At 36.8% G+C, this 132,948-nt stretch overlaps 4 protein-coding genes across 5 annotated transcripts; 2 read left to right on the top strand and 2 right to left on the bottom strand.

Moving 5' to 3' along the window:
• Nucleotides 1-25,990: 25,990 nt before the first annotated feature.
• On the bottom strand, nucleotides 25,991-60,895 carry CDC25_1 (cell division cycle- protein). Its single transcript, XM_051216676.1, has 12 exons — nucleotides 60,821-60,895; nucleotides 55,968-56,081; nucleotides 53,316-53,444; nucleotides 53,033-53,172; nucleotides 49,852-50,137; nucleotides 46,689-47,684; nucleotides 42,786-43,379; nucleotides 41,558-41,733; nucleotides 39,775-39,912; nucleotides 37,726-38,302; nucleotides 34,540-35,276; nucleotides 25,991-31,536 (listed from the first exon to the last, which is right to left on the bottom strand). Exons 2-12 carry the CDS (start codon nucleotides 56,044-56,046, stop codon nucleotides 31,240-31,242), a joined length of 4,149 nt encoding a protein of 1,382 aa, XP_051065271.1. The 5' UTR covers nucleotides 56,047-56,081; nucleotides 60,821-60,895; the 3' UTR covers nucleotides 25,991-31,239.
• A 19,497-nt stretch (nucleotides 60,896-80,392) lies between these two features.
• MS3_00000561 (uncharacterized protein) lies at nucleotides 80,393-86,046 on the top strand. Its single transcript, XM_051208278.1, has 3 exons — nucleotides 80,393-80,723; nucleotides 81,933-82,036; nucleotides 85,808-86,046. The coding sequence occupies exons 1-3, from the start codon at nucleotides 80,649-80,651 to the stop codon at nucleotides 85,968-85,970; spliced, it is 342 nt and encodes a 113-aa protein (XP_051065270.1). The 5' UTR covers nucleotides 80,393-80,648; the 3' UTR covers nucleotides 85,971-86,046.
• Nucleotides 86,047-92,742: 6,696 nt separating this feature from the next.
• On the top strand, nucleotides 92,743-124,494 carry DBP4 (ATP-dependent RNA helicase dbp4). Of its 2 annotated transcripts, XM_051216674.1 has the most exons (11): nucleotides 92,743-92,832; nucleotides 97,541-97,664; nucleotides 97,706-98,062; nucleotides 100,468-100,706; nucleotides 102,463-102,697; nucleotides 108,939-109,104; nucleotides 110,909-111,092; nucleotides 113,157-113,395; nucleotides 115,642-116,036; nucleotides 117,725-117,814; nucleotides 119,500-124,494. In XM_051216674.1, the coding sequence occupies exons 2-11, from the start codon at nucleotides 97,614-97,616 to the stop codon at nucleotides 119,797-119,799; spliced, it is 2,256 nt and encodes a 751-aa protein (XP_051065269.1). In that variant the 5' UTR covers nucleotides 92,743-92,832; nucleotides 97,541-97,613; the 3' UTR covers nucleotides 119,800-124,494. The 2 variants fall into 2 exon arrangements, with proteins under 2 accessions (XP_051065269.1, XP_051065268.1); XM_051216675.1 differs by lacking the exons at nucleotides 92,743-92,832; nucleotides 97,541-97,664; nucleotides 97,706-98,062; ... (2 more) ...; nucleotides 108,939-109,104; nucleotides 110,909-111,092 and having other exon boundaries at nucleotides 112,227-113,395; nucleotides 119,500-119,819; nucleotides 119,859-124,494.
• A 142-nt stretch (nucleotides 124,495-124,636) lies between these two features.
• On the bottom strand, nucleotides 124,637-132,616 carry KRR1 (ribosomal RNA assembly protein krr1). Its single transcript, XM_051216673.1, has 5 exons — nucleotides 132,215-132,616; nucleotides 131,984-132,174; nucleotides 130,924-131,262; nucleotides 127,789-127,965; nucleotides 124,637-126,675 (listed from the first exon to the last, which is right to left on the bottom strand). Exons 1-5 carry the CDS (start codon nucleotides 132,294-132,296, stop codon nucleotides 126,397-126,399), a joined length of 1,068 nt encoding a protein of 355 aa, XP_051065267.1. The 5' UTR covers nucleotides 132,297-132,616; the 3' UTR covers nucleotides 124,637-126,396.
• Between the last annotated feature and the right edge of the window lie 332 nt (nucleotides 132,617-132,948).

Raw genomic sequence — 132,948 nt, 5'->3', positions numbered from 1 at the left:
TTCTAGTTCTTTTAGAAAATGAATATACATAACACATGGCTTCAGGCACCATTGCATATTCACACACAAACAACTATTTGAGTCCGCAGAACATAAAGCCCATCTTCCAATCATCATTGGATTTAAAGTTCGTAACGGTGAATTCGTTATCTTCACCTTGCTAATGGTATCAGACGATAACATTTCAATCTCTTTCCGAAATACTATGCGTTGGACATATAGAATTAAATCTAAACAAGCGAAATTTAACTCATCAAATCTAAGCATACCCACCTGTTGAGACAGATCAGTTCTACCAGAACGCATTACCAGTAAATATCGCTTAAATCGGATTAACCACGCAGCAGCCTTAAGTAATCTAGTCCAATCTGAATAATAATTAATAAGTTGATCAACAGTGGATTTTTCAGCCATTACATGCGCCGACATTGCCTTCTTTATTTCCAATAGATGAGGGTCAGGACCTTGTACATCAGCGGCAGGCCAACACTCCTTCGGCTTCTTGAGAAAACGTGGACCCTCCTCCCATACCTTGACATCATCAATGCCAAACTTGGCCCCTCTGGATGCAAAGTCTGATATGTTTTCTTTAGAAGGTACGAATCTCGATTGGTCCACCTTAGTAAGACTGTGAATAGTCGAAATTCGATTTGCTATGAATGTTTTAAACTGGCTTTTCTCATTTCTAATATAGTGTAAGACAATCATAGAATCCGTCCAAAAATTAACCTCTGCAAACTTAATATCTAATTCTGACTGCAGCTGGGATCCCATGCGAGCTGTCAAAACTGCTGCCGTAAGTTCCAAGCGCGGTATAGTTTGGACCTTCGAGGGGGCTACTCTTGCCTTAGCCGTTCGTCGTATATCACCGTCTTCCCACCACAATAGACGAAATGCTTCCCTGTCTTGTCTCGGAATCTTTACTTGAAGAAACATCTCTTCGATATCAGCAGCTAATGCTACGTTACCTAATCTGAATCGTAGAAGTACACCAATTAAACTATTTACAGTATTCGGTCCTCTCAAAAGCTGGTCATCAAGAGAACAACCTTGATAGACAGCCGCACAATCAAAAACAATTCTCAATTTTCCAGGTTTTTTAGGGTTGATAACAGGATGATGAGGAATATACCAACAAACAGCATCAAAGTCAAATCCCTCTTCACTAGCTTCAATGATGTAGCCCTTTCTTAAATGTTTATTCATCACAACTTGATATTTCTCCAAAAGACTGTTATCTTTCATAAACCTCCTCCTTAAGCATTCCAGTCTGCGTTCAGCTAGTTCCAAATTATTCGGTAGCCTTGGCTTATCATACTTCCATGGTAGACCAACTTGGAAATGACCACCATCCAATCTAAACGAACGGCTAACTATTTCTAGAGCTTTTTTATCTTCGACAGGATATCCATTACAAAACTTATTTGTATCCTCGAACTCATGATCATATAATCTTTCTAAGTCTCGCAAAATATCATTAATGGAACAATGACACAACTGGACTTGATGTAGAGACCTTGATACTCCCCTAGGACCTATAATCATCCAACCAAGATGAGTACGCACAGCAAACGGATGCTTCCTGTCCTCCAGACGTTGTTCCGGGACCCAATGTGCATCCGGAGCGTCACACCCAGTCAATATTCCTACAAAATTACTTTGCAACCTCGGAAGGGTTATATCCTTTAGATGATCCCACCGTTTCAGTTGGAGTTCGGTTAAAGGTGTTGCATGATCGATCGGAAGTTTCTTGGTCGTGTAAACTTTATTGATCCTTATAGAACCTTGTTCATCTAATGAAAATACCTCTAAATTTACCTCCAAGCATTCACAATTGGTAGTTCTATTGACAGTCGCCACCCTTATCGAAGTCTCTTTACCTTTAATACCCAACTGATTAATTAATTCTTCACATACAAGAGAAGTGTCCGAACCACAATCTAGAAGTGCATATGTTTCCAAACATCCTTTGGGACCGTATAGTCTGACTGGAACGATCCCCAAACAAACCGTTGAGGAGTTCCAATCCTTAGCTAGGTTCACCACATGGTTATCAACACTATCAATATGCAATAATGAATTATGCCTAACCTTGCAATTCTCAACGTCGCACTTGATGCCTGAGTTGCATGTCATAGCTATGTGACCTTTCCTCAAACATAAGTAACATAAACCACGTTTTCTTACCTCCTGCCTCCTTTCTTTTACATTCATTTTTGCTAACCTTGGACAATTCGTCGCTTCATGATCACCTACGCAGATTTCACAGCGTGATACCTTGACTGAGTTATATGGGTCTCGTCTAATTGCGTGAAAGCGTGATCTCCTATCAGCTTGGCCTTCAGAATTCCTTTTACCGAACCTTGAGTTACACTGTACTAATCTACCATAACGGGTCCGGGCAATTCTGGCCCTCTCTTCTACAAAGACCACAAATTCTTCAAAGCTCGGTTCCTTCCCATGCATCCGTCTCAATGTCAAGCTGTTAGCTTTAGCATGAGACATAAACGGAATATAAACACTATTTTGAGATCCCATAGTTCTTGTACCATCGGAGACTCTTTGATAAACTCAGTGTCGAAGGTCAATTATCTTGGTGCCACCTTTTCCTCTGATCTGTCTTGGTCTTCTCATGTCTTATTGCTATCAAAGAAGGTTTTCCGTCTGACCTATTACATAAAGAGATTGCATGCTCTTGGAATTACTCGTCATTTACTCTTACAATTTGTCAATTCTTGCATACTACCTATTATTCTTTACTGTTCTCCATTATTCTTTCCCGGGCTTTTGAGAAAAGACTTTGCTGTATTGCGAAGAGTGCTGAAGGCAGTTAGCAAGGTGTGTGGTGAATCTTTCGAGGTCATAATTAATATGGTTGTGGATAGACATTTAAAATCATGCAAACTCCTGGCAGGTGTCATTTTATCAGATACTAACCATCTCCTTCACTCTTATCTTCCTCCTTGTATATCTTCTGGTAGAACGAGACGTAATTACATTAAAATCCATGCACGCAAGGAAAAGTACAAATGTTCTATAATACCTTATCTAGCAAATACACTCTGTGACGAACAGGTTGTTAGAGTTAATCTAGCCAATAACCTGCATTCTTAACATGACTTTAATTTTAAATGTTGTACTGTTTTTCAGATATTTTTTTTTAAACTTTTTTTGTCTTTGTTACTATTTTTGTTTGCATAAGTAACTTGTTGAAATACCCTGTGCTGAGAATTCTATATTGTACCAAAATATAATATTGAATAAAACCATTAATAATAATAATAATAATAATAATCATGATCTTATCGGCGACTTCCACCCACTTATTCTGCAATTCTAGTGGTAGGCATGAAACTATTACCACCAAATTAGCCGTAGAATTAACGTCAGACATATATCCCATTTGCTTCAACGTTATACATACATTACGGAACTTAATCGCAAAGTCAGTTAATACGTCAGCCGATCCTCCGACAGATTTATGGTTTAATAACTCAATAATTAGTTCTCGTGCAACAAGATGTTCTTTACCAAATAAACCATACAAAATTCGTTTAGCCCTATCATAGCCCAAATCACTGGGCAAAGAAACGCAAGGTTCAATTGCTGTTCTGGCCTTTCCCTTGCAATAATATAACAAATACGACAACAATTGGCCCTTATCTGACAATTTACTTTCTATAAGGCTATTAAACCGACTAATAAAACGGTAATACTGACCCGGTTGCCCATCAAAGTACATCATATCGATCTTAGGTAAAACCATGTTGCTAGCCATTGTATGTAACGTGTCCTTCAGCTCACCGACCCAATCGACTTTTGAGATGTTACATACCTCGCCTGAGTGATTATTACACCCAGTATCACAATCCAAATAATTCTCCACTTTAGCATTTATCCCACATTTATCTACGGGTAATCGTTCATCGTCCTCGATGGCCTTGCATTCTAGTTCAGCGATATCAACCTCTTCTTGTAGATCTAACATCTTAAGTTGCCGTTCTAATTCAAGTCTCTTCTCTAAATTCCTTTTCCTCAGTAATGCTTTATCTAACTTTAGTCTAGAAGTACTTAGCTGGCTAGAGGACATACTATTAAGACTAACATCATCACATTTATCATCATTAACATCAGACATACCACAAACAGCTTTGGAAGTTTTACCATCCAATTCGTCATTTTCCTTCAGCCTTTTGCTCCGTGTTTCCATCGTATTTGTTGTTCCAAATAATCAATCACCAAAACAAATCTGAATTAATCCAAACAAACCGACCAATAAGACCAGGAATTTGGACCCAAAATATCCAGAAAATCCAAGGTATGAACACAGAACCAATAATTGAAGAACCTTATGTTACGTCCAAGTTTTGCTCGTTCCAGTTATTGAAGTACGGACTATCGATCTACTTGCAAATTACGAACCCAAATTAACAACAGAACCAAGTTCCAATTTAGATACCAAATTTATTCGTAATTCACAAATAATCGACCAAATGTCGTTCTTCAATTTGGTAGGTTCCCGGAGCAAAACTCCCAAATACCAAACCAAAGACAAAGAGAGCACCAAAATACCAAACCAAAGACAAACCAAAAAGTCCGAAATAATGATATAATCAAACAAGTTCGAAAGTTAAGTAAAACAATTACATCCAAAAGCACAGTAAATTATTAATGTACAATAAAAGGTTTTAATCCGTCAAAAGTCTTCAGTTCTCTCGTAACACCCATGTCTTGAGAATCGTTTGATTTAAGCTGGTTAGTAGTTGCAAGGGACGCGTAGTACGGCGTACCCACTGGTGGCCTGGTGTGGATTTGTAAATGATTGCCTTCAGCCACAGTGTGTCCAGTCAAACTAATGAGGCTAGTATCAGCGTCGTAGACTTACAGAACTATTTCTTTTGGGAATTTATTTACTGCAACAACTCACTCGTTTCATTATCTCCAAGATAAGGCCAGCCAGACTATTATATCGAACGAACATTCCGTTGGTAACCGCTTCTCTTACAGTTTTCTCTATCCAGCGGCATGTGGTCGACGTTCCATAATATAAGTAGTCATATGCTGATAATAATATCTTTCTGCAATGGCTGGTGCATGCCATTTTTACAGGAATGATATACAAATTACAACATTTTTTGGTTCACAGAATGCTTCCCAATTTGGATCATTAAATAGATCAAATCAATGGAAGTGAATATCAGTATATTCGTGCAGATACCATGGTGCGTTAATGATCAGGTTTATGCTTTAGTATTACACTGAGTACAGTCTTAAAAATATTTTCCAAAATGGTGTCGCGCCCAGGTTACACGCTAGATCCAATCTCGACATAACTGCGTTGGAATTCTGGCCATGTTAATAATTTATGTAATGAACTTTTTAAGCTTATGGCTATTATGAATTAGATTAATAGAACGCGTTGTGTGAACTATGGAATAAACATGATATACGCGTTTTCTCAAGGTCAGACGTCAGAAGTTCCATAGCTGTGCCACCAAAGCAAGATTCTGAAAGAAAGAGAAACGGAAGAGCAGAAACACACTTGAATATGAACGATCAACAATGTTTAACATTTTGCAGCGGAACAGACAGAGGTATGATAAATTATTAGAATAAATTCATACTAGCTAGAGTGAAATGTGATTGGAGACTCCAGATGAGAGAATGCAGTTATAAATAACAATGAATTGCAGTGTTTAACAAGGTGGAGTAGGTTCAAATGATGGGAGGGAAGTCGAAGTTGGAATAAAGAAAACTGTTTATTAGAATGGAAAGTACATCAAGAGAAATAAATGTTAAAAAAACTACTAATTATATCTTTTATTTCTGACCTTTTATTTTTTCAATCGATGTCAGCTACAAAGTCCTAGTGTAAAAGTCCGAGTTAGCATGTTGTAGGTTGTCTTATTAGAATAGCTAATCCCGCATAAAATTGGAAACAGGAGTCTAAATGGTGGACGTAGGACAACAACCTCAATATCACAGATCGATTTACTTGTTCTCAAAAATAAAGAGCCTGATATAAGCGAAATGTTGTGTTCCACAAACACGGGTGGGTCGAAGTCATCACGCTTACCATTAATACTTGCTGATCAGTAACTTCACCCTCCCTCATTTTGTGATGTTAGCCTTATTTAAGCTCTCCTCGGATATATATCACGCCTCATACGATGCTCTGTGTTTCACACACTGTTGCAAAACATTATTTCTATAAGAACCATTTCACATACTTATCAGGCATTCACGAATTATGGACTATGGGTAAGGCATCGATACAATGTTTTAACTGATTATAGTATAAAGTATATGTTTCCAATCAGAATATAGGCTTAAGAATAAGGGTATATTGTAGGATAGTTGCTTACCAAAGTAGGCAGAAAAGTAGATAAGGTAACTAGTGTCGAAATAAAATTAATGGCAAGTCAACGTAGTGTACAGCAGAGTAAACATCTGATAATGAATAGGCAAGAAGGAATTCACGTTAACTTGGTGATATTGCTATTTTATGCTATCCTAACCGGTTGATGGGTTGTAGGCTCCATAGATGCAAGACCACTGGTAGCGGGCGGTCAATCGTGTGGTTCTCTTGACTTTTTATGGCGGTAGAGAGCGTCCCTTAGCAACTAAGTTTAGTTGAGCAGCATCGATAGGCCCAGTGAGTTACCTGTCTACTCCAAGCAAGAAGATAAGGAAGGAAAAGTATCCAACACAACTGAACAGTAGAAAAGTGAGACAAACCGAACTTATAGTCTTGTTTAGTCTATACTTGTAGAGATCGTATGATATCTTAGTGGGACTCAGATGTGTTCGATCGTGCTAGACCAGTGCAAGCGAAGGCTCGATCTCCAAGTCTTACAAATGTATGTAATTTATCTGCCATGCGTATTTTAGAGGGAAGACTGTTCCATATTAATGCACACTCTATGAAAAAGTTTACCAGTTTTTTATTTGTGTTTCTCAACTTTAACCGTGGATACTTTGTCCCAAGTGTCGTTTTCATGTGAGTCTTGGGCAAGAACTATATTACATGTGGAAAAAGTAAGGTTTTTAGAGGGTTTGAAGTAGAGAATCAAATTAGACCTAAGCTCTCTTTTCAAAGAGGGTTCTGGTCCTATGATATGGCTTCGGGAACAGTAGGTAATGAGTGAGTTGTTCTTAAGTATATTGCGGTTGAAATATCGTTGTATTACTTCCATCTTAAGTATATCGGATAGGCGTAGGTTGGAAAATAAGAACGAACAGCATTCAACGATAGGTACTACACAGAGTTTATAAAGAATGGTTTTAGATTCATTTTAAAAGAAGTAGCGAAGAATGAAGTTAAGCAATTTCCTCATTTTAGATGCTTTGATTGTGGCTTGTTCAGAGAAGTTAAGACTGTGTAAGTAATGCATCCTTAGGTCAGTTACCGATGTGAGTTTGGGAAGTGTGTTCTCTTTGTTGGTTTTATCGTAAGAGACGCATCACTATTACATAGCCAGACACACTTCTCTCTGTCGAGCTCCAAATTCCAGTGTTTGCATCAGTAGTCTACCTTGTTGAGTTCATGTTGGATTATTTGTATAGTACTACGCACGTCGCAAATGTCAGTTCTATAGATTACTTTTAAGTCATCAGCGCGAAGATAGGTCTTACCTGTGTTCAAACACTTGCATGAACTGTTGATGTAAATTGTAAAGGAAAATGGACTCAAGACACTACACTGCACAACACCTCTAGTTATTGGTGGGGTTTTTGATGTTGCAGAATTCATTTTGGTCATTTGGTATCTGATTGTGAGAAAAAACTTGATCCATTACAATAAGGAGTTTGTAATTCCAACGAGGCTGCATAACCTCGTTAAGAGGTCATGTCTTACAACATAACAAAAAAATGTACATTCACAATTTCGGCGCATCCCACTCCTTGTCTACTCTACATCTCTACCAGTCGTTCCGATAGAGAAAAAATGAAAGACCAAGTACATGTCAAGCCACACTGTTACTCGTGTAAGGAAGAAAAACGTGCAAACAAAAACCCAGTATATATGAGCATATAGAACATGGGTCTGCGTAAAAAATTTTAACCCAAACGGGACCGTTTGTTTGTTCTTCAGGAAATCCAATATAAATACAGTTCACTCCTAAGTAGGTGGACTTAAGATAGTCGATGATATCGTACTTAGGTTCACACTGAAGATTTTTAAAGGGTCTTTCGTATGTATTTTCAAAAGGCCGTCGAAACGAGTCACGAGGTAGAGAGAAGTGTGTAGTATATCATAGGGCAGGTTGAACAAAACATTAGTTGACTGACGTCGAATGGAAAAACTTCAACTGAACGCATATCTTTTGTGGGCTTGCATGTGTAAGAGTTCAGATCCATATTTGTTGAAGAAGACGAAAGATCCGCGAATTCTCCTGAAAATTATAATATCGTCCAGTAAATGAGTTGTAGTTTAGTGTCTAACATCATGCTTCATTACACTGTGAATGCCGACTAAAACGAGTGAAAGAGAGTCAATCCACTGTGAAACGATTGCAGCTGAGAATGAAGCTTTGAACTGTTGATGAAATCGTTCTGCAAATCCGGTAACTTGTGAGTGGTAGGTTGTCGTTCAGTCTCCTGTGATTCACAGTAGTGTGGTAAGAAAACGTGAAATTTCAGATTCGAGCTGATATCCACAGTCTGCATTGATAGTCAAAGGACAGTCAATGTTTGCCCATCATCGTTCAATGAAGGCGGGGGTCACTGTTTCAGTAGTATTGTCTTGAACGAGTACTGCTCGTGGCCATCATGCGAGACGATTCACACAATCCTTGAGTTTGGTAAGTGTCCCACCAAATCCAGATGAACGTGAGTGAAACGAGCATCCAGAGTACTGAAAGACCCCAAGGGACATTTTTTGTGTCTATTCACCTTGGATTTCTGGCTGACCACACAAGAGCGTGCCCACTCCCTTACGTCTTTGTTCATAGCGGGACAGCAAAATCGTTCTGCTGTGAGCTTTATAGTTGCTCCCATGCCTGGATGAGAAGGTTTGTGCAACTTACTGAAAACGTTGCATCGATGATATCTCAGCACTATTGGACGAAAATCGGTGTTTTTTGAAGCCAGGAGAGTTTATGGCTTTTATCGTGGAAACTGTTGAGAGAAGTTATCGGAGACAAGGAGCCTACAACTACATTGTTTTTGCCAGAAATGTGTCGTATATCAGAGTTAAACTGAGAATGCAGTCTAGAACCCTAGACTTCCGGACGCAGGACTTGTCTGAAGACGAGTTAGAGGGAATGTGAGAAATCCACGGTCAGTCAACAATGTGAATTCTTGTTCTTTCATAGTGTCGGAAATGCCGTACAACACAATACATAGCTAGTAGTTCATTATCTCTGTACGTCGACTTAGTGTCTTTCAACCGTCCTCAGAGAAATGCCAAGGGTCGCCAAGTGCAGTTCAACAAATTTTTGTAAGACTTCTCCGACTGCTGATTTATATGCATCTACGGTGATGTTAATTAGTGCATTGATTTCCTAATGTGCGAGCACGGTTGCTTGTCAGTTAATTTTCTTAACTGTGGATAGTGTCTTCTACGCGTTGTTTTCCGAAATTGTTGAGTTTCGCAATTCCAGAAAGTTGGTTTGTTAAGGGTCTCATGACAGACACACGATTCGGTATGAACCGTCGATAGAAACCTAAAAGGCAGTTGAATATGTGCAATTGCTCTACTGAGGTCGGTTCTGCGTAGTTCAGAATGATGGACACCTTGCTTTTAAAACGGCAGATACCTCGAGCGTCAATACTGTGCCCGAGAAGATTGATAGGGTCGGATCCAATCGGACATTTCTCAATTTTTACAGTAATCCATGTTTTCGTAGTCATTTGAAAACGAGGTGCAGATGCCTAAAATAGGATACTCTGTCTGGACTTACAATCAAGAGGTCTGTGGAATTATGATTTATACCGTTATTAGTACTGCTATAATAATAGACCTAGTCCCAAACTTGTAGATTTGTCATGATGTGAAAACCTAATTTATAAGATCTTACGTGGAAGTTATATCATCATGTATTCTGACTCCTATCGTATCAATTAGCAAATTAATGTATGGCGTTTCTAAAGAACACAATTAGGCTGCAGATAGAACCATATACTTGTAGTGGCATTGGACAATAACCACACAATCTTCAAAGCTGAATACGAGATTGCTCGGAAAATATATATTCAATATTTAATATATTCAATATCTAACGATGGAGAAGGCGCGAACAAGGAATTGAATGAATTGGAGTTGATCAGATGGCATGGCTCGGCCATGCAGGCGTGGCCCCTGCTGAATATTGCATTATATCTTTTATTCATATTAAATATATTGTTCTTTATCTAGCCTAAGCTTGTTCTTCACCATGTATTGGTAGTTGTTACGACACGATAAGTTGGTGTAGACGATGATGTGACTTCCACGTAAGATCTTATAGATTAGGCAGCTATATCATGACAAATCTACAATTTTAGAATTAGGTCTATTATTAGAGCAGTACTAATATTATAGTAGACCATATACTTAATATGAATAAGAGATAAGTTACATAAACAGGACCACACCTTCAAGGCTGAGCCATGCTATCTTATAAATTTAATTATTTGTTCCCGCGTTTACCATTATTGGCCTTTTCTTTGTGTTAAGTGATGAATATATATTTTCCCAGTTATCTTACTTTAAGCTTTGAGGATTTTGTGGTTATGATCAATATCACTCTAAGTCGTCTACGTACGCGAGCACGACGTTTAGACTCCTGAATGCGTCATCGACAAATCCCTGAAAAATGTTTGCAACATTTCTTGAACCGAAAGGCATGCGCAATAGTTCGTAGAGACTGAAAATGTGATGAAAGCGGTCTTAGGAATGTCGTCAGCAGCCATGGGAATTTTGTTGTATGCTTCGATCGAGTCGATTTTAAAAGAAACAGTTGTACCCTTCAAAGTATCTGTCAAACCGTGAATGTGCAGCAGTGGTTGACGGTGGGTAGTGATTTTCGAGTTCAGTCACCAACCGTCATCAGTTGAACTCCAACCATTGTTACCATTTTTACGGGCCATGTGCAAAGGAGATTCTCATGGGGTGTTCGATGGCCGAATGATTCCTAAATCTATCATGTGCTCGAATTCGTTTTTGGACGACCTTAGCTTTTTAAATCAGTCTGCGCACTTTAGAGAATACTGATGGTCCTATGGTTATTGTGTGGTGTGATACATTGCTGGTTATACACGGCAATTTTGATTGGGCTCGGTACGGAGTATCGTTCGTATCGTGTATCCGTTGGTAGTGTGGTTTGATTACGTGCTCCATAGCAACTGAACCTGACCTAAAACCAGCAAATGAAGTTTTACAAGCAGATAATTTGGTATTCCCGTCCACTTATCACCGTTTGAGCGTGTCGATGAGTAGATTATCGTGTTGTAGCAGGTCTTTACCAATGATTGGCATAGAAATATCTGCAACAACGAAAATATGGTGAGTGATTTGGCTTTAACCCATATTAAGATAAACATATCACTTACCATATATGGTAGTCGGTTTTCCACTTGCCTCCTGTAAGTTGAAGACTGGCTCAAGCGAACAGTTGTTAGAATTTACGACTAACCTTGGCGTCTCAAAAGCTAGTCAGCATGCTTTCCAAAATACAGATGTCCCTGTAGTTGTGATGTAGTATGTAACATCGCTGATTATATGGAGTATTTGGGGGGCACCTATCGGGTACCTGATAGAAGTATGGATCTGCTAAATGTTTAGACGTGACTCAGCATAAACTTTAACCAAAAATGAAGTTCAATAATTAAGTAATTTAGTAGGTCTACAGCAATGACTGGTACATAGAAGTCTGCAGTTACAAATATTCAGTGAGTGAACACTCAGTCCGAGACAGGTGAACATCGTAGGGAGCAAATTTGTGAGTCTTTTACTAATACGTCTAGTCCGCAGGGCAGTGGGAGAACTTTAGTAGATGCAGTCACGTGGTAGCCGATGATCAACAATAGGTTCGCACTTCGTTTGCATATTCATGATCCTGGAGAACGTTTACACCAATGGTTTGGAATTGAAGTTTTTAAACCTACTACATTGATTCTTCATTTCCAATAACCTGGTTTAAGTGCCAGGTATTCGACTTTTGTCCTCTCAGCTTTGTAAATTACACCTCCATAGTGCGAGGGCGTTGAGCAGAACTTTTCTGTTAATAACTATGTACGTGCGGTCATCTTCAGAAGAAGAGTAGACTATTACACCCTCAGTCGTACCACGGCGTTTGGTAGATTTCATTGGGAGCCCACCGAACAATCGGTTGATAAGTGGAACCGTGAGTCAATAATAATGTCAGAGACACTAATTAACTATGATCATATCAAAATTTAAAACAGTTTCATCCAAATTTCCTAACTGTGGTCAATTGTAGACAAACAACCAAACGTCTTTTCATTAGGTGTTCAATATCGATACGAGATATGTAGAACTATGGTCCAAGTTCCTTATATGTACTATTCTAATAATATATCTAGTCCTAAAATTGTAGATGTGTCATGATGTGATTACCTAATCTATAAGATATTATATGATAGTTACATCATTGTCTAAACTGACTCGTCGTATCGTAACAATTACCAATATATGATGGAGAAAAAATTCAGACTGGAGATAGAACACTATATTTAGTATGAATAAAAGGGATATGACCACACCTGCGAGGCTGAACCATAACATCCGACGAACTGAATTAATGTTCTCGCATTCTTTATAGTTAACATTCTCTTCGTGTCAATTGTTGAATATGTCTTTTCAGTAATTATATGCTCGGCTTCCAAATTCGTTTAGTGAGGGTCCGATGGCACCACAGATACATTAGCAAAATTTCTGAAGTATGAATAATTTGGAGAAAGATTACTATGATAATGATTATTATCATATACATATATATCCACAGTAAATAATCTGTCGCAAACCGTTTTTGTTCACGAATACTCTTGTCTCTAGTTTTTAGTAAAGTGAACTTTTTCGAGAAATAATTCATAAACTAAATGCATAAATCTTTTGTTGAGAAAACCACAATACAAAAGAAAAATAATCGGTAATCTCATAACTGATTAAATAGGACGAAATGCGTGTAATTAAAAACCACTGCTAACCATTATTCGAAAACTTCAAAAAGTAAATAATTGTGCTTTAACTTTATTGAAAAATTTGTGTATAAATTTTCTCAATTCGTAAGTTGGTTATTCTAGTATGTTACTTCTTACGACCCCACTTGGCGTCAAAGACAAGAACATCACTTCCTCACCCTAGTCGTAGATCTCTAATGACTGAGCCAGCATTCGATGATATACATATAACAGCTGTTCCCAAAAAGCTCATATTAGGGTGAATCAACCGTCCAGAACTTTTTGGTTTTCTCAGATGTTCTAGCTATAATTAACTCGTGATTCAGACTATGAAAATTCTAACATCTTTACAAACTCTCTCTTGTACCAAGATAATTTCCGTTACTAACTGATATCAGATTGTAGCGCTAAATGAATCCCCAAAATAAATAGCTCTGTAAGTTTTCGACATTGAATGCTGACCATATTAGTTTTAATGGACTCACCTAGCTGAAGGTGCTCGGTCATGCATCCGCTCCAGATCACGAGTGGGAACATCGTGCTCAACATCCCCTTCAATCGCTAGCCAGATTAGATCAGACGACCCCCGATATATTGATAGCCTATCAAATATATCTTCGAACCACCTCGCTTCTGTCTTTTGATTTCACTTGGTGGGTACGATTCATATTAGGTGTTACTGATTAAAGCGTTGTCAAACTCCGAATACCTGTGGCATCATCAAGATATACAAATAAGTACTGTTCAGTAGTATGCACTTATAATTGAAATTAGAAAAGTATCTCCTTCCTTAGCCCAGTCAACATGAATACTTTTGAGTTACAAAAGATTTTTAAAATGTTAAACGTTTTGCTGCATGTTAATATAAGTGAGAGTCAAGTTATCTTTTTTACTGTCTCATAAGTTTGACTATCACATAGCGTAAATATTTCACACTTGATGGCGAATCTCTAGAAGAGGTGGAACCTTTCACATACCTGGAAAACATAATCGATAAACAAGTAGGATCCAATGCAGATGTAACCGAAAGGATTGTCAAAGCGAGAACAGCATTTCTACAATTAAAGAACATATGAAACTCAAGGTAACTATCAACCACCATTAAAGTCGGAATCTTCAATACCTAGATCAAACCAATTCTACTGTACAACCAACATAATAAAACAAAAGTATTTATAAATAATTGTCTACGTAAAATACTCAATGTCCGTCGGTTGGATACCATCATCAACAGCCTATTGTGGGATATAACAAACCAGCTTCCATCTGATGAGGAAATTAGGAAAAGACGTTGGAAGTGGATAGGACACACATTACAGAAATCACCAAACTGCATCACGAGGCAGGTGCTAACTTGGAATCCTGTAGGGAAACGTAAAAGAGGAAGGCCGAGGAATATACTACACTCTGAATTAAAAACAGGCATGAAAAGTGTGAATAACAGCTAGAAACAGCTGGAAAGGATTGTTCAGGACAGAGTTAAATAGAGAATCCTGGTGGATGGCCTGTTCTCCTCAAACGAGGGGTAAAAGGCGTAAGTAAGTAATTCTATAGCAAAACGGAGGAGTGTTAGAAATTATAAATATTGTTGAACAGATTAATAAAACGATATCATGGAAAGGAAAAATTTCTTCACTGAGAGGTCTTCATTCTTCGTAAGATGATAGTTTACTTAAATATAGCGTATATTATTAACAGATTTCATTTCGTACCGTCGTTTCATTTACTTATTAAGGGGTACTTTCTTGAAATATATCCTCGATTAAGATGTTTTACTCTGTCAAATTATCAATTTAATTAATGTATTCAATATAATCATTACTCATATTATTTTGTCCTTGAATTGAGATGGGAATACCCAACCCTCCCCCTTTATCCGGTCTTGGGACCGACAGTAGCCCCAGGGGGCTCCAGGCGGAATTAAGTAGTTAATTGGGACGGAAAACACTATAACGAGAAAAGTGTCGAATGCTTTTATAGAACAATAGTCATATAAAGATGATCCATTTTAACAGACCTGAGCTCTTTGGGTTCGATTGTTTGACAGTGGAATTTTCATTTTTCATTCTGGACAACAATAGTTTGTTGAATTTACTGATACGCGAAAAAGATTGGAGCTTCTTTATAGAGCTAAAACTATTGCGATTAATGGTCGCTCATTTGTATTCATTACTGATCTCATTTCCCGGTATCCCATATTGTCCGGACATTTCATGTATCGATATTAGTTGTTGCTCTTGTTGTTAGAAATAGAATCTTGACTTTCACCATAAATCGTCATTATTCTTCTTCGAAATCCCAGGCCAGAGTTTAAGTAGTTTAACTTGTTTATTCTGGTTGACTTTTTTTTAGCAAGGTTGTTTCCTAAAGAATGGAGTTGCCGACTTCATACCCAACTCCTACTTTACCCACGTTTGGTAGTGGCAATAACTCTAGAAGAGCTATAGGCTGAGTTTTACTACAGACTACTGAGTTTAAAATATGATTACAGAACTTAAGAAAATGACACCGTTGAAAACGAAATCTTCGCTGAAACGTCTTTATTCCTTTTTTTTGTGATTCAACTAGGTTCTTTTGTCATTTTAGTTATTACAGAAATCAAATTGTTATATCCCAAAGATAATTAACTGAAATTCCAACATTTATATTATAGTTGGTTATCATAGTAGATTGGAGTCAAATATCAGTGATAATAACCTACTGAGCTCATATTGTATCACAGACAAAATAAACATGTTGATAAATGAGATCACATATTGATTAGTTTTCTCTGACTCAAAATGAAGCTCAATGATAATTGACTAAGATAAACCCTATTAATAGCTTTGAATCTCAAACTGAACAAGTATTAAAACATGGTATTGCTGACACATTCACTTACATACAATATCAGTACCACAAAATGACATAATGACTAGAAATCGTTTGATGTATATACAATCATAAAACGGATGTATTTGGAGATCATTCATTAGTCAATGAATTTCAGAATCCAATATCAAGTATGTTATATAAGTACTATATCAGTTTCTCTTGGTGCATTACAATGATCAAAGGATTAGATTGCTAGTAAGATTCATTGGAGGTTTACATTTGAATATATACTTCATCGTTTCATAGAGACCATATTTGAGTAAACTATAAACTGCTAAATCATTTAGAAATTCTTCTTAGTTGACCAGTTTCATTCTGATCATCCTTGGAGTTGAACATTAACACCGTTGGATTCCAGTCGGCTCAGTGGTCTAAAGATTAAGCGTTTGCATGCGAGACTGATAGTTCCTGTGTTCGAATCTTGCGGTGTGAGATCGTGGGTGCGCACTGCTGAGGAGTCTCATACTAGGACGAAAAGGCTGTCCAGTGGTTCCAGGTTTTCCATGATGGTCTAACTTCCATTGAATCATAAATTCAACTATAAAAATTATATATATATATATATCAAGTGTCTGAAGTGACTAATCTTGTAAATAGGGTACTCACATTGTGTATAAAAGATTCTCTTGTATTATTAACCTTAAACTCACCTTATATTCCAGTCAGTTTATTAGTGAGACAAAATAAATCTGAGTTATTTACACAGTGTGTTTATAATTAGTCATTCAGTCAAGTATTCATCAGAACCATGTATTCATTTAACTTAGTTAGTTGAAGTTAGACATTAACACCGTTGGATGCCGGCTCAGTGGTCTAGTTGGTTAGGCGCCTGGCGCGAGGCTGATAGATCCTGGGTCCAAATCCCGCGAGGCGAGGTCGTGGATGCGCACTGTTGAGGAGTCTCACAATAGGACGAAACGGCCATCCAGTGCTTCCAGGTTTTCCATGGTGGTCTAGCTTCAACTGGCTCATGATCTCAACTGTTGAAATCATTTAACTTACATTAAAATATTTAGGGATTTGAATATCATTTGTTATAATTCTCTCTTATTACGACTCAGATATTTTTGTTGATCAGTATTCTTGGACACTACTTCACTTGACAAGTCCCCAAATCAGAATACGGTTCAGTCAGTCAGTCAGTCAGCTACAACGTAGGACCAGGCACATATGTGCATCGGTCCAAGTTGCCATACCTCATTAGCACAGCAAGATGAACACCGGATTCATAAGAATGGTTAGGTCAAAGGTGGTAATATATAGGAGAAAGATTTCAATAAGGATATAGTATAGGAAGAAAGAATTAGTTCGTAGAAAGAAAGATATGAAGTGATTTTAATCTCTTAGTTTAAGGGAAGGGAAAACGGTTGAACAGGAACGAAATTATATTCCAAATAACAAATGTAGATGGAAGTAGGAAGCATAATGAGAGAAACGTTAGTATATTTATAGTTTTTTTACATGAGAAGATTCTAGAGTGTTCTCCAAGTATTGACTAGCATTGATTGGATAAGATATAGCCAGCCAGCGTGCATCAACACAATCGTGCACATGATGTGTTTTAATCCAATCTATATCCCACTAACATCCAATACATATTCCATTATTCCATTGGTCATTAAGGCAATTAATCATTATCTTGAAATGGAAGTGGCCAAAGTCAGAATGAACAATAAACCAAATGATAGTTTTAAACTTGTTATATTGACTTTCTGAAATTCATCATTTATAGAAGATAAATCTCTCGAAATGGAAACTTTTACTGGTCAACTATTCGCACTTTAAGGAAGTCAACTTATATTTGTGATCAAAAGAAGTTCTACGGAGATTGTAGTAATTTCAATAGTTGAGATCATGAATCAATTGAAGCTAGATCACTATGGAAAATCTAGAAGAACTGGATGGCCGTTTCGTTCTATTGTTGAACTCCACAGCAGTGCACATCCACGACGTCGCCTCATAGGATTCGAAATCAGGACAAGTATTTCTATATATGAACTTCAATCATCTTGAAATTCATATATCATTAAATAACATCTAAACCAATAAAATCACTCCAATCAATCTAAGACAAATCATGCATTAATGATCTGTTCATATTCATTTCCCTACTATACATTGAATTCAATGACATAATTTCAATAGAATATATAAATTATAATGTCTCACTTATAAACGATTGTCATTTCCTATGAATAACTAACTTATTTTTCAACCCTTACATACAAACTTGACTTATTATAATGGAATAATATGATTTGACCGACTATATATAGGTTGCAGGTCATAATAGTTATACTTTGCTCATGAGTTCAATCTGTGAAAATACTTTGCTTTATTCAGTTCATTTATGATTTAGTTCATGTAAAAAATATGAAGATGAAATCTATGTGGACTGATTTAAGGGTTATTCCAATGACCTGTAATAATAATAACAATGATAATTAATAGAGAAGAATAGATAAATCACGAATTATAAGCAAAGATGGATAATGGCTAGCAGTGGAATCCAGGACGCGCGTTTCGTCCTGTTTGGGACTCGTTAGCTGGATGTGCCTTAATTTACAAGCATTATAAGCATTATAATGCTTGTAAATTAAGGCAATATCGAGGCATACGCACAGTATGCACATATGCCAATAAGAGACTGATCAATTTCAGTCCAAAAACATCAATGGGAAGGTTCAAGTAAAACAATATCAAGTGAAGTAAATCACGAATTGATTGAGATGTTGAACCGATTGGTGTACAGTATTTTCGTCTTATTGTGAGGCTCCTCAGCAGTGTGCATCCATGATCCCGTTAGTGGGGTTCGAATCCAGAACCTTCAGTCTCGCATGCGAACGCTTAACCTGCTAGACCAGTGAGCTGGCATCCAACGATGTTAATGTCTAACCTTAACCAATCCATGAATTGTTAATGCGTTACATTTGAAAAATTTCAATTATTAGTAACCCAGTTGAATATTACTATAATTGTACATCTTCTATAGTGAAACTGTTGACAAGTATATGTATATGTACTTTTATTGATGGATAGTAACTGTTTTTAGATTAAAGGTTAGCTGTACAGATGAAAATAAATAAGAGATGATCAATCAAAGGAAATAGAGAAATGTTAGTAAAAGCAGACTGAAACTTGGAGAACTACTACAAACATCATTAAAAAGATGAAAGTATTTATAAAAAATTGTCTACGGATACCATCAGCAACAGCATACTGTGGGAGAGAAAAAACCAACCTCTATCGGAAGAGGAAATTAGGAAAAGACAGTGGAAGTGAATAAGACACATACTGAAGAAATCATCAAATTGCATCACGAGGTTATCCCTAACTTGCAATCCTGAAGGGAAGTGGAAAAGTGGAAGAACAAAGAACACACTACGTCTAGAATTGGAAGCGGACATGAATAAGATGAATGGCGACTAGAAAGGATTGCCCTGAACAGAATTTGATGAAGAATACTCATGACCAAATCCTCAGACCAAATCGCAGCACTACGGATCATTGTGGAATAGAATTTATCAATCTACATCAACTTCATTGACTACGAGAAAGCATTTGTTAGCGTGGACAATACCCCTTCAACACTACGGCGTACCTGAGAAGATAGTCAATATCATACGGAATTCCTATGATGTATTAAACAGCTCACAGATTCATTCTAGGTAAAGACCAGTGTCAGGCAAGGTTGCTTACTCCCACTCTTTCTCTTTCTCCTGGTGATCGACTGGATCATGAAGACGTCAACATCTTGGGTAAGGATGGGATACAATGCACATCTAGGATGCAGCTGAACGATCTAGACTTCTCAGATGATCCGGCTCTTCCATCGCACACGCAACAACAAATGCAGGAGAAAACGACCAGTGTAGCAGCAGCCTCAGCAGCAGTAGGTCTCAATATACACAAAGGGAAAAGCAAGATCCTCCGATACAACACAGCATGCACCAATCCAATCGAAATTGACCGAGAAGATTTGGGAACTGTGAAAACCTTTACATATCTGGGCAGCATCATTGATGAACGTGGTGGATCTGATGCAGATGTGAAGGCGCGGATCGGCAAATCAAGAGCAGTATATTTACAACTGAGAAACATCTGGAACTCAAAGCAACTGTCAACCAACTTCAAGGTCGGCGGGCTATGCTCCATTAGGAGTGTTATGGATGCTGAGGAATAATGTGCCAATCATTATCATGTTAAGTCTAATGATGCCCTTGGACGTTAAATGAACATTTCCTATTGGCCGTTATTTATTTCATTCGTTAAATATTGTACAGATGTTGTTTTCTATTTTTATGGTACGATGTGGTCTGTTTGGTTAGTATATAAATAGAGTATTTTTGAAATATAATGATTCATAACTCAGAGGCTGTGACTTGCGTTCTAGACTCAACTGGCTGGGGTAGACAGGGAAGCGGGACCAATCGGGACTCTAGGTCGTTCACTACGTGTTTTCCGTGTCACTGTAATCGATCGATATAAACGCTGCGCATCTAACCTGCAGTCCACACGTTACAACAAGGAGTAATAGGCGTAAGTGGTTGTACCTAAATAAATGGTCGCTTTGGTTGTCAGAAGGGGCATCGGCCTCGCGACTTCCGAAGGAACTCGGCTTTCATCATGAGGCGTCATAACTCTTCTAAATGAAGACCTCACTCCCAGGGCAGAGTTTAAAAGGTTTGAATAATTTTTTCTGGTTAGCGTTTTTTTAGCGAGTTAGTTTTCTACGGGATGGGGACGCTAACCCCATGCCCAAACCTCCTCCTTTATCCGGGCTTTGAACCGACAGTAATCCCGGGAGGAACTCCAGGCGGAGTTAAATTGAGTTATAGTATCATTGAAATATTCACAATCTCAAATTTTATCATCCTGGTACTCAGTTGTTTGAAATCTTATAGTAACTATATCAGATAGACGTTTTTCTTTAATTAGGCTAACTTCATTAACTTTTATACGTATTATTGGTTATTCCGAAGGAATCTTAAAGTAGTGGATGATCGTTTTGTTCTGGTATAAGACTCGAGTAGAATCTAAACTAAGGTTTAGACTGAAGAGTATCTGTTTAGATAGTTTATATATGTGCTATTGCCCAGTTTGAGACCAAAAACAAGATGATTAAAGAATTGTTGGTTCTAGATTTCATTATAAATATAAATGTACATCAGTACGTAAACATATATTAGCCACCCAGTTATTCAATCAATAATTGTTTAATCCATAATAGATGATGTACAGATTCGTTCGAAAGATAATATTTGGTTGCATCATAACACACAGTGTTTGGAATCCTAGAAGAGTGCTTCAATGCACAATCAAAAATGCACAATTCCCGTCAATACAAGCAACACAATCAAAGAGGGGAACAAATGAATATGACTGCCGCCAAGACTAAGTATCAACTAAAAGAACATAAATACAGTTCAGGAAGAAACATGAAAATTCAGTGAAAGTGTAAGGAAAGTAAAAACTACAATAAAATACAAATATTACCATCTCAAATGGAATTAAAAAGACTAATAAAATATACACCTGAAGGAATCAATATGAACAAGTTGCAAGTGTATACATGGAGGGATTTTCGCACACAAAACTTTCAAAATGGATCTTACACCGACCCACAAAACACCTTCATACAATACAAAGCCACTTCGATACCTTTGGTCATGGTTTATTCTGTAACACAATCTACACTAGAGGAGTAAGTAGGACATACAACAGTACGCGTACTCGTTCTGCTTACATTGGTATAACAAGGAACTACTGCATTCTAACTAATTAGTTATTTGTACGAACAGTTACCGTTTTGACCTTTCTGTCGTTATCTGTTTCGCAGCCTTCCACCACTCTGAAGGGCCACCTTTCAAGGGTCGAAATTTCCGAAGCCACAATTACTACATCTCCCTTCTGGGAATTGTGATATCCAACTAACCATTTTTGACGTGTTTGTAGAGACGATAAATATTCTGTTAACCACCTTCTCCAAAGCACGCTAACATCTAAGATCCTATTAATAGTTTAGATATATGGATATTTCACTAAACTTTTATTGTGTTGAAAATATCAGACATTCGGTTATTGATGCTACAATACACTCATTGTATAGTTGATACCATTCAGTTTATACATTTGTAGAATATTATTATTATTAGGATGATGGTTGGAGATAGTCAACAGGAAACCCTCAGCCTAGGTTTCGTGCTATCTGACACTCATCAGCAATGTATACCTTGTAACCTTGGGGGGAATGATGCTCTTTGACGGATTCCATCCTGTGTCACCTAACTTTACATTCAAAGACGTTACCACTGAGATATCTAGGCGGCGACTAACCTCCTGTAGGACTGAGATGTATTCACCATTGATTAATCACTGAGTGGTGATTATTGTCATGTGTATCAGGTCCTTTTTAGTATAGATTGAATGCTATCGACAAAGCTGCGATTTGGCCTTTAGTCTATGTAACTCGACATTGCGTGCACTATGTTGAGATAAGATGATGGTTGGAAGTAGTCGTGATACTTGGCACTCGTCAACAGTGTGTACCCTGTAATCTCGAGGGGCCCAAAATGCCTTGGTACGGCCGAAAGTGGGGAGAGTCAGCTTTCTCGCACCATGAGTACTGTTTACGAAATTGAGAAGATGAAAAGTGAATGTCCGGTGCTTTAATCGGGTTGGTGGATACGGAGGATTCACCTAGGTGAGTCGGAAAACCCTGATTCCAAACTAATAGTGCACATTGGCTTCAGTATCCTGAAGTAACAAATAGCGTATGAACCTATTGTTGGTCACCGGCTACCATGTGACTGCATCTCCTTACGTTGCTCCACTATTTTGTGGATCAGAGCTTTAGATCGAATGCTCCCGGTGTCGTCCCCTAAGCAAACCACCTGCTTCAGTTTGAGCACCCTGGCAGTATCCCGGCCTTCACACAAATCGAATGATTCATGTGGCGCATACCTATTTGGTGTCTCCAAGTACCAGTATCTGTGTTAAAATAAATAAATAAACTTGCGGGAACTGATGCTCCCTGACGGATTGGATCCTTGTATCACCTAGCTTCACAGTCAAAGACGTTATCACTGAGTTATCCGAGCTTTGACTAATCTCCTATAGGACTGAGATGCATTTACAATTGATTGACCACCAAGAAGGAATTGGCATACATGACATTGGATATTGCAATTTGGTCGATAGGATTCTATCCGAACTAAGAAAGACCTGGCATAAATGATATTAATCATCACCCAGTGATCAATCAGTCCTATAGGAAGTCAGTCGAGGCTCGGATAGCTCAGTGATAACGTCTCTGAATGTGAAGCTAGGTGACACGAGATCGAATTCGTCAGGGAGCATCAGTTCTCTCAAGATTACAGGTACACCTTGCTGACGACTGCCAAGTAGCACGAAACATAGGTCCAGTGTTTCCTGTTGACTACCTCCAACTATCATCTTATCTCAACATCGTGCATGCAATGTCAAGTCACCTAGACTGGTGGCTATATTGTGACTTGGTCGATAGGATTCGATCCACACTAACAAAGACCTGACATACATGACATTAAACACCATCCAGTGATCAATCAATTATTATTATTATCACTATAGATTAAACTAAAGTTTGCATAATATTTACAATTCACCAATTTACAAGCGTATACACACACACACACACCTTACAAAACAAGCAAACAAACAACCAAACATGAACATCTTAAAAAAAGGTTTATCTAATATAATATCAATTACAAAAGTCTTTAAAAAAAAAACTTGAATAAACTTGTATTATAGTTGGCCAAATTCAATGAAATAAAGAAAAATATTTAAAAAGAAAGAAAAAAAGAGAAAAAAGAAAGAAAAAAGGAGAAAGTGAAAAGAAAAGAAACAAAATTGTTCTTTCTTATCTCTTATCAATACCATTTACATTGTATAAATGATATTCAAGTGTAACATCATTCGTTTTGTTTTATTAACCTTAAACTGAACATTATAGAAATTAATCAATAGAATGAATTGACCTTAATTTACTGATGATTTGATAAATCGTTATATTCATATAGAATTAAGTAATAAGAAGAAAAACAAAGAGAGAAAAGAAAAGAAAAGGGTGAGATGATATAGAGTCTCTCTCTCTATAGGTTTAAGGTAGATAGATGTCGGTGGTGTGATTTCGTGGATTCTTTGAAGTTGGATTTCAGTCCAATTCAGTGGTCTAGAGGTTGAGTGTTCGCTTACGAGACCGATAGGTTTTAAGATTGAATCTCACGTTACGGTATCATCGATGTGCATTGCTGAGAAGGATGAAACGGCTGTTCAATGCTTTCATGTTTTCTATGGTGGTCTAGCTTCAATTAAATTATGTTCTCAACTATAGAAATGACTAAAATATCCACACAAAAAACACCCTTCTGATACTAATCAACATATGCTCACTAGTATCTGACTTCAAGAGGTATTTCTTGGAGTTCAAATGAGAAGCAGTGACCATTGGAGATCAACCACGTCTGTTGTGTGATAGTAATTCACTGAAGATAATAGTGGATGTGTCACTCAATTTCATGGATTAGTTGAAGTTAAACATTAACACTGTTGAATGCCGGGCCATCTCAGCGGTCTAGAGGGTTAAACGTTCGTGTGAGAGACTGATAGGTCTTGGGATTAAATCTCACGATGCAGGATCATGGATGCCGATTGAGGAGGAGGACGAAAAGGCTGTCCAGTGCTTCCACGTTTTTCATGGTGGTTTAGCTTTAGTCAACTCATGAATTCAACTATTAAGTTATTAAAATCTTCACAAAACCCCCTTCTGAAAATAATTTAGTTGAAGAGATTTTGTGAAGATTGATTTAATTATTTAAGTTATATTCATCACAGATTGATTTCATTTAGAGTATCATTAAAACAAGAAAGAATTAAATATTTGCTATTATACTAGTATGGAGCTCTTCTGAAATATACAAATTGATTAGAGTGTAAGATATGCTAATGAATACGAATCCAGCGATTATAATGGTTAGGCTTTCACTGTGAAGTATTGGATTTGTCTCTCAGTAGGGTTGTAAGTATAGACTGCTAGAGTCCAATACAGGGACAAAACAGTTCAATATTATTTTGTTTTCAGTGATACGTCAACTAAAATATGAATACAACTTACAAAACGTGAAATACTTTCTATTATAGTGTTATTTGGATTTAAATAGTTATGGACAATTAAGTTTGCTTTATAAACAAAGATGGATTGTGGCTAGCAGTGGAATCCAGGACGTGCGTTACCTCTTAATCGGGACTCGTAGGCTGTATGTACCTGAACCTCAGAGTTGATATCCCCTCTCGGACTCAACCTCAGTATCGTTCGCTTCAAACGCCATCGCGTTATTCAGTCAGCTACTAAGTCTTGATAGCAACGTGCTTGTGTAACGGGGTGAAGTTTAATTCACTTGGTATTGTTTGCTTTTATCTTCCACTGCTAGACACTATCCACCTTTGGTTATAAAGCTCGAGGCATTCCGCACAGGATGTACGTATGCCATCAAGAGACTGATCAATTGCAGTCCTAAACAACAATCGGAAGATACAAGCAAAGAATACCAAGTAAATTAAGTTTACTTTCACATATTAAACACAATGCTCAATAATTGTCAGTAATGGTAGAGTTCAACCGCTTAGGCAAGAAATGAAATCATTCAACTAAGAAATATAACATCATAGCACAATTATTTTAAAGTGAGATTACCAATGTTACGTAATAGGAAGTCTGTTTTTTCATAGATTACATATCAAACGATACTCACCAACAAAGTATATCTATTACGTTTAGAAGGAATTTATTTGAACCCAACTAATTCAACTCCGGATCGGTTGAAGTTAGACATTAACACTGCTGGATGCCAGTTCACTGGTCTAGAGGTTAAGCGTTTGCATACGAGATCGAATGTCCTGGGTTCGAAACCCTTTGATTCGAGATCATGAATGCACACTGCTGAGGAGTCCCGTACTAGGACGAAACGACGATCCAGTGTTTCCAAGTACTCAATAGTGATCTAACTTTGATCGACTCATCAATTCAACTATTAAAATTAATACAATGTCTAAAAACTCCCATTTTGATCATAAATTATTCACTGCCTACAACTGTATTCTTATTAGTTACATAATCATTGGAAGTTGTCGAAGAATAATACAAGTTAACCATTGAACTACATTATCATCGTTCTGGTTTAAATTCAATGCGATCTGGATTTTATTTTATTTTTAAGAATTAAACTATTGAAAAGTATTCTTCACTTGTACTTTCTAAAGTCGGGCCATCTAAATGACCTTGATTCGAACATTTTCTATGAGTACCATCATATTGTAACACAGATACAAGATCGATAGTTGATACATCTAACTGAAATAGACTTCTTAAATTAGTCAATAATAATTCATCGTGTATAAGAGAGAAAGGAGTGATTACTTTCTATTTTGAACTAATAAAAAAAGGGAGGTAGTCGACTGAAAACTCTGTATGATATCAATATCTTCTTAGTTGGTATTTATCACCATCCTTCATCTATTTGATGTTTAGTGTTGAATTAGAACTCATGTCATTCAGCAGCATTATACGAGATGCCACTACTGATCTATTTAGGTTAAAACTGACCTCGTGTAGGAAGGTCAGTCAGTAACAACGTAGAACTTCGTACGTACGTACATCAGTTCGAGTTGCCATACCACATTAGCACACAGATACAATTGTCAATTCAAATCCCACTGTGGTAGAGGTAGTAAGAGTATAAGCAATTGGAAAGATTAGGGTTTGAAGGTGTTATTCAAGGAGTATAATCTAGTGAATTAAATTTGGAAAGAGAAAAAAGAAAGGGACATGAAGAATTCAGATGAGAATATAGGAGAACACAAAGAGTGGATGCACCTGTGCCATTGCAAATGATTTTGAGCCATGTCATCCGTGTAGGAAGATCTATTACAGTGATTGGACATTTATTAATAACCGATTTGGTTCATCTAATCATTTATACATCTATGTTATACAAAAAATCTAACTTCGTTGCATACTTACTTAATCACTGTCATCCCTTAAACGATGAGATTAAAATTGCTTGGTACCTTTCTTTCTGTAAACTAATTCTTGTATTAAATCCTTATACACAATCTTTCTTTTATAAGTTACTATCATTGAAGTGACTACTTCTATAAACTTGGTGTTGATCTTGTTATGCTAATGGGGTGTGGCAACTTGGACCGATGCACATACGTGCCTGGTCCTACGTTGTAGCTGACTGACTAAGTTTTGTTCAATTTTCAATGTGAAAATAAGCTTGTTAGAAAACGACTTGTGTTGGAGAGATCTAAAAAATTCCTAGAAAAAGAACAGACGAGGCTCTGAAAACACTGACAAGCATGTTATCCAATCAGAGTTTAGCAGAAATTTTGACAAAAACATCTAGAAAGTGAAAAGTCACATATCGAGTTTATGATCGGATGATTACTTACACTGCTACTATGTTTAGTAGCATTGCAGAATTTTCCGGAAACCCAAGGACATCTAAAATACTATAAAAATCCTAAGTTTTCTGTACATTCACGAATCTTTTGAAGTAAAACAGTTTCTTCCATATTTCGCGTCTTTTCTCTCGTGTTCAAGTCGCTGTGTAGATCTAGCCTGGAGATTACCAGAATAACTTAAGAACCGAATCAAATGTTCAATTAAGAGACTTATCAATTTGTTAAATCAACTTAGTAAATATATATTTCATGTTAATCCAACTGTTATATTTTAAAATGCACTACATATATACAATTGTAACTGTAACTTAGGAGAGTTTACTTACGAAACTAACTTTACAACTATAAAGTAATCCTAAGTCGCATTCAATATGAAACAGTATGCCTCCGACCTAAAGGCCTGACCTACAAGGCAGTGGAACGACGTCAGGAGATACATTCTCATGGTAGCCGGTCACCAATGATTGTTTCATATGCCATTTGTTCCTTCAGGATACTGGAGCCCATGCGCACTCCTGTTTTGGAATCAAGTTTTTCCAACTCCCCTAAGTGTATCTTCCATATTCACCAACCCGGTTAAAGCACCGGATATTCACTTTTCGTTGTCTCAATTTCGTAAACATCCCCGCCGCGAGAAGGCAGTGAGCAGTACTTCCGTGGCAGTTTTTGTATACGCACGGCATTTCGTGGAGAGTGGATCCACCCCACCCTCGACCGTACCAGAGCATTGGGGGGGGGAGGGCACTGAATTGACTAAACATTATTTCTCATAAAAAATTCAGCGAGGTACACACACGTCACTTACTAATAACAAGATGACCAACTAATCTGAATTCTAGTATTTTAATGTGAAAAAAAACAAAAGTCAATAAAAAGGGTAACAAATAGAATCTATGCATTTGTATATGAATATTTATGTATAGAGTATTAGTAATATTTTTTTTCAATGAATAATGTTAGTGAATAAAATGAAAATACAAACGCGTACACACACACACACACACATCGTCGTACATTGAGGGAGGGTTTAAGGAACTCAGAAGAGGAGGAGTAGGTGTAGGAGGAGGAAAAACGTGAAAAAGCATGTCATAATTAGAAATGCAAGATGAATAAACATACAGATTTAATTATAGTACACCATAAATATGTATGTAAATAGAAATTACATACATATATCACTACGGTACAGTAAAATAACGAGAGAGGAAGAAAAACACAGCAACAATTTAGATGAGGACTTATTATTATTCAAAAAAAAAAGAAAACTCTCTAAAAAAAAACACAACAACAACAGATAAACTGTTACATCATTTTAATTTATATCCAGCGGTGAATGTAAACACACACACACAGTCAATCTAAGAAGGCAAACGATTTTTAAAAAAAAAGAAAGATATTGGGTAAATTTAACAAATGCCTAAACAGAATCAATCATTATCAATGACCCATCTCTGTAAATTACGTGTAATAGATTGTTGTTTGGTTTTCTTAGAAAAAAAAGTGTTTTACATGTAGTAGTACATACACATCTATCTATCTATAGGTATGGAAACCAAATGTTTATTTCTCAATATTAAACAAAAAACCCCCTACCCATTAGCTGAAAATGATACATTGTATATGATGGATTTAAGATTATTTTAAGTAATGAATATTCATATAAGTAGTAAACTATTATAAGTAGTACAAGTAAAAGACACTAATGTCATGTTGTATTAGATTAAAATATGAAAAAACAAAGGCACAATTACTTTTTTCCCCCTCTAATTACTCATATAAAAATACAGAAATGGGGATAATTCACACATACAAACAAACAATTTATTGAGTACATCTAATGTATATATACACACATATATGTAAATGTAAGAGTATCGATGTAACAATATTGAGTGATATCAATGATTTGTAAATAGATCCTGACCAATATATCATGGATAACATCAACAGTATTGTATGATGAACAATAATACTATCGAAAAAGGTGACCATTAACAAAACATTTTAATAACAAATATAAACTGACTGATAGATTACCACAGATTTATTTAAAAGGAGAAGATAGGAAATCGTATACACGATTTTGTGTGCCAGCTAGTGTGTGTGTATGTATGTATGGATTAATGTATAAACAAAAGTGAGAATATAAGAAATGCTTTTTTTTTCTTTTTTCAAGTGACAAAAAAAAAGTTGGGGGTGGAGGTGGGGAACGAAAATTTGCAACCATATCAAGATATCAATCAGATGAAACATACCTCTATAACACATAGTCATAGAAACACAATCTTACAAAAGATTCAATTAACGAGTTCATAGAAATCATGAAAAAGTACAAAGTTTCTAGACCAAATAGGGCAATTAACTAATGAAGAACCGGACAAGAGAATGAAACAAATAAACATACAAACAAACTGGTTATATAATATAAAATTTTAATGTAAAACATAAACATCATAGAATATTCAACCTTTCATCATTATTGAATATTCAATGAAATAAGTAGTCAAAAAATTATAATATAACCTCATAAATTGTTGCATAATGTTGGTTATTGTGCATATTTTTTCTAATACCATACCCAAACATTATTATTATTATTAGCTACCTTATAATAGATGGGTACGTCTTTTTCATAAACAAAATGATAATATACGAAGGGGGACAAGAGAGAGAGAGAGAGAGAGAGAGAGAGAGAGAGAGAGAGAGGAGATAAGATCGGACTACAATCACATTATTATTATTATTATTACCAACATTATCTGAACAAAGAAGACAAAATACACAACTAACACACACACACACACACAACATCAATTCATGTGATTAAAAATAGAATAACAAATTGATAAGTAAACAAAACAAAACAAACAAAAAAAATAATAAAACTAAATTGAGAAAGGGAAAACAATCACACGAATAAAACAAAAAAAAAATTACCGTAATTTATGTGTAAACGATCATTATAGGATATGCGTTAGAGAGAGAGAAAGGGAGAAAAGTACACAGAGTCGAAAGATCAACTTAAAAGAACAAACAAGATGACAAGGAAAATATTGGTTTGTTGTTGTTGTTCATGAACAGGTATAAGATGGCGGTGGAAGAGTGGAATTTAGGTGGGGGGTAGTGGTGGTGGTGGTAGGGAAGTTGGGCACATTATTACAAATAACTATGTTTATTATCTATATTTCATTGATACAATACATTGTTATGACTTAATGAGTTAAGAGTGTAAGAGATAGATAGATAGATAGACAACATATGTATATAAATAGATCAGGTGGAAATTCATTTCATCAAGTGTTCTTTCTTCTTTTTGCTTTTTGTTCTGTGAGGCACTGATTGAATAATAACTGATATACATAAATGTAAAACATTATTGTGTTATTAATAAATATTGATGATGATCATGATGTAACAAAAAAAATAAAAGAAAAACAACCAAAAAAACAAAGTCACAAGCAATACCAAATGCTTTGTCATTTTTTTTCTATGAATAATACCATAAATAATAATGCTAATTATCATAATAATACGTAACAAATTGAACACCCATTAACACAGAAAGGGTATAGAGACACACACATACATACATAAATACAGAAACATGTAAAGTGAATGATATATGTGAATATTTGTCAGTGGATTAATCGGCAGTGAGAGAATAGGGACCGGTCCTAGGGCTAATATCTTGATCACAAAAAAGCATTAGAATCTGGATTGTTAATATCAATATTAACCATCGGAACTATGATTATTGACAGTTGTAACAACAGTATTAGCAGGGGTAGTAGCAGTAGTAGTAAGAGGAAGAGAAGAACTGGCAGAAGAATTATTAATAGTTGTGGCATTTATTCCAATTAATAAATGATTTGATTCACTACTTGGTATATTATTATTATTATTATGGTTGGTGTTAAAATCACATCTCATCATATTGGATGATGATAATTGTGAAATGGAATGAATAGTAGCCGATGAAGTTGACTGAGATCCATCAGCATTTAAACCTTTCAAACGAGAAGCTAGTGACTAAAGGTATGAAGAAAAATATAAATAGATACAATAAATACAGAGAATATAAGAACATAAAGCTATATATATATATATATATATATATATATATATATATCGCGTTTAAGAAAAATTTGACCATGCCTAACAATTGAGTTTAAGACGCGTGTTTCGTCCTGTTTGAAACTTATCAGCAAGATGTACCTGCATTCCAGTCTTGATAGTCGCACTGAGACAACTCAAGACTATATCGAGTTTCACACTGCTAGCTAAAACTTGTAACTACAGGTAACCATCGAAGCAATCCACTAAGGATATATGCGGTACTTACATATGCCTGCTACCCTTCATGGAGGAGCATTAGCCGCTCACAAGAATTCTCCATTTAACTCTGTTCAGGGCAATCCTTTCCTGTTGTTATTCATCCTTTCCATTACTACCTCCTATTCCCGACGCAATATGTTTTTTGGTCTTCCTCTTTTCCACTTTCAGGATTCCAAGTTAGGGATTGCCTTGTGATGAAATTTGGTGATTTCTTTAATATATATCCTATCCACTTCCACTGTCTTTTCCTAATTTCTTGTTCAGATGGAAGTTCGTTTGTTCTTTCCCACAGTATGCTGTTGCTGATTTTATCCGGCCAACGGACATTGAGTTTCTTACGTAGACAAATTTTTATAAACACTTGTACCGTTTTGATAATGGTTGCAGTAGTTCTCCACGTGTAAACATTATATATTTGAATACGTTTAAACGACTAGTTGACATATATTTTATAAGCTAGAACTAACTTCTTTATTTTTCAAAGAACTGCCATTAACCTGATAATGTTTACTATTTTCCATAAACAAATTCCCATCGACCCCCCATATCTCATAAAGAAAAAATGATCATTCAAAGAAGAATATACTAAGAGTTAACGGTAGATCCATAAAACAATGTTTGATGATTGAATTTTATTGTTCTTTATTGTATACAGAAAAAATGTAGCCCGTCAACAAGAGTTCATGTTAGTTTTAACTGATAAGAATAATTGTGATAACATGTACAGGACTATCTCTTTTCAATCACAAATTGAATATCAAACTTTTCGGCAGTACTCTCTTTTTCATGGGTTTCATCTCGTTAGGAGAATAGTTGTTGAAACGTTGTATATGTTAGTAACTGTACAGTTGAGTTCGTAGTAGAACATTATTCTCTCGCAAACACAATCATAAACATGACACAAATCTAATTCATCATAGAAAGTAAAATACATCACAATGAGAAACAGTGGAACTAAAACATCCTGAAAGCCTTGAAAATAACAAAATAAGATAGAAATTGTTCAGTAGATCCGCGATTTTCAAAACGGAATTATGGATGACCGGGTATCGGTTATCATTTTTCTTGATGAAATTTCACCTTATGGCTAAATTTGGTGGTAATATAGTTGTAGATTGCCTACAGAATAATGGACCATCGAGTAAGAGTATATTATATAGCTGCCATCAATAAATGATATACTGAATAGCCACGGAGTTCGGAGATGTGATTATTTGATAAGTATTAAGGTTAGGAGTATTAATGTAAAGGTAGTGTGACATTTACAATGATACAATCATTTCTAATCTTTATATCATTTGTAACTTAATACTTTTACGCAATGTCTATTTCATTTGCAGAAGTTGTATTCTCATTGGTCGGTCTTAAGGTCGCTATTGAAATAGATCAAGAGCATCAGCACAGTTGAGTTCTAATGTAAGAAACAAATTAGACATGTTAACACAATAACCACAAATCAATTTGTAAAGTACAAGGCTTGTATAACATGAGGACGGTATGGGAAGGAATTTTTAATTATATCCTTACAAACTGAAAACAACATGCCAAAATTAGTATACGAATCTATTAAAACTCGAAATGAATAAAAATAATCGAAATATAGTAATGATAAAGCGATTGCAAGAATAGTCAAATTTTATTATAAAGGCTAAAATCTCTTCAGAAACAGTAACCGCACAACCTTTGATTTTTGATTGTCATGTTCGTAAAATTGCTACATGCTTGAAGGTCATACATTCCGCTACCATAACAACAACGTTTGTACCGATTTCACTTGAGTTGCTTGTCATATCACAAATATCAAGTTACCTGCTATTCCATCTTCTTCCTGTGTTAGCTGTCGAAGTTTGATGTGTTGAATATAATTGGCTGTTGTCAGTTTCGAAGAAAAAAGATCGTATTAGAGTGGCTGAATCATTTTCGTTCCTAGAACTGTACTGGACCCTAATAATAGGACACAGCAATTGGCGACGGGAATGGCTGTTAAAAAGTGTTGCTGATAAGCTTAAACAACAGCTCAAACTGATTGATTTACTTACGTCTGTTACATCTCGTGGAGGACAAAAGGCTGTCAACTAGCACTCTACATCCAACTCTGTCCTATGCAATCCTTTCCAGTTGATATTCATCCTTTCGATTCCCGACACAATGTGTTCTTTGGTCTTCTTCATTTACGTTTCCTTTCAGGATTCCAAGTTATGGCTTGCCACATGATGCAGTGTGTTGATTTCCACAAAGTATGTCCTATCACACTGGATGAAATGTTACCTCATACCCAAATCACTAAGAACACATTACTATCAATATACCTATATGAATTTATGTTTGCTTTCTTATATAAACTATCCATATATAAAAAGCTGTTCTCTAATTGATTAGAAAGTAGGTGGAAATTCACTGAGGTTATTTTCAGCTTACCCCTTAACTATATCTACTACCATCGATCAACTTACTAACTTCAAGAAATTATCTTCGCCCTCCTTATCACCTTACGTATTTAACAAATGAAATATATACTATTGCAATAAACATCAGCATCGATACGTTTCTATTATATACACAAACTCGATGTAAACATGTCAAACAATGAAAGTATTTTGAAATAATGTGAATATACATAGACATATGTGTACATATTGTAAAACTGTTGAAAATACAATGCATAGATCACATAATTTTTATAACAAATCAAATTACCTGAATTTCTTGCAAATGAAGTAGTGCTTCAGTTGGTGTAATTAATTTAATTGATCCATAACAACCAGTAGTCTGTTGTTGTCCATTATTGTTATTACTATTACCACCTTCTAAAGTGTCATGAACAATAGACACGTGTGTAGGACTATTCAATCCTAGTAGAACCCAACGTGCTGACATATTCGGATGAATTTCAAAATCAATATCATTATTATTACCATTACTACTAATAGAAGTGCTATTAGAAGAATTTCTATCACTGGATTCCACAGATCGAAGGATATGATTGTTTAATGCTGAGGACACAGTCATTTTTAACATTCCGACTGATATATGCGGTGGAATGTTATGCGCTAGAAGCCATGATTTACTCGATATAGAAATGGGAATCATAGGATGATAATCTATTCCACTGTTATGCATTTCGTCAATTTCACTAACACCAGCACCAAACGATTGTCGTCTTGTGTCATTCATTGAACTAGTGACATCATTCATCATATCTGACCATCTAGGATCACCAAGTGATGAGAGTTGAGATGATATAAATGGTGGTGGCAGTCTACTGCTACTATTGCCACTGACGCCACCAACAACTCCGCCATTGCCACCACCACTACTACTACCAGAGGGTGTCCAACGCCTGTCAGTTGCTAATGAATTACGATTATTTGAAAAATTTTCGTGTAATTGTGGACTAGAACCTGACCAAGGACTAGATTCCCATAATAAAGAATCTTTAAAAAGCAAAACAAAGAGAGAAAATACACTAGTGCTCATCAAACTTGGGAGGGGGGAAACAAAAAATCCTCACATACCCAAGCAAATAAATAAGCAAATAGAAAGAAGGAACATTAAATACTATAACACTAATGGAAATACATGCACCAATTTAACAACAGCACAATAATTACGGTAAATTTGTTTATTGGCTTATATCATGAAATCACCTTAGACAACCACTGGAAACGAAAGATAAATCTAAATATATTTAGCAGTAATTATGCAACAGTTTAGCAGCTATAAATCTTACGATCCTAACGAGGGTAAGATATAAAATCTGTGGAGTTTAAGTGTGAAGGGTTTGAGGTGCTTAGACGACGATAGTGTGATAGGAAGGTTGCGCAAGAATGTGAATTTCCTCAAACCAGAAATGCAAACCATCAGATATTAATTCAGTGACCTAAAGATTAAGAGCTTTCTGTGAAACTCAATATACTGAGTTTGATTACATACATGGTTAAAAGTAGGCATTCATTAGAAGTCATACAGCAGGATAAAACAGCTATTCAATTGAGATGGTGGAGAAGATTTGTAGCTCAGGTGGATGATTTTGGTGGAGTTTTGTTCTCTGAGCTACAAATCTTCTCCACCATCTCAAAATCATATGAGCGTAATACGCTTCTCGTTGTTCGAAAATGGGAGAATTTCGCCAAAAGGCAGGCTTCCACTCGAGAACAACTATATTTTCTGCATGAGACACGACCAAACCATCCAGCTCAGAGAACAAAACTCCACCAAAAACAGCTATTCAATACTCTTCGTTTTCCAATAGTTTCCAAACTAATGTTTGTTCATCAAATATCGTCACAAATTAATAGGAACCTTATTCAATATTTGTATCAATTAAATGGTTGAAGGTGTTAATGTAGCAATGTGAAAATAACAACAGCTGATAAAAGACGAATTGTGCAAAACAAATGCCAATAAATATATTTGTCAAAATATCATTTATAACAATTTGTGCAAGAATAAAACAACAGTTTATTATTTAGCTAAAACAATAGAATTTCAATCATTAGATGAACACATGTTTAGATCGTGTTTAACCTACTTTACTCCACGAAGCCAAATGGTTGTGGTATACCAGCCATAAGATTGATCAAGCATTACTGGAGAACCCTATTGACTTCACTGGCAGGAAGACTGTTATATTTCAAAGCACATTACCCCGCTACGTGAATATGTTTTCACGAGGGAATAGAAAACCTTCGGGTCTTAGTGTGTGGGCGTCATGACCACATGGGACTAGTATAAGTTATATGCACGTCGGTAACATAAGTTTTGCCTTACAGTCAGTCAGTCATCTACAACGTAGGACCAGGCATATATATATGCATCGGTCCAAGTTGCCACACCTTATTAGCATAACAAGATCAACACCAAATAATTCATAGAAGCAGGGAGAAAGAATTAGTTCATAGAAAGGTATAAGGCAGTTTTAATCTCACAGTTTAAGGGAAGACAAAAAGTGTGTACACCTACGCCGTTTAGATCGATTCTGAGCCACATCACCCAAAGTCTTCAACTACTGGTTATAATAGTGGCGTGGACCCCAACTAAGTAATCTGTATCTACCAACATTGCTCAGAGTAGAAGATAGTGACTTCAAGGATTGATGCCACGTTTTGGTTTGGCCACCACTAACTTCCTTCCAGTGTCCTACACTATCAGCATTACACAACGTGGTATTCAGTGATTGGGTATGCGTAATACATGGCCCAACCATTTCAGTGGATGTAGGTTCACAACATCAACTGATATGCCATCATTATCTAACACCTTGCGTCTCCTGCTTCGGTTTGGGCACCCGGTCAGTATCGCAGCCCTCACACATATCAAACGAGATCTGTGTGGCGCATATGTATTTGGTGCCTCCTTGTACCAATATCTATGTGTTAAATAAATAAATAACACCTTGCGTCTAACCTCACCCGGTGATCTCAGAAGATGAGGGCAATATTTCTAAGACATCCCGACCGTTACTACTATCTTGACGTAGTGGTCGGGTCTGCCTATAGTGATGAACCAATCAAGTTATACTGACTGAAATCGGGAAGTGATAACTATACTCAGACTTCTGACAGCACTCAGGATCAATGAATATACAATAAGTATGCATGTTAACAAATCATTTAATAAGGGTGCTTCAGAACTAAGCCAATGAATGCAAATGAATTTCATAATTTCGTCATTTATTAACCATTCAACAAGAATATCCTTGACGAAAACAAACACTAAAAATATATGTCCGCCGATTCTTCAAAGTACACATTGAATTCAACCTCATAGCTTTCTTTTAACAAATTAATTAAATCGACTATTTCTATTATGATACAACTAAGAAAGAATAGTCATTTATGACAAAATAATTGTTACTATTACATAAATGCCGCTTTCACTTACTCATATTAAAATTTGATTGATCCTGTAGAAAATCAATATTTTCCGAACCATTACTATTATTACCGACTACAGAAATATTTAATGGTTGATTTGTTTTGCTACAACCACTAATCATACTGCCACTTTGTGTTGAAATAGGACACCATGATGATGATAATGCAGAGGTGGACGACACTGATGAACTATTATTGGTAGTCAATAAATTAAATCCACTACAATTAACTGGATTAGTTGTCCCTGTTAAACAATTAGGAATTATGTGTTGTACATTAGTAACCGTTTGACCAATAGTACCACCGCCAACAATCACACCACTACTTGTTAATAACGATGATGGTGTAACAGTGGTAATATTAGTAGTGTTTAAATTTTGAGATGGATTAGATAAATTCGATGAGGACATAGTAATCTGTCGTAGCATACCAGCTTGACTACGTACATGTTTTAATTGAGCCTGTTGAGCATCGATTTGTTGACCAACTTGAAATGCTTGTAACTGTAGTTCATGTATAACAGGATTTGTAGCAAATGGAACATTAGTTGCTGAACGTATATGTGAGAGTTTTTGATTTAAATCCTTTTAAAAAACAAAAATACGAAAGACATTTATGAGTTTGTCTTTGTTTCAGAAGTATCGAAAGATAAGATGTCACCGTGAGTCATTCACTCTTAAGCAACGTAAATTCTGGCATATATCTGCATCGGTCCAAGTTTCCATATTATATCAGTACAGTGAAATGAAATTATCAAGATGGATATCAAAATAATAAACGTGGTAAGTGGAGTGATTTTAACTTATTTTCAATGATGTTAGCCAACATTCCTAACCACTAGATACAATCATAGCGCAAACCCCAGTCAGACAGCCTGTACGTGACAAAATAAACCACGTCAGCAGTCATTCACTTCATAGACTGATACGTCGTATCTTCTAACTTACTCCCACATCGAAAAACAGCTTATCACTGTAGGTGGTGAGCGGGGACAGGTAACACTTGTCCCAACCAACTCAGTCATGAAGATTCACTAATTTATTTGTCAGTTTTCCATTCTGAACCTAGTATTCTGCTTCTAAACTTAGTATTATTTACTGGATGATTCGAAGATGCAAGACCAAGGCTTTGAAGTTCTTAAAGGTCCTGATTAGAGTAATGATAAAAAAACTTAGGAATAAATTGAATTTAACCAAAATGACACTGTACAAACAAGGTAATCATAATTGATAGAAGTTTAAACTAAAAAGAAAATTATCAAACCACAGCAAGTGAAATCAACAAATATGCAGTTGCAAATAATTTAAGCTTAGAGGAAAATGGGGGGGGGTACGTAATCTATGCCAGTGCGCTTGTGATTGTTCTCGAACTCCATACACCACTTAAAGTCACCAAAAATACAGGTCGTGTATACAAGATTATATGCGAATTTAGATTGGTCTACACAAACCGATGTAATTGGAGATGGATTCGAGTCTGTGACCTAGTAGTAGTCAAAAATCGAATGATTTGACCATTAGACCATTGTTGCAAAATCCACAGTTTGTAAATATAATCTAATGTGTGAACAAGTAAATTTAAGTAACCTGAAGTAGTAAGTAATCAAATTTTGTCAATTACAATACTTCTAAATTAAATAGGGAATATAAAAGAAAGATGAAATTTTGTGTTAGTGGGACATAGAATGGATTAAAGCATGCTCAATGCACGTTTGCTTTGGTGCACGCTGATTGGATAATTCTTATTCAATCAGCGTTAGTCAATACTTAGTGAACACTCTAGAAATCTCCTCATGTGAAAAAAAAACTATAAATATACTAACGTTTTCCCTATTGTGCTTCTTACTTCCATCTAACCTTGTTATTTGGAATATAATCTCTTTTCCTGTCCAATCGTGTTCTGATTTGGGGGAACTTGTCGAGTGAATCGATGTCCGAGAATAGTAAGCAATAGGAATAGCTGGGTTTTAAACCGTAAGAGAGAATGATAACATTTTGTAATGAAAATGACTCAATAAACTATGGTTTATGATATGATTATATGATTTATGACTTACTTGATGTTTTGAATGTAATTGTACAATGGTTTGAAGTATTTGTGTTTCACGTTGTTGCAATAATTGTAATGATAATTCTAAATTTTCTGTAGGTTGATTAGTATTATTATTACTAACTGGTATATTGGATTTCATCATCTATGTATATGTAAAAAAGAAAAATGAATACATTAAAATTAATAGGTAACTTGTAAAACTATCAACTATGATATCTTAGTAGATTAAATAAGTTGTTCGATAAGTATCTTATTCACTTATTGGCTACGCTATAAATTCGTGTATTATTTACCATTGAGTTACATCTTGTTAATCGGTTACAGAAATGTAAACAGATGAAGAAAGGTGAGAAGCAGAACTAGAGTGAGTGAGAATTGAATGTCTAAACCACTGAGTTATAGTACAACTGAATAGCCAATAAGTAATGATGCGGTGTACTTATTGAATACAGGTACTTATAATAGACTTCAAGTTACAATTCATTCAATTTAAAATAGATTGGATTAACCCGCTGTTGATATTTTGATTGAATTTTCATCAATCTTAGTTAGACTATGTGCAGTCTATGAGGATTGCCTCGATATAGCCATAAAACAACTTAAACGTGGTTAGCGGTGGAATCTGTGACGAACATTTAGTCTTATTCAGGACTTGGCAGCTAAATGTACTAGAATTCCAGAGTTGACGTCCATTTCAGAGAACATGGAATCAAAACAAATAGCATTTTCCATGAGAATTAATTAAATCATTGTGATTGAAAACCATTCGTCTATAATGTAATTTTTTAGGTGTAAAATATTTGAATAGTTAATTAGATTTTGAGATTTAGTTCAAAGTCAATGACAGGAATAGTTGCAGATGGAAACAATTTGTATCTTAGCAGTAGCATGTTATTAAAAGTGTTGCAGTCTCAGAACAAACGATTTATTTGTAAAGCTTTCCACGTTATCTTCAACAATACCATCAAAGCATTCTTCAAGTAGAAATACGTTTTTTTCTAAAAAAAAACTTTGTAATTGGTTGTAATAATGTCAGTCAGTCAGTAACAATATAGAACTTCGTATGTACGTACATCAGTCCGAGTTGCCATACCACATTAGCACAGAGATTCAGTGGTCGATTTATATCCCATAATAATGTTGTTTGTAACCGCTTGGTTATCTTAGTATCTTTTTTTTACGATTAATCTGTTTAATTGATCTATGATCAGGTGATCCATTAACCTTTGCTATATAGATTGATAAAATTAGATCTAAGCGTAAGTCAAAACAACATTCATTCTGTTCAAAATTAATTTTTAATTAATAGTGTTGAATTTATAGTTATACACAACACTATTGGATTATTCGATCTATATAAAATGGGATGAAATGATTGTATTGTGTCATATTGAATGTTAATGGTTTCATCAAATAGACTCTAAGCTTTTGAGATTGATGGTTTTGAAAATGTTTTCAAATACATGATAGAACAATCTGATTTATAGACATGATTGTATGGTTAGTGTTAGTTTGTCAGTTTTTCTTTTTGTTGAGAAAATTCCGTGGAGTAGGTACTTTTACTTTAAAAAAAAAACGAAGTGAAGATAAATATCTTCGATTTTACGAGCAGGAATAGTGGGAATGATCATAAAGCTAAAAATCTGCTCGGAGACGCTGATTAATTTATCGTCTAAAAGAACAATGATAAATTCGCAATTAAATTATTTTAGTTTAATGAAGGTAATACTACCAGAAAAGGTAAATAAAATGTACTGTAACATAGACAGATAGATAAACCTTATTACCTCATTTCCTCTCATTGCATTCATAGAACGATTGGGATTTGTACTTTGTCCAGGAAAATCTGACTGTTGTCTAACATCATTTGAATTAGGTGTAGGCAACAAATTGGACGTGATTGGTCTCAGTGCATTGATCAATTCATCAATGCCTGGATGGCCTGATCGATCACGTAAGTCAACTAAAAGACGGTATAATTGATAAGCAATCGAAGTTTTCTTTTTCTTTTAGCAAAAATTATGCAATAAACTGATAATTTTTTCTCATTTTAAAATGATACTTTGTATTATACTTGAATAAGAATATCACAATTCTATATGTCAGTTATGTGAAACAATAATAGTGATAATAGTTGGAGATTAGATTATGCAATAGAATGTGAGAAAAGTTCTGTTTTCAGTCTATAACGTGGATATATAAACAAAGGACTGGCTTACATAATGGACTAACTTCACAGTTAAACAATAGAGTTGTTGTAAAGGGAAGTATGTTGGAAAAATTAGTACCGTTTTAATATAAGGGACATATTAGCAACCAACATCTTCAAGCCTCTTGTAGCGAGTAGGTTACCTTTAGATTGCTCTAAGTTGATATAAACTGTATCATAGTTTCACAATATTGATTTTACGTTCTTAAATAAATAGTCTATTTATATATTTGCTTATAATGTCTAAGAAATATGGCATCCAAAGATGCATCACACAAATGAATTTATATTGTGAAGAAATAAAAGAGAGATGCGGTGTATGATTGATAAACGAACAAATAAGGATAGTAATTAATATGTGATACAGTTCAGTCAGATATACAAACAAGAAAAACGCTTCTCAGTTAATAGAGAATGTCTTTCAATTTCATAAGAGTGGAGACAAAAATCACTGAGGGAGTACCAACGGCTTCTATTCTGAGAGATGTCTAATGACGTGCCAATTCACTGGAGTTACACAAACCTTCTATAACTACAATCAAGAAGTAGTAATACACAAACATGTCATTTCTATACAGCTATCTTTAATATCGTGGCGTCAAGTCATACACTAACTATATTTGTATGATACAAGGATTCATGTTAGAAGGTGTTGTTCTATTTTGTCGTAAAGCTTTGTAGTTGTCCCTGATAGTTCCAAACGAATAAGTGAAATTTTCGATAACTTCAATCCTAGTAAAAGGTTATAATAGCTAGGTGCGGATACAAACATGACTATGAACCAATTAATCTGAAATAAAACTTACTCAATGCTCGTTCCACATTTGTATTTGTATCAGCGAATATAGGTTGTATTTCATCTTCAGTAAAACCCAAGTTAAAAAGTTGACGCATCACATGGGCACGAATCATACTCTGTTGTTGTAATTGATGTGAATGCTGTTGTGGACTCATAAACATACGTTGTGACATAGGTGTTGACGAAAAACCGGGAGTTATGGGTGGATAGAAGGCACTTTGAGGCGTTCTAAATGACTGGTTTACACCCCTAGCAGGAGTTAATGACGAAGGAAACTCTGAGGTACCAATCTGTTGCGAAACTCGAGGAGCTATGCTTTGAGTAGGTTGATTGAAAAATCCTCCAGCACTACTACTATCCATCCCAGATGCATTAGTTGACCAAGGTCCTGGAACAGTACCTGGGCGTCGTTGGTCTGTATGTGGCCATATGCCTTGCATATGTGTAGTTGTTGCACCAGGAGGCCATCTCATACCAGTAGAAGTCATATTAGGCAAAACATGGGGTGTTGGATGTTGTTGCTTACCAGGTAAACGGTTCATATTTTGTCCGGGCCACCGAGACTTATTACCAAAATTAATCCCAGGAACAGAAGGGTCAACTATAAATGAACCCAATAAAATTCAAAATTCAATAATGAACTATATCATTGTATTGACAGAAATGAAATGGTAAACAAAGTATCAACTCATACCGTATGGAAAATAAACCATAAGAGATTGTTCTGAAATGTCACATTAAGAACAGAAAAATAGCTCAAAAAAATAAGGTCGTAATTTTATAAATTCCACAAATATCATCTATAGACTTCACCAAAAGTTATCTTAGTTAAAAATGAATAGTTAAATAATATGCAGTTAGTGTTTATTCAGTAATTTGTTCCGCTAAGCTAACTGATGCATACTCAAATCACACCAACTATTACATTAGTTTTGAGAGTCTAAGTATACCGACTACAGCAACTGTTGTATAGGTCAACAATGAAATGAGATTAAACTGTTGGTTAAGTATCCAATGTAAATACAGAGATGTTAAAAGTAAATGGTAGATTTTTAAAAATGAATTTCAACTAAGGGATCTCTTTTCAATGAATTCATTATCATTCTACCAATTCACAGGTTGATTTTAAGGTTGTTTATACAATTCGTTCAAATATACCTAGATTTCTTCGTATCCAACTCCATAAAACAGAGAAAGCTCTTACCATCCATGAGCTCGAGCCAGAACTGAGAGTAAAAAAGAAGTACGTCCTATCGTTATTCTATTATTGATATTATTACATTTCGTATTTGAAAAGAACCCCCTATCTTTACTTATGTCTCATATCCTCATGATTTAGTTCATGATTATTGTTGAGATCATTTAATTTTGTACCTCTATTACCCTTAATTATCGTAACAAAAACATTTTAACAGCCGAATTCATCAGTCGATCTAAGCTAAACCACGATTTTAAACCTGGAAGCACTAGACAGCCGTTTCGTTTTAGAATAGCACTCCCTAGCAGTGCACATCCACGATCCCATATATTGGACGCTAACCCAGGATCTTACGATTCGCGCGTGAACCCAACCTGTATACTACTGAGGCGGCATCCAACGGTGTTAATTCTACTTCTAAATTAAACTATTAAAATTACTACAATCTCAACAATCCCTTATTCTGATAATTATCTTACTTCATTCATGTTGTAATCCGTTGCTAACTTACTAACTTTACAAGGCGCCCTCTATTTGCACGCACAAACACAATAATCTATTGTTACTACTCATCTTGCATAATCTAGTATTATAATCTTATTACATCATTATGTCTACTCCTTGTTCATATGTCATGACGGAACTAATGCTCTAATAATATATATATATACTCTGGTACGGCCGAGAGTGGAGAGAGTCAACTCCCCTCTCTCGAAGTACTCTCACATGAACACGTGCATACAGCCACTACCAGGGAAGTCCTATTCACTGTCTTCTCGCACCACGGGTGTTGTTTATGAAATTGGGAGGACGAAAAGCGAATGTCCGGTGTTTTAACCGGGTTGGTGGACATGGGGAGTCCACCTAGGTGAGTTGGAAAACCCTCATTCCAAACCAATGGTGCACATGGGTTGGCTCCAGGATCCTGAAGGAACAAGTGGCGTATGAACCAATCGTTGGTTACCGGGTACCAAGGAACTGTATCTCCTTACGATGCTCCACTGCTTTGTGGTTCAGATCTTTGGGTCGAAGGCTCCGAGTGTGGCCCCCTAAGGAAACCACCTGTTTCGGTTTGAGCACTCGGACAATATCCCAGCACTCACACAAATCGAATGACTTATGTGGCGCATATCTATTTGGTGCCTCCTTGTATCAATGTTTATGTGTTTAAATATATATATGATTGTACTGCTTGATAATAAATTTGTTGAAAACAGATACCTTCGCTGAACTTCATGTTTTTAATGTTTAAATGGAAATTATATGTTCAATGATAAATTTTCACTGTGAAATTTCAAAAGCATTTCAATACTATTTTTATTTACTTGTATAAGAGAAAACTTGAAAATGGAACCTTTTGAAGATTTATATATATAATGATTAATTACAGTCGAAATAAATAAGAATCAATCAATTAATTAATCAGAAAAGGTTGAAAAAACAAACAACAAACCACTGAACTGATAACTGTATGAATTACATAAAAATTTATCACCAGTAATTTATTGAATGAAAATCTAATTTGATATATGTAGTTTACACCCAGTATCCTAATTATATGATATATTTCTAAACTATGTTCTATCAATGGTCAAAGACTCGTTCGAAGTGAATACTAGTGTCAGGCAAGGTTGCTTACTTTCACCCTTTCTCGTTCTCCTGGTGATCGACTGGATCATGAAGACGTCAACATCTTGGGTAAGGATGGGATACAATGCACATCTAGGATGCAGCTGAACGATCTAGACTTCTCAGATGATCCGGCTCTTCCATCGCACACGCAACAACAAATGCAGGAGAAAACGACCAGTGTAGCAGCAGCCTCAGAAGCAGTAGGTCTCAATATACACAAAGGGAAAAGCAAGATCCTCCGATACAACACAGAATGCACCAATCCAGTCACAATTGACGGAGAAGATTTGGAAGATGTAAAAACCTTTACATAACTGGGCAGCATCATTGATGAACGTGGTGGATCTGATGCGGATGTGAAAGCGCGGATCGGAAAAGCAAGAGCAGCATATCTACAACTAAAGGACATCTGGAACTCAACAACTCTCTGTCAACCAACTTCAAGGTCAGAATTTTCAATACAAATGTCAACACAGTTCTATCGTATGAGGCGGAAACCTGGAGAACTACGAAAGCCATCATCCAGAAGATACATGTGTTTATTAACAATTGTTTACGCAAAATACTTCGGATCTGTTGGTCGGACACTATTAGCAACAACCTACTGTGGGAGAGAACAAACCAGATTCCAGTGGAGGAAGAAATCAGGAAGAAGCACGAGAAGTGGACAAAACACACACTGAGGGAAGCACCCAATCGAGTCACAAGGCTGCCCCCCACAAGTAAGTTAAGTAAGTAAAGTGTTCTAGCAATGTCAATGCAAAAATTTTTATAGTCTGTTCATAGTATATTTCTTGTTAAATAGATATATATAACCTAGAATAGATCTTACCTGTTGTATCGGCTTAGTCAGATTATAACGGTTAAGATGTATTGTAATATATATATAGGTCGATTGGAAAGAAAAAAATCTTGCTGGAGTATAACTACAATAAAATGTTACTTCTGATTAAAAACTACTTGAATTGATAATGTTATCTCATAGATAGAAACTAATAGACTAACTCTACAATTAGTTAAAATGAATTTATTTGTTCTTTATGACTAATAATAAACATGAAAATGAAAAATTTTACAAACCTGGTTGTGTTCCCGAGGTATAGGGCCAAGAAACTCCTGAACCAAGATTCACCGGATTAGCTATTGGGAAGCTTCTAGATGAAGCACCACCACTACCGGTTCCCGCTATATTACTATTAACAGGTCCTATTGGATGATTTCCACCGAAAATCGGTCTTGTTCCCAAATTCATAACACTTGAATTTGAAGGTGGTTGTCCTACAGGAAATATAGTCCCTGGAACTGCACGATTGATTCCACGAAAACTTTCAGTACTTGGTGGCAGTTGACCTTGTTGAGGTCGAGATCTAATAGTGGGATGTGAAATTTGATGAGAGGTGAAGTTAGGAGGGTTGATAAGTTGTGATAAAAATGGAGCCTGAGATGTTTGTGTAGAATTACCACTATTTTGATGCCATCGGGCAGTTCTCTCACCAAGACTCTCGTAATGGGACTCCCAAATCCCAGTACCGTTTGGAGGTTCACTTGGCCAAACATTTGATTCCAGATCTCTGTTAAATGAAGAAGCTGTGGAGCTAAGACGCCTGGAATGTAAAGATGACTGAGAACCTGTCGGCTGGATAGTTGACACTCCACTAGATTGATTATGACCTGAAATTCGTGATGCAGCAGAAGTTTCACTCACAGGTGGAGATCCTGTAATCGGTCCAGAGGAATGTATTGGCAAGCAGTCACCATTTGCTTCAGAACAATTCCATGGTGTGCTTTGATCAACTGGATGAATACCCCATGGTTCAGTAGTATTAACCGCAGTGCGAATAGCTTCCTCGGCATCACATACCGAAGAGTCGATATCGGAACTAGACTTTTTTAAACTAGTTTGTCCAATATCAAATTCTGATAGCTTGTTACTACCTCTTGCATTATTGTTTATGTTAGAAGAAAGTGACTGATTTTCAATAAAATCAGAAGGATTGCCGAATCCACTGACGGAATTATTACTATTATTATTAATGTTTATACTTGATAAAGGAAAAGCCAATCCAGATCGATCGTCTGAATAAAGGGAAAAAAGAAAATAAATAGATTTTATCGAAATATATGAGATCTCTTATAAATGATAAAATAGCAAACATAGAATTCAGAGAGGGGTTTTCCATGGTGGTTTAGCTTCAATTAACTCATGAATTCAACTATTAAACATAGAATTACTTTGAATATAGATTTACAATTCATAAAACATACAAAAGAATAAACGATGAAGTTTTCACCAGAGAGACGAAGGTATATAATGCTCCAAAATAAATAAAAGATGTAGGATATAACTTAACTATGTTACGCAGGTTTATATGATAGGCTGTGTGGTAAACTAATATAATAAAATGAAAAAATAACCCATTTAAATTAAACCCGTTTCTAAATTAGCAGAATAAAGGATCGATGAAATTTACATAAAATGATAGGTAGAAACAAATGGAGACGTTTCATTCACTAAGAGGTGTCTTAATGTTTAAAATATTCAGCTTTTAACTGTCCCAGGTTCGAAATCCGCTTCACCAAATTCGGTTTGGGCAATAGATATTATCATAATTCTTCACACTGAGTGTGGTTTATGTCAAAGTACCTGATGAATGAGCCAGTTATGTAATTTACCCATCCACTGAAAGTAACTAGTATGTTTAAATTAGTCCAATCGGGTACACACCCATTATCATACTACAAATACTCATTTAATACGTATAGGTTTGTGCACTGGACTTCAAGCCATATTGCTTGTGTGAGTACTAACGATACTACTACTGAGCTGTCTGAAACCAAAATAGACAGATAAGATGACGTCAATGGTCAATGATCAGTGCCTATACAATACAAGGTAAGGATGAATATCCTGTTGAACAGATATTGTGTTAGATCAACTAAGTTTCAATAATCGTAAAATAGTATGTCATGGATTGTTACATTAAAAAAAAGTCAGCCATGCATGAATTTAACCCAAAATAGTGTTAAGATTGTCATTATACTTTGCATACTGGGACATACTACTTATTTTCGCCTTAGTCATATGATAAATCCTCTAACTGAACGCTTGATTCGGTTTCCTAAGCTTTTGTAGTAACCCCATGCTAGGTCTACACGACAAATTGAGCTCCAAGGTTAGTTTATTTACAGAAAATCTAGGGTTTTTATAGTATTTCAGATGGCATCCGGCTTCTGGAATGCCCTGAAACCCTTCGAAACATAGTAGCAGGATAAGTAATCATCCAATCAGAATGCTGCCATGCGACTTTTCACTTCCTAGACGTTTTTGAGAAACGTGCTGATTGGATAAGATATTTCCAAGTGTTTTCAGTGCCCCTTTGGGCTTTTTTCGAGCAATTTTCCGGGTCTTCCCAAGATTATAGTTTCCAGCGTCTATTATTACTCATGAAGTATCGAATTAGTATCAAGGTATTAGGAAAATCATATTTGTATAAATGTTAAGCTGCATAAACCAAGGACAAATATGTGGATATATAAACATCATGATTCTTTCAACACTGAGAATAGACAATAAGATTTCACAATAAAATAATATCATACTACAGTGTATAGAAGCAGTAATAATGACGAAACCGATGTATTATACGCGCTGAAGTTTATGACACTGTTCAGAATTCAAAATGACATCGGTAGGTAATAATAATTAAGACGTTCATCTGTTGGTATCCTTGGTCGGATTTTGTAAATGATGTCAAGGGATGAGTCCGTATAGCTTGTATTTACTACATACTGCATAATAGATGAGGTAATTAACATTCCTTGTTTAATATTAACCTACACTGGTAGATGAACCTAATTACAACGAAGTGGGTTTGATGAACAACCTACAAATTGAGCAGGAAATCTTTAGTATAATCTACTATAATCGCACTCTTGTACGCCACTACATGGAAAATAAGTTGCCATGAATGACCATTTCAATGTACATATAACAGTTTACTTGCTCCCATGGAATTAGTTCATACAGATCATTGAGGCCACTTCTTTGTAGCATTTGGAGACATCTACCGACACGGATAAGCAATCGACAATATGTATCAATCACTTCATCTATTCTGAACCATGCAGTAATAACAAGTCGAAATTTAATAATGAATTCAAAGTGTTAGTAAAACGTCATACTAACAAATGCACAACCCAAGATGTTAAGTTTTGAAAAGGTAGAACAAAAAAACACACATACCATTTAACAAATCTTGTTCATTATTCAATGTTGTCCAATGCTGTATATAACGACGAGAACGATCTGAATTCAATGTGTCCGACGGTGTGTTTGCTAAGGTTACATTATTTAATTGTTGACCAGTAATTGCTCGAGGCGCAGTAATAGAACAATTATTATTTGGATTATCGAAAGACCATGGATTAAGAACTTGTATATGATTATTACTGATAGGAAATGTATTAGGCGAACCTAATAGAGAGCTGACATTTGAAGTTGTTTGACCTGAAAAAGGTGTGGTTGCCCACTATGCAAAAAAGTATGTGTTGGAATAAGTGAAATACTTAATAAGTTTAGTAAGAAAAAGTAGTGACTCTAAAAAATATGTTTTCTGGAATACTGAAGAAGATCGCTCAGTCCTAGTTTATGGGTGTAAGAATAGAGGTGTTAGGTCTCCTACTTTAATCTAGCATTGCTCTATTATCTAGTATTCCACAGACGCTACTCCACTCGACTGGTCCCCGAATGGAATCACAGTTTGGGTAGGAACGTAATAACATTCCAAACAAAACAGCAAGTCAACTAGGTTCATACAGTAAGAAAATATCGGTATATTTATAATTTTTATACTGGAAGTCTCTGGTAATCCACTAGCGTTAACTGGTTGGACGTTGACCAATCAGTATGTTATCTGAATTAAGTTTTACTTGTATCTCTGTCCTGTTAACAAGGGATTATTCGTAGGTTGTTAGTACGAGATCATACATATCTTGGAAGCATCAATTTTGTGTTTTGGGACCACCAAGTGAGTAATGCTAAGGTTAGGCATGGGGTATGGCCCAAGCACCACCTACCATGACGAGAGGTTTGGTGAAGAAATATGTTGGAAAAAGAAATTAAAGCTCTAAATGTGACATTAGTTCATGGATTAATTGACAAGTGGATTAAGATACCCCTGTTATTACATACAGGATATCTGGTTGGGGTACAAATGATTATCATGACTAGTGGTAGTAGAATTTTGGTGATATAGCTTAGAATGGTACGCAACGCCGCAGATGCATTTACACCTTGTCTTCCCTTAGAACATGAGCCTTGAAGTCATCACATACTTTTTTCTCCTTTTTCTATTATTATTATTATTATTATTATTATTTGAGCACACAGATATTCGTACAAGGAGGCACCAAATACATATGCGCCACACAAATCTCATTTGATATGTGTGATGGATGTGATATTGACTGGGTTCCCAAACCCAAGCAGGTCGTTTTCTTAGGGGGCCACACTCCGAGCCTTCGACCTAAAGGTCTGATCCACAAAACAGTAGAGCATCGTAAAGAGATGCACTCCCATGGTAGCAGGTGACCAACGATTGGTTCATACGCTATTTGTTTCTTCAGGATACTGGAGCTAGCCCATGTGCATTATTGGTTTGGAATGAGGGTTTTCCAACTCACCTAGGTGGACTCTCTATGTCCACCAACCCGGTTAAAACACCGGATATTCGCTTTTCCTCCTCTCAATTTCGTTAACAACACCCCCGCCACGAGGAGGCAGTGAGTAGGACTTCCCTGGCAGAGGCTATATACGCGTGGCCATGTGAGAGCGTTTCGAGTGGGTGAGCGGACTCTACCCACTCTCGGCCGTATCAGGGCATTTAGGGACAAACAGGAACTATAACTATTACTGAAGCGGTCACTACTAGTACTACTACACTGAGATTAGCTTTGATGACACTATCTCGTTGTGCTGTGGTGTTATAAATTGAACCGAAGCACATATGTGCCAGATTATATGTTGAATGAATATAACTGACTGGAAATCATGACAATCAAACCTTGATATTAGAGAAAAAGGAAAATATAAGCTACAAATACTAACCATCTATGCAAACAAAACCTCCATAAATGTGAAAAATACCATAAAGTATATGATAATCATCGAACCATCAGCTAAATGGTTAAAGTGTTAGACCTTTAGTTACTATATCCCAAGTTCAACACAATCTCTATCAATGCCGCTTTAAACAACCGAATAACACTACTAGCCTGTACAGACTTAGAGTGTAATTTGAAGCCAAATACAAGAATCTGCATCTACACAAATGAGTTAGTAGTGAATATCATCAAATTGATTATTTTTTTTGTTGCCTATATCATTCCTCAATTAAGAACAATGAGCTCTTTTTTTGTGTATAGAATTAATTGAAAAATATCACATCTTCAAGAAAACAACACAATGTCAACATCGAATTAAATTCTATTAAATCCAATGATCAGAAATACACGGATTAATGTACATTATTTTGAATGACATTTTTTAGGTATAAAAAGTGATGAGTTCAAATTACTCTATTTAAAAAGAAAAAAAATTGCAGCTTATCACAAATGATGAGTCTCCAAAGTGAAATTAAATTAATATTAGTACATTCATAATCCAAAACTGGCCTAAATACATAAAGACTGATAATCAATTTAAAACACTAGAACTTCATATGAAACATTTTTACAAAACTATTAGTTTACCAGTGAAAGTAAAACGAATGGCTTAAGTACCAAAGTAACCGACAAGAATATTTATATAAAATAAATGGAATGCATCTAACAATGGAATATAGGACGTGAGTTTCATACCATTTGGGACTAGTCAGATGGATGTATCTGCATCACAGAGTTGATGTTCATCAAATGCAGTTTTTAAACTTGACTTCAAAGTTACAATATACTCAAATTGAAATGGACTGGACTATCCCGTTGTTGATAATTTGATTGAAATTTCGTCGATCTTGATTGGTATATGTCCATTATACGGATTGCCTCGATATACACATTATAACACGTTTACATAGAACAGATGCACCAAGTAGCTATGGTGGGTAATGCGTTGGCGTTTTAAGCGGAAGGTACTGGGCTCGAGCCCAGGAATGGATATCAACTCCGGGATGCAGATACATCCAATTGGCGAGTCCTAAATAGGATGAAACACGCGTCCTGGATTCCATCGTTAATCACGTTCCATCTATTTCATCTCAACTTGTGTCATAATGGCTATATCGAGGCAACCCCCAAAGGATTAACATATGCCAACCGAGATTGAACAAAGTTCTGTCAAAACATCAACCACAACGCGATAATCGAAAAACTACTACAAATTAGACAATAAGATTCATCAAATCGACTTAAATTTACATCATTAATACCTGGTTATCAGTTGTAGTTGATTCCTGAGGTAAAAATTCTCCGCCTACCTCGCCTACTCCACCACCAACAGCATTACGATCAGAATTTCGGTTTGAGTCGAAAATTGCAGGAAGAGGCCACATCTGACCAACGCCACCACCTGTAGTAATAGTAGTATCGGAATTTTTCGGATTATTATCATAGGACATCAAAGAGTGAATTGTTGGAATTTTATTAATTGTATCTAATTTACAGAAATGAAATAAATAAATCATTACCCATTTTACAGATAAATTAGAATACCTTCAATTTGACCACGTCCTTGTATTAAATCTACAGCATCATTTCTAGTTGTAGACCATGGAATATTTGAAGGCGTTGAAAATGTTGGATAAGAATTAACAGTACCACCAGTGCCAATACCAGGTTTACCTAGAATGAGAATTAGATTTTTAATTTTTACATTGGATTAATATTGTCAATGTTATAAAAAATAATTCTATCATAATTAGATTAAAATAAATAATTAATTAATTAACTGATATGTATGCTAACTGGACGCTTAATACTACCTTTATAGCCGCTTTCTCTAATTCCAGACTACACCCACACTTCACCAATTCAAATAAGGAAACGTGAGAAAGAGCTTTACTCCAAGATGAGAAACATTTTCTATGTCAAGCTGTTATGTAGCCGCTAGTCTGATTGACTCAGTATTTTGTGCATTATGTTGAGGTAACCGGTGAGGCGGTTAGAGGCAGTCAGCAGAAAACCCTCGAATCCTCAAAGACTAGGCCTACCATTAAGGTCTTAATTGATTGAAGAATGATTGACCTACAAGCTAATTACCATCAATCGCCTACGTTTTTTCATATCTATTTTGTGTCCATATGCTGTATATAATCACGTTATTTTATTACACTAAAAAATCTATTCATCTGGTTAATGGTCTCATCTTCGACTTTCAATCATTCGGAAACTTAAACCAACTGTACGATATCGTGAACGGCCACCACTCAGTTACATCATATTATTGTGATTCCTTGATCAATCCGAATTCTACTCATCGATTTAGACAGTCGGAAAACTCGTCTTTCCAATCACTGAACCCCCCCTCCTATAACAGTTTCGTTCTGGCCCTACAACAGGCTAGTTGTGGTTCCAATAGCTCAGTGGTAATATATCAGACTGTGAAACGGAGTGACAAGTCAAGATGCCACAGAGTCCATTAGGCCGCCCAGAATCACAATTCCACCTTGATAACGAGTGGAAACCAGTACAAAACCTAGTTCCGAGGTTTCCTTCAATCACCTGACACTGGTTCATTCTATACATATTTTTATTGTTGTAACAAGTAGATTGGAAGAAAATAACGTAGCACTCGATCTAAGCATACTAACAGGAAATAAAGACGATAGAAGACACAAAAAAGAAAATGGATATAAAAGCAAGATACAAATGTCATGGATATCTGAAAATTTCTGCCAGATTCTATTCTACATTATGTCTATTTCTTGGAATTAATTGTTTATTTAGGAACAATTTCGATTCCACATTTTCCCAGCAAATATATCCAAGATAAACAAACTGTTATCTATTCTTATTTCATAATACGACTGTCCGCTTGTTGGTTTACTAAACTTTAGATAAGCTGATTTATTACTTTCATCGCAAAAAAAAAAAAACAGTACATGCATGTATTATGCAAAAGGCACACGCCTAATTCAATTTACCTTTAGTATAGTTTATAAATTTACATTTCAATGTCGTATTGTCTCCAACATTCAGGGTTAGCTCAATTAGCTAATCAGCAATATAGGAGAGAAAAGTGACGTTAATTTATCAGGTCATATTAGAGGGATAAATGACTAAATAATGTACATTATGAAGAGTAGATGTGTAGTATACAAAGGAGTACTGAAAACATGTATAATATCAACCACAAATGAAGTAGTATTATTTTTAGAAAATAGACACCACAAGAAACCCAGGTTAAGATGATGACAACAAATGAATAGTACAAAAACGAGTAAATTAATGAAGTGGACAGAAAGACATCAAAATAAAAAAGGACATAAGTTCAAGTAAAAGGGGAAGATAGATGAAAAGAAGAAAGGCTTTTTAGGATCTAAGGAGAAAGGATCACGAAAGTCTTATCATTGAAATCGGTTTTTATCTGTACCATTTGAAGTTCCCAAGCATTCAATAGCTAGTGTTAATTTTAACTGGGAAGCTAGTGATCACTAACACTAGACGATTGTGTCAAATCTTGATTTGAACGTCTTTGTCAACTAAATATTAAGTTTGTAAGGGGTAACGTAGTGAATAGGCCAGTGTATGCATATGTATAATGCGTATCCTAAATACTTCAGTCAATGGAGATTTGGTGATCGAATTTTTCTTCATCAAATACTCCATGCTTAACTTTACCTGTATTATACCCTGTATTATACATATAGTTAGTTTAGTCACATTGTACTAACTTGGACCAACGTATATTTGTGCCAGGCTCTACAATGGTGATGACTGACTGATGCCCACTCGCAATAACAATTATTTTCACAGTTTGGTTAAGAACAGAAGTATCAACTGAAATTTTTCAGAGAAGCATGAACAAAGAACCTATTGCGTAACAGAAAATCTTAAATGTGAACGTGATAGGACCTTAATACAAATATTATGCAATTGTTACCGAATCGCATATATATAAATATATATTAAACAAACTGGAAACTAAGCAGTAGCAGAGAGGTACTAGGTGTAACTCACAACTTTTGTTAGTGTGAATTCTAAGAGCTGAATACATACACGCTAAATATGGGTAGCACCGCCACCATTTTAAACTAATAAAACACTGAGACTGAAGGTTACACCAACTTTTGCATTGCAAATTAACGACAGATACGAAAATAATAGAACAGGATGGAACAAAACAACTAAGAGATAGCTACTTACCGGGAGTTCTGTTCCATGGCGTGTTATTACTGTTATTATTATTACTGATACCAGTGGTAGTATTAGTGACTTGAGACATCAGGTGAAAATTGACTGAGCCCGACAGAAAGGCATCTGTAATAAACAAGAATGAATATAATTTAGAAACAGATTTCAGGCACGGACGGCCAACTTGACTTACAATAGTTCAAACCAGTACAGGAAAATTACATTCAGAAGAAAAACGATGGTGATAATTATGTTTTCTAGACCTCATCAAGTACAGGTTTAGGTACTCAAAATAAAGCCATACTGTTTATGAAAATGATAGTAATACTAGACGGCTTCATTTTGTTTATCTGCTGTTTTAATATTGATATTTTATTTATTTATCATAACATATATTGGTACAAGGAAGCATAAAAAATATATATGTGCCACACAATAACAATGGTGCTGTGAAGAGACAGAGAATGTAAATTGTGTGTAAGAACAACAATAATGAACAGAAATTAGTGTATGAGAGTGAAAATAATAATAATGATAATAGTAATAATAATTGGAGAAACAGTTCAGTTAGAAAAAATAACCAGAAGTTATGCTCACTTTTATTTATTACTTATTTAAACACATAAACATTGGTACAAAGAGGCACCAAATAGATATGCGCCACATAAGTCATTCGATTTGTGTGAGTACTGGGATACTGCCCGGGTGCCCAAACCGAAACAGGTGGTTTGCTTAGGGGCCACACCCGGAACCTTCAACCTAAAGGTCTGATCCACAAGGCAGTGGAGCATCGTAAGGAGATACAGTTCCATGGTAACCGGTGACCAACGATTGGTTCATACGCCATTTGTTCCCGCAGGATACTGGAGCCCATGTGCACCATTGGTTTGGAATCCGGTTAAAGCACCGGACATTCGCTTTTCGTCCTCTCAATTTCGTAAACAACACCCGTGGCGCGAGAAGGCAGTGAGTAGGACTTCCCTGGCAGAGGCTGTATACGCGTGGCCGTGTGAGAGCATTTCGAGGAGGAAAGTGGACTCTCCCTACTCTCGGCCGTACCAGGGCATTTGAGGGCCACTTTTTTTGAAGTAAAAGAAAGCTGTAACAGGATTACCACTGGCTCCTATTCTGAGCCATCTGGTAACGTCCTAAACCACTGAGGTGCACCATCTCTAGAACCCCAACCAGGTAGTCGTGAAGTAACAACAGAAGACATCCTGCACACCTTCGTTTCATACCACGACACCATGCCAAACATTGACCACATCTCCAAATCCGACCAGTTTCAGCATCCGCAAATAATGCACGACGTGGAATTCTCTGGGACGACATTCGTAGGACATGTCCAAGTCACCGAAGTCGGTGTTTCAAGCTAGTGACACCAATTGAATTATCATCGCTGTGGCCGAACACACGATACCAAACATCTGCATTACCAACATGGCGCTGCCACTGGATGTCAGCAATCCTTCGGAGACAACGATGATCGAACACAGAGAGTCGTCTAACATCCTCAACTCGGAGAGGCCAGGTTTCAGAAGCATAGGGCGAAACTGCTCTCACTGATGCGTTGTAGATTCGACTTTTTACAGCCAGACTGATATCACGAATGCGCCAAAGATGGCCCAGATTGGCATAAGCCACTCTGGCTTTCACTATACGTGCATTGATCTCATCACTCACACCCCTACCAGCACTTACCGAGCTAACCAGATACACGAACTTCACGATTACTTTTATATGATCACTACCCAGGCTGAGTGTAGGATCAGGGTCCTGCCAGTTTTGTAAAAGTACATTGTACTTCGAAGGTGCAAAGTACACATAAAAAAGAAACCTCATAGGATACATCTTTAGGTGCACCAGCATGAGAAAACAAAAAAAAGAATCTAATGTTGACAGAAATACAGTTACATAAAGTATAAAACATGGGAAAAGTAAATACACAATAAGTTGAAGAATAACAAACAAAAGCAGATACCATGTGAATTGATACCCATAAACGATATTTTCCTTCGACTTTTGTCAACCAAAAATACATTTATGATAAATGGATCACGTACAATATATATACACTATAAATAACCTTGAATTTATCAACAAAATTAAAACGATTTACATAATAAAGGGTTATTTATGTAAGCAAAAAAAATGAATATATGAAGAAGCATAAATAAACTGTGATCCATTGACTGAAAAACAATTTTCATGAACCACGTGTTCAACAATAGTTGTTTGATGAAAATAAAAAGATATTGGAAATCTTAACTAGAAGAATGAATCTAATGATGTAAAACACTTTTTTAATATGAAAAGAGGAAGTGTGCGATTAGTTGGAAGTACAGAATTGTCTAATTACCCGTTTATATAACCAAACATCATTAACCGGCTTAGTCTAAATTAAGGTCTTAGATGTTAAATAGCGAGTGTGGTTCAGTGTTTAAGACGGCTTTTTAGGTTGCAAGTTTAGGTATCAGTAGCAGCAAGAAAGATAAGTTACAGAAAAAAAGTTTAATGGTATTTCGGGGTTCATGATTTCGAGTGCTGTTAGAGGTATGAGGGCGGTAATCACTTCCCGTTTGCCCACACTGAAGAAGGGTTCTTCTAGAGGAACCTGAAGAGGAAATTGGGCTAAAGGTGGTTTTAGTGACCCGAGAGCGTGACCACAGTGTCCAAGGGATAACTAATGAGGCCGGTCACACACGAACTTGTGGTGAGTAATTTTTGTGTTAGCCCTGTACTTGTTGAGATCTTACCTCCAGAGACGGAAATCAGTTGCATAAGGCGAGGTGTGCATTTCTAGGGCCGATCTTTTTTAACCCCACACCTCCTTGTGGGAACGCAACATTGTTATTATGTTGGTTGTCTGAAGGAAAGACCTTACTGCTGCCAGACCTCTGTAGAGTACGACTTTGCCCTCGGAACTTGGATTCGCTGCTTTTAGTCTTACCGCTCTTCAACCGACCTGTCTGATATGCTAGGACCTTGAGGAACAATTGTTTTAGTCAGTATATTCCGACAGTTTCATTATGATGAACAATCCCGACCACCACGTCAAAGTAGAAGCAACGGTGGTGTCATAATGGCTATATCGCATCGATACGTACGGGATGCACATATAACAACCGAGACGGATCAAATCTGTCAAAATATCAACCACATTCAATTCTGTTTGTTCACCAGGGAAATATATTTCGGTTCACGTTCTTATTAGGACTAATTCAAGGCTGGAATGTTATTCATAACACTTCCGACATGCGTCATCATATTTGCTTTCGTAACAGTTTTTTTATGTTAGAATCGTTATTATCAATAACGTTCCGTCCGCTTAGTTGCTCGGCAACTAGAATCGATGCATTATAGTACCGTTTCCACGTAGCTTTGATGAGCTCATTTATTGACGTCAACTTAATTACTTGCCACTCCTAAGACCAATAAGTGTTTCTTTATGGTAGAAATCACTATTAACCAACCTTATACAAACACTTAATTGTTCGTAGAATCAGCATCGAGAAGGGTTTTGAGTATGAGAAAAAAATTACCTGGTGATTAATTAAACTTTTCCCTTAATATTTCTAAACTCTCCGAAATAAACAAGTCTGTCAGTGTCTGAAAGATGAGTTAACACACCTCAAACATGGCAAATGACTTTGACTTGCTACACAAAGTAGATAATTCTGTACCTCCGACAGACTTTCAGTCAAATCATGTACGGCAACTAACCATGAATAATCACACGGAAACGAGTCAAAACCTCAGGACACAACTTTGTGTTTATATGAGCTGATTCTATGCCTTGGTACGGCTGTCACTGTATTTTTTCAATCTACTACACCAGCCAACATTTCATGTTGCGGCAAGAGTTGGATCGTTATGTGTAAGCGTTTAGTGTAAGATTATTAAATGCAACATTTGGCTGGTAAGAATAAAAACTTGGAACATATAATTCGGTCCCTTGAAGTCGTTACATGAAATGGACTAGTGTAGAGTTGTGTTGTACAGATTGTGACCCCCAAGATTACACTAATATCTGCAAATAATTGGTTGCTGAATAGTGACCAGTATCAGGTATGTCCCTCAGTGCTGATCGAATTATATCAACCGACTCGTAATATATTCGCTAGTAACAAGACCGCGTGCATCGCGTTGAAATGTAAAGTAGTGATTGGATGATGTTGTCACGAAGATGAGTGAAACATGCTTAGATCAACCTGGGAATATCGGTTCCCTCAAGATTTCAGCTACACCTTGCTGACAGGTGCCAAGTACAACGAAACCTAGGTCCGAAGTATCATGTCGGCTACCTGCAATCACCTCCCTATACAAAACGTAACCAAAAAAATTAGTTTATGTTCGCTTACAAAACTAACGTAAACTAACAGTGAACAAACTCATAGTATAACATGTCCAGAAATTTATTTGGTGAGTGTTTAGCCTTTTTAATACGAGCATTTTCACGAGGATGGTAAAAACCAGATAACTTGGAAGTTACTTTGATGCTCAGATATGCATTGAAAGCAATAATGAAATACCACATTTTCTATCCACAACAGTACCATGGCCACGAAGCAATGTTTGACGAAACACATACCCTGATCGCATGGTTTACAAGACCTTCGAGTGACAAACCGATCATAAAATGGCAAAAAGACTGCGCATAACCCGTCACTAGGACACCCTTTGTCAATTGGTCGTTGTAATACACAGAAAAAATATGCTTCGAAAATTGTCAGACTCATACATTATATACACCCTTAGCAATCATGACTATGCAAGCATGAAAAGTGTGAGGCTAAGAATACGTAGCTCATTGTGTTAAATAAGTGCCCTTAGTTACTGTGAGTTAATCAGATTTTATAACATACTTGTATAGTGACGTTATATACTCCAAAATGCAATGGCCGAAATCGGAGAGTTACATCTTATAGCACGCGCCATTGATATGTAGACTAACAAAGAACATCAGATAACAATATGATGTTACATTTCAAGCAATACACAACGACAGGAATTTCCACAGCATAAAAAATATTATTAACACATATGATGTTGTTTTTATGTCTTATGGTCTATACATAATAAAAAGTATTTCAGGTTTTGAACGCTACATGCTCTTCCAGTCCACTTATTTTATTCACTCCCTATTGATCTGCTTTGAATTCTTGACAATAAAACAGAGCAAGCAGGTATTAATGTCTAGGAATTATGAGCTTCTAATTCGTCCAATCTTAGTACATTTAAAAAAGAGGAAAATAAAGTATTCCATTGTAAGAAGCTTTTCCAGGTTTTCAAAAAGCCGTATGAACTAATTACCTCAAGATTTCATGATTTTTAATGGTTGCAAACTATGTCTCTTATTTAAAGATATTGGTTTGCGGAGATAAACACATTTTGGTATTAAGATCAAAATTAAATGTTTCAAGCTGACCCTACTACCTATGTATGAGCTCCGTATGTAGTGTCATGTCTCTTCTGGTCTTTGGTCTCGAGACCACAATCTCATCTTGTTGTTTATCATCAGAAAACCTCAAAGCTTTACGTATTTTTGGATAGTGAATCCTAGGACCTGGCTTGGAGTTGGGGTCAATTTTAGGCTGTGAAAGCATTCTAATTCTTTCTGTCCAATCTATTATTCCTGCAATTAGTTGCATGTATTGGAAGTTTTGTTAGCCCCTAAATGTGAGTGAACAATGTCACGCTGAGGCTCTCTATCTTAGAGTAGCTCATATCTCACTTTATACTAATGTATAGAATATAAAATAATTATTAAATGATTTTCAATTGAATACTTTGCCACTTTTTATTTAAAAGAGGAACAACACATATGAACCTTTTAGTCAGTAACTTCTACAGGTTATGACGGTACGGCATTATAAATTTATAAATTCTGACTTTGACCAACTTGTGGTTTATCAAAGACATTAGTGATAATCCGTGTCAGTTGTTGCTATGCTTCAGCTCAATCTGCCGTTCCCCATCAAATGTATCATTTCAACCAAGTTAGGTAATTGTAACGTATGGCATCTGAGGACTGTTATAATATCCATGAGCGCGCTCTCGCATTCGGAATAAAAGCATCTGTTATCTTCATTCTAACTGGCTACTTACAATATTTACACTATTCAGACTACATAAATACTAATTAACCTTTCACTAGCAGATTTTAACTAAGAGTATGATTTCTATGTTCACTGTCCCTAACTGTCTATTTTCAGTGTATGTGCATTTATGAATCATATATATCTAAAATACTCTTAGTAAACTTTCTCGTTACTAATGATAATAGCCTACGGAGCATTTGTGGTCTAAAGACGGATCAATATTCCATCTACGTCGTATAATAAATACCGTCATGATTGTAACCAATGAGAAGCTTCAGATCAATATGGAAGATATTTTCAAAAATAAGTGAGGTAACACTTTGGAAATGACTGGATCTGGCAACACTGGATCCTAAGTGTTCGACGATGACTTCCGGAAAAAATAGAAATGAGAGTTAATGGTGGCTGATGGAAAAATTCTGGTTAGTCTTATCAAGTGTTGGGGGAACATGAGATTTCTCAACTGAAAGTCTTGAAAATGGTCATTTCACACCGGTTCTTATTGTAGCGTTGCTTGATAGATAGCTTTTAGCTAACCACGTCAGCAGTAGTGAGGACTATCTACAAAACGTTTAGAGCGGTACATTCTACTAACCTTTTCTCCTCTGCCTGGACGTCACAAGACGAAAGTCTAAATGCACTTAATTTTTCAGATGTTCTGGAAACCAGGCGGTTTTGTAACGTACTGACATACTTTTTTTGTTCTATCATGATTTTCACTATTTTAATGCTGAACGTGAATGTGGAGTGGGCAAACTTCTGGATATTCTGCTTTTGACACGTTGGTGACATCTCATCTTTTCTATGTAGGAGCCGATTTACTTTCATTCGCATTTCGCTATGAGCTGTTGACAAAGTATATAACTCTGCTAAGATTTCTACAGAACTTAACTGTAGTTGGTTTCGAGTAACCTGGATCAACCACCAACTAGTTTCCTGAAGTCTGAACAACGTGCGTATCTGTTGTCCGTCCGACAAAAGAACCAATAAGTTGACTGAAGTTAGGCATTCTCCTGTGCTCATATTAATGTCATATCCCTGATATTTATCAAGTCCCTGGTACGTAAGTTGGAAATTAGCTACTTTACTACAGTTTCCCACAAATGTGTTTACAATTTTGTGACTCTATCGTGGTAGTGATTCCTAACCACATGGTTTTTGAAGCTGAGTGTATAATTTCTGAGGAGACTTACAATCAACACATAAAACTAAGAGCAGGTCAACTGTGGTGAACGCGGAATGTAGTAATCGACATGCCATGGCTTGGCCATGCAGGCGTGGTCTCTATATTCCATTGCTTTTTGTACTAACATATTACTCTCTACCCAGCACAAATGTGTTATTCAGAGATTTTAAGTGTCATACTGCTAACTGTCACGACAGGACGAGTCAGTATCAACTATGATGTGGCTTCCGCATAGAATTTCACAGATTGAGTGTTCACATCATGACATATTTCAAACTTTGGAACTAGATCTATTATTATAGTAGTACTAATACCAAACTATGCCGTTCTTCTGCAACCCATTATAATGTCGTTGACAAGGTATTGAAAAGTTTACTCAGAAAATATCAGCTCAAATTATATGAAAAAAGTTCTGCAAGATAGACTGGACTTATAAAGTTTGCTTCAATAATATTTTAGTCCTTCGTTGTTTCCTATTATATCCAAATTTTCAACCCCAGTTTTATTAAAATACGAATATCCAGTAATATTCTCAACTTCAAAACAAATAACTAGAAGACCGAAATTTAGAGATTCAAATAGTTAAATTTTATCTTCATATCGTAAAGGTATCGAATGTTGATCTTTATAGTGATTGTTACGATGAATTTTGTAATAAACCAAAAGCAAGTTCTATACTGAAATTTCAAGGTTAAAAACCATAAACAAAGCAAGTTTAAAGCCTGACTAAAGTAAATATACCAAAAATCATCTAAAAATGAGCAAAGTGTATAAAAATATTTCATGGTAAGCTGAATACTTTAAGTTTCCTACAAGCATTTAAGCAGTCGATTTTCAAAAGACGGCTATATATTTCGAGCTAGCTGTCAGGTTGTGAATGTGAACATTATATTCATATTGTTTAACTCATTGACCTTGAACTGAAACTCGAATGGTAGTGTTTCTAATTGCATACTTATATAGTTGAATCAACTGACATTTGTAGTAGTATTGAACAGAATTAAAATATAAGATGATCGGATGGACAGACCGAACTGAACTTATAGTAGCGTTGGATTAATACCAGAATTATACCTTTGTTTTAGTCGCATTGAATTCATGTGTACACTGACGTTAAAAAGACACCAGCAAATACATTTGAATAAAAACAAATCCAGGATTGCTCTTGACAGATCTAACCTACATTTTAATAATTCCAGAGTGTCAACGTGTCACATATATTTGCATATCAACATAATGATGGAATTTTATTGAGAGATTGATAGATATATAAACAGAAACAAACGAAAGCAACTTTAACGGGATACACATACAGAGTATTACAATTATTCACACAATTGAGCATAAGTTAACCAATAAAATCACGTTGGTGAATATGACGATCATATGTTGAATCAAATTTTGTTTTCCAAAGTCAGTATAAGTTAGTGTTTGGATTTAACATGTTTATACTATTTATCACAGTAAAACAGGGGAAACGAACTAAAGTGATTCTGAAGTTAAAATGTCAATTATTATTAGAAAGGATGTCAACCATCTCTATCCCATTTAGTAACTATGACCAAAAGTAACGTCTATGAAGTATTTAAGAGACAGATCATTTCGAGATCTATCATATGGCTGAAATCCTTGTTTGAAATTTTTAGCTTTTAAGAAGCTCTTCAGTTTAACCCTGTAGGGCCAGTGAAATGTCACTGAGCCCTAGCCAAATCATCCGGCAGTTGGATCACTGAATGTCGAACAGATCGTCGCTCCCTGCCAAGGTCATGTACAACAAAACGCGCATTAGTTAATCATACGCCATGGACTGGCTCAAGAGGCAGTGGTCTTACTTTCGCTTGTATCTACCTTAACTAATATATTTCTGTGATAACGTCCTCTGTGTTGTACAGTCTTCAAAGCATCTATGGTACCGTGATACGTCAATGGGGTAGTCCACGTAAGATGCTGACCACAAGGTGTGACTTCGACATTAGCTAGTTTGTCACACCATTCATGTCTAACTCGAGTAGGCCTCCAATCATTTCGACATAGATCATCTACGTTGGTGATCAACACTGGTGAGCCCGACGTGATTCGAACACGCAGCCTTTTTTTTTACCACTGTCTGCCTAATTTCCAATTGCTGAGTTCCATGGCCAAACAGAGGATACGAATGCTATAAATTTACGACTGTTCGTCAGGTAATGCTATGTATTCGGCTTAAATTAATTCTGGACTTATACCGGTTCAGTCTACAATGCTGTGTTAATCGAACAATTTAATCAACAGTACCTCGTACATAATCCATATTCAAACTACTGCCTACTTCATATCTTCATTACTTAGAGGCAAGAGTAACCCAGGCGAGTTTCATAATTTCATTAGATTATTTTGTACTATATTTATGATGCGTGATAACATTTCGTAGTTGCTTTCACGTAAACTAGTCATATATTCTGTCACTGCCGTCAAGTTTTAGTCGAAATCATGTACATTTATGACTCGTTAGTCGACATACTATGGTAAAACATATTGCATGTACACGAGCACGCTTAGTCCATGTCCCAAGTGCACACGTTGTCGTACTTAATATGTCACTTAACGCTAGGTAATAAGCTCTTTGTATCAGCCTTTTACGAAATGGCCACGTTACCTGGACCCTCTAAACCTTAGTTACATTGGTGGTTACCATTTTAATTAATGTTTATTATACCCTTTGTATTTGCTATTAATTCACACGGGTAATCATGGCTCCATTTCCTTATTACACGACAGTCATTTTAATTCTATTTTCGGTTTATTTACATGCGATACGGGTTCGGAAAATATCTAAACGTCCTCGAAAATTCTCCACGAACCCAACCATAGTTTTCGTATATGTTTTTATTCACACATCCAACTGTTACGCTAATCATACCTAAACGAACGTTCAGTGCAACTGTCAGTATACGTAAGAACGATGTTATTTAGACTTGACATTGTAACACATCTGAACTATTGTAGTTGTTCTATGTCGATGTCGTACTTCATTTTATGAAGTATTGTTTCCTCGTGGCTGTTATTTAACAGATGATTCCGGTACATCAATCGGCTGTTCAACTACTCGACGATTTACAACCTGTCCAGTTCAATTGGTGGTCTGACGACAATATCATTCGCGCGAATCATCAGTTTATGCAGTCGAGCGAATCTCCTGCAAACTGAAAACGATATTGTCGCCTCTATCCCAACACTGACAGCGTTTTTCACGGGTATCATTGACATGAGTCCAGAGTGACACTCTTGGTTTCTTATGTTCTTTTCGATATTTTTCTGTTCACTAACCGAACAAACACGCAGCATTCACCGTTTATCATCTTTTAGAGACTTCATCGTGCCACCTTTGCTGTGGATTTGTAGCCTTCAACCCTTACTGACTGTAACAGCAGTCATGGACTTTTCAAACTGTGACTACAAGTTGGTCAATAGCTTCGCACAACGAAATCACGACCACTCTTCACTGTTATACTTCTGTACTTACGGTTAGTCTGTTAGATATAGATATAACTAGAATTCGACACTAATTAATAGCTGTCAACGATACTGTCCGACTTACAACTTTAAACTAATGACAGTACAAATATGGATATCGATTGATAATACACTTATCCTACTATCGCTATAGCATCATTACTCTTGCGGCAGACTTAACGTTTGTCATCGGAGGAACTGAATTACTTGTCAAGGCTATGTATTTCAGCGCGACTTGATAGAACAATAAAACGTTTTGTTCTTTTCATTATTTCTATGGTTAATCAATTTACGTTTAAGCAACGACCTATTAACATATTATGACTCGCTGTTTCCCGACCAGTTTCTGCCGCCTCCTTTCCATTTGTTTTACAGATAAGCAATACCTGGAGAATTTATAATATTCGTTTGGCACTCTCCGGCGCGCGACTGCTCCCAACATGTTTGGTACCGATTCAAACGGCCGCTGAATCTGGTGGGGGAGTATTGTAGGGCCAGTGAAATGTCACTGAGCCCTAGCCAAATCATCCGGCAGTTGGATCACTGAATGTCGAACAGATCGTCGCTCCCTGCCAAGGTCATGTACAACAAAACGCGCATTAGTTAATCATACGCCATGGACTGGCTCAAGAGGCAGTGGTCTTACTTTCGCTTGTATCTACCTTAACTAATATATTTCTGTGATAACGTCCTCTGTGTTGTACAGTCTTCAAAGCATCTATGGTACCTTGATACGTCAATGGGGGTAGTCCACGTAAGGTGCTGACCACGAGGTGTGACTTCGACATTAGCTAGTTTGTCACACCATTCATGTCTAACTCGAGTAGGCCTCCAATCATTTCGACATAGATCATCTACGTTGGTGATCAACACTGGTGAGCCCGACGTGATTCGAACACGCAGCCTTTTTTTTTTACCACTGTCTGCCTAATTTCCAATTGCTGAGTTCCATGGCCAAACAGAGGATACGAATGCTATAAATTTACGACTGTTCGTCAGGTAATGCTATGTATTCGGCTTAAATTAATTCTGGACTTATACCGGTTCAGTCTACAATGCTGTGTTAATCGAACAATTTAATCAACAGTACCTCGTACATAATCCATATTCAAACTACTGCCTACTTCATATCTTCATTACTTAGAGGCAAGAGTAACCCAGGCGAGTTTCATAATTTCATTAGATTATTTTGTACTATATTTATGATGCGTGATAACATTTCGTAGTTGCTTTCACGTAAACTAGTCATATATTCTGTCACTGCCGTCAAGTTTTAGTCGAAATCATGTACATTTATGACTCGTTAGTCGACATACTATGGTAAAACATATTGCATGTACACGAGCACGCTTAGTCCATGTCCCAAGTGCACACGTTGTCGTACTTAATATGTCACTTAACGCTAGGTAATAAGCTCTTTGTATCAGCCTTTTACGAAATGGCCACGTTACCTGGACCCTCTAAACCTTAGTTACATTGGTGGTTACCATTTTAATTAATGTTTATTATACCCTTTGTATTTGCTATTAATTCACACGGGTAATCATGGCTCCATTTCCTTATTACACGACAGTCATTTTAATTCTATTTTCGGTTTATTTACATGCGATACGGGTTCGGAAAATATCTAAACGTCCTCGAAAATTCTCCACGAACCCAACCATAGTTTTCGTATATGTTTTTATTCACACATCCAACTGTTACGCTAATCATACCTAAACGAACGTTCAGTGCAACTGTCAGTATACGTAAGAACGATGTTATTTAGACTTGACATTGTAACACATCTGAACTATTGTAGTTGTTCTATGTCGATGTCGTACTTCATTTTATGAAGTATTGTTTCCTCGTGGCTGTTATTTAACAGATGATTCCGGTACATCAATCGGCTGTTCAACTACTCGACGATTTACAACCTGTCCAGTTCAATTGGTGGTCTGACGACAATATCATTCGCGCGAATCATCAGTTTATGCAGTCGAGCGAATCTCCTGCAAACTGAAAACGATATTGTCGCCTCTATCCCAACACTGACAGCGTTTTTCACGGGTATCATTGACATGAGTCCAGAGTGACACTCTTGGTTTCTTATGTTCTTTTCGATATTTTTCTGTTCACTAACCGAACAAACACGCAGCATTCACCGTTTATCATCTTTTAGAGACTTCATCGTGCCACCTTTGCTGTGGATTTGTAGCCTTCAACCCTTACTGACTGTAACAGCAGTCATGGACTTTTCAAACTGTGACTACAAGTTGGTCAATAGCTTCGCACAACGAAATCACGACCACTCTTCACTGTTATACTTCTGTACTTACGGTTAGTCTGTTAGATATAGATATAACTAGAATTCGACACTAATTAATAGCTGTCAACGATACTGTCCGACTTACAACTTTAAACTAATGACAGTACAAATATGGATATCGATTGATAATACACTTATCCTACTATCGCTATAGCATCATTACTCTTGCGGCAGACTTAACGTTTGTCATCGGAGGAACTGAATTACTTGTCAAGGCTATGTATTTCAGCGCGACTTGATAGAACAATAAAACGTTTTGTTCTTTTCATTATTTCTATGGTTAATCAATTTACGTTTAAGCAACGACCTATTAACATATTATGACTCGCTGTTTCCCGACCAGTTTCTGCCGCCTCCTTTCCATTTGTTTTACAGATAAGCAATACCTGGAGAATTTATAATATTCGTTTGGCACTCTCCGGCGCGCGACTGCTCCCAACATGTTTGGTACCGATTCAAACGGCCGCTGAATCTGGTGGGGAGTATTGTAGGGCCAGTGAAATGTCACTGAGCCCTAGCCAAATCATCCGGCAGTTGGATCACTGAATGTCGAACAGATCGTCGCTCCCTGCCAAGGTCATGTACAACAAAACGCGCATTAGTTAATCATACGCCATGGACTGGCTCAAGAGGCAGTGGTCTTACTTTCGCTTGTATCTACCTTAACTAATATATTTCTGTGATAACGTCCTCTGTGTTGTACAGTCTTCAAAGCATCTATGGTACCGTGATACGTCAATGGGGTAGTCCACGTAAGATGCTGACCACAAGGTGTGACTTCGACATTAGCTAGTTTGTCACACCATTCATGTCTAACTCGAGTAGGCCTCCAATCATTTCGACATAGATCATCTACGTTGGTGATCAACAACCCCATTATGTATATGCGTAATTACAGTGAGTGTATGAATTTATCAGATTCTGAATTAGTCCCTCAATAGTATAATACTCACTATCATATATAAAAGTCTTGCGTATGATTCATTGTGGGGCATTGAATATACTCTGTTTAGAAATCCTAAAGTGATAAGAACTTGGTCATATTAGTATCTAGTTCTCAATATTTCTTTATCTGTTAGCGATTGATAAGAATAACCATCAAATCAATATATTCAATATAGTATGCTCCCTAGCCAGATGAATCAGTTTTAGCCTAAGTCCTATATAATTCTGATCAGTGGTGAAAACTGTATTATATTCTACTTGTATCAAATTGATAATAATAGATGATCTTGATCACAGATTTCACCAATCTAATTCCCTCTTCAATTTGATTTATTTACCCGCTAATATTCTACTTTTACTGATATTGTTTTAAATTGAAAATATTAATGTTAGCACTCAAATAGCTGATGAGATTGATTGTAACAAATAAAATAATACGTATCAAATATATTGACAATCTTGAAGATCCAATTGTTATTGTTTTCCAACTAGTAATTTGTGAGGAAGGCCAATGAATGAACTCGAGGAAGCTGTAAGAAGCTTAGAAAGACTTAAATATATTCCATCCAATCATCTTTTGGAAGAATATTCCAAAATCTCTATATGTAGCTTCCTTATTGGACAAATGCTAAAACAACCCCTGTATGCAGATTGGATGACTATAATGATGATTACATTTTTACTAAGAAAACTATAAATACATAAGAGTTTTGCACCATATTCGACACTGTTTGTAATAGCATTTCCTTCACAAGTCTTCTGTATTCTCATTTGTGACTTGAAGGGTTTTAGCGTCCGAGAGTTCAAGTTGTACACGTTGTATCAAGTGTGTAATCTCTTCAGATATATAACATAGTTCTTACAGTAATTTAGGTGAGTTGATTCAAATGAAATAAATTTTTCCTTTGATTTTCCTTCACAGTTAACCAGTTTGATACTGAAATTATTAATTCAGTCCCAGTTGTATGTTTCCATCAGAACAGATTCTAATTTCACTTGGTGTTGTTTTACTTGTATCTTCCCATTGTTATTAAGAACTACAATTGATCAGTATCTTGTTGGCATATGTGCATCCTGTGCAGATTGCCTCAGTCTTCAATAATAAGGATAGAAGGTAGATGAACCTATGTTAATCCTGACAGATCGCCTTCCAGAGACGTTCCAGCTTCTCCTTGAAAATATTGATGATGGCACTGATGCCACCTCTTCGGGTAAGGCGTTCCAGTCATTGACTACTCGATGAGAAAAACAGGACTCCACCTTAAGTTTATTAGATCGTCGTTTGTGAACCTTCTTACTATGACCTCGGAGATTATTAGTGCTAAAGGAAGCAAGAAGATAAGAAATATTGACAACCAAATCATAATTAAAAATACGAAATGCCAGTATAAGGTCACTTCGCGACAAGGGGGAAAAGGTTCAGGCGTTTTAAGCGCTCATCGTAAGGGAATTCAGCTCTAAGTCACAAGCTTATTTTGGCTATCAGGATTCAGTAGCTAAGTGGATAACGTAATGAAGTTTGAAGCGAACGGTACTGAAATCAAGTCCTAGAGTGAACATCAACTCTGAGATCCAGCTACATTCAGCTGACAAGTCTTAAATAAGACGAAACGTGAATCAAACTGAATTCCACTGCTAACCACTATTCATCTTTGTTTAAAAATTCTAAATACATTCTATACATTTGGTGAAATTTTAGAAATACACCAAACAAAATGAAAATATAGTTACTATGATAACTTAATTGTTTAACTAAATATGAATAAAAAATGATATAATAATAATTATTATCAGATTGTTTGAAGTGAAACATGAACACTGTTGGATACCGGTCGACTCAGTGGTTTAAAGGTTAAGCGTTTGCGTGTGAGATCGTTAGTTGTGAGGGTTCATAATCTCACGAACGGTATCATGGATGTACATTGCTAAGAAGTTCCATATTAGGATGAAATGATCGTCTAGTATTTTCAAGTTCTAGATGATGAACTAGTTTTAATCGATATACGAATTTTACAATGAAACAAATGTGTAATAATGATAAGTATTCTGTGATAATTAGAAGTATTTGATTTGTAATATGAACTAAGAATCCCAGGAATAACGTGATCGGATCACGAAGTACTAGATAAGCACGAATGAATGTACTGTATTTAGAATTCAAAATCAAGCATTCAACAGGTACAACAGGGATCATTAGTTCATTCAAACACCACATATTCTTTCTAAAATAATTCATTATTTTATTGAATACAGTCAATATTAAAACAGTGATTATGTTATAAATCATACAGAATTCATGATTCAATGTGTTCTGTATAAATACTGTAAAGGGTTAAATATCAAATTCGCACTGAGCTTTACTCATTAATGAAAGAAATAAAGCGCTTCTTTTAAGTCACTCTAAATATAATCGTCTAAAAGATTCGTCATCTATGTGACTAAATGAAAAATTTCATTTGTAATGTTCAGTTTATTATTAAGAAACAGACAATGTGATATTGGTTAGTAACCGATTAGGTGAAGAATAATTAAGTCAGATTATGTGATGAATATAATAGATTTGGGCTATTCAGTTAAAGTAGACTGAATCATATTTCAACCTCAGTCAATTTTCAATACGTTTATTTATTTGAACACACAAATATTGGTACAAAGGGGCACTGAATACATATACGCCACACAAGTCACTTGATTTGTGTGTGAGTTGTGATACTGACCGAGTGCCTTATCCGAAGCTGGTGGTTTTCCTAGAGGGCTACACCCAGAGCTTTTGACCTAAAGGTCTGGCCCACAAGGCAGTGGAGCATCGTAAGAAGACGCAGTCCCATGGTAGCCGGTGACCAAAAATTGGTTCATACGCTATTTGTCCCCTCGGGATGCTTGGGTCAGCCCATCTGCACCATTGGTTTGAACTCATGGTTTTCCAACTCCCTAGGTGGACCCTCCATGTCCATTAACCCGGATAAAGCGCTGGCCATTCGCTTTTCGTCCTCTCAATTTCGTGGACAACACCCCAGCCACGAGAAAGCAGTGAGTAGGACTTCCGTGGCAGAGGCCACACCAGGGTATTTGGGGGCAAATTAATCAATATAGTGCTTATATTTCTATCACTTAACCAGTTTTTAGTGAACGAGAATACAAATGGGTACGAACAAATGTATTTCAACATACAAATTACAGAAACTTTTATTAAAATCTGAGAACCATACAATAAATAATTCATTTACAATATGTCAATTAATTGTCTGAGACTTCAGTGTTCTTTCGTTTCCACACCAATCATTCTCTATTCTTGTTTTCTTCTAATTGATCTTCTTAACCTTCTACCTTTAGGCATTTCACTTTCAATTAATGATTTATACTACTTATATATCGATCGACATCAGTAGCACACGCATCAAAGAAATAGATTTATTTAAATAGTTTGTTGTTTCTTTTTTTTTGTTAAAACTAATTTAAACAAACAATCAGAATCTATTCAATTTGTTTTAAATAATAATAATTAACATTTCAATAGGTGAATAGTTTTCTATTGTAACTTTAATACATTGATCCTAATCATTAATTCTATGCACATTATAACATCATCATAAACACACCCAATGTATTTTGGGTGAGACTATAATTTATGTAAACAATCTTTAAGTAACGCTTAACACTGACTTTGAAAGTGTTCATCTAATAACTAAAACCAAATAAATCAATGATGGATAGTGGCTAGCAGTGGAATCCAGGACTATGAGATGTAGATACATCCAGCTGACAAGTCCCAAATAGGACGAAACGCGCGTTCTGGATCCCATTGCTAGACACTATCTGTCATTGCTTACAAAACGCTTGTGACTTAAGGCTATATCAAAGCAATCCACGCAGTATGCACATATGCCAAATAAAAGTTATAAATTAGTATGAAGAAATCGAATTATGATTTATCGTTGATGATCAATTAAGGGTTAGAAATTAGATTTGAGAAGTTTTCATCATCAACTAATATCCGCTATGAATGCAGAAAAATGCACTTTAACCCAAATGGATAAACGAATTTCGCGCAAAAATTCGAGATCTATTACCTCAAATCTGATTGGTTCGTTCATAGATTATAGCCTCGCCCTATTTTTATTTTAATGATTAAAACAAATATAAACCAAGAATTTCTTTTTTCTTTTCTCAAAAGTTTTTTTTAAGTGTTTCTTCTTAGTTTTCCATGATAAAACTTCTAATTCAAAGTAGTTTAATGTATGTATTGTACATTTTATGTAGCGATACCCAGACAACACACGATGAAAGAACTTTATATAATAAACATGTAGATTATAGGAGATTATTATTAAAATGTAAAGTTCCTGGACAACCTAAACCAATTTATCCAGAAGAAGCATTAGTAAGTGAAAATTCATGATGAAATGAATGTTTTCTTTCCTCTTTTCTTTTTAATCAATAAATGAGAAGTTTCAGAAGGGGTTAATGTGGATATTATTAGTCAATTGAATAGTTGAGATCATGAGTCAATTGAAGTTAGATCAATATGGAAAACTTGGAAGCATTGGACGACTGTTCTGTTCTATTGTGGGACTCCTCAGTAGTACGCATCCACGATCCTGCTTCGCAAGATTCAAAACTTTAAGCTTCGAACTTCAATTAACTCATAATCTCAACTGTTGAAATCACTAAATTATTCGCAAAAAACCCTTTGTGATATTAATCAACATATGCTCACTAGTTACTGGCTTCAAGAGTTATTTCCTGGAGTGTTAGTGAGAAGCAGTGACCAATGGAGTTCAACAAGGTCTGTTGTGAAGTAATGACTCTCAGAAGATGATGGTGGATGTGTCGCCCAATTTCGTGGATTAGTTGGAGTTAGACATCAACACCACTGGATGCCGGCTCAGTGGTCTAGAGGTTAGGCGTACACCCGCGAGACCGGTAAATCCTGGGTTCTAATCTCGCTAGACGGGTTCATGGATATGAAATGCTGGGGAGTCCCACAACAGAACTAAACGACAGTCCAGAACTTCCATGTTTTCCATGGTGGTCTAGCATCAATTAACCCATGATCTCAACTATTGAAAATAAGAAGGTCTCAATGAAATCTACTATCTAATTTTTACTGGTCAATATATTTGATGTTAGTCATATAATAAACATTTTTTAACTGATAAATTCTAAAAGACTTAATTACTTATGCCTGTTAGTCCTCAAGAAGAAGCATAGATCACTCACCAGAATTGATCGTCGGACCTATTTAACCTCTTATGATGTATCGAAATTTGAACATGGCTGATAACATCTCATAGAACTTTCACTCACTGTTGATTTAAGTTGAACCTTCATCCTCAATTGTTTTTCAAAACATGACATTCGTATTTCGAGAAACTGTGCTTGAAGACAACTAACCGTCAGATTAATAGCGTAAAGATGTTGAATTGATTACAGCGCTAATTTATACTAAATTTTCAGTTAATTTTCATGTCAATAGAATCTCACATTTTGCTCTTACTACTTACTTACTTACGTCTGTAACCCCTCGTCTAAGAGCATCAGCCGCTCATCGTTATTTTCCATTCAACTCTATCATGGTCAATTCTTTCCAGTTGTTTCCAATTGCTATTGATCCTTTTCTTTTCTGCTTCCAATTCCCGATGTATTGTGTCCTTTGACCTTCCTCTTTTTCGTTTCCCTTCAGGATTCCAAGTTAGCACTTCTAAAGAAGTAGTGTATAAAAATAGTGCAAATTTTCAAACAGTGACTTTTTTCAGATTATCATTTGTTTATACTACAACTTATTCAAAGAGTAACAAGTCTAGACTATTCCACAAAATTATGAAAATGAAACAGTCGTAGTAGTTATAATGTATCTTATTCATATAATCCTCATTACGTAAGTATTTATAAGGAAACTGTTATTATTCTTAATTTATTAAAATACTGATATTAATGAATTAAACAAAGGCGCCTATTCAACAACAAATCAGTCTTATTACGGGACTCCTCAGCAGTCCTGGGTTCGAATCTCGCGGGGGTGCGGGATCGTGGATACGCACTGCCACTGAGAAGTCCCACAATAGGATGAAACGGTCTTCCAGTGCTTCCAGGTTTTCCATGGTGGTCTAGTTTTAATTGATTCATGATCTCAACCATTGAAATGACTATAATATCCACAAAAACCCTTCTGATATGAATAAATCCGTCTACAAATACAAACTAATCGGACTTCATTGAAACAACACTACTGATCAATTCAGTTGATTTATTATTTGACAGTTGAATCTATGTATGAAATAACCGATCAAGACGGAATGATCTGTAGGATAAACAATCACTTAAATAAACACGAAAATCATAAACTAATCAATGATCCTTAGACTCACATTGTCCTATAATATGGCTGAAATATTTAGTTATGACACTTATCTCTCCAAATCTTGTAGATAAAGCTAACTTTAAATCTATCTTATTGACTGGTAGATGAGAATAAAAGTTAATAGATTAAAATGGTTGGACAATGTTTTCAGCTCTCTGACTAACTATCTACCGTTATGTTGGTAGATTCTCAAAAGACTGTGTTGAGTAAACCATGGGAATTAAGCATTATATCAAGTTGCTCACTACTATTTAATACCGTTAGAAAGTATTTATAATGTGACATAAAATTGACTATTGTTATTGTGGTGTGTGCTGCTGATATCGATAGATATAAGTAGTATGTATCGCTACTCGAGAGTGGAATGCCTGAAGGCAGAAGGTTGAGAAGATCGAAGAGAAGAGGATGAGAACGAGAGCAGAGGATGATTGGTGTGAAAGAGAAAGAATACTGAAGTCTGAGACGATGGATTGACATTTTGCAAATGAAGTAACCACTGTATGGCTTTTCAGATTTTAGTAATTTATTCTGTGATTTTATATTCAAATATTGTTAAGGAGACCTAGAAAATCTCTCGAACAAAAGTCAAAAAAGGCTCTGAAAACGCTGAGAGACATCTTATCCAATCCAGCATTCATTAAAAGTTTTGCCAGAAACATTTAGAAAGTGACACGTCACATGTCGCGTTTCTGATAGGATGATCGTCTATACTGCTATTATGTTTAATAGTGTTCCAAAAACTTCCGTAAGTCCAAGGCCATACAGAATACTATAAATACAGTAGATACTCTGTACATGAACGAACATTGGAGTAAAGCGTTTCATCCATATTTCGCGCCTTTTTTCTCATGTTCAAGTCGCTTTGTAGATTCAGCCATGGGGGGGGGAAGTTAATAGAAGAGTTTAAGAAATCGGATCTAATGTTCAATTAGAAGACTTATCAAATACATTTAGTTGTTCCTTCGCTTGTGTTCTTATTCGCTATATTAGTTACTTTAAAAAGAACGTTGGACATACAAAAACATGTTTAGATATTCAACACAAATGGAATCGTAAATACTCTTGTCCATAACAGAGATTTTTTTGAATAGAAACCTTTTGATTTCTTAAATACTCATAGTTCAAGTTACAATCTTTCTGCAGTGAACAAGAACCCAGGTGAGGGAGGACAACCATATGTATTTGAACACAAAATTACAGAATCCCTTACTGAAATCTGAGAGAACTATACAGTAAATAATTCACTTGTAAAGGGTCGATCAATTGCCTCAGACTTCATTGTTCTTTCGTTTCCACACTAATCATTCCCTGTTCTTGTTTTCTTTTCTTTGATCTTCTTAATCTTCTACTTTCAGGTATTGCAGTTTTGATTGATGATATATACTACTTATATCTGTCAATATCAGTAGCACACACCACGTCACTAGCTTATTATAATATCACTATTAGCTTAACCGTTTAATATAGTTACACGTATAACTTGATACAAACATAAAGTGATAAGCATGAACTAATATTATATTTTTCTTGTTAAAAACATTGGCCAACAATATTATTTGTTTATTTGAACACATAAATATTGGTACAAATGGGCACCAAATACATATACGCCACACAAGTCACTTGATTTGTGTGTGGGCTGTGATACTGCTCGGGTGCCCAAACTGAAACAGGTGGTTCTCTTAAGGGGTCACACCCGGAGCATTCGACATAAAGGTATGACCCACAAGGAGGTGGAGCGAAATTGTGAGGCGAAGTCACATGTTAGCCGGTGACCAACAATTTGTTCATGCGCAATTTGTTCCCTCACGACCCTGGAGTCCATGTACACCATTGGTTTATGACCAGGGTTTCCCAACTTTCTTAGGTGGATCGTCCATATCCACCAACCCGGTTAAATCACTGGACATTCGGTTTTGCCCTCTTGATTTTGTAACCAACACCTCCGCCACGAGAATTCAGTGATTAAAACTTTCAACCATATGGATAAGACATCAATGTAGAGTTATTATAGAACGATGAAAATATAATTTATAGACGACCTGTAAGCGATGCTAAAAAGACCTTAAGAATCTTCACCTATATACTACGGCTAAATGAGTGTTATAAACCAATTTGAGTAATTGGAATTAATGTTGACAATTGATAGTTAAGTTTAGGAATTAGATTTAAGGGTTTTTATCAAGAACTAATATCAGCTGTAGTATTAAAACGCTCTTTAATCAAATAGATGAATGAATTTCACGCCAAAACTCAATACCTGTTTTCGTAAATCTGATTAGTTCGTCCATAAATTATAATCTCACCAATAGAACAATTAATCATTCTAACACATAGGATTTAAATCGTTTTTCTGGTTAGCTTTCTTTTTATCGAGTTTGTTTTCTACGAGGTGAGGTCGCTAATCCCATGCCCAACCCTCCTTCTTTACCCGGGCTTGAGACCGGCAGTAACTCCAGAAGAGCTACAGGTGGAGTTATTCTAACACAAAACTATCGCTTAATAGTATACAGAAAAAACCAATTGATTTAATTTCAATAGTTGAAATCATGAAACAGTTGAAGCTAGACCACCATAAAAAACCTGGAAGTACTGGACGGCCGTTTCGTCTTAGTATGGGACTCCTCAACAGCAGGCATCCACGATCCTTCCCCCGCGAGATTCGAACCAAGGACCTATCAGTCCCGCGCGCGAGCGCTTAACCACTAGACTACGGAACCGGTATTAATGTTCAACTTCAACTTCGCTGGGATCGGGATCGTGGATGCGCACTGTCACTGAGAAGTCCCATAATAGAACAAAACGGTCGTCCAGTGCCTCCAGGTTTCCAACGGTGATCCAGCTTCGATTGATTCATGATTTCAACTATTAAAATTATTAAAATATCCACAAAACCCCTTCTGATTATTCATTTAAACCAGCTATATTCCTCTTAAATATTCATATTGTTTACTTACAGAGTTGGGATAATGATTTAGAAGATTTAGCTAATAGACAAGTAGTAGCATGTAATTTAAGTACTGAATATAAAAAAGCTGAAGTGGAAAAAGAATATCGTGATACAATTGGTATAAATACAGCTGATAATCTAAACGTTTTAAAGTAAGTCTACATAGAAATAATCAATTGAATTCATTATGAAGTGCCATGGAAACTTGGTTCAATGAATATCAATTATATGATTACACAAAGAATAAATGCAAAGTACCTAAAGATTGTCTCCATTATAAAAGGGTAAGTAAATTAATAATGAACTTTTAAGCTAATTAATGAATTAAAGCTGATCATCATCAGGCAGAAATATCAATGAATGATAGTTGAAAAGAGTGAACTGAATGTAAAAGTCTTTACATTGTGACATGAAGTTTCTGTATCTGATCGCATAGTGCATCATGGTCCCTTAATATTAAAGAGTTCTAAATAGGGGCGAAACATATGAAAAGCATTAACCCATTGATGTTTAGAACTGTAATTGATCAGTCTCTTATTGGTATATGTACATCCTGTGTGGATTGTCTCAAGATTGCCTTCAGTCATAAGCATTCTAGCAGAAATGGGTGATGTCTAGCACGGGAATCTAGTTTGACGCGCGTTTCGTCCTAGTTAGGACTCGTCAGCTGGATGTACATGAACTCCAGATTTCATGTTCAATCTCGAACTTAGTACCGTTCGCTGATGAGTCCCAAATAGGTCAAAACACGCATCCTGGATTGCACAACTAGCCACCATCTATCTCTTCTTATATGCTAAGTATCTTTTGATTCTCAAACCCTTTTTTAAATTGATATGATGAAAGTCATTCTCATATTAATAAATTTTTAAGTTCCTGGTACTAAAATTGAAAGCTAACCGTACTGTCGACAAAAATCGATTGAAACATCTATTCAGTGTATAAAGCTATGCAAAGTAACAAGTGTTTATAGAAGTATGAAAGTGTAAAATCTATTAGGGAATAACTGAGAAATTTTCAAATAAAGCATACAATAGCCCTTGTATCAGCTCAACAATTGTCTAAAGTGTTTATAATGTTACTTAAATGAACAGATACAACACTAGTATAGAACTCGTTGGCAGAGGATACTGATGATGCCACAGACATTTGGAGTTTGACAACGCTTTAACCAGTAACACCTTCTACTATGAATCGTACTCACCAAGTGAAATCAAAAGACAGAAGCGAGGACGTTCGAAGTTATATTTGATAAGTTATCAATATATCGTGGATCGACTGATCTAATCTGGCTAGCGATTTCAGGGGATATTGAGCACGGCGTTCCCATTCGTGATCTGGTGCAGATGGATGACCGAGCATCTTCAGCTAGGTGATTACAATGAAACTAATATTGTCAGCATCCAATGTCGAAGACTAACAGAGGTATCTATTTTGGGGATTTATTAACCGCTACAATACATAGAATTTATCAATGAATGGAACTAAGGATAATTAGGTCTTTTGAAGAACACATTACCATTTGACCACTGAATTGGAACACTATGGTTAACTTTTCCCGGGTAAAATAATTCGCGACATACTTTAAATGGACCATTGGATTTCAATTATGTTGTTAACACGTATTGCATTTACCAAGAGATCTAAATATCCTTGAATTTTCTCCTTAGGTAGGGTGGTGACTGAACGAAAAAGGAAGCGTTTTTTTTCTGTTTTCATTCGTTGACTTTTATTTACTCTTTTCTTTGGAAATACAATGTGATCTATGGATAACTTGATGTGATTTGATACTGATTTTCATCAAAACATATTTTCACATAAGAAATCATTGAAAATCAATCAATAACAGATAGTTACTCCTAATCATATATGTACCCATAATCTTTTTGATGGAGTTTTTTTCTTCTTTGAGGTTGTGGGGCCCTTTATTTTTGTCGCCATTTAGATCGGACGATGTTGTCGAAAGGTTCTCTCCACTTTAGTGTCCCAAGATCTGACTCCAAGGTGATCGTAATGAATAATTGCTATCGAAATGTATATGTGGCCTATTCTCGTCTATAATCATCGACTTAAATCGCATTAGTCAATAACAGAATCAAATAAGTCAAATAACGAGAATGGACTTTTGAATACATATATTTTGTATATGAAGCGAACAAAAATGAAGAGAAGCGAAACGACGCAGAGTGGAGAAGGCGGGTAAGCCAACTCCATTTGGTCAAACGTTAATCAATAGTCATAGTTACACAAAAGTAAGTTACAGATATGTAATGAATAATGGGATAAGAAGTGTACACCCACATATGCGCTCATGTAAAAACAGTCAAGATTGAGATAAGCGAATAATTAACAAGGTCAAAATATGACTTAAGTAGAATGAATAGATTGAGCTGTCCGAAAGTTAGAATAAAGTATATAGCCTCAACATAATAAACCCACACTACAAACTGGATGGTTTGGTCGTGGAGCTTTCATCGTTCTCTTGAACAACATCATCAGTACAAACTTCAAGTACCCATAATCTATATAACCTAGAAGAAAAATCTTTTTATGAACTAACGTTCTTCAATAAAAAGTGTTTTAATCATCGAATGATTAGTTCTTTAATTAAAATGATTTTATTTAATTCTATAGATTGTATGGGGTAGCGCCGAATTTATAGGTTGCTCAACTGGATATTGTAGTGGTCTAACTGAAGTTAAATCAGGCAAAATAATTGTGTGTTATTATTCACCCATGTAAGTTTCTTTTTTCATGATTAAGATATATGAGTATCATTAGAATTCTATCATGAAAGAATATCGATTTTAAAAGAAAAAACATGAAAGTAATTAGATAGGTTTTATTCACTTGGTGTTGTTTACCATGTATCTTCTCATTGTTATTTAGGACTGCAGTTGATCAGTCTGTTGTTGGCATATGTGCATCCTTTACGGACTGCTTCGATATAGCCTTAAGTCACAAGCTATTTAAGCAAAGATGTATAGTGGCTAGCAGCGAAATTCAGTTTGACGTGCGTTTCGTCCTATTTGAGACTTCTTAGCAGTACGCTCATACGGGTCTGTTGTGAAATAGTAACTCACTGGAGACAACGTTGGATGGTGATGCAAGTTTGTGGATTGGTTGAAGTTAGACATTAACACCTTTGGATACTGGCTGGCTCAGTGGTGTAGAGGTTAATCGCTTGCGCGCGAGACCGAAGGTTCTGGGTTCGAATCCTATATGCGTGATCGTGGATAAAACACTGATGACGGTTCCCATACTAGAACGTAACGGCCTTCCAGTACTTCTAGGTTATTCATGGTGGTCTAGCTTTAATTGACTAGCGAACTCAACCATTAAATTACTACAATCCCCACAAAAACCCTTTCCGATATGAAATATATGTCTGTAGAAGTATAGAAAAGATGGCATCATCCTAGTTCTGCAAGTTTCCGCCCCATACAGTAGAATTGTCTTGACATTTGTATTGAAAATTCCGAGTTTGGTGTTGGTTGACAGTGAGTTGTTTTGAGTTCCAGATTTTCTTCAGTTGTATATATGCTGCTCTTGCTTGACCGATCTACGCCTTCATATCTGAATCAGATCCACCGTGTTCATCAGTGATGCTACCCAGATATGTAAAGGTTTTTTCATAAAGGTCATAATAATGATAAAAGCTGAATAATAATCAAGATAACTCGTTTAATGGGCAACAATAATAACTGATTAAAATTGAAAATTACAAAACACTAATTTGAAAAATCAATAATAATGAAAAAATGGAATAAAGAAAGAAATCCGAAACTTACCACAAAAGGGAATTATTACCAAGGAAGGATGAGAGGTTGGGCATATCATTTTTGCACGGAAAGTTCGGGCTTGAGTTGATGAGTTGCCAATGCCTCAGTAGTGCATAGGATTTTGATTCAACTTTTCTTCTATCCAATTCCTTTGACTGTGTAGATTATTTTAAGAGAAGACTTCTTTGGAGCGACATATCTATAGTTGATTAAATGCTCCTGTATTATTCAATGACACAATGGATTATTTTAATGAAAAATGAATTGATGGGGTATTCAGCGAATATATATATATATATATACTTAATTACGCCTGTTACTCCTCGTGAAGGAGCATAGGTCGCTCACCAGCATTCTCCATCCAACCCTGTCCTGGGCAATCCTTTCCAGCTCCTTCCAGTTGTTGTTCATGGTTTTCATATCTGCTTCTATTTCCCGACGTAATGTGTTCTTAGGCCTTCCTCTTTTCCGCTTCCCTTCAAGATTCCGAGTTAGGGCTTGTCTCGTGATGCAGTTAAATGATATGCGTAATGTATGTCCTATCCATTTCCATCGTCTTTTCTTAATTTTCTCTTCAGCTGGAAACTGGTTTGTTCTCTCCTACAAAAGGCCGTTGCCGATGATATCCGGCCAATAGATGTTGAGTATCTTGCGAAGACAGCTATTTGTAAATACTTGTACTTTCTTGATTGTGGTTATTGTGGTTCTCGAATTTTCAGCTCCATACAGTAGAACTGCCTTGACGTTGGTATTGAAGATTGTGACTTTGATATTGTTTGAAAGTTGTTCTGAGTTCCATATGTTCTTCAATTGTAGGAATGCGGCCCTTGCTTTGCCAATCCTCGCATTTACTTCTGCATCTGAACCTCCTTGTTCATCGATGATGCTTCCCAGGTATGTGAAGGACTCTACATCTTCCAGAGTCTCGCCATCAAGAGTGATTGGATTGCTGTTTTCCGTGTTGTATTTGAGGATCTTGGTTTTCCCCTTGTGTATGTTGAGGCCTACTGATGCAGAGACTGCTGCTACACTGACTGTCTTTATCTGCATTTGTTTATGTGTATGCGATAAGAGACCAGGTCATCTGCGAAGTCCAAATCGTCTAATTGATTCTGAGCTGTCAATTTTATTCCGTGTGTTTTCTCAGATGTCGAGGTCTTCATAATTCAGTCGACCACCAGAAGAAAGAGGAAGGAAGAAAGTAAACAGCCTTGTCTGACTTCGGTCCTTACTTGGAATGCATCTGTCAGCTGTCCTCCATGCACGACTTTGCATTGTAGTCTGTCGTACGAGTTCCGGAGTTCAGGAACTCCGTAGAGTCGAGGAAGTTTCCATAACGTCCTCCTATCCACACTGTCAAATGCCTTTTCATAATCAATGAAGTTGATGTACAGTTACGAGTTCCACTCAATTGATTGTTCGACGATGATCCGCAATGTTGCAATTTGGTCTTTGCACGACCGATTCTTACGGAATCCAGCTTGGTGATCTCGAAGTTGAGCGTTTACTGCATCTTTCATCCGGTTCATCAACACTCTGTTAAAAACTTTCCCTGATATTGACAGCAGTGTAATGCCTCTGTAGTTTTCACATTTGCTCAGATCTACTTTCTTTGGAATCTTGATGAGATGTCATTCTTCTCAGTCCATCGGCACTTGTTCCTCCTCCCAAATCTTTTTGAATAGAAGGTAAAGCATGTTTGTAGTTACTTCGATGTCTGCTTCAGCTGGTATGTTGTCCGGTCCCGCTGCTTTCTCATTCTTGATTTGTCTGACGGCCATTCTGATTTCTTCATTCGTTGGTGGGTATACGTCTATGGGAAGATCTGTGTGTGCTGCTTCGATATCCGGTGGATTCGCTGGAGCCGGCCTATTCAGTAGTTTCTCGAAGCAATCTACCCATCTGTTCCGCTGTTGTTGAATTTCAGTGATTTGCCTGTCTTCTTTGTCTTTGACCGGTCTCTCTGGTTTACTATATTCCCCTGCAAGTTTCTTCATTGTATCGTAAAGCTGTTTCATATTTCCTTCTCCTTCTAGTTCTTCCACGTATTTCTTCTTGTCGGGCGGAGTTATATATATACCAAACAATGGAGAAGAGATCTGCGTCCGTCTGTCTGTGAATAGAATGTGCAACGCACACCTTATAAGCAACTTCTGTTTATAAATTTAATGGATAAATATTTAGAGATTGCATTGAATAAAACCTTACAATAAATTTATCGTTCAGTGATTCCCGTCATATTAAAAGATTGATATTTGAACAAAGAATATTGTTGAATGGTCACCTCATTTTGTATTTATCAGTTTGACTGCTCCTATGAAGCAAGTTGTATTGGTCAAACTTCTAGGAATTGACATTTTCGTGCTTGTGGACACCTTTCAGCGTGGTGAAGCAAAGGTGTAGTGAAGAAAGTAAACAGCTCGATATTGGCCCATTTAGTACAAACTGGTCATAGTACCAGTATAAAATAATCCTTTTCAATTATTTACCAAATCATACAATTAACCATCTATAACCAACAGATCTAACTAACTGCGATTATATGTCGCGATTGACTAATCGATTGGAGTCATTACTTCTCATATCAGTCAGGCACCTCTCCTCAATAAAATTTACATAAGTTATGGTATCTATTAATTACAGAAAATGACGGGCAATTTGTTTATTTAGTGCAATAATTTTGATTTTGTGCTTTTTTAAAAAACCCACCACTTTTGATCATTTCAGGAGTGATGTGCAAGCGTCACGGCCATATGAAGAGAATAAAATTGATCCTTGTCCTCATCCTCCTCCAATAACAACAACAACAAGAAAGCCAATTACAGTAACTAGAAAATTACAAAAGGGTCCATATGGTCGTTATCGCTGCAACTGTAAATGTCAACCTTAATACTGTATCTTACAAAAACACTGAGACCCGCTTTGTATTTTCTATATGCGTAAACTCCTGTAAACGACAACTGTTGGTATACTATTACAGTAATAAAGTATGTCCTTTTTTAAAAGACTTTTCAGCTCGTTTTTTACACATCATTTTATTAAGAAGGGATTTTGTGAAGATTGTAGTAATTTAATACTTGAGTTCATGAGTGAATTAAAGCTAGACCACCATGGATAACTTGGAAGCACTGGACGGCCATCCCACTTAAAATAGCGGAAAATTACCAATTTCAAATTAAAGAAAACTTAAAACGAACAACATTTTGCTAAGCCGCTGGAATAAAATTATTACAATAAGCAGATTATATTTATGCCGGCATGCTACATAAGCTTTATCACATTAAGAATGAGTTTTATATATTCGAAACACATCTCATCAGTATCAACGTACTTCTTTTTTAATTGAATGAATTGAATCTTGGCTATATCATTATATTTATGCGCGTAATTAAATGTTCACTACTGGCAAATTATCAGTGCCCCTAATATTTATTCAGATTTTCAATCTTAGGAAATGAAAAGGTAATTTTAAAATCAGTTAGTTATTTAGTCAAAGTTCTTATAATCAACATAAGAATTTCGTCTTATAAGGAGTAATATAATCAGTCTTTCATACTATGTAACAGCTTAGGTTGGTTGGTTAAGAGTTCACCTGCAACAACTAAGCATGTGTCAAAACAGTAGAGTTCAAGTATTCATTCACTTCCTTATTTTGTAAAACCGTTATATTTCCTATTATCTTATATTGAATGTTGAGAGGCTTTGCTTGTCTGAACAAACAATCCCACGCTCCACTGTGGCTGCGAAGATCTAAATAAAGACCTATTTACTACTTGTCTGGTTTCTTCTATCGATAGCACGAGGGTTACCTAGAGGCATGAAAACTACTTAGAATAGAGTGTAAGTCACCACTGGAGGGAAATAGGATCAAGTCGTTGCCCACATCAATGTTACATCTCGGAGTTAGTGCATAGTGTGGGATATCCTGCCGCAAAAATCAGGTTAACCAGCTCTTTTGGTGACTGCGTATAACAGGTAGAACCTTAACAGAACACAAGTATGTATTAGTAAGAACAGATTAATGTAGCAGAGAGTTATGTTACTGCCATATTTCCCAGCCTATGACGTGCAACTGACTAATCCGCGTTGGTTGCTCTCGATCTTAAAGATGTTTGTACAGTTTTCGATATCCAGCTTAAAATTGCCTAAGTTTAATGGATGATTTGGTTTGGACGCAGTGACCCTACAAGAGTGTAGGAGTATGATTTAACTTCATATCATTAGAATTCAAATATATTGTATATATGTCATATTATTTGACTAAAATTTGATTTAATCGAAAATAGCTGTGTAACCAGCGATAACAAGTAGAAGGGCATCAATATTTAATTTTGGATCTAGAGATAACCAAATTGAATGTTCTGAGAGTTATACATGATGAGCACTAATCACTTAGTGTTTGTTTTATATATTCATATATTTCCTGCAATCACTAGCAAGTGGTCCTCTTTGCCCAAAAAACTCATTCAGATAAATAAACGTTATCACAGTTCAAGGCAGTAATACTTCGTATATGCATATTTACAAATAAACGCCATTTGGTAACGTCATCTGTGCAGTATGCTATAAAGACCTTTCCAGCAGTTCCTGCTCCTTGAATCTAGGTCTGTATTTCAAACGACCTCATTGCGTAAAAGAATTATCAATCGTTCGCCTTTCCCTAAGTTTTAAGTTCTGATCATGATTCGTATAACCGTAACTTTCTATTTCTAAATATTTTTCTCTTGAACCCGTTTTGTACAACTTATCAAGTTTTGCTGAAAGTATTCCTTTAGATTCTTAGACGCTATTTGCGTCAGGGCAACTTTGAACTATTAAAGTACTTTGTATTTTTAATATAAATAGGTTTTTATCTTAGAACTCTAGTAAATAGGCACAAAGTTTGTGTTCTGATGTAATTAGATACCAGTGGCTTCAAATGACTTTGTGCATTATGCCGTAGAGCTTAGTTAAGCCTCATCTAATAACTAGTTTGGTGGATGATCTGCACTCAGACAACGTACTCACATTTTGGTCACTGTGTGCCGCTCCTGTTATCCCTCTTAGCTTCCAGGGAACTACATGGAGCAATTTCAAGGTTCATTCCACGAGGACTTGTACGCATGTTTATATTCGAGGATCAAAAATTGGTACAAAAACCAGTTCTAGCTTATGTGATTTCATTTTTGAAGATGTTAGTCGAACTCATCAGCTCTCAAATCTCTTCCCGGGTATACTGAAAACTAACCCCAAACTTTTCAGGCTCAATGTCGCAATCGCAAAAGAAAAGTAAGAGGAGTAACCTGACATTCTAAAGCATTTCTGTTCAGTATAATTAGCCTTCCTGTGATGGGGATTTCATCAGCTGTAGTCAGGAAGGCCAACATACAGTTAAGTGTCTGACCCTCAATAGTCTATCTTCAGAAGTGTTTCTGATATCAGTGTATGGAATTTAAAACCATATTAGATAGACTTGATACTTCAGAGTACCCATTTATTATCTACAAGCGAACTCTACCATTAGAATGCAACCTGATGAACCATAGTCAGTTGTGTGACCACTCAGGTGTCATTCTTGCTTGAACAAAGGGGGCTGAAAATGTTTAATTATAGTTCAGAAGGACTCTGAATTTTTAACTAAATCTATTGAAGTTAGCCTGATTCCTGAGGTAGACCGATGGTGGTCCATTTCGAATAGATTATCCTGCCCAATATCTGGCTGATTCAACATAACAGTAGACACTCCTCATACAGTGACAGCCACGCATGAATTTTGGTATGATAAATCTTGAACATTCTCGAAAGTCCTTGTGATTCGTGGGGGCAGACTGAGACTTACCAGGCAACTTATCGTAAAGTAAAAAAATAGTTCCCCCATCCATCCCGCAAATTGTTAGTGAACAACTCACTATCAAGGAGCTCGACATCTACTTCTTTCCAGTTACTTCTGATGACCCCGGCTTGATTGTCACAACTCATACTGATCAATGGAACCTCAACACCACGATACACCCATGGAAACCAACCCGCTAAAGGCCGATTTGGCAATTACCGACACCCTTCCCGGTGTGAATAGCCTCATATTTGTCCGACTCTGAATTTCTTCCTTTCCTACTATCTGCTCATGCGATAATGTAAGTACGTTAAAGTTGGAAAATTAGTAAATGAATAGAGCAAGTATAATGCTTTCCGGAGAAGCTTGGCTTACTAGTGACATCACAAAAGGCAAACTATCTCTCGACGCTTTCTGGCCGCTACTTAAAGATAGATCTGACACTTTTAGTTGTCGGCCTTGTTTTACAGACCTACCTCTCTCGAGACTCACAAAATCTTATCTCCTAGGATAAGTCACTCTCATACCTTAATGTATAGTTTAAAGAGTACTTACAGTTCTTGTCCGATAGGTGTAGTTTTTAGATTACCTGGAGACTGTTACTTTCGGATTAGTTCATTCCTTCAGGCACACAGAGGAGCTCTGGAAATAAATTTCTCCGAGAAATTATCAATGGGTGATTTCGATTTGTAAATCCCCACTCTTTAGATCAGGATCTTCAGATGATTAATATCATATTAAGTACCAGAAATAAAAGTTCCGATTTTCAAGAATAATAGTCCAGTATGTCTAGGAGGAACCTAACGAACCGTTACTAGGCTGTATCACATCTTCATCAATCACTCATCGGAATTTAGTGATCGACTAGTAATGAACCTCTTATTTCAAAATGATAATTCCCCACATCATTCTGCCTCACAGGAATTGGTTTACCTGATGAGTGGACTACATAGAAAATCATTCGCTAAACTGGTTACACTGCTGTTAGAGAAAGCCTCGAAAGGGTTGGCGAACGGCGGGCCCCTCTTAAAAACGTCCCACGGTCCGCAGATCGCTAACCTCCTGGACTGGTGATAAACGTAAACACCAAGATAATCCAACTGCCTAAAGTTTTGTTTCTCGCGGACTTATCAGGAACAGGCATGTTTTCTGAAAAGAATGGTTTCCTTCCAGTTGCACAGACGACTGGCCATACAGGGTTTTATGTAATTCTTGAACTCAAAATATATATGGAGGTAGAACAAATCATCACTCTCGTCCTATGTATTCTGTAGAAAATAAATATAGTTCTTTATACAACTTTATGAAGAAGATGCCATATACCACGTCAACTATCCTGGATCTAGATTTCTTAAGATCATATAGTCGTAATATTTGGGTTAATTGGTTGTCAGCTGAGAAATTTCAATCCGATGACCTCCGGTTTGTAATACTTCTGTCCAGAAATACTCTTCGCATTGCACTTTTCAAAGTTCAAACTTCTAAAATTCAAAGATATTCCAAGGCCTTTGAATAAGTATTGAACTAGCAACCCATTGAGAATACGCCGACCTTTTTACCTTCCATTTTTATACTCGTTTCTTAGGTTCTTTAGCCAGGGGTAAACTACATTCTGACTCTAAGTGGATATATGTACCATTACATAAAGGAGGTACCAATGAGGAAGAGTCTAGTTACTGATAAACCTCCTCGAAACGGCCTCCTCGTGAAACCCATTTTCTCGGAGTCTCAACACAGCTTCAAACCTGTATTGGTACAAGAATGCGCAAACTATATGTGCGCCACACAAAACAATGAGAATTTAAGGAGAAGGAAAAAAGAGAATAATTACGAAGAGATTGATGTAAGGTGGTGTATTATTATTATTATTATTATTATTAATGGCTTTATTCAATAATAATAGTGGTAAAAATGGGGAGCAGAAAAGTACAATCAGAAGAAATCTTTCAGTTAAAGAAGACAACCACTTTTTATGAAGAAAGTAAAAGAAGGTTACAGCAGGATCGCCACTGGCTTCTATTCTGAGTCATATCTGATAACGTTTCTAGCCACTGTGTAGCACCATCTCTCGGACCCCAACCAGGGAGTCGTGTGGGACCAACACAAGCCAGTCCTTTGCGGCTTTCTTTCATACCCCGACACCATGTCATATACTGACCACCTCTCCGCTTCTTCCAACCACTCCCACCGTCGGCGAATAATGCACGACGTGGAATTCTCTGGGACGACATTCGGAGAACATGTCCAAGACACCGAAGTCGGTGTTTCAAGCTAGTGACACCAATTGAATTATCATCTCTGTGCCCGAACACACGATGCCGAACCTCTGCATTACTAACATGGTGTTGCCACTGAATGTCAGCAATCCCTCGGAGACAGCGATGATCGAACACAGAGAGTCGTCTAACGTCCTCAACTCGGAGAGACCAGGTTTCACAAGCATAGAGCAGAACTGCTCTCACCGACGCGTTGTAGATCCGACCATTTACAGCCAGACTAACATCACGAAGGCGCCAAAGGTGGCCCAGATAGGCATAAGCCGTTCTGGCTTTCACTATGCGTGCATTGATCTCATTACTCACACCCTCACCAGCACTTATGCAGCTACCCAGACACACGAACTTCTCGACTACGTCTATCTGCTCACCATCCAGAGTGAGTGCAGGGTTAGAATCCTGCCAGTCTTGTAGAAGTAGTCTTCACTTCGAAGGTGCAAAGCGCATAGCATACTCTGCCTGAGGTGTTTGTGTATAGGGGCTTTAGGATATTAATGAACTTCTCAGGCACACCCTTCTTCAATAGACAATCCCAGAGAACAGTCCTGTCCAACGAATCGAAGGCAGCTCTGATGTCAGGAAACACTACGATTGTTGGCCTTTAATAAGTATGGAGGTGTTCTAACATTTGGAGGAGGGTGAAGATATGATCAATACATCCCCGACCAGAACGAAACCCAGCCTGCTCCTCGCGAGTCAATCTTTCTCAGGTTTTGAACAGCCTACGAAGTATGACGGAAGCCAATAACTTGGACGCAATCGGAAGTAAACTTATCCCCCGATAGTTGTTGCAGGAATGACGTGAACCGTTTTTAAAGATAGGGACAACTATCGACTCATTCCATGACGTTGGTACACTCTCTAACTCCCAAACCTTTGTAAACAACGTCGTCAATTCCTTAGTCAGAAAGTCACCACCATCTTTAAAAAGAGCCGGAGGTAAGTCATCTGGGCCAGGTGATTTGTAACGCTTCAAGAGTTGGAGTTCCTTGCGGACTTCCTCCTCATTTGGTGGATCAGTCGTCACCGGCCAGGGAGGACAGGACAGTCTGACCGATGTTGCCGGAGCAGCAGGCCAGTTGAACTGCCCTTCGAAAAATTCTGCCCATCGTCCAAGACGTCGATGGATGTTAGTGATTGGCATCCCATCATCCTCATGGATTGTTTCGCTCACACCACACTTCTTGCTGCCAGTGGCTCGGATGAGTTGGAAGAGCTTCCGGTAATTACCAGATGCAGCCGGATTATCTGCCTGGGACAGTAATACAAGGATTATGTTTGCTTCTGAGACTTCTTGAGGGATCCTAACAGGGTCGATCTTCACCCACTTTACAGTCAACAAAGTGTAGAATGGTTAAGGGAGATTTAGTCATGTCGTGTCATATTATCCATGGTTCCCTCTACATATACAGACCACTGATACATCACACAACAAGTATTTAAAACTTCATGAAAACTTGATATGTAGGTGTCGAAAAATAAACAGACTACGTTACTCCAGCAGGATCTTCTTGTTTAGATTTTGAAGTTTATTTTGTAATAAACATGAACTGCGACTTAATGTAGCAATTTTAGAAGCCCGGTGGTTTTGGATAGTACGTTACCCTCCATAACTCGTGTTTCAGAGGTTGGGACTACTTCAGGCTCGTCTTTAGGACATTAATGTAAGTTACTCGCTGCATGAGACAGTTAATTAACAGATAATCAGTCTGTCATATAATTAACAAATTTCGTTCAGTATGATCCAGATTAATATCATAGTATTATTACGAAAGCAATCAAATCCAATTAGTTATATGGTTTTTAGAATTGTTCGGCTAAAAGAGCGAAAAATTCTAAAACGAAATTCATACAATTTTTCCAACAAAACACACATAGTCAAACATGATAGATGCAAATGACTTACGTATCACATGTCTCAGTTGCTACATACGATTACGATTTGTTATTTATGAGTTTTAGCCTATCTGTGGATCATTATGATTATGGTTATTAGTGTCTTGTATGTTTTTGTCATACCGATCTGTCCATGATCATCGTATGGGATTTTTCCACAACTCGGGAAAAAACTACATATGAATTCTGTTCATTAGCATGCCCCCAAATGCCCTGGTACGGTCGAGAATGAGGAGAGTCCGCTCTCCCTTTTCAAATGCTCTCACATGGCCACGCGTACATAGCCTATGCCAGGAAGTCCTACTCACTACCTTCTCGCACAACGGGTGTTGTTTACAAAATTAAGAGCACGAAAAGCGAATGTCCGGCGCTTTAAACGGATTCCAAACCAATGGTGCACATGGGCTCCAGTATACTGCGGGAACAAATGGCGTATGAACCAATCGTTGGTCACCGGCTACCATGGGATTGCATCTCCTTACGATGCTCCACTGCCTTGTGGATCAGACCTTCAGGTCGAAGGCTCGGAGTGTGGCCCCTAAGAAAACCACCTGTTTCGGTTTGGCATCCGGGCAGTATCACAGCCCTCACACATATCGAGTGAGATTTGTGTGTCGCATATGTATTTGGTGCCTCCTTGTACCCATATCTATGTGTTAAAATAAATAAATAAATAAAATGTTCATTAGCATGAATAAATGAATGAGTGAAAGGCAAATGCATCTGCCTACATAGACACTGACGTTGTTTGCATTAAGTTTAAACATTTTAGTTACTTCCGTTATAACACATACCAGAGCTTAGGAAACTATCAATGAAGCGGTTTTGGTTTCAATTTAGAAAGAAAAGGAAGCTGGGTGGCCTGTGTTAGTCTTTGCAATGGTGGTCTTTCAGATGGTCCAACTTACTTTTGAAAGTATCGACAAGTGGAGCTTCAATCATGTATTGAGTTGATGAATTCCACTCGTTGATAATTCGATCGGAAATTCGATAGTCAGCTGACAAGTAATTTGTTCTGGGCTTGTGAACATTTTTAGTGTCTTCATAGATTCTCTGTTTTGGAAGACAAAAATGTTGGGGTATATCAGATGCATATTTATCACTAAGTAGTTTAAAAACTAATTGAGTCTCCTCTGAACCCTCTATATCACAGGGAGAAGTTTTAATTTGGCCAGTTTACCAACCTATGGGAGCTTTATGATTCACTGGATCAACTTAGTTGCCGTTTTTGAACCCTTTTCAAAAACTCACCGTCTTTTTAGTCAGAGGCTGGCCGCTTGTATACAGTAATCACGTTTAAGACATGCAAACACTGTATACAGGTCTGAAAGTTTTTAATATGGACAGGGCTGATGGCTCTACATATTAACCACAAGTCTCTGAAATCTTTGGCAGCTATCGAATGGCAGTGTGCAGTAGTTTTTAAGTTTTGGCTAACAATGACTCTTGGGTCATTATGTGACTGGACAACAGGTAATTCAAAGCCCCAAATGCCCTGGTACGACCGAGGGTAAGGGAGTCCGTTCTCACATGGCCACGCGTATATAGAACATGTCAGGGAAGTCCTACTTTGACTTCTCGTGGCAGGGGTGTTGTTTACAGAATCGAAAGGACAAAAAGCGAATGTTCGGTGCCCTAACCGGGTTGGTGGACACGGAGGGTCCATTTAGGAGAGTTGGAAAACCAATGGTGCACGTGGGCTCCATGATCCTGACGGAACAAATGTCATATAAACCAATCGTTGGTCACTCACATCTTACGTTGCTCCACTGCCTCGTGGATCAGTCCTTTGTGTCGAAAGCTCTGTGTGTAGCCCTCTAGGAAAACCACCAGCTTCGGATGTCACCCGGGCAGTATCACAACTCACACACAAATCAAGTGACTTGTGTGGCGTATATGTATTCAGTGCCCGTTTGTACCCATTTTTCATGTGTTCAAATAAATAAATATAAAGTTTTGAAAATTGAGTGAGGTTGAAATATGATTCTATATTCTAAATGAGTAACCGAAATCTATTATATTCATCACATGATCTGACTTAATTATTCTTCACCTAACCGGTTACTAACCAATATCACATTGTCTGTTTCTTAATATATGCTAAACGTCACAAATGAAAATTTTCATATAGTCACGTCGATGACGAGTCTTTTAGACGATTATATTTAAAATGATCTAAAAATTAAAAAAATTGGAAAATTTAAGAAATATGTGTTCAAATAAAGAAAAAAACTCACTGCTTTTCACAGTGTGTGTAGTTATACCTTGGTGACCAATATGCACCATTATGCACTTAGAATCACTCATCAATAACTGTCAAGTTTTAGACCATTCAGATCATTTCTCTAGTTCATTGTTGTTGACAACAATATGGAGATCAAAGACTAGAATTTTGTGGTCACCCTAACTTAAGGGTGGCGTATAATGAAGATTTGTTACGTCATCCTCATAATATGCCAATATGAGGTCTAGTAAGGATGATTCAGAGTCTAGGTGGTACTTGTTTGCTTCTTTCACATGTTGCACTAGGACATATGTGATAACTGCGTCAATTACTTTCTGTTCGAAGGAATTTTCTGACATCATAGTCCTCAGATTTTCCCAGTCTACTGTAGGTGCATTTAGACCTGTTAAGATTAATCATAGACCACTTGATGACTAAGTGTTGAAACCCTTTAGCAAGACATCATTCACCTCAGAGTTTGGACTGAGGTAGACTAAAGCACTCATCAGCTGTTGTTCTTTGAATTCCAAACTGCAACTAACTAATTCACACATCCCACTCTCATGGGGTGTGTTATCGATAACGATAAAGGGGATAGTATTTCTAATTAATAGAACTGGTCCCTTTTTACGCTCCTAGATTCTGTCGGCTCTTAATAATGTGGAAGTTTTGAGATCAAGTTCCCTACTGTCTACACACTGAGTCAGCCAAGTTTCTGTAACGGTGATTATTATTATTATTATTTGCACACATAGATATTGGTATAAGGAGGCATCAAATACATAAGCGCCACACAAATCTCATTTGATATGTGTGACGGCGTTGATACTGACCGGATGCCCAAACAGAAGCAGGGCGCTTTCTTAGGGGTCACACCCGGAGCCTCCGACATGAAGGTCAGATCCACAAGGAAGTGGGGCATCGTAAGGAGATGCAGTTCCATGGTAACCGGTGACCAACGATTGGTTCATACGCCATTTGTCCCTTCAGGATACTGGAGCTAGCCCATGTGCATCATTGGTTTGAAATGAGGGTTTTCCAACTCCCTTAGGTGAACTCTCCCTGTTCACCAACCCGGTTAAAGCACTGGACATTTGGTTTTCATCCTCTCAATTTCGCAAACAACACCAGTGGTGCGAGAATGCAGTGAGTAGGACTTTCCTGACAGAGGCTATTTACGCGTGTCCATGTGAGAGCATTTGGAGAGGGAGAGAGAACTCTCCCCATTCTCGGCTGTACCAGGGCATTTGGGGGCTAACAGTGATTACATCCGGCTTGGTAGAGTCTATTGGTATACCTTGCTCCGATCGCTTGTTGAGCAAGTTCCGGACATTTGTGTAACAGATCCGAAGGTCGTTTAAATGATTTCATACTGCACCAAAAGTGGCTTCGGCATCATTCTCTGTTGAAGCCTCACCACCCGAAAATTTGAATCTAAGGTCCTTCTTGCCAGCACCTAACTTTAGTTTTAGTTCCTTTTCAGCTTCTCATCTTTTCATATGGTTTCTGAGCGGTAATCGGATTAGTACTTTGCCACGACCCAATCAAGCTGTATTGGGTGGATTACTTGTTATTTAAAGTCCACCCTAGTTAAGCAGATCTATTAGAAAGCTGTAAGAATTTCTTAAATTTGGTCAATAAACCAATTAAGATCAATGGGGATAACTACGTTTTTACTAACATAAAATCTAACTGGTGTGTTCTGAAGTTCACTAGATCAATCGTTTTTATGCTTCATACATGCATCAATCTGGGTCATCACTCTATCTAAGCGTCTTGAAATCATTACAAGCCTGCAAAATAAAATATACTCAACTTCTCATCATCAGGTCTATGCGGTACTCCAGTTTGGCGGCTCTATTTCCTTGACATTACAAACACTAGGATACGTATTTATGAGTTGTATCAACATGCCAATTTAGTTCTGAGATTAAATATTGCCAGATTCGCAAAACATTGTCATGAGAGTTAATGTAAACAAGAAACCGATCTAATACTTAGAGTATTAGTTTTGGGGCGCATAAACTAATTTGTTTTCTTATTCTTTTATGCTTGCCTCTAGTTTCATGTGTCTTGACTTCATTTTTGTCCCTCACACTTTATTTAAGTGCTCATGAGTTCTATAATATATGTTGTGTATCTTATTCAATAACCATGTAAAATATTAGTCTAGTTTGAGCTTATTGGTGTACTTTATTGTGCTCAGTTAACTTTAATTCATGGTATTTTCATCTTGCTATTATCGACTGTAGGTTGAAAATCAGTAGCCGGAACAGATTTGTCATACGCTTCTAATATTACTTAGAAACCGAAAATTCTCTACTTATGACTCGTGACTCTAACCCTCAGTCCTCCACTAACGAACGTCTTCAAAGTGTAAGCTTTTGTTTCAATATTAAAATATTTCTGCATTTTAGATAGACACATCCAAATGCAATTTCTTTACACAGTTTCTTTTGTCTAAAGAAACATTGAAGGGGTTAAAATTGTCAGGTTACACAAAGCCTACTGCAATTCAAAAGCTAGTCTTAAAACCTGCCCTTCTTGGACAAGATGTGGTTGCTGAAGCACCTACTGGTAGTGGCAAGACGATTGCTTTTGCAATCCCTGTGCTTGAACTTCTTCATCAAAGCAAAGTTTCCATGTTTGATGGTCCAGTCGCCATAATTTTAACACCAACTCGCGAATTATCAAGACAGATTTTCAGCGTATTTGCCAAAATTGCTCGTGAACACCACTTCACTATGATGAACATTATGGGCGGCAAAGTCTCGGTAGGTTTGGTTTTTCAACCTTATGCATCGAATAGGAATCATCAAGTTAGAAGAGAGTATTATATTTCAAAAGGGTTTAACTATCATGTAAACGAAATTTATTCGACCCAGATCCTTGTTTCTCTATTCTTTAGTTTTGAATTGAATGATAACACTTATCCTAGTACTACATGTATGAATAGTAGTGAAATAGTGGAAGTACTCGTGTTTTATCAAATAGGTTACAGGGTTGAATTCGATCCACTTAATTTAACATAAGCAACCGTATAGTATCATTAGTACTCATTGAAACAATATGGCTTAAATTCGAGTATATAAACAGGTTCTTCATAGATAATTTATATTTGCAATTGATTGATTGCTGAAAAGTCACCAATGTAATGTATATAAAGTCTTTCTTAGTGTTGAGCAAATTTCATCTATCGACTTGCAATATGATCACTAGTCTGACTCGATATCGCGTACATTGTTGGGAAGTAAGTTGGTGGTTGGAGGTAATCGACAGGTAACCTTGGACTCAATCTTCATGCTATTTGGCACTCGTCAGCAACGTGTACCTGTAATATTGAGGGAATTGATGAGTTTTGGCGGATTCGATCTCTCATCACTCTGCTTCACAGTCAAAGGACTTATCAATGGTCTTTTTGAGCCGCAAATAGCCTCCTATTGAACTGAGCTACACTTAAAATTGAATAGCTCAGTGGTAACGTCTCTGACTGTGAATCTGAGTAACGCGGGACCGAATCCTCCAGAAAACATCAGTTCCCTCAATATTAAAGGTACACCTTGTTGACCAATACCAAATAGCACGAAAGATGAGTTCAAGATTTCCTGTTGACTACTTTCAACTACCGAATTACATAATTTACTTTGTTACTTCTTTCCAAAAGTCAATTTATTGAAATCTGTGTACTCAGGATGGACTTATCATAATTTCTGTTAGTGCACTTTTAAGCTAGTGTTTCTCACAGTCATTAATGACAAAGCTACTTAATGGTTAGATGAGATTGACAGAAATCTCTAAACTAAAAATTCTTACATGTTGATGACCATTTATATGACAAATTTCTAATGTCAAGGAGAATAATACACTTTTAGGGATTAAAATGTGCAACTCTCAACACTAAAGTTTCAGATGTATCCAATATGACATTCGAATCCCAATCAAAATAAATACTCCCTAATTCGATTTATCAATTTCAAATTGTTCCCAGTAGGACTAGCATCAGAATAAATAATATAGATCTACTCCTCAGATGAAAAACCAATTACTGTAACGAAAACCGAATGTCCGGTGTTTTAGCCGGGTTAGTCGACACGGAGAGTCCACCTAGGGAGTTGAAAAACTCTCATTCCAAACCAATGGTGCTCATGGACTCCAGTACCCTAAGGTAACAAACGGCATATGAACCAATTATTAGTCACTGGCTACCATGTGACTGCATCTCCTTAAGTTGCTCCACTTCCTTGTGGAACACACCTTTAGGTCAAAGGCTCCGGATGTGGTCCCCTAAGAAAACTACCTGCTTCTGTTTGGGCACCGGGGCAGTAGCAACGCCCTCACATATATCAAATGAGATTTGTGTGGCGCATATGTATTTGATGCCTCCTTTTACTAATATCTATGTGTTCAAATAAATAAATAAATAGATCACATTACAGTACGAGCACATCTACTGAACTGATAGTTTTTGGTAAAATATGTGACTGAGTATCCTCGTAATAATGTTTTGTTTGATAAGTTCATTAATTTCTATCATAGTCAAGTCATTGAGCACAACTTTTTCTCCAAGGATGAATTAATAGATTAAACCATTCCATCTACGATAAGCACCTACATCGGACAAAGTAGGAACCTCGTTTATCTTCGTTTGAATGAACACTATTTAGGTGTCAATACACATTGAACAAAAGTTCGATTTGGAAAGTTTTTAAATCTAGTGTAAATGGATTGCTAGGAAAATCAAGTCATTGGAAATAACTGTCCAAAAATCACAAAACAATGATCAATAACAGCCAATTAAAGTCGACAGAATAAACTGTTAGTCGTGTGTGGAAAAGTATAAATAGTTCACTTCTATCAGAAGTTTGTCCTCTGATGATGTTTTTCAAGAGTGATTAAAGTACCACCTATCGGAAAGTACGAAATCCTTAAAATGATCCACATCTATTAAATATGTACCCTTAGGATTGCATTTTTAAAAAATTTTTCTCATAAATAGATAACCAAAACCGTATTAATCAACCACCTCATTCATCTATCATGAGCCCTTCATCCATATGCCTCTGGATTGAACTTGAATTTAACTGGTTAGATTACTTGTATACTTTCTATATAGGATATGATTTTTCAAGTTTATTTTTGTTTAATATTCAGTGTTATTATTGTTTTTCATTCTTTGTAGGCTTTAAAAAATCAAGAATGGAATAGTATATCACGAGCAAATATTCTAATTGGAACTCCTGGTCGAATGGCTCAACATCAAACTGAAAATTCTCTTCTTGATATGTCTAATTTAAAATTACTTATATTAGATGAAGCTGATAGATTATTAGATCCAACATTTCGTGATGATTTAGAAGTAATTCTTCAAAATTTAACTCCTGATCGACAAACTTTATTGTTTTCAGCCACTTTAACAAAGTAAGTTTATGAATAATAAGAATTAGAGTTTTTATGTTGTCATACTACTCCCTATTTACAATCACCTCCTTTAATGCCAAATTTTCAGAAAAACAACTTTGTATTAGGGTTTCCGGTTCAGTCAGTCAGTCAGCTATAACGCAGGACCAGGCGCATATATGCATCGGTCCAAGTTGCCATACCTCATTAACACAAAAAGATGGACACCGGATTCATAAAAGTATTTAATTCAGTTGTGGTAATATATAAAAGAAAGATTGCATATAAGGATGTAGTACAGGAAGAAAGAATTAGTTCGTAGAAAGAAAGATATAAAGTAATTTTAATCTCTTAGTTTAAGGGAAGACAGAGAGTGTATACACCGACGCCATTGTGATCGATTCTGAGCCATGTCACTCAGAGTCTCCAACCATTGGTTACGATAGTCATGCGGACCCAACCAAGTAGTCTGCATTTAGCAACATGGCTCAGACTGGAAGTTAGTGACTTTGTGGACTGATACCACGTTTTGGTTTGGCCGCCCCTAACTTTCTTCCAACCATCTCCAACATCGGTTAGCATTGCACGTCGTGGTAATCGTTGTTCAGACATACACAGCACGTGGCCCAACCATCTCAGTCGATGAAGATTCACAACCTCATCAACTGATTTACCATCATTCCCTAATACACTGCGTCTAACCTCACTACTTACCCGGTGATCTCAGCAGACGCCCGCAATATTTCTAAGGCATCTGTGGTCAAGCACTAGTAGCTTACGAGTGTCTTCTACTCTTAATGGCCATGTTTCGCAGCCGTAAATCGAAACAGAACGGACTGCCGCGCAGTATACTCGTTCTTTTATTGATAGACGGATATCTCGCCTTCGCCATAGGTGACGTAAGTTGGCAAAAGCCAAACGAGCTTTTCGAATCCGTGCTGAGATTTCGTCAGACACCAACCCATTAGGGCTGATCAGACTTCCAAGATAAGTGAAGTTGTCAACGCGTTCGACTACTTCACTCCCTATCCTTAGTTCAGGTGTTGACGCAGACCAGTCCTGAAGTAACAACTTGCATTTCGAGGGAGAGAAGCGCATTCCAAACATTCTGGCATTGTTGCTTAGTGCTACCAAAAGACTCTGCATTTTATCAGCGTCTTCACCAAACATGGTTTCCAGTTAGTCTAACATAGATGGTTCTATCAAGAACTCGATAATGGTAGCTGGCACACAACATTTTAACAGTTAGCTGCTTACATAGGAATAAGAAAACATGTAGGAAAAATGTGATATTCAAACAGGACACCTAGAAATAGTACAACTCAGTATAACATAATAGCAAGAACATGACCTTCGAACACCCAGAAAATTAACGAACTAAAAGTAGGGACAACCAATCAGAAAGGAATGAAAGTCGTCATTACCCTTCCTATTACGACTTAAGTATCGTTCCAAAAATTCCTGACGAATGATTTTTGCTTCATATAAATATAAAATATTACTTCAAAACATGAGTTTACATCAACACCCAATCTGATGATAGGAGGTGAAACAGTTGAATGCTCTGATCATTTCACTTATCTTAAAAGTTTCATTCACAGGAGCTAATAAAAACACTGTAAAAGTCTCCTTGGATTCTATCCACTTGAACCCTTTTTTTAGGTATATGAGATCTTCATGTAATAATAACGTGTGTATACTATAAAGCAATCTACTCTGTTTTACTTTTCTTGTTTTTTGATCCTTTTCCCCTTTTTTTCTTCCTCAACTATCATAGGGCTACAGATCAACTTATTCGTCTTAGTATGCGTAATCCAATAACTGTATCAGTCAATAATAATATTAACAGTACTAATAATAGTACAACTTTATCAAATGAATTACACACACCATCTGAACTACTTCAATATTATGCCATAGTTCCATTGGAACAAAAGTTGGATACATTGTGGACATTTTTACAAAGTCATTGTAAGAAAAAGATCATTGTATTTTTTTCAACACAAAAACAGGTTTGTCAATGTGTGTGTACTTTTGTTGTCAACTTGTATCTTTTTTATCTTTGTAGTAGTTGTGACAGGATATTTCTTTCTTACGAGAAGAGTATACTTCATACACTGGGTTGTAACTTGCTTTTGGACTATTAAAAAACTAAAGGGATTCGATGAATGTTTTTACCTAGTTTCGGAAGTTTCATCAACAGAAGTCAAGTCTAACAGCTTCTCGAAGTCTCGGCATGCGCGTGCCATTCTATTACTATTAAATGAGACAGTCATGGCTGATGGCAATGAATGACTGCCGCACTGTATCGCAGATTCACTATATTTTGAAATGGTCATGATTTGTTCCTGACTAACTTGTGGGGAAATGGCGTACTTGTTACAAGAACTAACGATCTCGGCTTCGACTCCTCGTAGGGTTGTACTACTTAGGTACTTCAGTACTTACTTCTTAGGAGTCTCAAGTTAGAACGAAATAACTACCCACTGCATTTTGATTTTCAATGATTCCTTAGCTGACGTCGGTTTATGATTAAAACTCTCTTCGTAATTTACACAATTAAATAGTATCTTCGTTATATTTTTAGAAAAATTTCTAATCTTATCAGTTAACTAAGTAAGCATGTTGTATACATTGGTTACCACTTTTATGTAATTCGATCTTACTCCATTGATCACGATTCGGCCAACTAGTAGATATCACACTGATTTTAGTTATCTTGTGAAAACTACTCAAGTTTCATCTTACTATCAATAAAGTATCTTCATTCTTTTGCTAACAAAATATTTCACATCCAATTCGCTGTGTACATGCATCTACATATGATATCTCCTTCTGGAAAAGATTACATGAATATTTCGTTTGTGTTAACAGTATATTACCGATTAGTAAATGTCATCCATCAATTTTATGTTCACAACAAACTACCTCTACAAATCAGTATACTGATAAATGATAAATGTGCTTGTTAGTATATATTCTCAGTAGTTAACACTGTCAGTATCTTGATTTTCTCTATGAAAGAGTGTATAACAGGTCTGTATTTATTTATTTATTTGAACACATTAATACTGGTACAAAGGGGCACCAAATGCATATACGCCACACAAATCTCATTTGATTTGTGTGAGGGCGTTGATACTGCCCGTCTGCCCAGACCGAAGCAGGTCGTCTTCTTAGGGGGCCACACCCCGAGCCTTCGATCTAAAGGTCTGATCCTCAAAACAATGAGGCATCGTAAGGAGATGCAGTCCCATGATAGCCGGTGACCAACAATTGGTTCATATGCCATTTGTCCCTTCAGGATCCTGGAGTTCATATGTACCGTTGGTTTGGAATGAGGGTTATTCAATTCCTACAGGTGGACTCCCCTAGGTAAACTCTTCTTGCCCACTAAACCCGGTTAAAACACCGGACATTTGCTTTCCATCCTCTCAATTTCGTAAACAACACCCGTGGTGCGAGAATGCAGTGATTAGGACTTTCCTGACAGAGGCTATATACGCGTGTCCATGTGAGAGCATTTGGAGAAGGAGAAATGACTCTCCCCTTTTTCGGCCGTATCAGGGCATTTTGGGGCTGTGCAATTATGTAAAATGATATTCATCATTGCAAACATATCATTGCCGATATTACTGTATATTACTTTTTGAGTTCATTATAGAGGGTGTTAATAAATTTATCTTCAATTTACTATTTTCAAGGAAAATGTAAACCTTGTCTGACAATAAACAATCTCGTAAAATTTTAAAATCATAGAGAAGTTTCATACATATTTTAAGTTGATATCTTGGGTGGTATTGCATTCTCTAAGCTGGATAGATGAATTACAAAACTATAATTGTCGTTTTTAAATAACATCAATAGCGTCTACTTTAAGTCAGGATGAGATTTTTAACTATTCTCTGAAGTTAAGGTCCAGAGGCGAAATCATATCACTTACTGTACTAGGGTTTAGCAGAAGTCAGGTATTCACCACGGGCAAATAGTATCTTCAACGTTGTTGCCTTCCTACCAAGGAAAAATAGATTAGAAAATCTCATTGAAATCAAAACATTCGGTTTCGTTCATGAACCCCTAACCTCTAGAAAATGTCAGCTCTTAAAATAGTACACACTTCACTTTTTCACGAATTTGAGGTCCCTGCGGCAAGTTTTGGAAAGTATGGATATAATACTGCAAAAATAATCATTTACCGAAGAATTATGCATTACATGTCTCAAGACGTTACCTCTTAAACTTTTTAGTCACTGTTAAATCGAAAAGACCTTCAATGCTAATCCAGTTCCTTTTTCTTGTCTCACAAAAGGATATTGGCTTTTACTAAAAGGGGCAATTGGAAAGTTTCAATAACCTTTCCAACATTAAATACTATTCAAATTGATCATTATAAACAATCTTCAAGATATAATGTACCTATGTAACTCAATTTCAGTTTAAATTCACACTGGAACGTTCACACATTGAAAGATATTGAACACTGAGTGGACTAATTTCAGTGAGTCAGCTACAACATAGGACCAGGCACATATAATTAGGATATAATTGTTACATGGATTACATCTACATTCTTTATGAGATTCCAGTCCCCGATCAATAAACTTTAGGAATAAGCACAAACTAATCAAGGTAATGGTCAGTCAGCTACAATGTAGGACCAGGCATATATATGCATCGGTCCAAGTTGCCATACCTCATCAACACAACAAAATGAACATTAAATTCATGAAAGTAGTTACTTCAATGGTACTTACTTACTTACTTACGCCTGCTACTCCCAATGGAGCATAGGCCGCTGACCAGCATTCTCCAACCCACTCTGTCCTGGGCTTTCCTTTCTAGTTCCATCTAATTGTTGTTCATTCTCTTTATGTCTATCTAAATTTCTCGGTGTAATGTGTTCTTTGGTCTTCCTCTCCTCCTTTGACCTTGAGGATTCCTGGTGAGGGCTTGTCTTGTGACGCAGTTGGGTGCTTTCCTCAATGTGTGTCCTATCCACTTCCAGCGCCTCTTCCCGATTTCTTCCTCCGCTGGGATCTGGTTTGTTCTCTCCCACAGTACGTTGTTGCTAATAGTGTCCGGCCAACGGATCTGAAGTATTTTGCGTAGACAATTGTTAATAAACACCTGTATTTTCTGGATGATGGCTTTTGTAGTTCTCCAGGTCTCTGCCCCATACAGTAGAACTGTGTTGACATTTGTATTGAAAATCCTGACCTTGGTGTTGGTTGACAGTTGCTTTGAGTTCCAGGTGTTCCTCAGTTGTAAATATGCTGCTCTTGCTTTGCCTATCCGCGCCTTCACATCTGCATCAGATCCACCGTGTTCATCAATGATGCTGCCCAAATACGTAAAGGTTTTTACATCTTCCAAATCTTCTCCGTCAATTGTGATTGGATTGGTGCATTCTGTGTTGTATCGGAGAATCCTGCTTTTCCCTTTGTGTATATTGAGACCTATTGCTGCTGAGGCTGCTGCCACACTGTTTGTCTTCTCCTGCATCTGTTGTTGCGTTTGGGATAGAAGGGCCAGATCGTCTGCGAAGTCTAGATCATCCAACTGCATCTTAGATGTCCATTGTATCCCGCGCTCTCCTTCGGACGTTGACGTCTTCATGATCCAGTCGATCACCAGGAGAAAGAGAAAGGGTGAGAGTAAGCAACCTTGCCTAACACCGGTCTTCACTTTGAACGACTTTGTCAACTGTCCTCCATGCACGATTTTGCAGTGTAATCCATCATATGAGTTCTGTATGATATTGACTATCTTCTGAGGCACGCCGTAGTGTCGAAGAAGTTTCCATAGTGTTGTTCTGTCCACGCTATCAAATGCCTTTTCGTAGTCAATGAAGTTGATGTAGAGTGATGAATTCCATTCAATTGATTGTTCCACAATGATCCGTAGAGTTGTGATTTGGTCTGTACACGATCTATCCTTACGGAATCCTGCCTGTTGGTCACGAAGTTGGGCGTCTACGCAGTCCTTCATCCTGTTTAACAATACCCTGTTGAAGACTTTTCCCGGTATTGAGAGAATAGTGATGCCCCTGTAGTTATCACACTTGCTGAGATCGCCTTTCTTCGGTATTTTGATCAGTAGTCCTTCTTTCCAGTCTGTTGGTACTTGTTCCTCATCCCAAATTTTGCTGAAGAGAATGTGGAGTATCCTTGCAGTTGCCGCTACGTCTGCTTTTAGTGCCTCTGCTGGGATGTTGTCCGGTCCTACTGCTTTGCCACTCTTGATTTGTCTGATGGCCATGCTGATTTCTTCAATTGTTGGTGGGCCAACATTGATTGGGAGGTCCGTGGGTGCTGCTTCGATATTGGGTGGGTTCAGTGGAGCTGGTCGATTCAAGAGTTCTTTGAAGTGTTCTACCCACCTGTTTTGTTGCTCTTCAATGTTGATGATTACCTCGCCTTCCTTGCTTTTCACTGGTCGTTCTGGTTTGCGGCGATTTCCAGAGAGTTTCTTTGTCGTGTCATACAATTGTCTCATGTTTCCTTCTCTTGCAGCCTTTTCCGCCGTCGTTGCTAAATCTTCCACATATTTACGTTTGTCGGTTCTGATGCTCCTCTTCACTTGTTTGTTTATTTCCGTGTATTCAGCTTGTGCCTTGGCTTTTTCTGCTCTTGTTCGGCTGGTATTGATCGCTGCCTTCTTGTTCCTCCTTTCTAGAATCTTATCCAGTGTATCAACAGTGATCCATTCCTTGTGGTGGTGCTTCTTGTGACCCAGGACCTCATGACATGTTGAAGTGATTGCCTCTTTGATCCCCTTCCAGTTGCTCTCCGCAGTAGTTCCTTCTCCATTGAGTAGATCATGAAAGGCCTGGAACTTATTGCTGAGGACTATCTTGAATTTGTTGAGTTTGTTAGTATCCTGAAGAAAGGCCGTATTGAACTTTTGTGATACTGTCTGCCCCGTTGTCCAGTGCTTCTTGAGTTTCAATTTCAACTTGGCGACCAGTAAGTGATGATCTGATGCTATATCAGCTCCTCTCTTGGTTCTCACGTCCTCTATAGTCCTCCTGAACGTTTTGTTGATGCAAATATGGTCGATTTGGTTTTGTGTAGAGTGATCCGGTGAAGTCCATGTGGTTTTGTGTATGCGTTTATGTGGGAATATGGTGCCGCCTATGACCAGCTTATTGAAGGCACATAGATTTGCAAATCTCTCACCACTTTCGTTTCTTTCTCCCAGTCCGTGTCGTCCCATGATGTCTTCATATCCAGTGTTGTCCGTTCCAACCTTGGCGTTGAAATCTCCCATCAGAATGGTCAGGTCCTTTTTTGGGCACTTCTCGACTATTGACTGCAGCCTATTGTAGAATTGATCTTTAGCGTCTTCATTGTAGTCGTTGGTAGGCGCATAGCATTGGATGATGTTCATTGAAATGCCCTCTTTCTTTGTTTTAAACGAGGCTTTGATGATCCTTGGTCCATGAGATTCCCATCCTATAAGTGCATTTTGCGCTTGTTTGGACAGCATCAATGCAACTCCTTGTGTATGTGGTGCATTTTCTTCTTCATGGCCGGAGTATAACAGGAACTCTCCTGTAGTTAGTCGTTGTTGTCCAACTTGTGTCCAATGTGTTTCACTGATCCCAAGTACCTCTAGGTTGTATCTTCTCATTTCTGCAGCAATCTGGAAGGCTCTTCCGGTGTCCCACATTGTACGAACATTCCATGTACCTAAATAAATGGTCGCTCTGGTTGTCAGAAGGGGCATCGGCCTCATAACTTCCGAAGGGATTCGGCTTTCATCATGAGGCGTCATAATTCTCCGCCTGGAGTCCCTCCGGGGGCTACTGCCGGTCCCAAGCCCGGATAAAGGAGGAGGGTTGGGCATGGGGTTAACGTCCCCATCCCGTAGAAAACTAACTCGCTAAAAAAACGCTAACCAGAAAAATAACTTCAATGGTAGTAATATATAAAAGAAAGATTGCATATAAGGATATAGTATAGGAAGAGAGAACTAGAAAGAAAGGTATAAAGTAATTTTAATCTCACGGTTTAAAGGAAGATAAAGAGTGTATACACCTGCGCGTACTTGTGATCGATTCTGAAACATGTCATCCGGAGTGTCCGACCATTAGTTACGGTAGTCACGCGGACCCCAACCAGGTAGTTTGCATCTACCAGCATGGCTCAGACCAGACGTTAATGACCTCAAGCAATGGTGTCACGTTTTGGTTTGGCCACCCCTAACTATGCACTAATTGTTTATTTGTTTTTGCTATTTCTATATATTAAGGTTCGATATGCATATGAATTATTTCAATTGCTTAGACCATATTTTAAAATTTTACAACTTCGTGGTAATATGAATCAACAAAAACGTTTTCAAGTTTATGATCGCTTTGCTAATTCTCCACATGGTTCCGTTCTGTTAGCTACTAATTTAGCTGAACGAGGTTTAGGTAAGTACAATATGCTTTAAGATATTAATGATATACATATATGTACGTGTATGTTTATCATGTTATTTTCTTCAAACACTAACTAACATCTCAATATAGGTATGGTTGAGTATTTCAGTTAATTTGTTTGAGCGAAATTTCAATTTCCCTATATGTCTTCTAAATATTAACGGCTATCCTTCTTAGGAAACTCCGCTTGAGGCGACTGCCGGTTCCAAGCCCGATATAGGAGGAGGGTTGGGTATGGGGTTAGCGACCATGTCCGGTAGAAAACTAACTCTCTAAAAAAACACTAACCAAAAAAAAAATAATTCAAATTATCTTTCTTACGTCAAATATTTACAAGTCAATCACAATTACACAAATCTTACTCATCTATGAAGTTGACGCTAGAAGTTTGTGTTGATGATTATTGTTCAGAAGAACGATGTTAATTGTTCTGAATTCATTCTTTATTGTTCTTATTGTTCACTGAATTTTATTAATTCATATATATATTGGAAAATGATATAAAAACCAAAAGGTAATCAATGGTTATTTTGTTCTGGTATGGTATTGCTTATTATTAAGATGCATCATCCTATTTAAGATTGAATTCATAACTTATAGAGTTCGCAACAAGCGATCATTTATAAACTTTAAATCATTAAATTAACACTTAGATGTTTACATTTCTAATATTAATCCATTCATAATATTGCACAACAATCTTTCATTCTCATTGAGAGATATTTCTTTAGCCGTGGATTGCCCCCAAATGCCCTGATACGGCCGAGAATGGGGAGAGTACGCTCTCCCTCTCCAAATGCTCTCATATGGACACGCGTATATAGAAAATGTCAGCGAAGTCCTACTCACTGCATTCTCGCACCACGGGTGTTGTTTACGAAATTGAGAGGATGGAAAGCAAATGTCCGGTGTTTTAACCGGGTTTAGTGGGCAAGAAGAGTTTACCTAGGGGAGTCCACCTGTAGGAATTGAATAACCCTCATTCCAAGCCAATGGTACACATGGACTCCAGGATCCTGAAGGGACAAATGGCATATGAACCAATTGTTGGTCACCGGCTATCATGGGACTGCATCTCCTTACGATGCCTCATTGTTTTGAGGATCAGACCTTTAGATCGAAGGCTCGGGGTGTGGCCCCCTAAGAAGACGACCTGCTTCGGTCTGGGCAGACGGGCAGTATCAACGCCCTCACACAAATCAAATGAGATTTGTGTGGCGTATATGCATTTGGTGCCCCCTTGTACCAGTATTAATGTGTTCAAATAAATAAATAAAAATATACGTCATCCAGTTGATCTTCAAATACTCTAAAGATATTTTACTTCACTAACTTGAATTTATGCTTCTTATTTTACAAATATGTTATTATTTCCTACGAGTTCAATGAATCACATTGTATATGATATTTGTACCATGAAATATATCTCATAACATTCATTGTTAATTCAGTGGGACCTATAATTTATGAACGACCTTTGAGAAACACTAAAATGACCTTAGAATGTCCACCTACTTACTATGGTTAAGTGAGGGTTATATATTAATATGAGGAATTAGGATTTAAAGTTGAACGTTAGGGCTAAGGATTAGATTTAATGTTTTCATAATCAACTGACATCATTTTTTAATGCAAAAATGCTGTTTGGACAAATGAATAAATGAATTTCGCGCCAAAACCTGTTGTCTTAAATTTGATTGGTTCGTCCATAAATTAAAGTCTCACCATTTTAAAATTCATTTTATTCTGTTCAACGTTGTCGTTATCGTTGTTGTTGTTGTTTATCTTTTCATAGATTTTCCAAATGTCCATTGGGTTGTACAATTTGATTGTCCGCATTTTACTGAAGATTATGTACATCGTATTGGTCGAACTGGACGAAATGGACAAATAGGTCGATCAATTTTATTTCTATTACCATCTGAGCAAAATTTAATTCATATACTTGCTAAACATTCTGTTGTATTAAAATTAGTAAAGTAAGCTATATGTTAGTATCAATGTATACTCATCTTTAATTACTCAATCTTAATCATTCAGTGTATTGAATTCGGTGAGGAGTTTTCCCCTCTATTTTTACCAAAGCTTCATATCAACTAGGGAACTTTCACAGGTTGAAATCATGGGTCGATTGAAGCTAGACCACCATGGAAACCTGAAAGCACTGGACGGCCGTTTCGTCTTAGTATGGGACTCCTCAGCAGTGCGCGTCCACGATCCCGCACCCCGCGGGGCTGGAACGTAGGACCTACTGGCTTCGCGCGCGAGCGCTTAACCACTAGACCACTGAGCCGGCATCCAACGGTGTTAATTTCTAACTTCAACCAATCCACGAAGTTGCTCCACCGTACACCATTGTCTTCAGTGAGTTGATATCTCACAACAGACCTGGTTGAACTCCACTGGTAACGGCTTCTCACTAGAACCTGTGAAATTTCTAAAACTCTCCACAAAACCCATTCTGATAACTAGGGAACTATTGCAATCCTTAAATGGTATTAGACAAAATACTTTATTATATTTCATTTTGAGCGTCTTCAATAAAACTCGTCTGTAGACGACTTCACTTTAGGATTTTTCATTCATTCATTCATTTGTTCACCTATTGAGTCGATACCTTAATAACTTACATATACAACATCATTCTTGTACTTAGTATTGACCACTTTTCTAGGTGACTACCTCCGAGAATCATAGCTTCTCAATAAAATTTAACTGACTATGGGAATTCAAGGTCATGGACTCCATTTCGAGTGGAATAAGCAAGTATGGATTACAAATGGAGTCGATTCATTATGAAAATTACACTATAGTGTGTAGTACCATGTCAAGTTCACATGGGTTATTCTAGCTTCTAGAGTTACATTTTGACCTTGGCAATTATTATTATTATTATTATTAACCCTGACTATTTTTATATGAGCGTATATGTGTAAATTCCTTGTCCTACCCATCACATATCTGTAGCCTCTCTTTGTTTGACCTGCATCTCAAAGTCGATACTCAACGCAGGACTCGGATCCATTATCTTTCGTTTGGAACGTCATCGTGTTATCCATTGGGATGTAGGTGCATCCAGCTAGCGAGTCTGGAACAGGACGAAGTATGCGTCCTGGATTCAACTGCTAGCTGCCATCTATCTCTATTCACATTTAGGTCAATTCACGTATACACTTGTTAAATTGCGGCTAAACTAACACATGGCATCAGTCAAAAAAGTGCCTAACTGTTAGTCTGAGTCATATTAGGATATCCAGACGACTTATTTGGGATTTGTGCCATAATCATTATCGGCAGTTGAGAATTTTAGTTCACATTGGTTAAGAATCGTTCACAATGAAATAGATGCATTCACACTTTAACTTTCTTTCGTTCTTTGCTTTCAGTAAACTTTCATACATATTTTCCACTGTCTTTTCGTATTATATTCTATTCGTTCAGTCATTCTTACTTACTTACTTAATCCTGTTACTCCTCGTGGAGGAGCATAGACCGCCCACCAGCACTCTCCATCCAACCCTTGTAGGATAAAGATCTCACGGATCCAGAATCATCAAAGCATCATTCAAAACAAAAACAAAGGGATCACAATGAATGTTATGCACCCACTAATGGTGACAACGACGACAACAAAGATCAGTTCTATGAGAGGGTGCAATCAACCACCTCGAAGTGCCCAAGTAAGAACCTCACCATCCTGATGGGAAATATAAACTCCAAGATCGGAATGGACAACACCGGATATAAAAATGTCATGGGACGACATGGACTGGGAGAGAGAAAAGAAAATAGAGAAATATTTGCAAATATATGCGCATTCAACAACCTTATTATTATTACATTTTTTGTATTTCATTTCATTGTGTTAATATGGGATCGAAACTGGGTCCAGCAAACTAATATGCTATAGGTTCTACGTTGACCTCAAGTGGGAAAATTCAAAGCCACAAAATCAAATGTTTCTCGTCCGTTCCTCACTGTCTATTATTCATGCTTCACAAATGCTTAGTAATTAATTTAGTATTATTATTATTATTGTATAGATTTCCTGAATCAAAGTTACAACGAAGAGTTTCTAAAGAATCATCAAGTTTATTAGCACGTAAACTGGAATTAACTCAATCAGCACGATTAGCATTCACTGCTTATCTACGCGATTATTGTTTAATGGCTAGACGAAATCCAACTAAACAAAAACAACAACAACAACAACAATCTAATGAATTATTGAATGTGTTCAATGCAAAAGATCTACCTGTAGAAAAATTTGCTAATTCACTTGGTAAGTAAAGTGTTAATTCACTTTTGTAATCATTCATTTCAAATTTGTTGTAAAGAATAATGGTAATCTAATCGACTTATTATGATTAGTGTTCACACACAGTATTACTCAAAGCCAAGTAAATCAGTAAAAAAGAACTGATACTAGTAACTAGTTTCGAATTGTATAGAGGTGACCAGTGAATCAAGTTAAACATAACCTAGGACCTGGTATGTATGTATATACATCATTTTAAGTTGTTATATTCCATTTGCACAGAGAAATGCAATTGTCAGAGCAAATTAAAAAGTATTGGAGGTAGGAACAATATGAGTGATGATTGAAAAGACTAGTCATCGAAGATACGATTCGAGATAACATAAATTCATGAGATGAAAAATACTTCGGAAGCTTAGAATCTGAGGGAAGACAAACAATCAATCCACTTGCTCCATTGCAAATGATTTTCAGCCGTGTCATTGAAAGTCTCTAACCACTGGTTACGATAATCATGCGGACCCCAACCTAGTTGTCTACACCTATTAGCGTGCCTCAGTCCACTTGTCAATTGAGAGAGGGGGTAAGGGTTGTAATCAGTTCCTGGATAAATAAATTAGTTTGAGCGTAACAAAGTGATTTCAATATTTTTTCAGGATGAAGTTGAATGGTGTAGAATTGAATGGAATCGACGCGAAGAGAAAAGAATGTTAGATAATTGTTATATTCATTTGTGTCCACCAGTGCAACAAAGGGTTTTACGGTTCGTCGATTGTCACAGGGTTTGAAATATAACATTAATAATGTAAATAAACACTAATTAATTGCTTTTGTCGTCTACTGATAGTCAATAAAATACATTTCAACGATCTAATTCGACAAATTTTCACAATCTCACCATCTGATCAACTCAGGTTATTTTCCACTGCATGTCTAACCTGAGCGTTTTATTTATTTATTTGAACACATAAATACTGGTACAAGGGGGGGACCAGATAAATATGCACCACACAAATCTCATTTGATTTGTGTGAGAGCTGTGATACTGCCCGGGTGCCCAAACCGAAACAGGTGGTTTTCTTAGAGGGTCACGCCTGGAGCCTTCGACCTAAAGGTCTGATGCGGAAGGCAGTGGAGCATCGTAAGGAGATGCAGTCACATGGTAGCTGGTGACCAACGATTGGTTCGTACGCCATCTGTTCCCTCAGGATACTGGAGCCCATGTACACCATTAGTTTGGAATCAGGGTTTTCCAACTCTCCTAGATGGACTCTCCGTGTCCATCAACCCAGTTAAAGTGCCGTACATTCAGTTTTCGTCCTCTCAATTTCGTAAACAACACCCGTAGTGCGAGAAGGAAGTGAGTAGAACTTCCCTGACAGAGGGTATATACTCGTGGTCATGTGAGAGCATTTTGAGAGGGAGAGCTGACTCTCCCCACTCTCGGCCGTACTAGGGCACTTGGGGGACATCTGAGCGTACCCTGTTCGACTATTTCACTATACATGCGTAACGCTTCAAACATATGAACAAGTGAATACGTGTTATCCTCATATGTTTAAGATTATAAATTAAGATATTCAGTCGATTTTTTTCATAGTTCTTATATGCATGAGACATTTCTACGTATATAAACCAAATTGAATAGAAGTACATCAAAGTGCATAAACGTATGACGATGTATCACAAGTAATTGTTGATGAATTTTCTTTGGTGCTCCTAGTTATTTCTCTAGGGACTAGTATACTTCCCGGGAATTATAACCTTAAGCGGGTGGCTCTCCTAGGTACTAACGCTCAAAGCATTTAATGTAAAGGTCTGAACCAAGAGACATGAGAGCAATGTCAAGTCATATAATGTCATGCTATCCAGTGACTATTATAGATTCTTGCCCCTTTACTCCCGTTACACCCACTGTTGTTTGGTATCAGTGTTCACTAACCCAGGTTATAAGACCAATGTTCAATTCGCTGTTTCACTCTTATAGAAACACCCGGCGACGTGAATGTAGTGAGTAGGACTTCTATAGAGTAGACGATAAAAACATGACTGTATAAGTGCATTTAGAAAGTGATAAGAGACTCTTCATCCCAAATTGTCCCAGGTCATACTTTTACTACTACTGTTTGATAAACAATGATTAACGCCAAAATATCAACATCTTTACTTTAAAGCTCAACAGCTCCAATCCTCATTAACACTACTTATGATTATGAGTTCATATGTAATATCTTAATAAATTAATTCATTTATCTCATACTTATATACAGGTTTACCATTCATATCATCACTTCCAAAAGAATACATTCAACTTGTTCCAGATTCAGTTAAATTAATTAAATCTTTTCCATCAGTTGTATCAAATTTATCTGATGGTAATGTCAATCAATTATCGACTACTACTGCTACTACTGATAACGTGTTCAGTTCAATGAAGATGAATTTACCTCATTCAACAGAGTTGATAGCATCAAACACTGATAATAATGTTGATGAAAATGATATTAATATGGATAGTGATGATAATTTATTGATTAAAAAATCTTCATTCAATGTTATGCCGAATGAAACTAAATTAAAACCTCTAGATCTTGTTCAAGATACAAGTACAGATGATGATACAATAGAAGATGATCAACATAGTAGGAAATCTGTAAATAAATTGGTATGTAGTCCTACCTTCTGGTTTGTTTGTTTATTTTTGTATTAATCTTAACTTAATGAAGTATGACTACTTGTATTGTGAATCCTTTAAACGTTGATTAGAGACGGTTATTTTATTGATCGGTTCATGTTTCCTCCATCTTGTCTCCTATCACCTATATATATCTGTAACCTATTTAAAAGGCTGAAAACTATACTGTCATTCAATCATTACTATTATAAATCGTCTAGTTACAATTGAGTGTGTGTTTGATTGCTGACTAATTGCATTCATTAGTGGCCAACTAATGAATAATTTTACTACATCTAGCACTACGGGATTTGAATCGACCACTGCATCTCTGTGCTAATGTGGTGTGGCAATTCGAACTGATGTACGTACGTACGAAGTTCTACGTTGTTACTGACTGGCTGACTGATTAGTGGCCAATGTCTGCGTTCTCTAAATCTCGGTGATCGTTTAATGTTTGGAATTCAGATGTACAGTGAATGTACAATTGTAATTGAATAGTGTGGAACTGTTTTTTTAGTAACCTTTTATTCAAATTAATGAAATACTTAATATTATAGTCTTTAATCATCTTTTATACTTATGTAATTTTTAATGTAGTCCCCGGAAGCTAGTTAACTGACTGAAGATTGACTTTGTGTTATAGTCCAGATCAGTGACTATCTCCAAATGGTATGCAAAAAGGAATAGTACGAACCCATGTATAAAGCACTTATAATTCTTGTGTATATACAGATAGAGAGAGACTAACTGGTAAATTCAGTGAAGACATTTTGGTAAGATAAATAGTCTACTTACTAAAGCTCACCAGCACTAATATTTAAATTCTCATACAACGTTCAAGTATTGTTCAACTCTGTTTGATATTAGCCTCTAAATGGCCTAATACAGCTGAGGGTGTGGGGAGTCTGTTATCCCTCTCAAAATGCTTTCATATGGCCATGCGTATACAGCAACTGTCAGGGAAATACTACTCGATGTTTTCTCATGGCAGGGGTATTGTTTACGAAATTGAAAGCAAGAACAGCAAATATCCGACCCTTAAACTGGATTAGTGGACACGGAGGATCCCCCTAGGGGAGTTGGAAAACCCTCATTCCAAACCAATGGTGCGTATGAGCTCTAGAATCGTGAGGGGACAAACGGCTCATCAATATATTGTTGACCAACGACTACCATGTGACTGCATCTCCTGACGTTGCTCCACTACCTTGTGGATTACACCTCTAGATTAGAGGCTCGGGGAGTGGCTTCCTAAGAAAACCACCTGTTTCGATTTGGGCCTCCAAACAGAGTAACTCAGCCTACATTTAAATTGGACAATAACTACTTTTTATAGAAAACGGGGGATTGTAAAACTATTTGAATCACCGAAGGAGATCGTTATGTGTAAATAAATGTATGAGTGGCTTTTCCAAACTGGTCTGTATGCCAACACATCAGTCTTTAGGAGTTGTATAGCATGGAGAGTTTTAACTGAAGAATTACTCATTTAATATTGTATAAGTGCTGGATTATAAAACGGTATGTTGTAATTCCTGTTTATGAATAGATCTGTCTATCCATAACACGATATCATTACAGATATCATTTAGACATTTTAATATATTGCTCAAACGTGAGATTGTTATTAAGTATTTGTTTACACAATCTACTTTTCGTCTCTTTTTTTTCTCTAGAAAAAATTAAGTCGTATTCAATTAGCAAAGAAAGAATTAAAACAAAAGATTCGGTCTCATCGAAAATTAGAATTTGACGATGAAGGTCATGTAAGCATCTGTGTTTGTGTGTGTCTGTTTCTCTTGAAAGTGCTCTTTTATGTGGATATATATATATATGTTTGTTCTGTAATTTTTCCATTAAAAATATCGTTTTATGATGATATGTTCTATGGGTCACATTGACTCAACCACTTCTTTAATTTCAAAAGGGATTTTGTGGATATTATAGTCATTTTAATAGTTAAGATCAAGAGTCAATTGAAGTTAGATCACTATGGAAAACCTTGAAGCACTGGACGGCCGTTTCGTCCTAGTATGGTACTCCTCAGCAATGCGTATATACGATCCGACTCCCCGTGAAATTCGAACCCAGGACTTATCAGTTTCGTGCCAGGTGCTTAACCAACTAGACCACTGAGCCGGCATCCAACGCTGTTAATGTCTAACTTACACCAATTCACGAAGTTGCGCCACCGTTCACTATTGTCTTCAGTGAGTTGATATCTCACAACAGGCCTGGTTGAACTCCACTGGTAACGGCTTCTCACTGGAACTCCAGGAGTATCTCATGAAGTCAGTCACTAGTGAGCAGATGGTTATTATCAGAAGGGGTTTTGTGGAGATTTTAGAAATTACATCGTTGTGAGATATCAACTCACTGAAGACAATGGTGTACTGTGGCGCAACTTCGTATATATAATGAATGTTGTTTTTCTAGAAACAATACTTCTTTTCTACATACCAAGTGTAGTTTATTACTATTCATGTGACTCACTAGTCATTGTCATATTCTCGCAAAATAATTCTGATATTAGTAATAATACTATTGATTAACACATTTTATAGATTTGATTATTAACAGTTATAGATGTAATATCAGTTTTAGTTAGAACCATAACGACAAATAAACTAAAATTATCTGTTAGAAGGTCAGCTGCTGTCTGAATAGCTGAATGGTAATATTTCATACACTAAAGCTGGGAAATGTCGATTCGAATATCATAGGAAGTACCTGTTCCTTTAACTCTGTAAATATCCCCGAATTCCCTGGTACGTCCGAGAGTGGGGGAGAGTCAGCTCTCCATCTCGAAATGCTCTCACATGGCCATTTGCATACAACCACTACCAGGGGATATCATTTTACATAATTGCACAGCCTCAAAATGCTCTCACATGGCCACATGTATATAGCCTCTGTCAGCGAAGTCCTACTCATTGCATTCTCGCACTACGGGTGTTGTTTGTCAAATTAAGAGGATGAAAAGCGAATGTCCGGTGTTTTAACCGGGTTAGTGGACATGGAGAGTCCACCTGTAGGAATTGAATAACCCTCATTCCAAGCCAATGGTACACATGGACTCCAGTATCCTGAGGGAACGAATGGCGTATGAACCAATTGTTGGTCACCGGCTAACATGGGACTGCATCTCCTTACGATGCTCTACTGCCTTTCGGATCAGACTATTGGTCGAAGGCTCCAGGCGTGACCCTCTAAGAAAACCACCTGCTTCTGTTTGGGCACTCGGACAGTATCCCAGCCCTCACAGAAATGGAATAATTTATGTTGCGCATATCTATTTGGTGCCCCCTTGTACCAATGTTTATGTATTTAAATAAATAAACAAAAATGAGACATAGATCAAGAGTGTCTTGTCATATGCCTTCAACCACCTAAAATCGTAATATTCTCACAATGAATCAATCAGTTAATTACTTTTACTTCTTTCTTTCAGGTAATATGCGAGAAAATCGGTGATATCCCTGTTGCTAAACCTCCAATACCTATTGATAATCAAATTGAGACAACAATTACATCAAATGAAACACTAAACATTGATCAAGAACGTCGTTTATTACATGAAATTATAGATAAAGAAGATAAGAAATTATGGAGACAACGTATTCGTCAACGTCATCAAGCTGAACGTAAAAAGCTGAAAGAGGAAAGAAAAAAATTATCACAATCGAATGGTCCAAAAATTTCATTGAAAGAAAATTCATCTGATTCAAATATTGAAAATGAATCAGATTAATTTAATTAAATGACAAGTTGGTAAGTATTATAGAACTACATTGTTCAACAGTTTTATAGAATTGATAGATTGTAGCTAATAGTGGAATTCAAGTTTTGCATTTCTTAATGCTTGGAACTCATCGTCTAATATGTATATCTCAATCCTTGCGTTATCCACTGTTCCTTTTTGAAGTGAACGGTACACTGGACTGCAGTTCCAATGTGAACATCAACATTAAGATACTGGTTTATTCATGTTGTATCCCACAAGTTATAACAATTCAACTAATGATTCTCATATAACACAAAATGTACATATCCTGGATTCCCCAGTACTAGAAAAAGCGCAACTCATCTATTCTGTAAAACTGTAAGACTGATTAAAATTCTGTATTGGTTATCAGAGATAAAATAGTGGAAAACTTTACTTGAAAATTTGTTTATTCGCTTTTCATTACAAACCAGTATACTTCATTAGTTGGGAAAACATTTTGAAACTATCAAGAAGTAGATAGCTATTTCATGTTAGTTCAATACAGTTTCTTTAATGATGGATACCCACAATATTAAATATGTTGTCGAACTGGGAACCTTGTAATATTCATGAAAATATGATCTATGATTTTAATCAATTAGTGAGTGAGACTAATGCCCATTGATTTTTGTTCCTATGTTTGTGCATAATTTTCCATATAAGTCATACTAATGAGAGATACAACCAAAACAAAGAAGTAAACAATGACAGGTTTAAGGTCAGCTAGAAGAACCAATCAACATCGAGGTCTACAGGATAAGCTGTGAGCCATATATGAAGTTTGTGCTGATGATGTCGTTCAGAAGAACGATGAAAGCTCTACGACTAAACCATTCAGCTCAAAGAACAAAACTCCATCAAAATCATCCACCTCAGCTACAAATCTTCTCCACTACCTCTTTAATAACTGCTAATCCAATAAAATGCGTGTTGATTATTAAGTAGCTAAAGTCGATCGATAGGAGACCTTTGGATGTACATGTATACGTGATAACTAATCTATTGCACTAGTAGTCACATTGCGATTCGATTGATTGAATAAGACCAGAATTAAGGATTAGACAAGTATTACATCATTGACTGCCTAGCACAAAACACCAACCATTCATACAATAGCAGACCTAATAACTGAATGCCAACATCTCTGATTATGTTACTTTGAGTGAGGTGGGTTCAACGCCTACAATGAATATCAATTGCTTTAGGATTACAACCGAGTGCTGAATAGCATCAAGTCTGCGTTTAAATACCTTACATTTGATCACTTCTAAGCAATTAACAGCCATACATAGTGCACACAATGTTAAGTCGCTTAAACTACTGTACACACTACAGCTTGATCTATACGATCCAATTAGTATTATAGACCAGAGAGATATGACTAAGTAATCAACTGATTTCAACTATATTTCAGCTATCATAGTTAAAATATGTGCTTCTCTGATGCCTAGCCTAAATCGAACAGATTATTAGTGTAATGACTGTTAGACGGCTTCTGTTGATAGTCATTCAGACGTACGCAACATAGAACCTGACACATACGTATATCGATTCAAGTTGTTATATCAGACAAATCCCAAATTAGTAGAAGTATTAACCAGTATCAGTAGTAATGGGTAAGATTAGGTGTAGAAAAAAAAATGAATGATGAGATTCAAGGACCTAAGATCTAAAGGAAGATAAACGGTGAACGCACCTGCCCCATCGCGAACGATTTTGAGCCATGTCATTCAAAGTTTTCAACCATTGGTTAGAACAATCACGCGGACCCCACAGACAGATAGTCTACACTCGTTAACTTACATATCTCAGTCCAATTCTCAATGACTTTACAGATTGGGACCACGTCTTGGTTTGACGGGCTCTAAGTACAAAATAATACTCTCAAAATGGTCTTCATTCCTTTATTTACTAACAACTGAATATTGATGTGATTGAATATGTTAATTGATGCATTTATTTAATATCAGATGATCGTTAGTTGATTGAATCTCTACTCAGATCATTTGGGATGAATCAGTTTACTATATTGATCGCTTTTGGAGGAAACATTATTGCACATTCAATGAAGAATCATGTGCACAAATTATTATTAGTTGACATAATCATTCATTGTGAAGTTGCCAAGTGTTCACCTACACGGTTAGGCTTGAATATAATAATGGGATTGGTTTGCCAACCGGTTACTAGGATCGTTGATGTGATTTATTCACCAAGTAGAGATTTATGTACTTGGTTTCAATGCGCATTGCTTGTACGAGGGTTATTGTTACTACTACCCAATTGCCTAGTCTGAATTAAGTGGTAATCTATGATTCGAACACGCTATTTCAGTGAACAAAAGTCGAATGATTCTATCAATAAGTTGTCATTTTAATGAAGTTGTAATAATAATTTTATTACTGTTCTTTAAGGTTTATTATTCTGAAGTACAATTACAAGTGGAAACAATCTTGGGTTACATAAAGTAGTTTAGTTTACTCTATACAAACTTATGATTTTTTCGACAATTTCACTGTTGTCATCAATATATCAACATAGAAAGTCGATGATAACTGTTGATTGAAACTAAATTTTCTTACTTAAATATATAAAGAATGGTACAAAGAGGCACTAAATATATATGCGTCACATTTCGTTATTCGATTTGTGTCAGGTCTGAAATATTTCCCGGGTCCCCTGACCGAGACAGTTGATGTTCTCAGAGGGCCATTCCCCAAACCTTTGGCCTAGTGGTCTAATCTACAAAGTAATGGAGCAACGTTAGGAAATTCAGTTTCATGGTAGCCTGTGACCAACAATAGGTTCATATGCCGCTTCATTATCCTTGAGTTTATATGCACCGTTAGTTCGAAATCAGGGTTTTCGAACTCTGCTGGGTGGATCCACCAACCAGAAATTAGCTTTTCGTTTTCTCATTTTCGTAAAGAATAACCACGCCATGAGAATTCATTGAGTAGGATTTTCCTATCAGTGGCTGTTCACGCGTGGCCATTTGAGAGGGATAACAGACTCTCCACACCCTTGGCCGTAACAGGGCATTTGGTAATGTAAACGTTTCATCACGACTTAATGCCACTGGAAAGTACCATGCAACATACATTAGACAGTTGTGTTTATTTATTGCCCCTAAATGCCGTGGTACGGCCGAGAGTGGGGAGAGTCATCTCGAAATGCTCTCACATGGCTTTGTGCAATACAACCACTACCAGGGGAGTCCTACTCACTGTCTTCTCTCGGTCAGGGTGTTGTTTACGAAATTGAGGGGACGAAAACCAAATGTCCGGTGCTTTAATCGGGTTAGTGGGCATGGAGAGTCCACCTAGGGGAGTCGGAAAACCCTCATTCCAAACCAATGGTGCACATGGTCTGGCTCCAGGATCCTGAAGGAACTAATGGTGTATGAACCAATGGTTGGTCACTGGCTACCATATGACTGTATCTCCTGACGTTGCTCTACTGCCTTATGAATCACACCTTTAGGTTGAAGGCTCCGTGTATAGCCCCCTAAGAAACCCACCTGCTTCGGTTTGGGCATCCAAGCAGTATCACAGCCCTCACACAAATCGAATGATTCATGCGGCACATATCTGTTTGATGCCTCCTTGTATCAATGTTTATGTGTTTAAATAAATAAAATTTACTTATTTATCTAAATATCTGATTCTATTTCGATCCCATTATACATACAAATTGTACTCCAGACCAAATTTATGTAAAAAAAAGAAGAATTACAAAGACAATCTCTATTTACCAATCCATTCAAAGAAGAAAAACACTGATCAATGATAAGTGAATTAACATTTTTCTGACATTTGTCAATATTGTAAATAAACTTATGAAAAGAAAAACAAGCGGGTTTTTTTGTTTGTTTTCTTCTATTCACAATGAATAATAACTAGATGAAATGTGTTTCTTGAAGACTTTTTGTTTAAACTGTAGGTTATGAACAAAAATCGATGAAAGCGCCATAGAAACTGTTTTACCTGGATAGTATTGGAAGGTGGTCTGTTCGAATATCTGGGCCACTTGTTCCCGTCATCTAAAGATTTCAACAAGTTATCTGTTTTCTTGTTTGTTTTTAACAGGTTATTATGTCTATTAGTTTCATAACCTATTCAGTCGGGTTTGTGAAATTTCGCACAACGTTTCGTTGTACAAGTTAGAGAAGAGCACAATCAGAGTCATTGTTTTAACTGGTGATATGCATTGAAAAGAATACACATTCTTGACATGTCGATTCGTGAACTGCTGATATCTAACTAGCGACCACTCAATATTTACCGTCTAGATCGATCAAGAAATAAGAAACGGAAACCTGTTGTAATACCTCGTGCTGAGAAATCTATATTATACCATCAATCGGTTCATGATTTCCATGACATACATATATAAACTGTTTACAAACCTCAACTCATGAGGATAAATGTGTCAGTATGTCTGGAACCAGAATGGCTTCTTGTAATGATTACTTAAAGTTTGGTTACAACACACGATAATGTAAATGACAGCTAGTGGCCGTGTCTAATATCAATAATAATTATAAATAACTGAACTGGGAACTAACAGCATACAACTATGGTACCTATTGTGTTTAAACGACGATCCACTGAATATACAGAAACGTGCATTATATCATACGTTCGAATATTAGAAATAGGATTATAGTAATATAAAGCCATACAAATAAATGAGAATACAGATAATGCAAACAAAATATGTTTATGTACTATGATCGTAATTTCATTTCAGAAATATTCAGGATCTACCGTTCATTCAGCTTGACTATTAAAAGGATATTTTTGGTAAACTGATATATTAATAGAGAGTGTACTTTAGTTACTCAGCAATGAAATATGTGTTTATCGACCGGACTTGCTTTGGTTCAGTAATTAGTTTTACTCTGGGAAACTTTTAAATGATATATTGCATATTTTCATCTGATATAAATCCTCTTAGCACTTATAAATGAGATGATATCAGTCTTAAAACATCACTGGTAAAAGAAAGGCATTGACTAATATTGTAATTCGTTATATCTGCGTTTCTCCACCTGCTTTGGTCTGGGAACCCGGGCAGTATCACGGCTAACACACAAATCAAGTGACTTGTGTGGCGTATATGTATTCGGTGACCCTTTGTACCAATATTTATGTGTTCAAATAAATGGACATGGACACGCGTATATATCCTCCGCCAGGGAAGTCCTACTCACTAACTTCTCGTGGCGGGGGTGTTTTCTACGAAATTAAGACGAAAACCAAATGTCCGGTGCTTTAACCGGGTCGGTGGACACAGAGTCCACCTAGGGGAGTTGGAAAACCCTCATTCCAAACCAATGGTGCACATGGGCTGGCTCCAGTATCCTGAAGGAACAAATGGCGTATGAACTAATTGTTGGTCGCCGGCTACTATGTTACTGCATATCCTTACGTTGCTCCACTGCCTTGTGGATCAGACCTTCAGGTCGAAGGTTTCGGGTGTGGCCTACTTAGAAAACCGCCTGCTTCTGTTTGGGCACTCGGGCAGTATCACAGCCCTCATCCATATGAAATGAGATTTATGTGGCGCATATTTATTTGGTGCCTCCTTGTACCAATATATGTGTTAAAATAAATAAATAGTATGCATTCATCACATGCAATCCATTCTGAGATTGTGTTCGACTTCGTCAATTATCTACTCCACAAATTATTTATTCACTACAACATTACACTTTAGCCGTTAGAAATGTTTTCTTTTGACATCCATTCCGTGTTAAAATAGAATGGAAAGTTTATAAATTTGATTCATAAGTTTCATTTCACAGAAAAGTTTGCTTTCTAATGAAAATACGAACAAAAAATGAAGTGGTAGGTAGGTGGTTCCTTCATTATTTAAGAAAATAAACGCCCATAAAAAATGTTCTTTTAGTCTTAACCTGTCTGGGAAGTATCATCGGTGGACAAAGAGGTTCAGATGCAGACGTAAAGGCAAGGATTGGCAAAGCAAGGGCCACATCCTTACAATTGAAGAACACGTGGAACTTAAAACAACTGCCAACCAATATCAAAGTCGCAATCTTCAATACGAATGTCAAGACAGTTAGTTCTACTGTATGGAGGTGAAACGTGGAGAATTACGACAACCATCATCAAAAAGGTACATGTATTTATAAATATTTGTCTACACAAGATACTCAACATCCATTGGCCGGATACCATCAGCAACAGCCTACTGTGGGAGAGGACAAATCAGCTTCCATCTGAAGAGGAAATTAGGAAAAGACATTGGAAGTGGATAGGACACACATTGAGGAAATCATCAAACTGCATTACGAGGCAAATCCTAACTTAGAATCCTGGAGGGAAAAGGAAGGCCAAAGAACACATTGCGACGGGAAATACAAGCAGTTACGAAAAGGATGAATAACAACTAGAAAGGATTGCCTAATAATTCTGATGGGCTGCCTATGCTCCTTCACGAGGAGTAGCCGGCGTAAGTAAGTAAATCTTAACCTGTAATACAAATCATAAAAAAGAATTATCATCTTGCTAGATATATATTATTTACAATTTTAAGAAATATACAATAAGCCAATCTTTATTCCTCAAATTTAATCTTTTTCGGTTTATTATGACTGGTATTATTATCATTATTATTGTTTTTGTTGTGACATTCATCAGGTGGAATAAGTGCAGCGGAGCGTTTAGCTTTTTGTCGTATTTTTGATATTTGATTTGATTTAACAATATTTGATTCCACTTTCAATCGTTTACGTTCAGCTTCAGCTAAGAAGTATGTACCTTTTTCTAGTTCAATATCAATTTTTGATTGAACTGGTGGTGGTGGAAATGGATTATATTCTTTTTTCTTACGTACCTAAAAGTAAAAACAGTAACAAAGAAAAAATATTAAATCGATGATACACTTAATAGAGATTAAGCATATTTTTTTAATGGTGAGATCTATAATCTATTGAACGAACTTTAAGCGACGCTAAAGTGACCTTGAGAGTGTCTACCTTCTTACGACGGTTAAATAAGGGTTATAAAGCAGTTTCAGTCAGTCAGCTACAATGTAGAACCAGGCACATTTATGCATCGGTTCAAGTTGCCATACCTCATTAACACAACAAGATGAACACCGGATTCATAAAAGTAGTTAATTCAAAGGTGGTAGTATATAAAAGAATGATTGCATACAAGGATATAGTACAGGAAAAAAGAATTAGTTCGTAGAAAGAAAGATATGAAACGATTTTAATCTCTTAGTTTAAGGGAAGACAGAGAGTGTATACATCTACGCCATTGTGATCAATTCTGAGCCATGTCACCAAGAGTCTCTAACCATTGGTTACGATAGTCATGCGGACCCAACCAAGTAGTCTGCATTTAGCAACATGGCTCAGACTAGAAGTTAGTGACTTTGTGGACTGATGCCACGTTTTGGTTTGGCCGCCCCTAACTTTCTTCCAACCATCTCCAACACCGGTTAGCATCGCACGTCGTGGTAATCGGTGTTCGGGCATACGTAACACGTGGCCCAACCTCATCAACTGATTTACCCTCATTCCCTAGTACTCTGCGTCTAACCTCACTATTACTTACCCGGTGGTCCCAGCAGATGCCAGCAATATTTCTAAGGCATTTGTGGTCTAATACTAGTAGCTTACGAGTATCTCCTACTCTTATGTCCATGTTTCGCTGCCGTAAATTAAAACAGAGCGGACTGCCGCGCAGCACTCAAGACCACTGTATAAAGCAGTCTGAAGAATAATCAATGTGATTTACAGTTGATGGTTATAGATTAAGAATTAGATTCAAGGTTTTTCATCACGAACTGACATTAGCTACAACGTCAAATTGCTATTTAGCCAAATGGATTGAGTGAACTTCGCGCCAAAATCCAAGACCTGTTATTCTAAATCTAATTGGTGCGTTTATAAATTATAGTCTCGCTATTAAAACCATATATACATTAATATAAACGTACTTTGTGAGGTTTTCTACGTCGACTAAGTACTTTCTTTTTCATTTTAGGCAAAAATCGATCCCACGATATATTTTGTTTTGTAGGATCCATAGAAAGTTTTTTTATGATAAGTAATCTTTTAATAGAATAAGCTGGATGTATATTGTCATAGATGCAACCTTGAACAATTCTACGTACCTTTATTTATATAATAAACAACAACAAAAAATATAATTAATCTAAATAGTATAATTATTTAAAACTCAATAGTATATATAGAGAAAATGAGTAAATTCCGACATCTAAACATTATGATAAATTTTTTAACAGATCAAATATTTATTTATTTTGGCACATAGATATTGGTAAAAGTAGGCACCAAATACATATGCACTACACAGATCTCATTTGATTTGTGTGAGGGCTGTGATACTGCCCGGGTGCCCAGACCGAAACAGGTCGTTTTCTTAGGGGGCCACACCCCAAGCCTTCGACCTGAAGGTCTGATCCCCAAGGCAATGGAGCATCGTGAGGAGATGCAGTCACATGGAAGCCGGTGACCAACAATTGGTTCCTACGCCATTTGTTCCCGCAGGATACTAGAGCCCATGTGCACCATTAGTTTGGGATCCGGTTAAAGCGCCGGACATTTGGTTTCCGTCCTCTCATTTTCGTAAACAATATCCCTGCCACGAGAAGGCAGTGAGTTGTGGGTTGTAGCTTCTGGAACTGAGAATTCGATCTGTGTGGGTCGGCTTGTGATATACTTCAGTCTCCAGTTTCCTTGTGTCAGTTCTGGTGACTAATACATCCAAGAATGATAGTTTGTGATTTGGCTCCTTTTCGATAATATCATTGAAGACATTGTTGATCAAAGTGTCGATTTTTCCAGCTTGTCCGTTCTGACGATAACGAATGTGTCATCCGCATAACGAATCCAGATACTTGCCTTGATCACGGGTAAGATCGAGTCTTTCAGTCTCTACATCACTGCTTCTGCAATAAGTCCTGATATTAGTGATCCCATCGGTGTTCATTTCGTTTGTCCGTAGATTTTCTTGTTGAATTGGAAATGTTGTCAAGCATAAATCGACGAGTTCTAGTGAACGTGGACTTTGAAGCTTCGTGTACTTTGAGAGATTTATGTCGTTGACGAGAAGCAAGGGTAAAGCTTCCCTGCTAACCTTGGTTCAATTAAAGTGAATAAAGCTGTTAAATCAAAGGATATCGTCATCTCGTCGTTGTTGATTTGAATGTCCTTAATCTTATCCAGGAATTGCATAGGAGATTTGATGGAGATAACCTAACAAAAATAATCAATCACCATCGAGGTCTATATGACAAGCTATAAGTCATTTTGCCCCCAAATGCCCTGGTATGGCCGAGAGGGATGGGCCCGTCCTCGCTCTGGAAATGCTCTCACACGACCACGCGTATACAGCCTCTGCCATCGAAGTCCTACTCACTGCATTCTCGCACCACGGGTGTTGTTTACGAAATTGAGAGGACGAAAACCAAATGTCCGGCGCTTTAACCGGACCCCAAACCAATGGTGCACATAGGCTCCAGTATCCTGTTGGACCAAATGGCGTATGAACCAATTGTTGGTCACCGGCTACCATGGGACTGCATCTCCTCACGATGTTCCACTGCCTTGTGGATCAGACCTTCAGGTCGAAGGCTTGGGGTGTGGCCCCCTAAGAAAACGACCTGCTTCGGTCTGGGCACCCGGGCAGTATCACAGCCCCCACACACACACAAATATGGTGTGGCGCATATATATTTGGTGCCCTCTTGTACCAATATTTATGTGTTGAAATACATATGTGGAGAAATTCAAACACTTCACTTCCACATGAAATTTGTGCTGATATTGTTCAGGAAAACAATGAAGGCTCCACGACCAAACCATCCAGCTCATAGTACGAAACTCCACCTACGAGTCTTCCCCACTACCTCAAAATTATTTTAACGTAACACGCTAATTGTTATTTGGAAATAGGAGAATTTTGCTGAAAGACACGCCTCCACTCAAGAACTACTTCATTTTCTCCACAAGTGTCTTTGCCTGTATGTTCTGCCGACAAGTGTAAGGTATAGACCTCCAATCAACTGCCCAATGGGGTGGCGAATAGCTGAGCAAAGCGGAAGAAAAATTATATACCTAATGACAACTGATGCACACTATAGGGTCCACAAATATCAACATGTCACGGATGACCAAAAAAGGAAGACAAACTTTCTGGAGTCACAACTTTCGAATTATCAACGTTAAAGTAACTATTCAAATAAACGGGATCACGGAGCTTATGTTCATATATCCAAACTAGAAGTGTTATGTCACCAGTGGAAAGTTACTTCACGCTGTGAAAGCGTTTAAGTCATACTGCAGTCAGTATTTTAACACTTCTTGTGATTTTCTTGATTTGTACAAATATCTTTACACCCCTTAAAAAGTTTATACTCAGAAATCTAACGCAAAACAATAATATAATATAACAATACAAATCCAGATAAAAATTTTAAAGCAGTTATGCAATCAAGAGAACCGAAGTGGAAAACTAATTTTTCTCGAGTTAGATAGTACTACTACGTTCCTTGATTGTCATTCCTATGCGCTAGTTTTAGAATCTGGAGATAAATAAAGACAAAAGATTCATGAGCCACTCGTATAAGCGCTACCAAGTGGCAATATAAATCCAATTATAAGATCGACTATAGTTACCATAGACTAGTGCATTTGCCTTTATTCTTCTGAGATAAGTGACTAGTGTGTGCTTGGGACTTCTGTAGTTCACAAACAAAACGGAACAATCTAAAAATAACCACCATACCATCATCACAAGCCAGATAGAACAATACTCGACTTAGTTATTTTTCAAAACCTAAAGTTTATGATAGGATTCTTGATCAAATACACACTAATGAAAACTGACAATAAAATTTGTAACTCAATGATTATGACTAGCTGCTCGATATACAGAAGTTTTTATCAACCAGTTAACAGGTTCCTTAAGTTTAGATAACGATTAATTCTTGTTTGTTGTCGTTTACATTACTTTTATAAAGGTCTTTTGAGATTATGATAGTGACGTTAAAACTAATTAGGATTCAAATAATTACAATATTGCAGATACATAAAATAATTAAACACACCTCCTTTAAATCGTTATATCGACCAACCACAGAAACAGTTTTTCCTTGCACAACTATATAACAGTTAGTAGACAGCTCCAGGGCTTTCAACGTTTCACCATCATGACCAATAAGCCGATTACGTCGTTTAACAAATCGTTCACGATTAGTCAAGTTAATTTCAATAATATCTGCGAATGTCTCGTCATCCAGAACACGAATAGCTTGCTCCATAGGGACGGAGCGGGCTAATAGGCGTATAACATCCCTGGCTTTTAGTATGATAAAAGGATCAAAAGTCCTTGGAGTTGTTCGAACTTCCATAGTACTTTCAGCCACATCTATCTCCACTCGAATATGCTGTTCATAGAATTAGAAATACGTCTTCATTACATATAAATTCGGAAAACAAACTTCAATTCATACAACAACTAGCATGTAAAATGTGAAACATAACAAACTGGTTTGAAGGATTTCGAAAGAATAGCACTCAAATAAACAATTATGTTATACAATTCATTATATTTCGTCGCAATTGCTTAGGCTATATACATGCATTATGGATCGACAATTTATTTTTCAAATTCAAAATATTCATAATTGCAATTAACTAAACATGACTATATTCCTACTGTAAAATACAGCGTACAGGTATCGGAAAAACAGAAAACCACTTAATGCAAATGTTCACTCAGCACCCACTTAACCTTATCCAACAAGTTAGTAAACGACAATAACCTGAACATCCTTAACATCAGACATTAACTGTACTATTTTTTTCTTTTTGTGTCACACAAAAATAAGTTACGGACATGTGATGTGTGGGATAAGAAGTGTACAAACGCATGCGCTCATATAAAAAGTCAAGATTAATAAGCGAATAATTAACAAGGTCAAAATGTGATTCGACTAGAATGAATGGATTGACTTTTCCGAAAGCTAGAATAAGATATATGGGCTTAACTTGTCAACCAACACTACAATATCAAATGACAAACAGGAAGCATGAAGTACGTTTTTGTGATATTTACAGAATATGTATAATATGCATAATAAAAAGTTCTATGCGTATCAGTCTTACATGTTCCATCATTATTCTTCTTAAGGCGGGCCAAATTTCGCTCAAGTACTTCTCACGATATTTTGGGAAGAGCGTTGTGTATGATGATGAAGCAAACAATCTCCCATGAGGATTATCCTCAGGAGTAAACTTCGGCTCCTTCCAATCCTTTGGAACTTCAGAATATTTTGGCTCCGAAACCTCTTCATTTTCTTAAGAAAATACTTGAAACATGAAACTTTAATAGCTAACTTTTTGCAGAAAACGCTTTGTATGGTACCCATCCCTGAACCTTTGGAAAACTGAGTTTCTGCTTATTGGTTTTTTTACCCATAGTATTTCACGTACATGCTGCTAGTTACTTTTGGCGACGAGATGATAGTATTGATGAAACAAACCGGACAACCTAACACTGAGACAGAAAATCTAGCCGCCGTGTTAAACAGTAAGCGACCTAGAAGAAATAATTCCCACACCACGATTAATGTCCAATACCGAGTAATTATTTCTATCGTTTAAGTAAACATAATTTTTTTAATTGATTGTGATTATTTCATCAGAAATAGCTATATAGTCACCTAATGTCGGTCTCACCACTTGGTCGTAATTCTTCAACGATAAGAATTGTTACATAACTATGCCATTTATTCCAACCTTCGAACTGATCAGTCCAAATGGTTTAGATGGTTCTGGACGGAAAAGAAGAAAATTATTACTGTCGGGCTTCCGTATGTAGTAGCAGTGGATCACGGATGTGTCCAGGTAAGAACCTAGGTATACTGATGATAAAAGATGAAAAAGGAAAATTTGTATTTTATAGTGAGATACTGTCCTAAGACCTTAGAAACCACCAATTTCTCTCTCAAATAACTCCTGGGTAGACGCTTAAACCAACTCAACCGGTGGCGAGAGACAACCTTTGACTACTCTCAAGGAATAGACTGTGTGTCTACAATCCGTTCTTCGGTATTGTCACCAATTTCTCG

This window comes from Schistosoma haematobium, chromosome 6, assembly GCF_000699445.3.
Source record: "Schistosoma haematobium chromosome 6, whole genome shotgun sequence".
NCBI lineage: Eukaryota > Metazoa > Platyhelminthes > Trematoda > Strigeidida > Schistosomatidae > Schistosoma > Schistosoma haematobium.
The sequence above is the reverse complement of the archived record's forward strand: the minus strand, read 5'-3'. Positions and strand labels throughout refer to the sequence as shown.

What these genes read in the sequence shown, in the direction of transcription:
- KRR1 (XM_051216673.1), bottom strand. Translation starts at nt 132,296, where the DNA reads ATGGGTAAAAAAACCAATAAGCAGAAACTCAGTTTTCCAAAGGTTCAG. An exon ending in GATATAACGATTTAAAGGAG is followed by an intron (nt 127,966 to 130,923) that starts GTGTGTTTAATT and finishes ATATAAATAAAG; the next exon opens with GTACGTAGAATTGTTCAAGG. An exon ending in GACGTAGAAAACCTCACAAA is followed by an intron (nt 126,676 to 127,788) that starts GTACGTTTATAT and finishes TTTTACTTTTAG; the next exon opens with GTACGTAAGAAAAAAGAATA.
- DBP4 (XM_051216674.1), top strand. Translation starts at nt 97,614, where the DNA reads ATGACTCGTGACTCTAACCCTCAGTCCTCCACTAACGAACGTCTTCAA. An exon ending in TTTTCAGCCACTTTAACAAA is followed by an intron (nt 100,707 to 102,462) that starts GTAAGTTTATGA and finishes CAACTATCATAG; the next exon opens with GGCTACAGATCAACTTATTC. An exon ending in GGAAATCTGTAAATAAATTG is followed by an intron (nt 116,037 to 117,724) that starts GTATGTAGTCCT and finishes TTTTTTCTCTAG; the next exon opens with AAAAAATTAAGTCGTATTCA.
- CDC25_1 (XM_051216676.1), bottom strand. Translation starts at nt 56,046, where the DNA reads ATGTCTCAAGTCACTAATACTACCACTGGTATCAGTAATAATAATAAC. An exon ending in CAACTACAACTGATAACCAG is followed by an intron (nt 50,138 to 53,032) that starts GTATTAATGATG and finishes TTTTTTGCATAG; the next exon opens with TGGGCAACCACACCTTTTTC. An exon ending in AAATGTGGAACGAGCATTGA is followed by an intron (nt 41,734 to 42,785) that starts GTAAGTTTTATT and finishes ACCGTCTTTTAG; the next exon opens with TTGACTTACGTGATCGATCA.
- MS3_00000561 (XM_051208278.1), top strand. Translation starts at nt 80,649, where the DNA reads ATGACCGAGCATCTTCAGCTAGGTGATTACAATGAAACTAATATTGTC. An exon ending in AATGTCGAAGACTAACAGAG is followed by an intron (nt 80,724 to 81,932) that starts GTATCTATTTTG and finishes TTAATTCTATAG; the next exon opens with ATTGTATGGGGTAGCGCCGA. An exon ending in GTGTGTTATTATTCACCCAT is followed by an intron (nt 82,037 to 85,807) that starts GTAAGTTTCTTT and finishes TGATCATTTCAG; the next exon opens with GAGTGATGTGCAAGCGTCAC.